The sequence below is a fragment of the Hemiscyllium ocellatum genome, chromosome 13 (genome assembly GCF_020745735.1).
Source record: "Hemiscyllium ocellatum isolate sHemOce1 chromosome 13, sHemOce1.pat.X.cur, whole genome shotgun sequence".
Lineage (NCBI taxonomy): Eukaryota > Metazoa > Chordata > Chondrichthyes > Orectolobiformes > Hemiscylliidae > Hemiscyllium > Hemiscyllium ocellatum.
This window is the reverse complement of record NC_083413.1, coordinates 10,382,394-10,526,572: the sequence shown is the minus strand read 5'-3', so window position 1 is coordinate 10,526,572 and position 144,179 is coordinate 10,382,394. Positions and strand designations below refer to the sequence as shown.

Below are 144,179 nucleotides of genomic sequence, written 5' to 3'. Positions count from 1 at the left end.
GATAACAGTTGGAATGAATTTCTGACCAGAGAATGTGATGATTAGGGAGGAAATGTTAGAAAGATTGGAAACAGTGTCATTCCACTGTCATTTCCCAGGTACGAGAAAGGGAATCCTGAGTTTCTGATCACTGAAAAACACTAATCATCCCATTGCAGTCACATTATCAGGAATACAATTCCCCTTTCATATTTTTGTGAATATAAATTGCTTTGTTTCTATTCTTTTCACTCATTTTGTCTTTCAAAATTTGATTTCAAAATTACAGCAAAAATGATCTAGCATTGAACAATTTATTATTTTTAATGCTTGTTTTGTGACATATAATTTATTAAAAGCATAACTCACATTATTTGCTAGCGTCTATTGTGGTGCATTTCTTTTAAGCAGCCATTTTCTTTGTGTTTCCCTGGGATCATGCCATTTATTCTCTGCGTTCATTATTTGAGACATTTATAAAACAACCCTATCCATATACATAATCCCATGTTTTATTGCTAGTGGCAAGGTGCATTGACCCTCCCTTTTTTTATGAAAAATAAATGTGCACTTTGTGCAGTAACAAGGAACTGTACAGAGGTCCCCCAAATCCATACAGGAAGAGAGTTTTTCTTTTGTCATATTTGCAAATGGGATGCAATATATTTATTAGTTTCATTGGCACATCATTGAATTCATTTTTAAAATGTTCCATTTTCAAACAAAAATAACTTGAATCTATTACTATTGGAAGCAGAAAAGTATGAAAGGGAGCATTAAAAGAAAACCACAACATAAACATATTCAGTTTGCATCTGCATTAATGCTTTGTTAAGGATGTTTTGAACTCCAAGCTATTGTTTTCAACTACAATTAATCTGCATTTTAGCAGATAAGAAAGGAGCACAACCACCAATCAAAAGTTTTTTTTAAAATTAAATGCAATCTTATTAAGGCACAGTATTTTAAAGACGATGAGATGCTTGGCACCAAACCATTTGATCACGAGTCCAGGAATGTCATAAATCACAAGAACCATACGCTGATACATTACAGATTTCAATAGAACACAGCCACTGTGAACCTAATGTGAATTTGAGGTAATTTTAACAAAGATCTTTATATAAGGGCTTTGAGTGAGTTAAAATCTTGACATTAGGTAAACTGCGGAACTGCTGTTACTCCATTGCTGATGACAAAAGCTAGTCTTCAAATCCTTGCTTTTCTTTTCCTTTTTAAAAGATATACAAACTATATCATGTAATCCAATGCGATATATAAAATATTTATCAAATTTAATTATATTTCATATACAATTGAATGCTATCATGTAGTGTGCACTATTGTGATATAACATATAAAAGCTTACATTGTGTATCATGTTATATGCTGCAATGAACCATATAGTTATATATAACCAATATCCACAATATGTACCACATTGTTTGTTTTGAGAAACTGGACAATAAAGAAAAATTAGCATTAGGCTCTATCATAATCTAAATGTAAATATCAATGTAATACAGACAGTAATTATTAATTAATGTAATGGACAAAACATTCTCATAAACTTAGAGAAACTATAATTTGCAGCTGAAGTTTTTAAACCAGTTCCAAGTTATTTGCTGTAAAAATGTAAGCATCACAATAAAGACTCCTTAAATAGTAACGTAATGCTATCAAAGTGTGCTTACCTATTATGAAACTGGAAACGAGAAGAACTATAAAGTTTATTGAGAAATTACTATCCTGCTGTATTGTTCCTGATCCTTAAGTCCATTTTCCTTATCACAAGAAATAAAAGGGGTCTTTGGACATCGAGTAGAAAATTAAAGCAAAATTAGAGAATCTTTCTTTAATAAACAGAATTCTTAAATTCCTACTGCTCTACTAGTTTGGAAAAAAATTAAACACCTTGTTAGTTTGGAAAGAGGAGCTTAATCAAGGGACTAAGAATCGGAGGTTGAGGACCACAGTTTAAAATGGTGATTACAAGGACATAAGTGTGAATGCCGAGGTAACAGTCTATAACCCTGCAGGAAGCCAAGAAACCTTCCAGCCCACATTTGTAAATCAGCCCTGATGATTACAGCAGACACAACCACAGATCACATGAAACAATTATTTGCACCATCCCTTCAGTGCTTCTAATTTGCTTTCAAAAAATGAACATGGTGATTCGATGTATTATTTAAAACAATGGCATCTTCCCATTCTTTGTCTCATTCCTCAAATATACAGCACTGTTCTGCATGCATTGTGACAAGTCAGATCAGGAGACATGGAGGAAAGTACACAGTCAGGACTTAATTTAGCATCATTTTCCATTTGGTTACATGTATGAAAAGAACACCCTCAATGGACTAAGACACTATTTGCATTCCAACTTTCTCTCCTTAAAATGGATTAAATTACTTCATAACTTCAGAATATTGAACAAAGTCTTCTGCATTCATTCACAATAAAGAGTGTGTCCATGTTTCTACTTTAATGAAGCCACATGAATAAAGAGAAAGCTGATTTAATTACAATTCAACTTACCAATTTTTAAAATGTTGATTTTTAAATTCAATGTGAAACACATATTAGATTTTATTTAATGAAGCACAGTTAGATATAAAGGGAAGAAACAAATAGGGACTTCATTTTAATTGCTTCAAATTCATCTTTGAAAAAAGTTGACTTATTAATTTGTCACCAGTTTTTTATGATCTTCGATGCTGATTAAAATTAGTAATTTTGATGGTAGTTTTTCAGATACTTCATTAAGTAAATTAATAAAGATCTTGCACATTATTTACAATTAAATATATTAGCAATTCTCAAAATTTAACTTGGGTTTATATTTTAATTAAGCTCTGACAATCCAAAAATCTTGCAGACATAAATAATTATTTTTCTTTTAAAAGATCTATAAATCATATAACTTGAAATTAGCTTCCTGCATTTTTTAAAAAATGATTCACGATGAGACTTTCAAATGAGGGTTTGACCTATCATCCTTTCTCATACTTGGTCATGGAGGAAGTAAAATCCAAGTATTAATAATAACACATGTTTCGAGATAAGTACTGTATGATTTTTAATGACTTTGTCAAACACTTTTACAAAATCATCCCTTAAGATCAGCAAGACTGCACTGCAGAAAAACAGTTCTTAATGCTGAACACCAAAATCAAAATAGAGTAACAGAACAAAAGCATTTTTTTTCTATGACTGATTCACAGCTAAAAAGCATAAGGAACATGATCCATTTTGCCACAGGAATACGTGCAGATTTACCTGCACTATCTTTCAAAAATATAGAGGGTGCTGTTGCTCTTGCATTAAGCAGTGAGTCTGTTCAGCAGTAGAAGTATTTATCAGCCTTTAGCCTTTCCTGTTAGGCTTGCTTTGTTGCCTTATTTGTGAAAACCCCTTGTTTGTAATGGACAGTCAATCAAAGTGTTTACAAACAAAGGACACCTTGACCTGCCTTGTAATGTAGAAAATTGCAGGTGTCAGAGAGTGTGTCAATAGGTTGATATACCATACAAGTTCAAATGAGGCCATGAACCTTAATGATAATTCTCACAGGATTTATGTAATTATCCAGATCTCAAGGAAGTATTAAACCCTGGAGAAACTTCAATTTTTTTTTAGTTTTATATAATATTTATACACTATTCGTAACATTTCCAAAGTTTCCTTTACAGACTTTTCAGGTGATCATCTGTAATGATTTCATCTTAAGTCCTGACATAGAAAAAAAATCTCCAATGGATGTGGTTTTATTTACAAACTTATGATAATACATCAGGATTCTGAATGGCAATGACAGGGCAAAAGATTTTACTTAAAAATAATTAATTAAGCTTTGCAGAAATAAAAAGGATACATTACACTTCTGAATCACAATTTTATTTTTGAAGGTTAATGTTGCTGGTTAAAATAATTACCAATTACTAGTTAATATTTTCCATTTCTACTTTGCAGAATAATTTAGTGGCCACTTTTAAGACAGGACTATACCATAGTTCCTTCAGTTATCTCTGTACTCATATCATTTATCATTAAAATTGAAGATATATCACTTAGAGAGTATAGTATTGTTACACTTATTATTAAAAAAAACACATGCTCAATCACTTTTTAGATATTCACAGAAGGTGGGTTTTGTTGGCTAGGCCAGCTTTTAATGCCCCTCATTAAATCCTCAAAGAGGGTTAGGAGTCACATGGAGGCCAGATCAGATAAGGATGGTAGATTGCCTTACTAAAGGACATCAGTGAACCAGATGGGTCTTAACTCTTCACCAGTTAACCTTGTTCATCATTGGACTCACCATTCCAAATTTGTTTTGAAATGAATTCGGATTCATACTACCTGTCATAGAAGGATTTGTCATGAACATTTCAACAGAATGGTAGCATACAAATAGCATTAATCCAACACATCCCCACTTCAAACTTGCAGACTTTATCAAAGGTAATAAATACAAAGTTGTTCAAGCTTTTATCTAACAGAATCACCTGCTCCAGCAGATTGAGTTCTCAACCTTGTATTTTAATTTAAGAATACAACTTTGTCTTAAATATTTTTCTGAACACTCAGTATAAATGCTTATTTGTTTTGCATCTATTTACAAGCAATACAAAAATAAACTCCCATGGAAATTTATAGGAAATCATTTGAAAATGCATTGTACACTTTTTGTTTCAATTGCTGTTGAATTGCTACATTTATTCACATATAATGAGATATTTTTAACTGTAAATTTTCAAATTATGAGAGCTTTTCTGGCACACAATTCCCGTAATGTGCAATTCTAACCTTAAATCACTCTCAGGTTTCTGATCATCTGCTGTAATCAAACAACTTCTCTGGCACCAAATTTGTTGTTATTCATGTCAATAAAAATGGCTAGGGAAAAAAATTGATTAGTTATTATCTTTGAATGGAACTAATACCTTACAAATTCCAGAACAATTTGTCATTTTAAAATTGTTTAAAGTTTGTCACCATTATCCGTTCAAATAGCTAAAAGTTGTAACATATTCAATGTTCAAACAATGAAGATTACAATATTAAGATTATCCTTCATTTTTAAAACTAAACAATTAAAAATTAAAATTTATAATCTCTAATAGGGAAAAGACTTCCTGCACATGGTGTTGCACCTTGTATAAAAAATATTTGTACAAATTGAGTATTAAACCAATGTGAGCCAGTTGGAAAGTATGAAGGGAATTTAATTATTTATCTCTGTAAAGATTCAAAATATCCCAGTAGATAAGAACATAGATAAGAACAGAACATAATGTAGCATTTGACTTCTTGTAACAATCCAAGCAGGCAAACAATTATGCATGGCGCAATTATAAAAGGTGAATAGATGGGAAACAGACTTTTTTTTAAAGTAACCATAACATCATCTTTTTTTTTAAATGCCGACATGGAAATATCTGCAGACATGATCCAAAGGGAACAATATTATCTTAGCTGTATCTCTGAGATATTTCTACCGTAGGCCTGATCCGTTGGAATTCAGCTTTAAAAAATTGATAAAGTTTCCTGTGATTACACCAGACTTACATTTGACTTTGGGAATGCACACATTTTTGTAATGTGACCCTTCATTTTGCAGGGGGAAATCAACCACTGTGAATATTGAAAAATGGAATTAGAGTACATTTTAGGTCACAATGGATTATTGTCGGTCCCAAACTATACTGACATCTTTCTAACCTCTTATCATTAGAACTCTCACCATCTTTCATAAAATAAGGGACATATACAGATGCTTAAAAACATGATTTTAGATATATGTAATTTAATTCACATGCTTTTTGCTCAGTTTTAAATGCTATATTCAGGTTTTGTGCTGAATTATCATTTAAAAAACTCCAACAGTAAATATTCAGATAAAAATGGAAATTAATGTAGACATAACAGCAATGTGTTTTCATTCAAAGAAGGCTTTGAAAAACGATGAGAATTTTACTACAGTTAAGATCATATTATGAAACTGGAATACAGCTTAAAAGAAAAGAGAGTGATTAAAATTCTGTTAACCAAAGATTGACAAGTATTTTTGTTGCTCAGCACCTGAAAAAACAGACATAAAAATAACTCTGCAATGCGCACACACAATGATTGGCAACTTCTACCAAGCAAACATACCCCCGGCCTGACTGAAAATAAAAGACGCGGGCACTTTGATGCATTTCTCGGCCCCAACTTTATGTCAAATAACTGCCATTGAAACAATGGTTTATATTACAAGGAAATCTTGTGCAAGCTTCACATAATGGGAGTGAATGACAATCTAGAGAGGGAGTGCAGCAGGATTCCCTTTTGATCTGGAATACTGTTAATCTTTGTCAAGCATGGCCAGAGAATACTTGGAAGAGTATCAAATCCTCGATGAGAAAGCGTTTCTCTCTCTCTTTAGTCCCGATGCTAAAATAAACAATAATTTGAAATGATGTAGGGGATTCTGAATGTATTGAGCATACCTTGGATGAGGCCCCTGTAGAGGACATCTCATTTTATAAGTATGAGAGCATTAGAAAACAAAATGGCCTCATGTGTAATGAAAGTGGGTAGCTTTTCTCTCTTAATAAAACTATAATGCCATTCTTTTCAGCAGTGCCCTCAGCTTCGTTGTAATCTTTTGTTTCTTTTATAAAAGGCTTGCAATGGGTACAGTTTATTTTCAGTGTGTTCTTAGCACGTGCTGGAATGTGGTATGTACCATAATGCTGACAACAGCTGTCATAGTGCACGGTTAGTAATGGGCTGAGCTGCAGATTCTTTTTCTTTCAAATCACGCTGAACAATTCTAACATTATGAAGGCGAGGAGCTGTGAAAGATTCGGGGGAAAATCTGATCTTTTAGGGGCTTTATACTAATGATTTTTAAAGCAAGCAGTCCAGGGTTGTAATCCCTCGCTCGATGAAATCATATATTGGATTCGTCATACCCCTAGCATCTCAGCCAACCGTGGTCCAGCCAGTGGGACTGTGTGAATCCGCCATTTCCACTGCTGAGCCAAATATGCAAGATGAATTCTGTCTAATGCAAACACACTAAATCATGTTGATTTAGTGCTACTAGGAAGTGTGCCTCTGCTGTTGTGTGCTGTGTTTGAAGTGCTGCCTAAAACTCAGTCTTGTGCTTCAAAGGGAGGGGATTACAGACTTTATCCAACAATTAATATGGCTAGAACAGAGAGTGACAGCACCTGAGGACTGAATAAACTGGCCAGCAGCCTGCTGTGGATTGAACTCTTTCCCACAATGCATTTGCTCTGCAACATAACTAAGTAATATTTATTCAAAATGGGATCTTTTAAAAAAATAAAGCTAATTGTTGAGGCGAATTTTGCAATTAACACTTTTTTTAAAAATCTGTGCGCCATTGCCACTCGCACGCGTTCAGAAAGCAAGTTTAGCTATCATCTGACCTTTAACCTATGCATCCACCTAGATCATCCTAAGCTCCCACCAACTGTTAGACAGAGAACTGAGCTGTTAAAGTGCAACAAAGTCTAATGGCCATCTTAGACTGATCAAATGACAACCGCTCCCAGTCGCACCCCTCTGCCAGAGTTCACAGGTTCAAAACTGGCATCTGAGAGCAAAAAAAAATCTACCAATGCCTCGACAGCAGGAATAAGGTTTGATTCACGGGAGTGTTGTGAGGAGGAGACAGTCAATGCCTCCTAGCTAAGGCCAATCGGCACAGCGTATGGCACTGAATTATGGAAAGAAAGGGGGTGGGAAACCAGAACAATAAAACACACCATGTTTTCTCTTCTTGCAATATCAATACTGCCCCTACACTGTTGCAGAACTTAACAGTGTAATAAGCTTTTCCCTCGCTTTGCAATTGGGGGAAAAACATTTTTGAAAATTGTTCCTTTGTAGTGCTTAAGATCCGAACAAAGAAGCAGGAAAAAATACCATACGATATGACTTAATGCAGACAAAATGTAGCAGTTCACCATTAGTGATGTTGTAGTCCTCCGTCATGTCGAGTGTTCACTACCTCATACGTTATTTCGTCCTCTGTCCCACACAAACCCCAAACCCCCCCTAGCAGTTAAACAGAATAAATAGGAATACAGTTTTAATATAGCATATGTGCATTTGGTCACAAAATTATGAAGAAATAGTTTCATTTTTTTTCAATAATGTAAGGCAAATGAGATAAGGTTTACGTTAAGATCTGGTTTTCTTCAGATTCTACTATGGAGAGAAGAAAAAAAAATCAGTAGCAGGCTGGTGTCCTGTAGGCTGGGAAAAAGTGACTGTCAATGAGCCAGCTCCCAGTGCAGTAAAACAGAAGCATAACGTCTCCACAGGGCTCCATGGTTTATCTCCATTTTATTTATCCACAAACTAAAACACATTCCTTCCAGAATGTCGCACTTCCTAGAAACAAACCCTCCATCCCAAAGTGACATGCCTCTTCAGGTAGCAATGTTTCAGGAGATCGGGAAGCAGGAGAATTTTTTTTCATTTAATGGAAGTGAAAAGTGTGATGATTAAGCAAATAGAGAATTTGTTGGAGATTGATCTGATTTATTGCTCTTTCAATGCAAGCTCAAGCCGGATTAAAGTAGTCCACATTGATTTTTGGAATGGATCAAATGTTAAAGTAGTTCAAAAGGGAGTGTAACCAGAAATCTTCCCCCACCCACCCACCACCCCCTGCCCAAAACAACTCAAGCTTCCCCTCCTCCTCTGCCCATGTTCATTGTCAATGGCAAACAAATCCAGCCTCATTTTCACACACTGCAGAGGCTTTGATTTCCACTGGACCTACTTCACGCATTCTTGTCAGCCTTGACTCAGTCTACAACACTCTCGCCTCTGAGCCAAAATGTCATAAGTCCAATTCCCACTCCAAAAGCTGACATGTCAGTGCAGTGTTGAGGCAGAGGTGCTGTCTTTCAGCTGAGAGATTAATAGATTCCCAGAGCACGATCTTGAAGTAAAGTGAACAAATTTACTTTGGTGTCCTGACCAACTGATCATTAAAATGGTTCATCTGGTCATTATGTCACTGCTGTGTGCAGGAATGGGTCATGTGCAAATTTGGCTGCTGTATTTATTATATTACAATCCCTTCAGAAGTTCACAATTATAAATAAATTGCTTCAGAATATTCTGAGATCTTGAAAAACACCATATAACTGCAAGTTATTTTCCTTCTTTCTTTAAACTCATTGTGATCCTCAACCTTCACCCGATTAGATTGGGTAACATCTAGGGTATCATAACCAATTAAAAATCAGTCCATTAGAGATATGGATGACCTCACAATACAAGCAGCGGTTAGTACTCTGTTCATTAAGTGTTAGGATAGGTGATTTCAGGAGCGATTAACTCCCCCCCGCCAACCCCACCAGTGAGGAATCTTGTCAGATCAAGCAGTTAGGTACTTTTTTATTCTCCAGCAAGTTTCTCATTCAATAAGGAGACTAACCACTCAAGTAAAAACAACAAATGCTGGAGATCACTGCAGGTCAGGAAGCATCCATGGAGAGACAGAGCAAGTTAATGTTTTGAATCCAGATAACTCTTCATCCAGAACTGAATGGAGAGTCGTTTGGACATGAAACATTAGCTTGCTGTCTCTCTGTGGATGCTGTCTGACCTGCTGTGATCTCCAGCATTTGTTGTTTTCAGTACAGATTCCAGCATCTGCAGGAGTTCGTTCCTAGCCACTAAAGTGCTACCCCACCTGAGGGTGGGGCTTAATTATACAATGGTGTCAAGAATGTCGGGGGATGGAGAGAAGGGCAGGGACGTGACCTTCAATGGCCACCTTCACCCCCGATAGGAAAAACAGTCACTTCTGTCACATTCCTGGAAGATATTTTTAATCATCCTGTTCAGAAACAACTCTGGAATGGATGGACATTGAACCCGGCTTCAGTGGGAGGGATGCTATCACTCTGCCACTAGAGGCAGCATGCATCCTGGAAGGCAGATTGTTGGGCCAGTAGCAGGTGTGGGTCCTTAAATAACCATTAATTGGCCTTAACTGGTGGTGGGTTGACAATATTACACATTGACCTTTTCACTCAGAACTTCAGGTTATAGGCAAAGTAATGAAAAGTGCAACTAGTATAGATTCAGTATGGTTTTGGTGATGCAGAGTCAGCGGGCTGAAGGGTCTCTTCTGTTCTGTAAGACGCTATGATTCAATTGAGCTAATGGGAAGAGGTGAGTATCTCTCTGAGACCAATCTGCCCTTCGATAACACCTTCCTGACCATTTCCAAAGAGAGAACAATCACACACAATATTTTTTATTCAGGTTTCTCTTAAATCAGATTGTTTTCCTTAATATCAGGAAGCTAATGAAAGCAAGGGTTAATTTTCAGCATTCTAAACTAGGTTAATTTGGAACTGATTCAGAATGTGTAGCTGGAGCTTTCCAGTGGCTTCCTGAATTCATCAGTGTGTAGCTGAGCCACATTGACCAAGCTAGTCTCACATCATCTATGACCATTCAGTCTTAGTCTGTGTTGCATTATCTGATTTCAATGGGCTGCAGGAACAATACCTTCAGCATCCCTGGGATAGGGAATGGAAGGAGTCAGTCTTCCAACTTCCATCATTATTTCAGCCAGAAGTTGCATGGATTGCCATTTGTTAAGGGCAAGCTTGGGTGTTGCTTCCAGTTGAATGTCCTCTGGTGCACATATGTGAGTACTGGTGACTCAGGTAATGTACTGGAAAATACTTTATTGCATTCAAATTACAGTCCATTTGTACCCCAAAGAAGACATGGGCTTTCTTCTGGCTGGGGAATCTTAGACTAGAAGTTATAACCTTCAAATTAGAACGAGAGCTTTCAGCAGTGATGTTAAGAAACATACAAAGTCAGAGAGATGTACAGCACAGAAACAGACCCTTCAGTTCAACATGTCCATGCCGAACAGATATCTTAACCTAATCTAGTCCCATTTGTCAGCACTTGGCTCATATCCCTCTAAACCCTTCTGTTTATATACTGCCTTTTAAATTCTGTAATTGTACCAGCCTCCACCACTTCCTCTGGCAGCTCATTCCAAGAAAGTGAATGCAATGTTGTCATTTATCTCAAGAGGGTTGGAATATAAAAGCACCGTTGTGCTACTGAGACTTTATGAAGCTCTAGTTAGGCCCCATTTGGAGCACTGTGTCCAGTTTTGGTCCCCACACCTCAGGAAGGACATACTGGCACTGGAACGTGCCCAGCTGAGATTCACACGGATGATCCCTGGAATGGTAGGTCTAACATACGAGGAAGGGCTAAGGATCCTGGGATTGTATTCATTGGAGTTTAGAAGATTAAGGGGAGACTTAATAGAAACTTACAAGATAATACATGGCTTGGAAAGGGTGGATGCTAGGAAATTGTTTCCATTAGGCGAGGAGGCTAGGACACGTGGACACAGCCTTGGAATTAGAGGGGGTCAATTCAGAACAGAAATGCGGAGACATTTCTTCAGCCAGAGAGTGGTGGGCCTGTGGAATTCATTGCCGCAGAGTGCGGTGGAGGCCGATATGCTAAATGGAATTAAGGCAGAGATTGATAGATTCTTGATGTCACAAGGAATTAAGGGCTACGGGGAGAATGCGGGTAAGTGGAGTTGAAATGCCCATCAGCCATGATTGAATGGCGGAGTGGACTCGATGGGCCAACTGGCCTTACTTCCACTCCTATGTCTTATGGTCTTATGGTCATACACGTACCACCTTCTGTGTGAAAAAGTTGCCCCTTAGGTCCCTTTTATATCTTTCTCCTCTCACCCTAAACCTATGCCCTCTAGTTCTGCACTGCTCCACTCCAGGGAAAAGACCTTGCCTTTTTATCCTATCCATGCTCGTCATGACTTTATAAATCTCTATAAGGTCACCCCTCAGCCTCTCCCTACAGCTCAAATTCTCCAATCCTGGTAATATCCTGAACGGCATGGTGGCACAGTAGTTAGCTTTGCTGCCTCAGCGCCCGAGACCTGGGTTCAATTCCCGCCTCAGGCGACTGACTGTGTGGAGTTTGCACATTCTCCCTGTAGAGAAAGTGAGGCCTGCAGATGCTCGAGATCAGAGCTGAAAATGTGTTGCTGGAAAAGCGCAGCAGGTCAGGCAGCATCCAAGGAACAGGAAATTCGACGTTTCGGGCATAAGCCCTTCATCAGAACATTCTCCCTGTGTCTGTGTGGGTTTCCTCCAGGTGCTCCAGTTTCCTCCCACAGTCCAAAGATGTGCAGGTCAGGTGAATTGGCCATGCTAAATTGCCTGTAGTGTTAGGTGAAGGGGTAGTGGACCCAGCACTGGTCTTTGTGACACACCACAAGTCACAGGCCTCCAGTCTGAAAAGCAACCCTGCACCACCACCCTCTGTCTTCTGCCAAATCTGCACACAAAATGGCAAAAATTTGAAAATACATACAAACCGAAGCAGGAGTAAGGCATTCAGCCTCTCAGGCTTGCTCTGCCATTTTAGAAGATCATGGTTGATCTGATTTTAATCTCAAATCCACATTCCCACCTGAAATAACTCCACAGAGTCTAGCATCCTGTCATCAAGACATCCTTTATTTACACATGGAGAGTCCTTGACACTGATCCAGCTCTCTGCGAGCCAGCTCTTAACATGAACAGAACCTCTGACACTCCTGTTTATATCTGTCAGCCAGGGCTCCCTGATTGGACCAGATTAACAGACCCAATTAGGGACCTTATATTTTAGGCGGTCCCCTTATTACAATCACTACCCCACCTACCCCTGATAAATTTTCACTGCCTTCAATGTAAAGAATCGATTCACTCCCACTTCTGCCTTTAAAACAATCAAAAACTCTGTTTTCACCGTCTTCTCTGGAACAGAGGTCCAAAGAGACATTACCTTCTGAGATAGAAATACCCAGCTCATCTGTTTTAAGTGAGTCACCCTCCATTTGTGAAAAGTTGCGGCTACTCTTTTTCTCCCATAAAAGTAAACAACCTCTCCACATCCACCATGTTAAAACCCCTCAGAATATAATATGCTTCAATCAAGTTGCCTCTTATTCCTCTGAGCTCAATTTGGTATAAGCATAACTTTTATGATTTTTCTTCATATGGGAATCTACCTCTTCTAGGTATTAGTCCGGTAAACCTTCTCTGAACCAATATATATTACATTTGTAAATCTCCTTTGCTCATGTCAACTGTGGTCAATCAATTTTTAATTCTAAAACTGAGGTTACAAATCATCAAAACTCATAATGAATGGGGAACGCCAGGAAGTAAATAACTTACTCCTGTCCCTATTCTCTCGTGATTACGGATGATAAAAATAACCATAAGTAAATGCTTTTTTCACTTTGCTTTCCAGTTTATGAAGTCAGCATATGAGTAATTGAAGTCCACTCTGCATAGTCTGAAACTGATTAAAAGTTTACTTTAATTTGTCACATATTCTTTATTGGAGGCGAACTATGTGTTGTAGTTGAAGGGTTCCTTTTATTTCTGCTGCCCTATGCACGTTAAGTTTTGTCTGAGATTGGTTTTAACTAATTCGAACACTCCTCCCGCATTTGTAATGTGGAAACAATTGACGTCCCTTTTCAGAAACTGACAAAGCATTTTTTGCAACACACTTCCTGCTGACATCACAATCAGACAGCTGGAAACCAGGAAGGAAAGCACAAGGGCCCAGTGGTGGTTACTGCCAGGTGTAAAGCATTGGACAAGAGAATGTAAGTCCTCATTTCCCCCTTTTACCCATAATTCCATTAAGGCTTGCAAATAGCATCAGATTCAAGCATGATTGGAACACAATATTTGAGTAATAATAACTAATATTGCTCCCATGCATTGTGCACTTACTATAAACACTTCCATTTTGCAATGTTAATGCTGCCTGCCAGTCAGAAATTATTTTATTTCTGGGGTCGTTCATACAGAGGCCATCTGTTCTTTCCCTGATTAGTTGTAAAAAACACCTCCTTTAAAATGAAAATTAATACATCTGACCAAGCCCTAGTTAATGCAAGAACTAAAAATTGTTTTGAGATTCTCTGTAGATCGAGATTACTTCACCAAACAAAATTGGAGAAAATAAAGATCCCTGTTGTGTCAACCAGAAGAACTCAGAAAACCTATTTTCAGGGAAAAACACAAGTTTTGAAGTGGTGTAATCAATAATTTACAGAATTTAAGGTATCAAATATCAAAGGAAAACAAGGAATAAAGGAAATAAAAAAAAGTCAAGGTTACTTTTACTAAAGCACTGTGACTTTTTTGACTCATGATGGTTTCTAGAAAGAAAAAAAGCCTTTAATCTGATAACTCTCTGCTTACCCACCATTACGAGGCCCTTCAGGGCAATGATCTATCAAGTCCTGACTGTTTCAAACTGTTTGTGCTGGATTCAGCATCTATCACCCTCAGTCTTGCTGCACACTTAACAATAGAGTTAAGAAACAATAATTTTCAATTAAGAAACCTGAGGGAGACTTCGGGGCTTGATTTATGGTGCATGGCTAATTAGAAAGTGGCTAGTGCAATGAAAATTAAGCAGCTTGTTACTCAATAGCCTCATGTTCATTCTTTCAGATAATGCTGATAATCATATGATCTTAATTCCTTAAATGTATCATTGTACTGCAGTTTTAAATATGTGTACGCCACTTGGGGAGGAATGAGGAATTTTTTGTGACTTCATATCACAGAAAAATAAACCAGTCTGGGAGGGGCTTTGAATCAGCACTTCCTAAGTCACACATCTTAAGCTCTGTCACAAAGCTAAAACCATGCTGTAAATCGATGGTAGCCCATAGTTAGAAAGTGTATGCCAGCATTTGGGAATTAGTGGGTTAACCTGAAAAGCGGATTTGGTCCAAGAATCTTACCTCAGGGCTACAGCTCTGTAAATGAGCTGGATACAGCTCTCATGTGTAATGAAGTATACAACAATCTGATTAAGCATAAGGCTTAGGTGACTAGCTGAAAGCAAAGGCTACCAGCTAACAGTCCACAGCATTTCATTCCTCAGAAGATACATTTCATTCATTTAAAAGGTAGGAAATGTATAGAAAGAATTATGAGCAAAATTTGGTAACTGGAAGGAGGGTTTTTTTTAGGGAAATGACATTTTAAGTACATTAATGTAACTGCCCTTTGATTTGTTTGTCATCTTTTCCTTTAAAATGGTACAAAATAAATGAGTCATTTATTTAAAAAAAAGACTGGCTCCACATTGAACAAATATTCAGTTTTTGGATTATTTATATTTGTTTCTTGCATTACTTTAAATACAGACAGTTCCATCAAAAACAGTGAAGCGTTATTGTACAATACATCAAATACATTTATAGGGATTATTCAATTCAGTTTGAGATTAGGTTTTATAGCACAATAGTAATAGGCACGACATTTTTGGATCTCTCTCTGTTGTAATAACTACACTCAAAAAAAAAGGGTCTTTGGGAGATAATTTCAGCTCTATTTATGCTGGAATCTGCAGCTGTTCTATTTTAAATTGCTTGAAGTCCCAGAGCCAGATTAACTCTAAACCACCCCACTTACACTGCAACACACAGTGGGGTGGCCGAGACGCTAATCCTAAGCATGGTTCCTTTGTGCAGGTGGAGGAGGGAAAAAACTTTGCCTGTTGATGACTTCCTGTCAGACAGCCTGTTGGCTGGAATTCTATCAAAGGGATGTTTATAAAGACAATATGAGTCCACTTATTGAATTAACCTGCAAAATTAGACTGATTGCTGAATTGGAGACTGGAGTGTTAGGTGCTTTTAATTTGTACAGTTCTTTGCAATCATGTGATATAAAATTTGGCTTGAATTGATATTGCAAACTTAGTTATTGTTCAGTAAAAACGTCACTTGTCAACTGATAAACGTACACTTGTACTGCATTGAAACACTGCCTCTGAGGTCTAACTAAGCCTTACCGTGTAAAGCTTTATGCACTGCTTATTTTAACAGTAACCAGCTGAGCTCTCAAGCTTCTTCTAATCTTGAAAATAATGAAAATATTTTCTGGCGCTTTTGCTAATCAAACCTGACTAAATTAAGTAGATTGGTTCATCAATTATCAACAACCAAAAGTTTTTCCATGAACCTTTTTGTAATTTCATTTATAGGTTGGCATCTTCTTTGCAAAATTTCTCATCAGGTATCTCTTTTAAAACTGGAATATCACCAATGGGAACCATTTCAATGGTCAAAGCTGGTAATTAGGATTTTTGTTTTAATGAAGGAATCACAGTTGATTTTTGTTTTTAAAAAGCTTCAAACTCTGGGCCATCTCACAGAGGTAGCCCAACTGTCAGGGCCCCCTTTAGAAATTGATTTTTTAAAAAATAGAATCCCTGCAGTGTGGAAAGAGGCCCTTCGGCCCAACAAGTCCACACCGACTCTCTGAAGAGTAACCCACCCAGACCCATTCCCCCTACCCTACATTTACCCCTGACTAATGCACTTAACCTACACATCCCTGAACACTTTGGGCAATTTAGCATGGCCAAATCACCTAACCCACACATCTTTGGATTTGGGAGGAAACCGGAGCAAACCCATGCAGACATGGGGAGAACATGCAAACTCCACATTGACAGTCACCTGAGGCTGGAATTGAACCCAGGTCCCGGGCACAGTGAGGCAGCAGTGCTAACCACTCAGACACCGTGTTACCCACACAACATAGTATATTCCTTGTTCTTCTTTAAAATACACATACATCTTTCTTTAATATGTGTATACATCTATTATTACTGTCAAGGAGGGTTTTCCTTGAAGGTATTCCCATATGTCCACCGAAACTTCAATGAAAGAGCCATAGCCAGATAAAGTTTGGAAAATAAAAATGATTGATGACGTTTTCCTGAGATTTGATCACATTTCTGCCAAACCTCTAGTGAATAAGGGACAGAAACTCAGTGAGAAACCCCCTCCAGCATCGCAAATTATTGGAATCTGCACCTTCAAAGAGATAATGCTGGCGGTTTACAAATAGTTAACTTCATTTTCAAATAGGGTTTCTAAAAAGATTGTGGTTCCTTCCTTCCTGAAGCCGGAGACTCACAAGCAGTCAGATTTCTCAGGCAGTAGATTAACTTAGATTTATTTAAAATATTGTCACTTGTACCTAGGTACAATGAAAAGTGGGTAATATCGTCACATTCCGGCGCCATCTTGGATTACAGAATAGATTACTGAAGAGATGGTATAAATGGTAAAATACTGAATAACTTAATATTAAATTGGTATTACTAAAACTGAAACAGCTTCACAGGTTCAATTTTCCATCACCGTAGACCTCACCTTCTCTGACAGTGCAGTACTTATTAGATTCAAGTAACATTTTTGATGGGTTATTTCCTTGGCATTGCTATCTTTATTAAAACAAATATTCCATCAATACATTAGCACAAAATCACGTCTCCATACAGCAATATAATTCCAAAGGTATATGCAGTCCTCTGCTAACTTAATCAAGAACTGATTCTCCATTTGTGTCTTGGTAGTATATTTAACCATGAGAGCCCTGATATGCCACAAGGTTCACATATTAGTTAAACTTACATCAACTATGTAAATCCTGCTTATTTTCCATGGAGATGCTAAAGCCTAATGTGGAGGTCCCGGTGTTGAACTGGGTTGGACAAAATCAGAAGTCACATGGCACCAGGTTAGAGTCAAACAGGTTTATTTGAAATCACAAGTTTTTGAAGCGCTGCTCCTTCGTTGGGTGACGCCAAATGTCGCAACCTATTGTTTCACTATTTGAACTGGTGAACTCAGTAGTTTCTGGGTATGAAATCTGGAGATTTCGCTTTCCACATAACTCTGTATCATTTTCAACATATTTCACCATCATTCCATGTTAAAGGCCTAGATTTTTAAAGTAACTTTTTTAGTGGTACGTGTTATTGCTGATATACGGAATTATTGGATCATTAATCACACTGTTGTTCACTTGGGTTAAAAATTCTGCTAATATTAAACACACAATGCATAATGAGGACACCAAGACCCATTTTAAATTAATTTCTCACGCCATTGTATTCAGCAACCCGTCCCAGTTAATTCCTCTGATAGTACTGTTAGTACTTGCTGCTGAAACAAGAGTAATGAAAAATAAATGCTAACAGAGACATCAACAAATGTTGTCAAAGTGAACTGCAATTCTTGTTCATTGTTTAGCTTTCAAATGGGTTCTGTGGTAAAATTTAGACTTTGAGCCACACTCAACTTTTCAATTGTTTGTTGACATTATTATTTCTGATGTAAAATTGATCAGCAAACCCCAGCAACAAAGTACACAAACTACATAGCCATTTCCATGATCACCAGACATCTTAAGGTATTTAGTTATTAATGAAGCACTGTTTTAAGTGTTGTCAATGATGTAATGTAGGACAGACTGCAGCCAATTTATGTACAATAATCTCCCTCAAGCCCAATGACCAGGTAATCCGATTTTGTGATGTTGACTGAGAGATATTGGGTTGAACCTTACTTTTGTTGACAATTTTGACAAACTGCAAGGCAAGTTTCTGTTTACAAAGCCTAGTGAGATCTCTCATCACATCTTACCAAACTGTCCTCATTGACAATCTACACTGCTTCTAGACTGCCCTTCCTATTTGATTCTATCCCCATTCCACCCAGTTGCTGTTCCTGGAAGAACTCACTGCGTATCTGTAGAAAGATTAGCATCTCTGGCAGGCACAGAAGATTCAGTTAAGTTGTGTCTGGACAGATGTATGAGTAGGTGGGGAGCAGAGGGATATAGATGCCTTGGAATTGGACGACAGGTTTAGACAATAGATTGGGGTTGTCTCAGGCTTGGAGGGCTGAAGGGCCTGTTCCTGGGCTGTAAAGTTTCTTTGTTCTTTGTTCTCTGGTCCATGCACCAGCTTTAAAAGGTCTGCTATGCACCTGTCCAAGCTTTAGCAATATGGTATTGACCGTCACATGAGTTCAGTCTAAATCTGTGGAATTCACTCCCCCAGAATGTGGTTGAAGCCAGGACACCAAATAAATTTAAGGAGGAGATAGACAGATTTTCGATTAGTAAAGGATTGAAGGGTTTTCATAGAATCCTCATGTTGTGGAAACAGGCCATTCAGCACAACAGTTCCATACTGACCCTCCAAAGAGCATTCCACTCGCACCTTTCCCCCTACCCTATCCCTGCACTGCCCATGGCTAACACATCCCTGGACACGAAAACAATGTGGCATGGCCAGTCCACCTAATGTGCATATCTTTGGACTGTGGGAGGAAACCCGTTACGGTGAGTGGGCAAGAAAGTAGGAGTTAAGGCTAAGATGAGATCAGCCATGTTGGTGTTCCATGGCAGCGCAGGCTCAAGGGGCTGAATGGCCTGCTGCTGCTGGCCCTAGTTCTTAGCTTCTTATGTTCTTCACTGGCAGTGTAATGGCCACTCTTTCCCTACTGCTTCAATCCTTTTGGACAATGAGCCCTCACTTTGCCCCATAGAACCCTCCTTGCACCCTCCCTGTCCCTCAACATACAGATCCTTAGGACTGTACAAGTTCCAGACCTCTGACTGACTTCAATGAAAAGCACCTAGGTATGACTGATCAGCTCCTTGACTGACAGTACACACACTCCTCACACTGCTGGCCCCACAGAATAGTCCATTGCTCAGTGCACAGACTGTGATTAGACAGATTCCCTGACTGAGAGCATCCCGAGCGGATGTGACTATGATCAAGCCCCCAGACTGTCTGGGGATTATGCCCATGACTGACGGTGCCAGAAACCTTTACCACAATGTCCATTGGTTGAATGAAATGTAGTGCTGGTAGTTGGGAACATGCTGAACAATGCGTCAGGTATGTTGAACAGCAAGACCCTCCCTCCCACCCCAAGCCAAGTGCTGACATGCAGCCTGTCTGCATATCTGCAAAAAAATAACTTGCCAATTTAGAGGTGGCACGGTGGCTGGTTAGCACTGCTGCTGCCCCACAGCACCAGGGACCCAGGTTCATATCCCACCAGGGGCAACTGTCTGTGTGGAGTTTGCACATTCTCCCCCTGTCTGCATGGATTTCCTCCGGGTGCTCCGGTTTCCTCCCACAGTCCAAAGATGTGCAGGTTAGGTGGATTGGCCATGCTAAATTGCCCGTAGTGAGAGGTGCATTAGTCAGGGGTAAATATAGCATAAGGGAATGGGTCTGGGTGGGTTACTCTTCAGAGAGTTGGTGTGGACTTGTTGGGCTGAATGGCCTGTTTCCTTACAGTAAGGAATCTAATCTAATGTAATACAGCAGTACTGACAGCCTCTAGTCTGCTGAAGGTGTTAATTGGCATGTCATGGAATGGGAAGAAAGTGAGGACTGCAGAAGGCCACAGAAGCCTTTCTTGAAGAAGGGCTTATGCCCGAAATGTCGATTCTCCTGTTCCTTGGATGCTGCCTGACCTGCTGCGCTTTTCCAGCAACTCATTTTCACCATGTCATGGAATGGCACAGATGCTGTGAGTTTGCTGGGTGGAGATAAGTTTGAGAGCACTAAGAGAACTAGCAGGCAACTCTGAGATGTGGCCTGGCCTGCTCTGCGGGTTGGGTTCCTCTCCGTGTACAAAAGGTCTCCTTGTAGAACCTTCCAATGCTAGTTGCCAGTATAGCTTATGATGCACATCTCAACTTTCCAAGTTTCCTGAAAGTGGACCTGAAATGTGACACAGGCATTGGCAATTATCAGACACCAATGCCTGTGGACAAGGGGATGCAGCAGCTGGTACCTATTGATTGTGCCCTAATCCGCTGTTGCTTTGGAAACCAACACTGAGGTCCTCTAAGCTAACCCTAACCCTAATGCAACAAGTTGAAGTCTCCAGGCAACTGCTCCCGAGAGATCTCTGCTCTGCTCACGGTAGGTAGTCAGATTGGAAACTACATAGTAATGAGGTGAGATGTGCAGTTAGTAAGGTCATTAACAAGCAATGATCTTCCTTAATGGGCAAGTCACTTCTTGTCAAAGAGTGTGGCACTGGAAAAAGCACAGCCGGTCAAGCAGCATCCGAGGAGTGGGAGAGTCGATGTTTTGAGCATAAGTCCTTCATCAGGAATGATGAAGAGCTTATGGTCGAAATGTCAACTCTCCTGCTCCTCACCAGCTGTGCTTTTCCAGCGCCACATGTTTTGACTCAGATTTCCAGCAGTCCTCACTTCTTCCCAACTCACTGCTTGTCTCAAAGCTGGGACATGGTGAAAAAATGCAGCGAGTTTTTCCCAATGGCGTGATAAACCTTATACGATCCTGCCACATTCCAAGTCACAGCCCACATGTTCAAGCCCCTGTCGGGTTCTACCCATTTTTTCACATTTATCCAAACTATCTTATTAGAACATCAGGTCTGAAATTCCACACCTCCAACCATTTCCCCTGTACCGTAAAATGGTATCAGCAGAAACATCCATACTCAGGTCCTGGAGTGAGACTTGAACCTAAAAGTTTTAATTCAAGAGGCAACACAACTAACAGCTGAGCTGTAACTGACATTGCTAGGCTTTTGGATTTCAATGTACTAACCAAACCTCTAGATCAGCTACATTTTCTAGAAACAACACAAATTTCATCTCTCATAAAAGCAAAATAACGTGGATGCTGGATATAAGAAGCAAGCATAGAGAATGCTGGAGAAACTCAGCAGGTCTGGCAGCACCTGTACAGAGACCGAAGCAAAGTGAATGCTTCGAGTTTGTATGTCTCTTCACCTTTATTTAGTGAAGTTGTCTTTTATGGGGAGCCATTTTCTTCCCCTCAGCACCATGTTGAAAATGCACCCTTAACACATTCTAAAAGAGGTATTACTTTGTACAATGTATTCACGTTGCACTCTGTGACTTGATTCTGCCATTATTCAGAATCAGAGAATTGTTATGACACAAAAGGATACCATTCAGCCTTCTATGTCCATGCTGGCTCTCTGTAGGAATTTCTTATCTAGGTGCACTCCCCTGCCTTTTCCAGACAGCCTTGTGTTGTATTAGCTCAGAAAGTTGTCCAATCTCTCCTGAAAAGCACAATTGACGTTGTCTGCATTACACTGTCAGGTAATGCCTCTCTGATTCATAGATTCCCTACGGTGTGTAAACAGGCTTCTCGGACCAACGCATCCACACTGACTCTCCAAAGAGCATCCCACGCAGACTCATGCCCCCTTACCCTATAACCCTGCATTTCTCATGGCCAATCCAGCTAACCTGCACATGTTTGAGCACCCAGAGGAAACCAACACAGACACAGGGAAAATGTACAAACTCCACACGGACAGTTGCCTGAGGTTGGAACCAAACCTGGGTCCCTGGCACTGTGGGTGCAGCAGTGCTAACCTCTGAGCCACCCTGCTGCCCTGATTCTAACCACATAAAAATGATTTTATTATCACTTGTATTTTTCAGTGAGAAAAACATTAAAATACAATGAAAAGTTTTACCACTGTTGTCACAATCCGGCACTGTTCAGACTAGTCTTATGAATAAGAGATAAAGAAAGATATAAAATAAAGAGAGCCCAATGGTCCTGAGTCAGCTCACCAGCAATAATGTCTATGCCAGCATCTATCCTTTACTGTGATGCCGTTGCCTACACTGGACCCACCAATGTTGAAGCTGTAGATCCTCAGGTGCCATTTTTACTGCTGACATTACCTCCGCCAATGTAGCAGCCGCCGATTCCAATGCCAGGTCCTGTGCTCACCCTAAAAAGGTAAGTAAGGGCTGACTCACCATAGAGTCATAGAATCAGAGTTTACAGCACGGAAACAGACCCTTCGGTTCAACTCATAGGGATTGTATTATAGACCCCCCTAATAGTCAGAGGGAAATTGAGAGACAAACTTGTAAGGAGATCTCAGCTATCTGTAAGAATAATAGGGTGATTATGGTAGGGGATTTTAACTTTCCAAACACCGACTGGGACCGTCATAGTGTTAAGGGTTTAGATGGAGAGGAATTTGTTAAGTTTATACAAGAAAATTCTTTGATTCAGTATGTGGATGTACCTACTAGAGAAGGTGCAAAACCTGACCTACGCTTGGGAAATAAGGCAGGGCAGGTGACTGAGATGTCAGTGGGGGAGCACTTTGGGGCCAGCAACCATAATTCCATTAGATTTAAAATAGTGATGGAAAAGGATAGACCAGATCTAAAAGTTGAAGTTCTAAATTGGAGAAAGGCTAATTTTGATGGTATGAGGCAAGAACTTTAAAAAGCTGATTGGAGGCAGATGTTCACAGGTAAAGGGACGGCTGGAAAATGGGAAGCCTTCAGGAATGAGATAACGAGAATCTAGAGAAAATATATTCCTATTAGGGTGAAAGGAAAGGCTGATACGTATAGGGAATGCTGGATGACTAAAGAAATTGAGGGTTTGGTTAAGAAAAATAAGGAAGCATATGTAAGGTATAGCCAGGATAGATCGAGTGAATCCTGAGAAGAGTATAAAGGCAGTAGGAGTATATTTATGAGGGAAATCAGAAGGGCAAAAAGGGGACATGGGATAACTTTGGCAAATAGAATTAAGGAGAATCCAAAGGGTTTTTATAAATACATTAAGGACAAAAGGGTAATTTGGGAGAGAATAGGGCCCCTCAAAGATCAGCAAGGTGGCCTTTGTGTGGACCCACAGAAAATGGGGAGATACTAAATGATTATTTTGCATCAGTATTTATTGTGGAAAAGGATATGGAAGATGTAAAAAGTAGGGAAATAGATGGTAACATCTTACAAAATGTCCATATTACAGAGGAGGAAGTGCTGGATGTCTTGAATGTATAAACGTGGATAAATCCCTAGAACCTGATCAGGTGTACCCGAGAACTCTGTGGGAAGCTAGGGAAGTGATTGCTGGGCCTCTTGCTGAGATATTTGTATAATTGATAGTCACAGGTGAGGTGCTGGAAGAATGATGGTTGATTAACGTGGTGCCACTGTTTAAGAAGGGTGGTAAGGACAAGCCAGGGAACTATAGGCCGGTGAGCCTGACCTCGGTGGTGGGCAAGCTGTTGGAGGGAATCCTGAGGGACAGGATGTACATGTATTTGGAAAGGCAAGGACTGATTAGGGATAGTCAACATGGCTTGGAGCATGAGAAAGCGTATCTCACAAACTTGATTGAGCTTTTTGAGGAAGTAACAAAGAGGATTGATGAGGGCAGAGCAGTAGATGTGATCTGTATGGCCTTCAGTAAGGTGTACGACAAGGTTCCCCATGGGAGACTGGTTATCAAGGTTAGATCTCATGCAATACAGGGAAAAGTAGCATTTAGATACAGAACTGACAGAGGGTGGTGATGGAGTGTTGTTTTTCAGATTGGAGGCCTGTGACCAGTGGAGTGCCACAAGGATCGGTGCTGGGTCCAATACTTTTTGTCATTTACATAAATGATTTGGATGAGAGCATAAGTGGTACAGTTAGTAAGTTTGCAGATGACACCAAAATTGGAGGTGTAGTGGACGGCGAAGAAAGTTACCTCAGATTACAACAGGATCTTGACCAGATGGGCCAAAGGGCTGAGAAGTAGCAGATGGAGTTTAATTCAGATAAATGCGAGGTGCTGTGTTTTGGGAAAGCAAATCTTAGAAGGATTTATACACTTAATGGTAAGGTCCTAGGGAATGTTGCTGAACAAAGAAACCTTGGAATGCAGGTTCATAGTTCCTTGAAAGTAGAGTCACAGGTAGATATGATAGTGAAGGAGGCGTTTGGTATGTTTTTTTATTGGTCAGAACATTGAGTACAGGAGCTGGGAGGTCATGTTGCGATGTACAGGACATTGGTTAGGCCATTGTTGGAATATTGGGTGCAATTCTGGTCTCCTTCCTATTGGAAGGATGTTGTGAAACTTGAAATGGTTCCGAAAAGATTTACAAGGATGTTGCCAGGGCTGGAGGATTTGAGCTCCAGGGAGAGGCTGAACAGGCTGGGACTATGTTCCCTGGAGCGTCGGAGGCTGGTGGGTGACCTTATAGAGATTTACAAAATTATGAGGGGCATGGATAGTATAAATAGACAAAGTCTTTTTCCTGGTGTGGGGGAATCCAGAACGAGAGGGCATAAGTTTAGGGTGAGAGAGGAATGATATAAAAGAGACCTAAGGGGCAACTTTTTCACACAGAGGGTGGTACGCATATGGAATGAGCTGCCAGAGAAAGTGGTGGAGGCTGGTATAATTACAATATTTAAAAGATATTTGGATTGGGTATATGAGCAGGAAGGGTTTGGAGGGATATGGGCCGTGTGCTGGCAAGTGGCACTAGATTGGGTTGGGATATCTGTCGGCATGGACAAGTTGGACTGAAGGATCTGTTTTTATGCTGTACGTCTCTATGACTCTATGATTCTTTGACTCATTTCACAATTCTCTACGTAAATTTCACTGACCATTTGCCCACTCATTCTCTCAGTCTTCATCATCCTTCTTGTATTATTATCCATCCAAAGAAATGCAAGTTATGTGGATTGGCCATTGGAAATGCAAGGTTGGAATGGGGGTGGGGCGGAGGCAGGTCTGGGTGGGATGCTGCTCAGAGGTTGGTGTGGACTCGATTGGCTGAATGGCCAGCTTCCACATTGTAGGGATTCTATGGTTCTCACAGTGTTTCCAGGGTTTGTGTCATCTGAACATTTCGAAACTATGCTTCAAATAGTCAAATCTAGGTCTCTGGTAAATACTGGAAAGGCATGGTATCTAAATCCGACACATGGGGAACCCTCATTCTTCTTCCAGACCAAAAAAGAAACATTTACCACATCTCTCTATTTCCTTTCATTTAGTCAATATCATCTCAAACACAGACAGAAAATGTTGGTGGATCTCAGAAGGTCTGACAGCATCTGTGGATTGAAAACATCATCTCAATGTTACTTCTTGCTCCTTTCCTTCATAAAGCAAATACACCAAGTCCGAACTCAGAATAGAACTGCCTGATAGGTTAACATGTGTCAGATAGTCATATTTTTAGTGTACTTGGAGGTCATGCTGGTGTAAGTTCCACACAAACAGTCACCTGAGGCTGGAATTGAACCTAGGTCCCTGGTACTGAGAGGCAGTAGTACTAACCACTGAGCCACCACACCACCCTAGAAGCAGTGGGTGGTGATTTAATATGAGGGTCACCAGACTTCAGGCGAGGGAAGAGGTTGAGAAGGAGAATCCTTCATTGTTATCTCAAACTGGTGATGGAAATTCAACCCATGCTGCTGGCATCACACTGCTGTGCAAACCACCAATCCAGCCAACTGAGCTAACCCAATTACCCGAGAATTCTACATTGCAAAGGACCCGTCAGAATGGAAATACATTCTGCATTTCTATACGAGCCATGAATTGAATCTCCTGTCAGAAACATGGGGCTCTGGAAATCCGCATGAGATTGCTTCTCCTTTCAACATCCATTCCATAGTTTGTGCTTATGTCTGAACTCATAATTACAACTCACTAACTAACACATTGTTCAGACATATAGTTGAAGTCTGATGTGGAGCCACACTACTAAAGGTCAATGTGCAGGGTGTTATGTAAGGTTTTATCTGGTCCCAATGAGCCGCCACTTGGTGTGCATTCTGTTTCATTTTAATGGATGAATGGCAGTTGTGTAAATCTAACAGGTCTGCTGTTGATTTATGGAAATTCAATGCAAGAGCATGTACATGACGAACTGTCCAATAGACACCCAACTACCAGAATTTAAATGAGGTGATCATATCAAAGACATTCTTGCCAGATTGACCATGTTTTCCAGCGCAGGTCTCACTCAGACTGATAGAAAACTGAGAGGAGTTGTTTTGTCTTGACTGCCAGGTAGGGCTCTGTCAGTCATGATTTTCTTTCATTGATTGGTCGTGGCTCCATTTTCCTAATCCTCCATTGACATTACAGTTGCAAAGTCTTTTCAGATTGACAAAGCTAAGTAACAGTGTTAGTAGCACTAGGCATTGTTTGCATGAAGTCAATTTGAATAACTATTGGGTGACTGAGTAGAGTTCTTTCCTTACTATACTGGGACCATGAATGAATCCAGTCCATGCTGATGAGATGAAACTCTCCTCTCCCTGCCAATTGTCAAAGTCCTAGACACACTAAGTTCAGAGCAGCTCCAGTTTAATACTGAGTGAGCTTGCATACAAAGTGCACAACTCTCAGTTATTCAGCCATAATTGTCACTAAACTGGCACGATTATTCAGGAAGCATGCAGGGTTGGTTGCTGTAGGAAATGAAAATGTACAGTGCTTTTCTGCATAAAACATTCTTTAAAAAAAACCTTTTAGGGCATCTGGTCTCCCTGCTATCGGAAAGATGTTGTGAAACCTGAAAGGGTTCAGAAAGGATTTATGAGGATGTTGCAAGTTTGGAGGGTTTGAGCTATAGCGAGAGGCTGAATAGGCTGGGGCTATTTTCTCTGGAGCATCAGAGTGATCTTATAGAGGTTTATAAAATCATGAGGGAAATGGAGAGTGTGAATATTCAAGGTCATTTCACCAGGGTAAGGGAATCCAAAACTAAAGGGCATAGGTTTAAGGTGAGAGGAGAAAGATTTAAAAGGAACCTAAGGGACAAGTTTTTCATGTATGGAATAAGCTGCCAGAGGAGGTGTTGGAGTCTGGTACAATTACAACATTTAAAATGCATCTGGATGGGTATATGTATAGGAAGTGTTCAGGGGAATATGGGCCAAATGCTGGCAAATGGGTAATCTGGTTGACATGGATGAAATGGATCGTGCTGTACACCAAATGACTCTATGACTCTATAGTTGCAGATCCTGGAAATTTGAAACAAAAACAGAAATTGTTGAAAAAACTCAGCAGGTCTGGCAGCATCTCTCAAGAGAAAACGGAATTAATGTTCTGGTCCAGTGATTCTTCTTGAGAGTGAGACTGAAGATGGGTCACTGGACCTGAAACATTCATTCTGCTTTCTCTCTATTAAAATTCCTTAGTTTGATCAGTGCAATAATTCAAATCAAAGCACCTTCTGTGTTTTGCTGTACATATTGCACTCTAAGCTGTACATTAAAGTCAGTGTGGATGAATATTTTGATCTTCCTGTACAGTATACATGTCCTTTGTATGGATTTGAATTATACGGTGTAAAAGTTAATTTGTGCTTATGTACAGAACTAAAATTTACATTGCAATTTATCTATTCTTGGATCTGCCTCTAAAGTGTACCTAATGCTACTAGGTAACCGTATCCGTGTAAAGCTTTACGTCATCAGGGCTCACCCCCCTTTTGTCATATTTCTCTTTTGGAGCTACTTTCAAACTTCACACACCCTCTGGGCAATTTGTGTATCAAAGACATCATCAATAGCTTTCAAACTCAACCTTCCAAAGAAACTCCTTCATTCCTTAACCAAACTAAAATGGGGTAAACAAAAGTAAACAGCATGACAACTAGATGTTATGCACTATTTTCACTATACCCCATCACCATTTGATTTTATGAGAAAATAGTTTTCTATGAATAAATTATTCGATGTATACATAATTCACTTCTTTACATATTACCTCACTAGAGATCAGTTTATTTGTACAAGACAAAACACATAAGCCCCCCCACCCCCACCCTGGAGTGTAAACACCATATCACAAAGTAATGTAAATCATTTTTAACCTTGCTCTGTCTTCTCCAAGTGGTACCGGCGAATGAAGACATGGTCCCATTTGAGCACTGAGGCATACACTTCTGATCCTCCTCCTACCTAAAAATTAAAACTAAATAATTACATTTGTAAAATGCCTTTCTATCTCAGTGTACTTGCCAACTAATGATGCACAGACACTGAAGCCGCAGCTAATAGCGCACAGCAAGTCTCTCAAACAAGCTTAAGATTTAATGACCAGTTATTCTGCTGTTTTAGTGGTTTTGTTTGAGGGTGGAATGCCAGTCAAAACAAGGAAAAACTCACTGCTTTTGTTCAAATCGTTGAGTCATAGAGTCACACAAAACAGAAACAGTCCACTCGGGTCCAACCAGTTTAGGATTTTTAAAAATTCAACTGCAGAATGGATTGACATAGAATAAGAACTTAAAACATGACAACGCAGTAGAGGGCCTTCGGCCCTCGATGTTGCAGCGATCTGTGGAACCAATCTGAAGCCCATCTAACCTACACGATTCCATTTTCATTCATATGTTTATCCAATGACCATTTAAATGTACTTAAAGTTGGCGAGTCTACTACTGTTGCAGGCAGGGCATTCAATGCTCCCACTACTGTCTGAGCAAAGAACCTACCTCTGATATCTGTCCTATATCTATCACTCCACAATTTAAATTCATGTCCCCTCATGCTGGCCATCGCCATCCAAGGAAATTAGGCTCTCACTGTCCACCCTTTCTAACCCTCTGATTATCTTATATGTCTCACTTTAGTCACCTCTAAATCTTAACTCATGTGAAAACAGCCTCAGTTCCCTCAGCCTTTCCTCATAAGACCTTCCTTCCATACCAGGCAACATCCTAGTAAATCTCCTTTGAACCCTTTCCAAAGTTCCCATATCTTTCCTCTAATGCAGTGACCAGAACTATACACAATACAGGAAGTGTGTACATCTGAACAAAGTGTAATAAAATGCAATATGATATGTTTGTCAGCAAAATTTGAAACTTCTGGAACAAAGGAGCCAGTTGCAGAATGAGTATCAAATAAAAACAGAAAATGCTGGACACTCTTTGCAAGTTGGGCAGCCTGTTTGGAGAGAGAAACACAGTGAATATTTCAGGTCGGATTTGAGTCTTCGTCACATTTCTCCACATTCCCAGGGAAGCTGACCGCACTGGGTTATGGCCATGAGATAGTGATGTGTCTGTGAAGAGACAGAAAAACAGCCTGGAGAAGAGACAGATGGACTTGTTCGGTTGTGTAGAATGTGCAGTAGTGCAAATAAAGAAATCTTGAAGAAACATCAGAGTTAGAATTAAGTAACTCATCAATGGAAGGTAACATCCCTAACCCAGAACAGCTCAACAATTACCTGAAAGTAGAGATCAAAATAGGAATCGAATTGAAACCAAACCACACACCATACTGGTGACATCAACCTATTAAATATTTGATGCTACCAACAGAAACCACAGTGAGAAACAGGAAGAAGATTTCTTTAAAGCAAGAACCTGAAGATGGATTCTGTGAGGAACCATTGATAACGGGTAAGGATTATGGAACCTGGTGAAGATTTGGGGCCCCTTTTTCAGCTGTTTGAAAACCCAAAGGTCCATGGTGTCTGGAACACAGGGAGCTGTGGAAAAAACAGTTTCAGAGGAATTTAACAACACCAGTTTTGAATGCCAAAGAGTAAAAACAGCATGATAACATGTTCCTGAATGCACTGGGGTTCATTGATGATGATATGTCTATGCAACAACAGATAGAAGATGCTTCTGCTGGTTCTGAGATGCCTTTTAAAAGCATTCTATGCACATTTCAGACCAAAGCAGAACATTGCAACTGAACAAGTGCAATTCAAAGAGTGATCCAAAGAACCCTGTATAGGTTAGCCAGTTATAGAGTCATAGACCTGTATAGAATGGAAACAGAACCTTTGGCCTGACTCATCCATGCCAACCACATATTCTCAATTAATCTCGTCCCATTTACCAGCATTTGGCCCAAATCCCTGTAAACTATTCCTATTCATGTATTCATCCAGATATATTTTAAATGTAATTGTACCAGCCTGTATGAATTCCTCTGGCAACTCATTCTATACATGCACCACCCTCTGTATGAAAAGGTTGGCCCTTAGGTTCCTTTTACATCTTTCCCCTCTCATCTTAAGCTTATGCCTTCTCGTCTTGGATTCCCCTACCCTGGGAAAAAAGATCTTGGCTATTCACCCTAACCATGCACTTCAACATTTTATAAACCACTGTAAGGTCACCCCTCAGTCTCCGACATTCCAGGGAAAATAGTTCCAGCCTCTTCAGCCTCTTGAGATTTCATGTTGTCCTGCCGTAGTTGTCTAATTAATAGCCAAACATCAACAGAATCTATCACCATCTAATTGTTGAGACAGGCCATGGCAAAGTTCGGGACATGGATCTCTTTGACTTCAGAGGAAACTTGATTGCAGTGGATTCTTATTTAAGATGGGTAGAACCTACCAGACACCACATTACAGCAGCTTCAACAACGATAAGAGTGGTATAGATTAGCTTTTCAGCACATGGTTTTCTAGATGAAATTGTTTCAGATGCTAGTACATAATGCATGAACACATACTTCAAGAAATTAGAAGACCATGGAGTCAATCACATTATGAGTTCTCTTCTTCTCGCACAGTCCGATACACAGTAAATGGCAGAACTTCTAGATGCATTAACACATCAAGGGATCTTGGCATACAGGTCCACAGTTCCCTGAAAGTGGCAACACATGTAGATAAGGTGGTCAAGAAGGTAGATGATATGCTTATCTTCAATGGTCAGAGCATAGAGTATAAAAATTGGCAAGTCATGTTGCAGTTATATAGAACTTTTGTTAGATCACATTTGGAATATGGCCTACACTTCTGGTTGCCGCACTATCAGAAGGATGTGGAGGTTTCAGAGAAGGTACACAATGGTTAACCAGGATGTTGTCCAGTTTGGAGGGAATTAGCTGTGAGGAGAAATTGTGCAAATTTGGTTTGTCTTTATATGAACATCAGAAGATAAAGGGTGACCTGATAGAAGGTTACAAATTTTAAGAGACATAGATAGAATGGATAGTCCGAGTCCTTTTCCCAGGATCGAAATATCAATTACTGGGAACATAGGTTTCAGGTTAAAGAGGATAAGTTTAAAGGAGATGTGAGAGGTAAGTTTTTGAAACACAAAGCAGTAAGTGCCTGGAGTGTGCTGCCAGGTAATAGCAACAGTTAAGAGGCATCTTGACAATAATCAGGGAATAGAGGGATATGAGCTGTACAGAGGCAAAAGTTTTCAGTTTAGGGAGGCTTCATGTGCAGGCCTGGTGGGCCAAAGGACCTGTTTCTGTGTTGTACTGTTCTTTGTTTTATGAGAGGCCAAAATACTAATTACTAAGAATTACAATAGAGATTTAGTCCTGTTGAATTATAGACAGACACCTTGAAGGAATAAGTGTTTGGTGATAGGTTTGCCTGTGGTAAGAAGGCTGAGCTTACAAACTCCATTGTTGAAGTCCATGTTAAAGTCAAAGTTTACATTAGATAACGATGCAAGGGCAAGAACTATGGAGAACAATCAAAAACAGAAGGACATTGAATTTATTCCCAGCATGGGATAAAGGCCAGGTCAAAAGGTATGGATCAGATGTTGAAAATCTGAAGACAACATTTTTAAATAAAGTGAACAACCATATTCCTATTGTGTTCAAACTCTGGAACATTGAGGAAAAACTAAAAAATGTGATTATTGTTATAGGCTGCAAAATAAATAAGATGGAATATCATGAGCTCTGAGATAACAAAAGGAAAACTATATCAATCACCTTATAGAATGGTGACCAAGTCAGCAAACTAACTGAGCATCACCCCTGATTAACAATGACAATAGTAAGATCATGGAGATCAATAAAGGCAGCACATAGAAACAGAGAAAATAGCCGCAGGAGTAGGCCATTCATCCTAAAAAAGGGTTTAACCCAAAATGTTGACTTCTCCACCTCCTGATGCTGCCTGGCTTGCTGTGTTCTTCCAGCCTCCTGTCTGTCTAGTGTGGATTGAAGCGTCTGCAGTTTTTTTGTCTCCGATTTGATCCCTTAAACCTGTTCCATCTTTCAGTATGACCATGGCTGATCATTAAACTCAATAGACTAATTCTGCCTCCCTCCCATATCCCATGATCCTTTTGGCTACAAGAGCTACATCTACTTCTTTCTTGAAAACACAAAATTCTTTGGCCTCAACCACTCTTTGTGGTAATGAATTCAACTACTTCCCCACGTTCTGGGTGAAAAATGCTTTTGTTTTAATCACTCATGGAATGAGGATATCATTGGTGAGACCAGCATTTATTGTCCATCCCTAATTTCCCAGTGGGTAGTTAAGAGTCAACTATGAGTCTGGAGACATATGTAGGCCGGCAGTTTCCTTCCTGAAATGACATTAGTGATCCAGACAAGTTTTTTTCTGACAATCGACAATGGTTTTGTGGTCATAATTAGATTCTTAATTCCAGATTGTTTTTGAATTCAAGTTTCACCATCTAGTATAGCAAGATTCGGACCTTGGTCCCCAGAACATTATGCAGGTTGCTGGATTAATACGCCAGTGATAATACCACAAGGCCATCACCTTACCTCTGTCACCTCAGCTCAATCCTAAAAGGTTTACTGCTTAAATTTAAACTACAATCTCTGGTTCTGGACAAAGGCTTAATCTGTAAAGTTTGGACTTTGAGGGTTGAGTTTGGGAGATAATGAGAATTTGAGTGGTTTTCAGGAAATGGTTTAACAAAATAATCAAATGAGTTCGATTATAGAGAAGGAGTTGTAGAGCGATGACAATAGTAATGAGATAGTGATGTGGATTGTGATGTAAAATGTGTAATGTCAGCTTGTGTAACATTCTGAGAAAGGTAATAGAACTATCAGTATAAAAGATATACATTTACCCAGAAGTGTGGAATATACTTTTTTGAATGTATTTTTTATGAATCAAAAACATAATTAGACCTAACTCATTTGCAGATAAGAGGGAAAATGTCTCAGTCAGAACAGATCAAGTTCCATGAAGAGAAATCTAAATTGTATTCGAAGCAGAAACCAAACCATAATCTAGCAAAGAACAAATGCAGAGCAGAACCTAATCAAGCAAATTTTTGTCTCAAGCAACAATATGATAACTGTCACCACTCAGAAGATTGCAATTGCAATTAATATTGGCTTAATACTAGATAGTTGGCATGAGCTTGCATTTGTATGATGTATCTGATTCTGCAGAAGGATGCCAATTTATTACTACAGTAGTGTAATTATATCACACAATTCATGCAGCAGTACTGTTTGCTACAAGATTTATGTAGCACTTTGTACCATTTGATTTGTGTCACATATGGTTAATACAGCAGCACTATTATGTGACGCATTTCAACTTTACTGTATATGATTCATTCAAGATTAATACTATAGCAGTAACCTGCCATTATGATTCATTCTGCAATGCAATTGTACAGTCTAGCTCACATTGTGATCTTGAGGTACTCGAAGATCCATGCGGTAGGCCTCTTTTATTCCATGATGTGTATTGTATCAAGGGACTTATATTTCAATACCATTAGTGGTTCCTGCAAAAGGTCCACAGTCACTCTGAATCTCTGTGAGCATTTGCTCAGCCACGGGAAGCACTTGATTCAGGAGAATACAGATCAGTATGGACAAGTGGGAAATACCTTAATTGTTTCCACACAATGAATTATCTCCTTTCTTGGAAACAGTTACATAGTTACAAAGGAACATAGAAAGTAGGAGCAGAAGTAGTCCTTTTATTCCTTTGAGCCTGTTCCACCATTCCATCTGACTATGCATCTCAGTACCCAGTGCTCGGTTTCTCCCCACACCCTTTGAGAACTTTAGCCCTAAGAATGGTATCTACTTCCTCAAGAAAACACTCAGTGTATTGGCCTTAATTGTTGTCTGTGGTAATGAATTCCACAGGCTCACTACTTTCTGGGTAAAAACATTTCTCCTCATCCCACTCCCAAATGGCCAACCCAATATCATTCTATTGTGACTCCTGATTCTGAACTCCCTTGTCATCAGGAACATCCTTCCTGCATTTACCCTGACTAATCTTGTTAAAATTTAAAGATTTCTATTAGATCCCTCCCCATTCTTCTAAATTCTGGAGAAGGGAGTCCTAACTGATTCAGTATTTTCTTTTTATTTATTCGAGGGATGAAGGCATCGCTGGCGAAGCAGCTTTTGTTGCCCAGAGGGCAGTTAAGAGCCACCCACATTGCTCTGGATCTGGAGTCACATGTCGGTCAGAACATGTAAGGAAGGCAGTTTTCTTCCCTAAAGGATGTTAGTGAACTAGATGGGTTTTTCCAACAATCGATTCATGGTCATCATTGGATTCTTAATTCAAGATGTTTATTGAATTCAAATTCCATCATCTGCTGTGGTGAGATTCGAACCTGGGTCTCCAAAATTTTATCAGGATCAATAGTCCAGCAATAATAACACTAGGCCATCATCTCCTATCTCTTCAGGCAGCAATACTGCCATCCCAGGAATCAGTCACGTAAACTTTTGCTACATTCCCTCCATAGCCAGAACAACCTTGCTGAGATCAGGAGACCCAAACTGCACACAAATCTCCAGGTGTGGTCTCACCAAGACCTGTACAATTCCAGCAAGACGTCCCTGCTTTTGTGCTCAAATACTCTCACTATGAATGCCAACATATTATTTGCCTTGAACAGAAACAGAAATTGCTTCAGACCATTTATCTTCCTTACTGCCTACTCCAGCTGTGGCTGGTTTACAAGGATACCCAATTGCCACAATTATGACACCTTTGAAGTCAGGTATTAGGGAGATTGGGGTATTGTTTTGTCCTTCAAAAGCATAAGATGAGTGTGTAGGACAGAAGCATGGAAACATAGGAAGAGGAGTAGGCCATCAATCGTGTCGAGCCTGCTCTACCAGTTAATATGATCATCACTGCTCGATTGCTTCAATACCTTTACCCCACACTATTCCTCATATCCTTTAGGTCATTGATAATCAAAATGTTATTTATTGTGAATAAAAGCCAAAGCCTATCAGGTTTGAAGTCCTCAGCTAGAGTACCATCAGGCTGCAGTTTTGTTGTACTTCAAATTGTTTGATTGCTTGTTGTAGTTCTTCTGTCGATGGTCATGGATTATGGACAGTCTGCAGTATGGAAGCTTAACAAACCCATGTTAGTGTCCTTGAAGTCAACTCTACAAACACATCGTCAAAACACCTGCAAAATCATTTCAATGAACAGTAGATTGAAATGGTTGTAAGCTATCAACATATACCCTCATCCCCAACAATCAGGTCCCAGTTTCTCAACTTTCAAATGGGCACATTAGAAGAGAATGACAAAGGAAACACTTCAAAGATACTTTGAGGCTGTCCTTGAAATGCAGAAGCGTTAACGGTACTGAACAAGGAGAAGCTCATGTCACTTGTTCAGAATGCCAATCAGTTCATCAAGCTACACCACACTTTGGGTCATAACATCCTAAGAGTGAGGCAGGACATTGGTTGTGAGAACAAAAAAAAAAGAAAATCCTACATCTTAAATCCTACTCCCTTAGGGAACACCCTGACCCAGTATTCCCAAAGTCCTATGGGTCATTAATTGACCTTTCCATTCATGTGAAGACCAATGCCGAAATTCTCAACACTGAATAGAATTGTCCTCAAATCAATGCATGGCCAAGGATAGAAACTTCAATTTTTTTTCCCCTACTAGATGATTCAAACTGCAAACATATTTTACCAAATGACTAATACCACAGTGCTATTGCACTAACTGATTTGCACTATAATTTTATTGCAACGTATAATTCATACTGCTCTATTAATATATTGCATGACAAATGCTGTAATATTATCGTGTAAGGTCATTAATACACCAGAACAAATTTCCAATGCAATTCTAGATTCAGTGTTTCATTCTTAGTGCGGTTTTACTAAATAAATGTTGTTTATGTTCCCATCAACATTCTATAAATATAGTTTCTCCAGGCCTGACTACTTTAGCATGGATGAGGATAGCTATTTTCTGGTATAACTAGAAGAAACTATTGTGATAAGCAAGCTGCAGTTTATTTATAGTTTACAAGGTATGGAATACACTATATGGACATAGGAATAATTAGCAGGAGTAGGTCATTTGGCCTTCCATTCAATACAATCATGGCTGATCTGACCATGGCCTCCAACAATCAACATTCCTGCCCACCTCGATGATGTCCATTACTATCAGATGAGAGGGGTGTTATAATGGTATGATAGGTAGCTAGAGTCAATAAAGTGTGGTGCTGGATAAAGCAGAGCATGTCAGGCAGCATCTGAGGAGCAAGAGAGTAGATGTTTTGCGCATAACCCTTCAACAAAATTATTGAGGACAAGTATTGGGCCAAAACTGCCGGGGACAGGAAAATTTACTGTGGATTACATGAAAACGGCAAAGAAATTAAACAACTACTTTGCTTTTGTCTTTGCAACAGAATATACAGAAGATCTGGCATGGTGGCACAGTGGTTAGCACTGCTGCCTCACAGCACCAGAGACCCTGGTTCAATTCCTGCCTCAGGCAACTGTCTGTGTGGAGTTTGCACATTCTCCTCATGTCTGCGTGCTCCAGCTTCCTTCCCCAGTCCAGCAGGTTAGGTGAATTGGCCATGCTAAATTGCCCGTAGTGTTAGGTGTAGGGGAGTTGGTCTGGGGTGGGTTGCTCTTCAGAGGGTCGGTGTGGACTTGTTGGGCTGAAGGGCCTGTTTCCACACTGTAAACTAATCTAATGAAAGTATTAAAAAAGATGTGATAACTGAACATTTGGAAAAGAATGGCAAAAATTTGGCAAAATTGACATGAAGTTATAAAATTTGATTAACTTAATGGATATGTTACTCATGGTCAACAAAGTACAACCAGCAGTTGTGGTTTATTTGGATTTTTGTTGAGCTCCCACACAGGCATTAGTAAATAAAATTAGAGTACACAGGGTTTGCAGAATATACCAGTCTGAGTGGAGGGTTGGTTAACAGGCAGAAAGTAAGAACAAATGGATCATTCTCAGGATAGCAGGCTGTTACCAGTGGGATACTGCAAGGGTCAGTGCTGGGTCTGCAACTGTTCACAATCTGTATAAATGATTTGGATGTAGGAACCAACTCTATTGTTGCCAAGTTTGTTGATGACACCAAACTGGGAGAGAGCCTAAGTGAGAAGGATGTAAGAAAGTTTCAAGCAGGCTATAAGGAGAATGGATTAGACCATGCCAGAAGGAAAACAAGTCTGAAGTTATTTGCTTTGTGAGAAAAAAAGGAAAGGTCAAATATTTCTATAATGGAGTGCAATTGGGAAGTACAGTGTCATTAGACCTGGGTGTCCTTGTGCATGAATCACTAAAGCTATCATGTTGGTGGAAGTCAATGAGGGAAGCAAACAGTTTGCTGATTTGAGGGAGCTGGCATTGGACTGAGGTGGACAAAGTTAAAACTCACACAACACCAGGTTATAGTCCAACAGGTTTATTTGGAAACACTAGCTTTCGGAGCGCTGCTCCTTCATCAGGTGGCCATGATTGTTTGCTGACATTCATTTGAGGACAGAAGTAAAGCTATCTTGCTGAAGTTGTTGAGAACTTTGATTAGACGGAACCCGGGCTATTGTCAGAAAAACAAAAGGACTGCAGATACTGTAGATCAAAAACAAAAGCAGAAATTGCGAGAAAAGTTCAGCAGGTCTGGCAGCATCTGTGGAGAGAAATCAGAGTTAATGTTTCAGGTCAAGCGACCTTTTCCCAGAACTGACAGTAGCTAGGAAAATGTCAGTTTACTGTACAGGTATATGCAGAAGATAGGGTGGAGGGAAGGGGTAAGGAGTAAATAACAGGTGGGGATAGAGCCTAAAGAGAGAGAAGAACAGTTGGACAGACAAAGGAGTAGACAACAATCACCCTGGGAGGGTGGATAGCTGCTAATGGGAACTGTTAGTGGTTAACAGTGGGCTGTGTGTAATAGCAGACTATGCCATAAGAAGGCAAAAGTGAGGACTACAGATGCTGGAAATCAAAGTCTAGATTAGAGTGGTGCTGGAAAAGCACAGCCAGTCAGACAGCATCCAAGGAGAAGGAAAATTGACATTTCGGGCAAAAACCCTTAATCAGGACTGATGAAGGGCATTTGCCCGAAATGTCGATTTTCCTGCTCCTCGGATGCTGCCTGACTGGCTGTGCTTTTCCAGCACCACTCTAATCTAGACTATGTAATAAGAAGGCCTGGTGTGTGGAGTTGGAGTAAGGACATGGGAGAACTCAAACCCTCAGGTTGTTGAACGCATTATTGAGTCCAGATGGCTGTAGAGTTTCCAAGGAGAAAATTGGTGCTGTTCTTCCAGCTTGCACTGATCTTCACTGGAGCACTGCAGCAAACCTTAGGTGGGGATGTTGGCCAGGGAACAGGATGGGCCATTGTAGTGGCAGGCAACTGGAAGCTCAGGGTCTTTTCTGCAGACAGAACATATGTATTCTGTGAAGTAGTCACCTAGTCAGCCCTTTCTGTTTTTGTTTCTGGGCCATTGTATTCTGTTTGATCTACTTTTCTAAAAGGGATACTTGCCATAGAGGCAGTTCAACAGAGGTTCACTATATTAATCCTTAGGCTTTTTATATAAGGAGAAACAGTATTCCCTGTAGTTTCTAAGAATGAAAGGTAAAAGAGCTGAATGGCCTATCCCTGTTCTTATGTTCTGAACATTGCTCCTATTTGAATAATATTTCCTCTTGGCAGACGTGGGTACTGCAGATGCTGGAGATTACAGTCAAGATTAGAGTGGTGCTGGAAAAACGCAGCAAGTCAGGCAGCATCCGAGGAGCAGGAAAATCGACGTTTTGGGCAAAATTCACCAATTCCCAATGAAGAGCTTTTGCCCAAAGTGTTGATTTTCCTGCACCTTGAATGCTGCCTTGCCTGTTGTGCTTTTTCAGCACCAATCTAACCTTGAATCTAGTATATCCTCTTGTTCTTTTTGAGATGTGGATATTGCTGGCTTGATATTGCATTTCTTGCCATCCCCAGTTGAGAGTCAACCACATTGTCATGGATATGGAGTCACATGTGGAGACAATATCTTCCTTCGCTGAAGGGGAAATACTTTAGTCCATCACTGAAGGACAATAGTGAACCAGAGGAGTTTTCCCCAATATCTGCAATGGTTTCATGGTCACCATTAGACTTTTTAATTCAAAATTTTTGGTGGATTCAAACCCTGCATTTGGTATAAAAGTAGAGAAGTCTTTTGATAATGCATGAGTGTCACCATACCTAAAGTACAATTTTTGGTCACCTCATTTAAAGAGGAATAACTTGTAAAGGCAGCAGTTGGGTTTAGATTCTAACCTGGATCCCCAGAATATTACCTGGATTAGCAATGATACCACTGGATCATCACCTCCCTCTGGATTATTGAATGTAAACATTTGACATATTTTTCTAGATTACAGGATCAACCATTCCAGAAAGAATTAAGGAAAGCTGTCTTCTCTCAGAGGGTCATGAATTATTGAAATTCTCTCAGAATGTTTATCCATTCCTATCCCTGAGTTCTACCCATAATGCCTTGTTGGATGAGCCCTCCAAAATGCCATCCCTCAGTACAGCTGTGATATTCTTCCTGATCAGTCACACTTTTACGTCTCTCTCTATCTCTATTAATTCAAGCTCTAAATTAATCTGCCTTACCTGACATGCACCTCGTGTTAAAACAAATACACTTCAGACCGCCAGTCTGGTCATGTTCAATAACCTCTCCCTATCCGTTCCTCATCTTAGTCTTCCTGGCCTTCATTTGTAAGCCTTCCTCGGTCATTTCACTTGCTGACCTACTATTCTGGTTAACTTGGACTCAGAACATTATCAGGGTCCCTGGATTAATAATTCACTTTTAATACTACTAGGCCATCAGCTCCCCAAATTTTATGTCAAAGTGCGAGCCTCGTTTTATTGTTGCAATTATCATCTGCTCATGTTTCAGTACATTTCTTATTTCCTGTCATCATCCTGATGCTACACTGTTGTATATGCTCATGCTCTAAATTTAAGGTGGACAAATATCTGTGCTGCCCTGCTGGGGACTTGGTTTCACAACAGCACCAAATATAGAGCAGTTTAATGTGCTCACTGCTCCCTCATATGTAAGCCTTTCTCACTGAGCATGGATGAGCAGCTCTCTGTACTACAGTTAAAATAAAACTGAGAAAGATAAGTAATTTCCAACTCATTTACTTTATCATATCATCTCATTGGTTGGTTTTCATCCTTGATGGTCTGTTGTTCTGCCATGGAGTGAAAATAACATACAAAAAGTCAAATTACAACACTTAAAGCTGCACTGATACCAAGGTTATTCATATGACAAGAACACTTGTCCAATAGTCAACAAAATTATCTTGATCCCCTAGTTTCCCAATCACTTTGAGTGTGAAATTAGTCTATACTATAAGAGTGAAACAGGCTTGTAGCAAACCAGCAGCCTATATTTCACTGCACCAGATTTTTTTTTCATTGACTTGAACATGCTGCCAAGATTTTTAATTACAAGCCAAGTGAAAGCAACAGTAAGACAATGAAGAGTCTCCGAAAAGAGTGTGAATTATCATTCTGTGAACTTTCTGTGGTTAGAAAGTGGGGCATTGTTTAAAATAAACTGACTGCCCATTTGTTATGACCCCTTTTTATGCTGCTGTATGCAAATTAATATCCCCCCGAGAAATTTTACTTTTCATTCAGTTTCATTCCCACCAAGAATGTCGTATCACGGCACTATTCGAGATAATGTACAGTAAAATAAATGCACTGGAGGGAAGGAGGCAGTGCTGACACAGGTTCATACTTGTGTCATCCCACACAATGTGCTCATACTGTGAGCTCAGCTGTCAGGAGGAGGTGCTGATCACTGAAAAGGCACTATCCCAGAAGGAGGGAGGGAAAGCCAAAGGCCAAGTCAACCAGAACCTAGGCATCCCCTACTGGGAATGGTCGAGGCCCAGGGGCAGGTCATCTGCCTACTTTCTTCAAAGGGAATGGCACAGCAATAGAAAGAAAATGCAGAGATAGCAAACCACCTTGAATGGAAATGCAAAACCTTGATGTACCTGTTACCTGTCCAACATATGAAACCGTTTCTCTGTAATCTCACGACAATATCAAAAAGCGAAGTCCTTTTACACATCAGTCGCACACTACACTTTGTAGCTAAAATTTTCTTCTTAAGCGACACTCACACTAAGCAAGCCTTGGTTCAAAGCGCAAAATTCCACTTTACATTTGTGCAATGTAAACAGTGTGGCACAAGTATTAAATTATACTTTGGACATGCATAAATGCAGCACAAAGAATGTATAAGCATGTTAGTACAAACCAAAAATGAAATCTAAATCATTTACAATTGTCATTTGAATTCAAAAGTGGAAACCTTTGCCCAGATTTTCCTGTCAAAGTAATGAAGACACAATTAGCATCTCTGCTCAACTGGGGGGCAGCCTCTTCTGCAGAGGAGAGGGGTTCAGATGGGCAATTAAACTGAAAAACTCTGAAGTTGCTCTTCTTAGGTCTGTGGAAACAGAAGCTCACAGTCTGACTTACCATCGAATGGCATGATGTGGACAGGATTTGGAGATGCCGGTGTTGGGCTGGGGTGTACAAAGTTAAAAATCACACAACACCAGGTTATAGTCCAACGGGTTTAATTGGAAGCACACTAGCTTTCGGAGCGACTCTCCTTCATCCTTCTATCACCTGACGAAGGAGCATCACTCCGAAAGCTAGTGTGCTTCCAATTAAACCTGTTGGACTATAACCTGGTGTTGTGTGATTTTTAATTAGTAATGTGTACACAATTGATGTAATCTAAACCCACCACTGAAAGGTGAGTTTTGCTACTCTTTTAATGATGTGATAACTGTAGTTACTGCCAACCAGCCTCACTGACACTGTAAACTAAATAGTATAAATGTGAATTATTACTGCTAAACCTGAGTATTGCAGGGTGCTCCTGGCTGCTCCTCCGCATTCTGTAAACTTGAGGCCATCTAAAACTCTACTCCTAATGCCGTAGCATACATCAAGTTCCAATCTTCTATCACCTCAGGGCGCATTGATCTAAAATGAGTCCTGGTCAAGAAACATTTTGTTTTTAAAATGTTTATCCTCCTTTCAAATCTCTCCATGGCCTTGCCAGTATCTTACAAATCTCCTCTAGCCTGACAAACCCTCTGAGATACCTGCCCTTCACTAATGCTGGTTACTTATATATTTTCGGGTTTAATTATTAAATGGCCATCCTTTCAGCTGCCTAACGTTCAAACTCTGGAATACCACCCATAACATTTCTGTCTGTCTCCCAGAATTTACTTATTTACTATAGTTCTTAAAACCCACCTCTTTTACGGGTTTTTGTTCATCTCATCTATTATATGCTTACGTGGCTTGGTCACTTATTTTGTTTTATAATGTCCCTCTGAAGAGTTTTAGTCTGAATATTTACTTTTGTCAACAGTACTATATATGTTTATATTATTGTCTTTGTTGTTGGAGACTCATTTCTTCAGGTTTTAATTGTTTTTGCAGATTTCAAAAATTTAAATTTCAAATTAAAATCTTTTAAATTCCTTTTCTTTCTTTTTCTCTCCAACCTCTCTTCCTCTCATTCTATTTCTCTTTTTGCATCTGATTTAGCATTGAATTCATCTCTAATTTATACTTTTTTTTCAGTCCATGTACAGTCATTTTTTAAAATCTTTAAATCTGAATCGCAGAATCCCTACAATGTGGAAGCAGGCCATTCATCCCATTGAGATCACATTGATCCTCCGAACAGCACCCCACCTGTACCCAGTCCCCTATCCTATCCCTGTAACCCTACATTTCCCTCGGCTGATCTACCTAACCTACACATCCCTGGACATTATGGGCAATTTTGCATGGCCAATCCAACTAACCTGCACATCTTTGGACTGTGGGAGGAAAACGCAGCAAGCACCTGAAGGAAACCTGGGGAGAATGTGAAAACTCTGAATCTGATTAAGAGAATACATGGTTCTTTTTTCTGTTCAGTCAGGTTTCAAATGCCCAGTTTCCCTCACACCTCATATTTCAGTAAGTTACCATGCAAACATTTTTGTTAAGATAAATGTGTCAGACAGAGATTGTTAGAGTGCCTGCGATAGCAAACTCTCAGCCAGTGCCTTGAAAACTTTGCTGTATCTCTGACATATTCTGAATTTATGCTGATCAGTTGTTGAAGGAAATTTAACAAACTGATCAGGGATATTGTCACTCCAAACATGTAAACATGTTTGAACTTTAGTCACTTAAACAGTCCATTGTTGTATTATCGCATCAAATGCTGAATAAAACTCCCTCGCCTTGCCCCAGCATAGTTTATTAGTTTCAAAAAGATACTTTATTCTTATAAATACCTTTATGTAAATAGTCACAAAAGTAGTTTGGTTCTACACAGAGGCATAGTCCAAAGATGTGCAGGTTAGGTGAATTGGCCATGCTAAATTGCCCATACTGTTAAGTATAGATTAGATTAGACTTACAGTGTGGAAACAGGCCCTTCGGCCCAACAAGTCCACACCGACCCGCCGAAGCGCAACCCACCCATACCCCTACATTTTACCCCTTACCTAACACTACGGGCAATTTAGCTTGGCCAATTCACCTGACCCACACATCTTTGTGACTGTGGGAGGAAACCGGAGCACCCGGAGGAAACCCACGCAGACACGGGGAGAACGTGCAAACTCCACACAGTCAGTCGCCTGAGTCGGGAATTGAACCCGGGTCTACAGGCGCTGTGAGGCAGCAGTGCTAACGACTGTGCCACCGTGCCGCCCACATATAGGGGAATGGATCTGGGTGGGTTGCTCTTCGGAGGGTCGGTGTGGACTTGTTGGGCCAAAGGGCCTGTTTCCACACTGTAGGTAATCTAATATGAAGAAATAAACATAAAGGCATTGATCCAGCAAACAAATCAAAGGCATTTCTTACTTGTACAAGATTATATTTGCATACATTTGAGGCATGAAGTGGGTCCAATAACTGACCCTCATTCTGATTACACCCAAAACGTCGACTTCTGCACCTCCTGATGCTGCCTGGCTTGCTGTACTCTTCCAGCCTCCAGCCTGTCTACTTTGGATTGCAGCATCTGCAGGTTTTCTTTTGTCTCTGAACTCATTTAACTTTGGCAGAAATATCTTAGCGGTCTTCCCCAACTGCGCCTTCGCGGCAGCCACCCTGAGCTTTAGTGCATCCCACAGCACGTAGTCCTGGACCTTGGAATGTACCAGTCTGCAACACTTCAGCTTAGTCCCAACACAACACTCACTGAACCAATGTGGTTCATTTTTCACAGCAATCAGTTTTTCACCATCTTTCTGAATGAAGAACGCTTCAATAGGAGAGGTAAAAAATGAGGTCTGCAGATGCTGGAGATCACAGCTGAAAATGTGTTGCTGGTTAAAGCACAGCAGGTTAGGCAGCATCCAAGGAACAGGAAATTCGACGTTTCGGGCATAAGCCCTTCATCAGGAATGAGGGAGGAAGAGAGCTTCTTCAAGGAAGGCATCCTTGCAAGAGGATTCGCAGTAGGTTAAAATCTTCGGGTAAAAAATGAGGTCTGCAGATGCTGGAGATCACAGCTGAAAATGTGTTGCTGGTTAAAGCACAGCAGGTTAGGCAGCATCCAAGGAACAGGAAATTCAACGTTTCGGGCATAAGCCCTTCATCAGTCCTTCCGGATGAAGGGCTTATGCCCGAAACGTCGAATTTCCTGTTCCTTGGATGCTGCCTAACCTGCTGTGCTTTAACCAGCAACACATTTTCAGCTTCAATAGGAGAACAAAGGTTGTTAGAAACGTTCAACTGGTCTGTAAAATCTGTGGAGGGAGAAACGGATTTAATATTTCAAGTCAATAAACTTTAATCAAAATTAATTTAATGTCAATTTGTATATTTTTTGCATAGCTGATCCTTTGGATTCATTGACGATTCCATTTGATATTGCTCTTGTAGGTAACACAATATAGAAGGTATTGTTTGTTAGCCTTCTTAAAGGCTTCTCTTTAAGAAATGCAATGCAGGTGTCAATACATTGGACACCCTCATTCAGAAGTAACTGACTTGGAGGAAACTGAAGTGACACAATTCTTTGACAGCTTCTGTCGGTAGGAAGAAGAACCAGAGAAGCCAATGCCAGCGATCTCAATACCAAAGATCATGCCCAACTCCTGGAAATACTTGCCAAATGTGTGGTCGGAGATGCAGTTCTGGGATCAAGCTCATCAGCCACACAAGGACCTTCAGAATCCATTACCAATGACATGGAATTTTCTCAGTAGACAATTATACACATTAATGAGTGATTGCCTATGACAACAAAAATGGCACAAATTATAATTATAAATTATATTCTAATTATAAATTATAATTAGAATGATATCTTACTTCTCCACTTATCAACAACATGCACCAAGACCTAGATAACATTCAGGCTGGAACTGAGAACTAGCAAAGTGGAGTCACAGGTGGAGAGGCTGGTGAAGAAGGTGTTTGGCATGCTTGCCTTCATTAGCCAGAACTTTAAGTATAGCAGTTGGGATGTCATGTTGCAACTGCATAGAATATTGGTGAAGCCACTATTAAATTACTGTGTACAGTTCTGGTTGCTCCTCTATAGGAAGGATATTGTTAAACTTGAGAGAGTGCAGAAAGGATTTACAAGGATTTTGCTGGGATTGGAGGGTTTGAGTTATCAGAAGAGGCTGAACAGGCTGAGACCTTTCTTCCTGAGCATTGGAGACTGTGGAGTGACCATACAGGGGTTTATAAAGTCACAAGTGGCATGGACAGGGTAAATAGCCAAGGTCTTTTTCCTAGGGTAGGGAAGTCCAAAACCAGAGGACATAGGATAAAGGGGAAAGATTTAAAAGGACTTTTCAAACAGAGTGTGGTGTGGGTATGGAGCAAGCTACCAGAGGAAGTGGTGGAGGTGGGTACAATTACAACATTTAAAAGGCATCTGGATGGGTACTTGAATTGGAAGGGTTTGCAGGGAGACAGGCCAAATGCTTGCAAATGGGACTAAATCAGATTGGGATGTCTGGTCCATGTTGGATGAGTTGGAACGAAGCATCTGTTTCCATTCTGTATGACTGTATAAATGTTAAAATAAGTATTTTTTTAAAAAAAATCCATTCAGCAGAAAGCATCTATAATGAAGACACCTTCAATAATTAATATTATGCATTCCTGAAGACTAGTTGATAGCAATGGAAGGTTGCTTATACTTTATTTTTTCCCTGGTTACAGATGTGACAGCAAATATCAAAAGCTAGGTATGCTGGTTCGCACTACAGCCTCATAGCGCTAGGGATCTGGGTTCGATTCCATCCTTGAATGACTTTCAGTGTAAAATTTATACATTTTACATGTGCTTTCATGGGTTTTCTCCCAGAGTCAAAAGATGTGCAGGTTAGATGGATTGGCCATGCTAAATTGCCTTGTAGTGTCCAGGGATGTGCAGACAAAGTGGATTGGCCATAGGAAATGCAGGGTCACACGGACTAGGTAGGGAAGTGAGTCAGGATGGGACACTGTTTGGAAGTATAGTCCACTCTTTAGTGTACACTTGATGACCTGAATGGCCTGCAAAGTAGGGATTTTGTGACTATCTTGATTAATTAATGTGGCAGGCAGAACCTTTGTAATTTCTTAATATTTAGATCTATTCATAGTGGAAGTGTTGGCAATAGGTAGAAAACTCAGATATTCTGGAACACATTTTTCCATAGCTCTTCAATAGAACTTCAGTATTTGTGTAGTCCCAACTAATCAGAGAGTTCAAGCTTGATCAAGACCTGCACCAGATAATGCAGACCTCTGTATGAAAAAGAAGCTAGCGAGGGACACAATAGAAGCATTCCACAACAAGCAACTGAAAGACAATAACTTAAGTGTTGGATTCTGCTCAGAGGGAGGAATTTTATTTTGTAATTCATTCACAGGATGTTAAGCATCAAATATATTGCTGTGCTGCTTGGAGTCATATGAGGACTTGACCAGGTAAATGGCCAATTTCCTTTTCTGAAAGACAATTGTGATCTAGATAGGTTTTTAAGACAAACCATGTGACAGCTGTAAGTCTAGTTCTTAATTCCACATAGTTTTAAATCACGGTGGCACAGTGGTTAGCACTGCTGCCTCACAGCGCCAGAGACCCGGGTTCAATTCCCGCCTCAGGTGACTGACTGTGTGGAGTTTGCACGTTCTCCCCGTGTCTGCGTGGGTTTCCTCCGGGTGCTCCGGTTTCCTCCCACAGTCCAAAGATGTGCGAGTCAGGTGAATTGGCCATGCTAAATTGCCCGTAATGTTAGGTAAGGGGTAAATGTAGGGGTATGGGGTATGGGTGGGTTGCCCTTCGGCGGGTCGGTGTGGACTTGTTGGGCCGAAGGGCCTGTTTCCACACTGTAAGTAATCTAAAAAAAATTAGTTTTCTGAAATGTCCCAGGAGATCATGCTGTGCACTATGAAAGTTAGAGAAACTTTGTTTCCATTTGAGGGGAGGAAGATGCCTGAATCTGAAGCTAGGAAGTTATGGTTGAAAATTGCTAATGAATTAAGCAACGGGAATGCAGCCTCTGGCTCATTAACTCATGACCTCCTCATGGTGGGTAAAGTGAATGGTATGTCACCTACAAGTGTCAACCCTACACTCTGACCTTTATGAATCTTCTCTGGTACAGTACCCCTCAGATCACATCACTTCTAGGCTCACCCAATCCTTTCCCTTTACCTTTTTTCTTGAGGCACCTCCACACAGTGAAGTGGAATTTTGTCTTCATTGGCAGTAGGATGGATTATGAAAGTAGGGAAGTCTTGTTACAATTTATGGGACTTGGTGAGGTTGCAGCTAGAGTACTGTGTACAGTCTCTTTACCCAGGGAAAGCTATAGTTAATTGCATTGGAAGCAGTTTAGGGAAGGTTCACTCAGCTGATTCCTGGGAGTTAAAAAAAAATAGCAAATGCAGGATCTGGCAGTTTTTTAGATTACTTACAGAGTGGAAACAGATCCTTCGGCCCAACAAGTCCACACCAACCCTCCAAACAGCAACCCACCAGACCCATTCCCCTTCACCTAACACTACGGGCAATTTAGCATCACCAATTCACCTAACCTGCACATTTTTGGACTGTGGGAGGAAACTGGAGCACCCGGAGGAAACCCACGCAGACATGGGGAGGATGTGCAAACTCTACACAGACAGTTGCCCGAGGCAGGAATTGAACCCCGGTCTCTGGCGCTGTGAGGCAGCAGTGCAAACCACTGTGCCACCATGTCACCCAGTATTTGGGGAGAAAAATCTGAGTGAGCATTTCGGGTCCAGTGACCCTTCTTCAGATCTGATAGTGATTAGGAAAAAGTTGGCTTTTACGCAGAAGATAGAGTGAGGGGAGGGGGTAACATGTAAACAATAGGGGGGAATAAAGCCCAAAGAGAGAGAAGACCAGTTGGACGAACAAAGGAATGGATAACAATCAGCCTGGGAGAGTGAATAGCTGCTAATGGAGACTATTGGTGGTTAACAATGGATAGTGTGTAATCACAGACCATGTGATAACAAAGCCTGATGTGTGGAGTTGGATTAAGGGCATGGGAGAAGGAGTGTCAAACCCTAAAATTGTTAAAATCAATTCAGAAATGGAGAATGAGATGAAATTCTTTCAGCTTGCACTGATCTTCACTGGAGCATTGCAGCAAGCCTAAGACAGGGATGTTGGACGGGGAACATGGTTGTGTATTGAAGTGGTACTCAGATGAACAGGGCAGAGTTTGAACAAAGTTTGAGCGGTTAGGCCTGTACCAAGCAGAGTTTCAGGCTTATTATTGAAATATATAAGATTCTGAGAGGGCTTTACAGGGTGATAGCTAAGATGATATTTCCCCTCATGGGGAGTCCAGAAGTACGGCATAGTTTGTAAAAAGGATTCCTTCACTTGATAATGGTGATGAGGAAGAACTACTTCTGTTGTTAATCTTTGGAATTCTCTAGCCAAGAGAGCAACAAAGTCTGCATCAGTGAATATGTTCAGGGCTGAGTTAGATAGATTTTTTGATTGACAAGTGATTCAAGGATTATGGGGAATGAGAAAGAACATGCATTTAAGGGCCCAATCAGAACTTATTGGATTACAGAGAAGACTTGAGAGACTGCATGACCCACTGTTGCTCTTATATTTTAACATCTATGGTACTCAACTGCTCAATTACCAATGACACTCATCTTATTTGTTGGCATCTCAAGTAATGCCTGACAGACATCCCCCGCAAATATTATCATGACATAATCTCATCACATGATATTTTGCACACTCATTACTCTTTTCTCCTTTCACTCTTTGCAAAAGAGAGTGAACAGTCAAGAGAAGCAGAGGAGTGAGTCATAGCCCTTTAATTCTTATGGAAGATATGAGATTATGGTTTCTGACAGATCTGATCCAGAATTGAATATTACATGACACACATCACTCCCTCATATTGACTTGATGCCCGCAACCATTGAATAGTGAGGATGTTGACCATTGAACTCTTTCACCTTGTCACTCCTAGTTCAAGTGTCTGACCACTCATAAGTCCTTCATGGGTGATACAGAAACTAGTTGTTTGAAAATGTGGACGATTTCTTACAGGAGATTGTGCACATAGAGAAGAATCACCATCTCCAAAATTATGTCCACACTGCACCAGCTCAGATGCATAACACTTGTTGAGACCTCCAAGATAGTTAGTTGGGTTTTAAAAAGGTGAGGAGAAAGTGAGGACTGCAGATGCTGGAGATCAGAGCTGAAAATGTGTTGCTGGAAAAGCGCAGCAGATCAGGCAGCATCCAACAATGCCTTCCTAAAGAAGGACTCATGCCCGAAAGGTCGATTCTCCTGCTCTTTGGATGCTGCCTGACCTGCAGCGCTTTTCCAGCAACACATTTTCAGCTTTTAAAAAGGTGAGCTAATCATTAGGAGTGAGCTGATGAATGTGAGGAGATTGTGACAACAGTATAGAATTCACATTGGAAGTCATTGGATTCTTCCAAGTTCTGCTCAGCAAGAGACAGATGTTGAACATCAAGGGTAATCAAAAAAAGAGAGCCACAATATAGCAGGATAAGAAAATGTGTGAGACACTGCACAGGACTGGAGAGATATGGTTTCAGGTTCACCATGAATGCCATGGTGTCTCATACCATTTCTCTGAGTTTTACCTTCAGAGTGGTCACTGGTATGGGATACCAAGTGTGGCAGGCAACAGAGAGCATGCTGGTCTTGAGCATTGACTATCGGAAGGCTGTTGTGAAACTTGAAAGGGTTCAGAAAAAATTCACAAGGATGTTGCAAGGGTTGGAGGATTTGAACTATAGGGAGAGGCTGAACAGGCTGGGGCTGTTTTCCCTGGAGTGTCGGAGGCTGAGGGGTGACCTTATAGAGGCTTACAAAATATGAGGGGCATGGATAGGATAAATAGACAAGGTCTTTTCCCTGGGGAGTGAGAATCCAGAAGTAGAGGGCATAGATTTAGGGTGAGAGGGGAAAGATATAAGAAGAACCTAAGGGACAACTTTTCATGCAGAGGGTGGTACATGTATGGAATGAGCTGCCAGAGGAAGTGGTGGTACAATAACAAAATTTAAAAGGCAGCTGGATGGATATATAAATAGAAAGGGTTTATGGGATTATGTGCCAAGTTCTGGCAAAGCGGACTAGATTAGGTCAAGATATCTGGTCAGCATGAACAAGTTGGACTAAAGGGTCTGTTTCCGTGCTTGGCAAGTCAGTGTCTTAACTTGGTGTAACAAAACACTCTCCACCTCTCGAATAGCAAAGGAGTTCAGATGACGTGACTGATGGAGAACAAGAACATGGAAGTGGGGACCTACTTGAGGCACACTAATTTAATCACTTCTGTTCTTATACACCAGTCAAGGCTGATGTCCTGATGGTCTGGTTTGCCTGTGCAGAGATGCAGAAGAGACAATCAGTGATGGGGCCTTCATATGCCCATGGAGGATATCACCCATGGGTACCTGAGTGGGCAGACCAGAGGAACAAGCAACCTGCCTCTTGCTTTACCTTTACATCTCCTCGGAAGTTCACTCATTTCACGATGGTTAACCTCATGAACTATTTTCAGCTTCCATCCAATTCCTACGTGCCTCCCTTCCCCAAATTTCTTTCACTAAAGAGACAACAGTGTTCTTGGCTTTCTTGAAGTACATGTTGGAGATGTGAGCTACCTTGCCAGACAAACACACTGATGGGCAGGGATGGCCAGCTCCTGGGTTGTGACTGGCTACTTACAGTACTTGGCCTCCATATCTCCAAATTCACTGCCAGTGTCAGGATAAGATTCTGTCCATTGAGCCAGTTTTCTGCAAATTCATGACAACTACAAGGAACAATGGAAATAGTGCATGTGATCTGAATCTGTAAGATCAATCCTCAATCCTAATCACTTCCATTTCCAAGACCAGGCAAAAAGGGGAACAGTCACATGTGACAAAAAGCCAAACTCAGCAAGAAAATTTAAATTCAGTGTTGAGTTCAATCAGATCTCACTTCACAGACGCTGCCACACCTGCTGAGTGTTTCCAGCTCATCATGTCACGCTTTCACTATCTGCAAACATTTATTTTAATAAAAGATGTTGTTTATTATATAACCTTTTATTCTTTGACAATCACACTCTACCTGTCTCACAGGGGTTCCCATGTACTGACAAATATGCACAAATTAAATGCAGAATTGTAGCTGCTTTTGAACACATTAATTGTATTTGACTTCTTTAACATCTCAAGTCACATTAATACTCATTCACTTTGGCCAGCTAAACCTCAAACTGTCATAAGCAAGAGGTATTTGCTTTAGCATAAACCACTATAGTCCCAAGAATCCTCAGAGATGAAAAAGACCTTAATTTTTTTTTAAAAAGGCTCACTTAAACAACAGTATTTATCATGATTTGATTGCATTCAAATTATATAACAAAATCTTCAAAGGGCATATCTGCAGTGTGGACAGCTATGGACAATGCTTATAACCACGTTGCTGCAAATCTTCCACACAAATCTTTTCTTCTTGTTTTCTAACATGGTGTTTGAGGGTTTATGTATAACTAAGCCTCATAATTTATTTTTCAAGCCTTTTGAATAGGTTTGAACTTACTGCACCCATTGGTTGACAATATAGTGTGCCATACTTGCCAAGTGTATTCAAAGCATGGTCTAATCAATGACTTACACACCATAAGCAGGTCGTCATCACTCAACTCTTCTCTTTTCAACATTGCTAAATAGTAGAGTCTTTTGTTGCTTTTTTTGTCAATAAAGTCTGCGTCAGCAGCCAACTTTAAATCATCACCTCCACAAATTTTTAGCTTGAGCCAACTATAAATCCATCTTTATGTTTGAAAATACCCACACAGTCTAAATTTACAGCAATAACCAATTATAAAGGAAAGATTGATGAAAGACGAAACAAAACAATGTTTTATTTACGGATTATAATTTATCACAGCTGAGCTAGATGATGATAAACCTCCCCCTTTCCAAAAAAAATCTTTTTTTTCACTACTTCCAATCTTATCACCCATTGCTGTTATTGATTAGAATGACAGTCTCCATCAGTATTCCTTTTGCAATCCTGCACAAATGCCGGAGACCAGAATTCAGAACCAAGCTTTGTTGCTAATAGCTGAACGAACAGATGACACGTTGCTTGACAAGATCTGATTTCATCAGTTCAGGTCTCCGTCACACCATAACCTGCCTAACTTCGGGAAAATTTAATTTGTCTCTCAGTCAAACAATGCAGAGAAAAAATCCCAGTGGCACGGAGTCAATGGCACACTCTTGGTATAAATACCCTTACATTTGCCAACACGGCCTTTAAGATCAGCTCGGAAAATGTCATGCAACTGAACGCTATTGTGGCATAAATGAAGAGCTTTCCTTTGGCCTATTTGGCCAAGCTCTTCAGCGCACTTTGTTTTCCCAAGAGAAGAAAGCAAAGTAGTAAACCATTTTTGCAGAATGTCATTCTCCCACAACAGTTTATGAAAGAAACATCTGTGACAGGAATCTCTAATTCTTCTTTCAAAGCAAACTCTGACAGTAAAAGAGACCGGCTAAAAGCTGCAAATCAATCCCTGAATTCCTCTTGCTGCTTGACATCTAATTTACTATGTATCACATGCTAACTTCTAAGTTTTTTTTCACATACGCTGCGAGGCTGTGTGAGTGATGTGGGGGCTCCCTTCCAAACTTCAGCTGAATAAACATTTGGCCATTTGCTGGGCAGGTTGGCGTGCTAGGGATTTTCTGCCTTCCCTATCTAACCTCACTGAACCTGAGGACAGCGACTCACTTATAAATTCAAATCAAAGATGGCTCGCTCGCGGAGTGGAGGTGGCGTAAATGGGCCAATTGTTTTTGAATTTCAACGAACATCTGAGCAGCATACAGCTTCCCAGCTGAAGTTGAATAGAGCTGGTGTCCGGATTTTTTTACGTGCTGTTTATTATGTTGACTGGAGGAGATGGGAAGCTTCAGATGTTTAAAGGGAGCTAACAGAGGTGAGTGCCACATAACACTTTCATCTTTGTGAGGGCTTTTGAAGAGCAAACAGGATAATTAAAGGCTATCAGCAGTAGTCGAATCCATGTTATTTTTTAATTTTCTCTCCCTCGGTTAGCATTCACAGACAAATAACTTATGATTCAAGGTAACTGTATTTCTCTCACCAGTGGTGAGAAAAAGGATACAGATCCAAGATAATCATCAATGTACATATTGGAAATAACTCACATTATGTTTTGTCACTTCAGTTGATACAGATTAAGGCTGGATCTTTTAAAGATATCAAGGGAGCAGCGTTCTCTCTCCCCACTAGCTCTCTGTCGTTTTCCCTCTACAGTCCATTCAGACTCTTTTGGAGAACGTTGGTCATTTTTAAGGAAAATTTAATTTTGTGTGTCTGAGTTTTTATTTTACATTCTCCTTTCACAGCTACTCTTCCCAAACACCATCCTCCAACAATCTCCACTCTCACAGATTATATGAGCCAATTTTGCTCACATCTTTTGTTAGTATATGCAGTCATGGCAGTGTAAATTCTAAAACTGTTAAAGCAATTCTAAGTTGACTTAGCATTGTAGATAGTGTTTTCTGAATAATTTCTATTGCCACTGCCATAAATTGCATGCCTTTGTCTTTCCAGACAATTGTATTTTGAGCAATCATTCAAATGATTGCCTTGTAATGACAATAACTTAATTTTTAATTTCTGAAATAATATTTCTCCACTTCAAATTCCCTCAGTACTGACATGAAAGACATCCACAGCAATAACTGGAGTTTACATACATTCTTACTATGATTTAGTTGTTTTTGATTACTCAAATAAATTAAGCAGATTTTCAAATTGATATTCCGAAAGAATTCAAGTTTGAAGTATGCATGTGTATGGAATTTGGTTGAAGAGAGTAAAGTGTTAGCTGAGCTGCAAAATGCTATCTTTAAGATGCATATGGTGTTCCGCAATTGTGATTAGCAGAGAGCAAGAACATGCTGATTTCAGATATTTAGTAGGGAATCTTTGATGATACAAAAATATTAGTAAACTTGAAGGAATCGACTAAAGAAAATGGTTAAACTGAAATGCTGAGATTCGAGTCCACTGAGCATCTTCTCTCTTGTAGACACTTTTTGATTTGGGCACTCTTTGATGTCTCAGCCAACTGGCTGTTTTAATGGGGCAAAACAATTATCAGCTAATTGAAACTCCCTGACATGAAATTGCATGGACATTTCACTTCTCTGCGCTGTATGAGCTGCTGCTCATGATGAAAGTTGCTCACACTATCCTCTGCAAGTGTCGGAAACTCTAGGGCCTGTTTGGTCTACTGTGATAGAGGAAAATTGCTTCCTGGTTTAACTAGAAGAGCCACTTGTAACTCACAAGAAATACCTCATTGCACGTTAGAAACTAGTTACAGGTTACATCGATACAGCAGACATCGCTGCAAAATATTTGAGGAGGACTAGATGTTAGGCCTTACTCTGTCAAGATCCTATGCTGTTCTGCTCAAAGGTCAATATGATCAATATAGTGCTACTGTCTTCAATTTCTCCAATTGCACACCACATGGATACCACAATACTGGGTATAGTAAGGGACCAACTAGGAGAAAGTGAGGACTGCAGATGCTGGAGACCAGAGTTGAAAAGCGTGGTGCTGGAAAAGCGCAGCAGGCCAGGCAGCATCCGAGGAGCAGGGGAATTGATGTTTCAGGCATAAGCTCTTCTTCAGGAATGAGGCTGGTGTGCCAAGTGGGCTGAGATAAAAGGTAGGGGGTGGGGGGAATTTGGGGGAGGGGCGCTGGGAATATGATAGGTGGAAAGAGGTGAGGGTGAGGGTGATAGGCCGGAGAGGGGTTGAGGACGGAGAGGTCGGGAAGAAGATTGCAGGTCAAGAGGGCGGTGCTGAATTCGGGGGTTGGGACTGAGATAAGGTGGGAGGAGGGGAAATGAGGAAACTGGAGAAATCTACATTCATCCCGTGTGGTTGGAGGGTTCGTAGGCGGAAGATGAGGTGCTCTTCCTCCAGGCGTCGTGGGGCAGGGTCTGACTAGTCTGTGAGACAGCTCTCCCAAATTTGGCATGAACCCCCAGATGTTAGTAAGAGTCAACAGGACCATTTTCTCCAATGTCTAGGTTGATGCCAGGTCGGTAACCCCACTTCATTTCTTTGTTGAGACTTTGTCACGATTGATACAACTGTGTAGCTTGCTCAGCAAGGTCAGAGGGCAGTTCAGAGTCAACTGCATTGCCATGGAAGTCAGAGTCACATGTACGTCAGACAAAGCAAAGGTGACAGATTTCCTTCCCTGAAGGACATTAGTGAGCCAGATGGATTTTCACAACATTCAACAATGGTATCATTGATTCACAGTGAGCAAATTTATAACCTAAGCTACTAAAGTTCTCCAAAATCGCAAGTAGATTCTTAATTCTGGATATGTTTTATTGAATTCAAATTCCACCACCTGCCGTATGAGGACTCAAACTGGGATTCCCTGAACAGTAGCTGAATGCTGGATGAATAATACAGCAATAATGCCACTAGGCAATCGCTTAACCACCTACCGCATACCGTTGCCCTGATGGTTACAGAACAGCCTCAATTATCTGAACGAGACATTTTTACAGGATCTTGAGATCTTGTTTGGAAATTTGGATAATTGACATTCGGATAACCGAGGTCATTCTTTATATTGCTGTGTATTCGCAGCCTCTGTCCTTGTAGACGGCAGAGGTCATTTTTTTAAAGGTACTATCTGAGGAGCCTTGCTGAATTTCTCTAGAGCATCATGCAGATAGTATCTTGCAGAAAGACCCTGAGCTTCCAACTGCTTGCTAATTTAACACCCCATCCCATTCCCTGACCAACATCTCTGTCTCAGGCTCACTGCGATGCTCCAACAAAGCTGAACACAAGCTGGAAGAACAACATCTCATTTTCCACTTGGAAACTCTATAACCATGTGAACCCAATATCAAGTTCAACAACCTTAGGGCTTCAGCTCTACCATGTCCTTACCCTAAATCCCACACACCATGTCTTGTTATCTCTACAGTCTGCTATTACACATAACCCATTGTTAGCCACTAACAGTCCCCATTAACAGCTATTCACCCTCCTTGCAAGATCATTATTGACTCCTTTGTCTGTCCAACTGTTCTTCTCACTCTTTAGGCTCTATCCCCACCTATCATTTATTTCTTACTCCTTCCCCACACCCTATCTTCTGCATATAAACTGACATGTTTCTTGTTACCATCAGTTCTGAGGAAGGGTCACTTGACCTGAAATGATAACTCTGATTTCTCTCCACAAATGCTGCCAGACTTGCTGAGCTTTTCCCACAATTTCTGTTTCTGATAGTGCACACTGCTGTTAATGAATATTGGTGTTGGAGACAGTGAATATTAGTGAATGTGGTGTCATGCAAGCAGGCTGATTTGTCCTGGATTGTTGAAGCTGTTCTGTTCCAGGCAAGCAGAGAGTATTCCATCACACTCCTGACTTGTGCCTTGGAGATGGTGGGCAGGCTTTGGAGAGTCAGAAGCTGAGTTACTTATTGCAGTGTTTCTCGGCTCTTGTGACCCCTGAATTTTTATGGCTCAACAATTTGAGTTTCTGGTGAATGGTACCTATCAGGATGTTGATAGTGTGGGATTCACTGCTTTGTTAAAGGTTGCTTCCACCAATTATCATAGAACCCCATAGAACAGGCCATTCCACCCTAAAAGGCTGGCTGGGGGATTTGAACTCACAACCTCCTCTCTCCCAAAGCTCCTACTCTCTGAGCCATTCATACTGGCTGTCAAAGCTAAGCATGCTTACTCAAATGAATATAAGTGGTCCCATTTCATTTTTTTTTTAGATTAAACTAAGTTCTCCTTATAAGACCATAAGTCCATAAGACATAGGAGTAGATGTAAGGCCATTCGGCCCATCGAGTCCACTCCGCCATTCAATCATGGCTGATGGGCATTTCAACTCCACTTATCAGCGTTCTCCCCATAGCCCTTAATTCCTGTGACATCAAGAATTTATCAATCTCTGCCCTTGAAGACATTTAGCGTCCCGGCCTCCACTGTATTCTGCAGCAATGAATTCCACAGGCCCACCACTCTCTGGCTGAAGAAATGTCTCCGCATTTCTGTTCTGAATTTACCCCCTCTAATTCTAAGGCTGTGTCCACGGGTCCTAGTCTCCTCGTTTAACGGAAACAGCTTAACAATGAAAATTGTCAATAACAGCGACGAGAGTGGGATTCGAACCCACGCGTGCAGAGCACAATGGATTAGCAGTCCACCGCCTTAACCTCTCGGCCACTTCGTCGTGTATATGGGATCTTGCAATGCACATATTGTGCGTACTAAACAACCACAACAGTACTTCAATAATATTTCTGACAAAAAACTTTTAGTTTTGCACTAGCCAGCTTAACTCAATTTTCATGTAATGAAACAATTACTTTTAAAATAGCTAATTCGCATTTTCTTAAGATAATGAAAGATACTCGATAAGTGCAAGGACCTTGCTTTAGTGAATTTTAAATGTGTGTGGAAAATGTAGTACATTATGCATATGCAAATTAAAGACTTATTGATACAATCCATTAAAATAATTTGAGGAGCAGGTATATGAACCAATCATAAAACTTTTTTTTTCAATGATATACACTTAAATAAAGAAATTTCCTTGTGAATCATTTATGTGTCTTCCACGAAAGCTTTCAGCATCAATGGATAAATTTTGGAACTATGAGACCTTTGAAGTATAAACTGAATATTAATTTTAGCTTTTAATATATGCTCCTGGTATTTGAGTTTTCACAAAACGTTCTCTGATTCACACATAGAGACAGCTTTTGAGTCCAGCAGTGGTAAATTGCTAACCAGAGGATAATTAAAGTGAATCAAATGTTGAAAGTTAACCACATTTCAGTAGAATTTTAGTGACAGTTCTCCAATAGATCAGTGGAATGGCATCAGTGTCTAAAATATTGCCATACATTCCAGCTTTCACAGATTGTGAAAACCTTGAACAAAATTTCCCATTTATATTTGTCGAGGGGATGGGGAATCATTGCAAAGTTTAGTTTATTACCATTCTGTAGCTGCTCTGAGAAGATAATGGTGGAGTCATTTCCTTGAACAGTCACAGTGTCCAATAAAGTTAAGTAGGGAGAAACAGAATACTGACTTAATGATTATGCAAATTGATCAATTGTTGTCCCAGTTAGCTGAATAATTTCAAGGGAAACCTGGAGGTTATGGTGCTCAGTTAACATTGCCTCTGTCATCTTCATTGATTGAGGTTGAGTTGCAAAATCCAGGTGACATTCAAAAGTTCCTGATGTGCATTGTATGTACTGCATATCATATTAACATCAGCTATAGTGTAACCAATGAAGGAGGGAGGGGAAATGTTTTCCATATTAAACAAATTGCATTGTCCAAGTTGGCAATAAGTAGTATTGCAGATATATTCCATCATGCTTGTGGCATGAAACTTGTAGATGAGGAATTGAGGAATTGAATCATGCACCACAGAGTAGCCTGTCTCTGCCCTGCTCTTAGCCGTGTTGTTGGTATTGTTGATCCAGTTCAACTTTTACTTTAATTTTTTTTTAAAAACCTCATCCAGGGCATATGAGATTTGCTGGCTACCTATCTCTAACTACTCTTGAGGAGGAGGTAGTGATTGTCTTCTTCACACTGCAATCCATTCGATGTAGGTATGCCCCTAAATCTGTTGGGAAGGATGTTCCAAGAGTTTGACCCAGCAACAGTGAAGGAATAGTGTTATATTTCCAAATCAGGATGGTAAGTAGCTTGGAGATGATCTTTCAGGTTATGTTTTCACATGGATCTGCTGCCCTTGTCCTTCTGGATGGAAGTAGATGTGGATTTGGAAGGTGCTTTCCAAGGAGCCTTTGTAAATTTCTGTAGTGTATCTTGATAAATATGTAGCATATCTAGATAATAAACACTAGTGATAGACTCAATGGTAATCTACACCAAAATTAATAGACATTTATGGCAGACACTTTGTGATGTCAATTCAGATTATTGTAATGCTGAAATGCCTTGCTCTATTATTGAAGGTGTTGAAAATGGAGTTCAACTCTCAATCCTCAGCAAACAACCCAACCTCTAGAGATAAATTCATCAATGCAACAGTTGAATTTCTTTGAGCCAAGGATACTGTTCTCTGAGACTTTTGCTAAAGTCATAATCATCTTCCATTTTGCTAGGAAGTTTCATTTTGTTTTCAACCTTCATTGGTCTTAGTTTGGCGAGGGCTGTTTGGTGCCATAATCTGTTGAATTCTGCCTTGAGGACAAGGGCTATTACTCTCACTCTTGTGTCCATATTTCCTCATCTCCCTCCCCCAACCTTACTCCAACTTCAACCTTCCAACTTGGCACTGTCCTTTTGACCTGCCCCACCTGTCCATCTTTCTTCTCACCTATACGCTCTGCCCTCCATTCCGACCTATCACCATTACCCCCACCTTCATCTACCTATTGCATTGTCAGCTACCTTCCCCCAGCCCCAATCCTCCTCCCATTTATCTCTCAGCCCCCTTGGGTCCACCTCACTGCCCACATTCCTGATGAAGAGCTTATGCTCAAAACGTCGCCTCTCCTACCCCTCAGGTGCTGCGTGACCAGCTATATTTTTCCAGCACCACATGTTTTGACTCTGATCTCCAGCATCAAAATTCCTCAGTTTCTCTTCTTGTGTCCGTGGTTCAAGGCTAGATTGAAATGCTAACCATGGTTCTGACTGAAATATAGTTAGTGATCTTTTTGAGAATATCTGTTGAGCAATTTGTTGCTTTTATTTTTATAGTTTTGCCTTTTGAGTTCTGATGAGAACTTAGATGTTCAAAGGTGACCGGCACCCACTTACAAAACCGTGCTACTGCTCCTTTATAATGAAAGTGCATTAGTTTAAAGTGGGACAGCTTTGTTCTTTGCTTCTTTGCATTTGATAGCAGTCAGAAAGATCTAGCTTCAGATTGATTCTCCGTCAGGACTTTAAAGTGACATAAAGGAAGAAAAAGATAAGTGAGGATTCTCAACTGGGATAATTTAAGAAATCATTGAAGTAGGGCATGGCAGACAATCACCAAAAAAAGTCCTTTTTTCAATATTGTTTTCTGCAGCACTGCACTAAATATGCAAAATATAACATTTTCTAGATGAATGCACATTTAGATTTCCAATTAATACTTCATAAGGTATTATTAACCTCCTCCTGCAGACCAATGACAGAGATTAAGTCAGAGGCTATGTTTGGGTTTGTAATAGTTCTCTTTTTTGTGCTCATAAATGTTGCAATTATGATATGGTTTTGTGAGACTTTATTATTTTCCTCAAGCATTCATTTCTTAATTGTTTTGTTTAGCATTATTAATTTCCTAGTTCTGGAAATAGGCCTTTGAAAATGTGGTAACAATTGATCTACCCAAGTAATATTCCTTGCAGCAAGTTTATTTTTGTCTTACGCGAAGGATTGTTGGGTTTTACTTGTGATTGAGAACAAGGTGCACAGATGTCTACTCTCCCAAGGGATTACACTGGCCACTCGGCTCATTTTCTCTTGCTATGTAGCCCAGCAACTATTTCCGATTGAGAAAGGTGAAAACCTTTTTCACACAGTTCAGATATTTTGTCTGATTTAAGAGATGTGCGCCACCCGTCACTGTATTAATCAACACTCTCAAGAAGACCAGCTGTTGCATAGGATCTGTGACCTTTCTCCAGTTGATGGTGAAACCCAAACTGTTCGGTAATCCAATTAAACAGTTTCATGCCTGAAGGCACTTTTCAAATCTGACTGTTAATGCATAGAAGTCATCCAGGTAAATCACCACCAGCATATCACTTCTGTATTGTGTCACTGTATCCACTGCTGTGGAAATTTTTGAAAGTGACTGGAATTATTTGAATTCCAAATGGAAGGTTACTGCCCATCCTGATTGCTATTTCCATCTCATTTCTAACCTGACATTTCAGTTTCATTAGCATATTCTTGATTTAATTACTTCCATTGAAATCTGGTAAATTCGTAAAGATTATAGACATTTGCTGAACTATACTGTGTAATGAAATAAGGATGCTGCATTCAGAATTCTATACCTGAGTCAGTTTTGTCTATAATCTTCGGGTAAAAAATGAGGTCTGCAGATGCTGGAGATCACAGTTGAAAATGTGTTGCTGGTTAAAGCACAGCAGGTCAGGCAGCATCCAAGGAATAGGAAATTCGACGTTTCAGGCATAAGCCCTTCATCAGGAATGAGGAGAGTGTGCCAAGCAGGCTAAGATAAAAGGTAGGGAGGAGGGACTTGGGGGAGGGGCGATGGAGATGTGATAGGTGGAAGGAGGTCAAGGTGAGGGTGATAGGCCGGAGTGGGGTGGGGGCGGAGAGGTCAGGAAGAAGATTGCAAGTTAGGAGGGCAGTGCTGAGTTGAGGGAACCAACTGAGACAGGGTGGGGGGAGGGGAAATGAGGAAACTGGAGAAATCTGAGTTCATCCCTTGTGGTTGGAGGGTTCCCAGGCGGAAGATGAGGCGCTCCTCCTCCAGCCGTCGTGTTGTTATGTTCTGCCGGTGGAGGAGTCCAAGGACCTGCATGTCCTCGGTGGAGTGGGAGGGAGAGTTAAAGTGTTGAGCCACGGGGTGGTTAGGTTGGTTGGTCCGGGCGTCCCTGAGGTGTTCTCTGAAATGTTCCGCAAGTAAGCGGCCGTCTCCCCAATATAGAGGAGGCCACATCGGGTGCAGCGGATGCAATAGATGATGTGTGTGGAGGTACAGGTGAACTTGTGGCAGATATGGAAGGATCCCTTGGGGCCTTGGAGGGAAGTGAGGGAGGAGGTGTGGGCGCAAGTTTTACATTTCCTGCAGTTGCAGGGGAAGGTGCCCGGAGTGGAGGTTAGGTTGGTGGGGGGTGTGGACCTGACGAGGAAGTCACGAAGGGAGTGGTCTTTGCGGAACGCTGATAGGGGAGGGGAGGGAAATATATCCCTGGTGGTGGGGTCCGTTTGGAGGTGGCGGCATTTCTGCCGTCATTTCCGCCACCTCCAAACGGACCTGCTTGGCACACTGTCCTCATTCCTGATGAAGGGCTTATGCCCGAAACATTGAATTTCCTATTCCTTGGATGCTGCCTAACCTGCTGTGCTTTAACCAGCAACACATTTTCAACTTTGTCTATAATCTCATGAGTTTTATTTATACTGTTATATTTCTGTATATCCTACTTATTGGCATGTTAGATACAGGATGTATTTGCGATTTTATATTGAACATACAATGGTATAAATTAAATATCCTTACAACAAGAATCAGCTAACATGTGACCAAGTGTTTGCAATGCTCTAAAACCACCAGTATCCAAATGCTCTTCATGAAATGTATAGAAAGCTATGGAAGAAAAAGAACGTTATAGTGGAGTTTCAATCCACTGCAGAGATACATGCAAAAAACAATTGCTGCTGAGAAATTGTTCTGTGATCCCATGTTTCGAGCATTGTGATGCAATTCTACAACTTTGCATTCCTCCACCTGCAGACAGTTGTGCCTTTACCCCAGCAATAAATGCTAGAATTGCAAGTAACATCCACATTCCATTAGATTAAAAAAAGTTGGGTGACCATACCTTCAAGCATCTGAAACTTTTAAATTCCATTCCTCAAAATTAATTCAGTCAGAAGTCATACAACACCAGGTTGCAGTCCAACAGGTTTATTGGAAATCACAAGCTTTTGGAGCACTTTCGGAGTCCTGACTTCACCTGACAAAGGAGCAGCACTCCGAAAGCTTTCTAATAAACCTGTTGGACTATAACTCGGTGTCATGTGACTTCTGACTTTGTCCATCCCAGTCCAACACCGGCACCTCACACTAAGATTCACTGACACCCTACCTCTTTCACCTCTGTACATTTTGCTTACAAGCTGCCTCTGACTAAACAATTAATCACCTGGCCTGATCTCTTCATCTTTGACTGTGTAAGTATTTTACCTGATATAGCTTTGGTGATGCATCTTGTGGGACCTTTACTACTGGAATGACTCATGCAAGTTGTCATTCTAGTCTTGATTCTCTGGCCAGTGTTCCTTTCACAAGTGACACACAAACTGAAGCATGGAATAACTTTTTGTACTTTTATTCGCACAGTTTTATATCTGAGAGAAGCAAAAGGGGTATAAACTGTTTAAATATTCACATAGGATTTGACACCAGGGTCTAGCAACATGATGTATATATGAACTGCAATCATCGCATGGTATAGTGTTATCCTGAGTGATTTGCCAGCACATGTCAGTATTCATACATATTCAGCTCCTCATAATGTGTCATTTCCTCTAATATGCAGTGATTGGACTTTTAAGGAACTTCAAATGCTGTGCAAACTACTCAAAAGTAAAAGTAATGCAAGATTACCTCGCTGATAATTTGCAATACTGCTTGTGCTACACTATATTCTAGGGTAAATTCCTTCAGTCCTCTCACCCTTCTACAGTCAATCAGATACAGTAGCGCCTTGACATACAGATGACCCCATTCACGAACAAATTGGTTTACGAACAGGATTGTATGTAAAATTTTGCTTCAACGTACGTACAAAATTCAAGGTACGAACGAAGCTACGAACGCAAAAAGCCTGTGTGTGACCACGTGGTTTCATTGTTCTGCTTTGCTACGCACTTGTTGAACACAAAAGCTCTCAGGCCCCTTGTGATCTCATTCAGTTCGTCTTTGGCACGTGCGCTGTGAATAGCGTTCGTTGCTACTCCAAGCATTCTTACGCTATCCTAACAATGGGAAAAATTGATTCAGTTCGTGAACTTTTCGATTCGTGAACCGGGTCCCGGAACGGATTAAGTTCGTAAGTCAAGGCGCTACTGTAGCCACTTTCCTTTTCTCCTGATGCTGCCTGGCTTGCTGAGTTCTTCCAATCTCCTGTTTGTCTACTTTGGATTCCAGCATCTGCAGTTTTTTTTTGTCTTCTAAGTTTCTCAAGCCATTTGTGTTTTTGTTTCAGGTTTCCAGTATCCATAGTTCTTTTTGTTCTGTTTTTCAATAATTTATCAGATTGTAGCCTCCCAGAGTGAAGGATTTACATCAGGTGACCTTTTAGCCAATATACTTCAAGTGAAAAGCAAATCCCCAGTGTTTTTAAATATTACCATTTAATGCACATTCACATCTCTAACTCGGACTAACAAAACACATTATTTTACATATTTCTATCTACTGCTTATTTACCTGTCGTGCTTCCACATCTGCGTCAATGTGACCTTGACTTGTAAATTTAAGAGCGAAGCCAGTATAAGAACAGAGATGTCTTAAAAAGTACATTACACCTTGAGAGAAAGACTAACCATCCTCAGAGTAGTGCACATGTAAAAAGCCATGTATTTCATTGGGCAAGTAGCAATACTGACTTAAAGCATTAGCTAAAGCATCATCACCAATGGCTTTGAAGGGTATGGAAGGGCTTGGAAGGGTAATTGCAAGTGGTGGTGTTCCTATGTATCTGTTGCCTCAGAGTTTAATGTTTTGTGTGTGAATGGGACTATAAATTGCCATGCATAGGGTCATAGAGTCATAGAGGTGTACAGCATGGAAACAGACCCTTCAGTCCAACCCGTCCATGCCGACCAGATATCCCAACCCAATCTAGTCCCACCTGCCAACACCCGGCCCATATCCCTCCAAACCTTTCCTATTCATATACCCATCCAAATGCCTCTGAAATGTTGCAATTGTACCAGCCTCCATCACATCCTCTGGCAGCTCATTCCAAACACGTACCACCCTCTGCGTGAAAAAGTTGCCCCTTTGGTCTCTTTTATATCCCTCCCCTCTCACACTAAACCTATGCCCTCTATTTCCGGACTCCCCAACCCCAGGGAGAAGATTTTGCCTATTTATCTTAGCCATGCCCCTCATAATTTTGTAAACCTCTATAAGGTCACCCCTCAGCCTCCGACGCTTCAGGGAAAACAGCCCCAGCCTGTTCAGCCTCTCCCTATAGCTCAGATCCTCCAACCCTGGCAACATCCTTGTAAATCCTTTCTGAACCCTTTCAAGTTTCACAACATCTTTCCGATAGGAAGGAGACCAGAATTGCATGCAATATTCCAACAGTGGCCTAACCAATGTCCTGTGCAGCCACAACATGACCTCCCAACTCCTGTACTCAATACTCTGACCAATAAAGGAAAGCATACCAAACACCTTCTTCACTATCCCATCTACCTGCGACTCCACTTTCAAGGAGCTATGAACCTGCACTCCAAGGTCTCTTTGTTCAGCACCACTCCCTAGGGCCTTACCATTAAGTGTATAAATGATGCTAAGATTTGCTTTCCTAAAATATACTGAAACTTGTGAGATCCTGGTCCATTAATTTATAACTGTTTGAATCTTCATGACCATTGGTGTAAAACAATAACTAAAGCAATTAGAACCTAAGTTTCTATTCATAGGACTGTCCATTTCAAGCTGAAACATATCATTTATCCCTGTACTAGACTGAATTTCTGCCACATTTTGGATACTGCATACATGTTGGTCCCCTTACCTGTTAATTTATTGTGTGATTTTGGAAAAAAGCATTTTAGAAAAACAAACCATTGATATCCAGTTTGAAATGCCTTAGCCACTCAGTTAGAACTATAGAATCATGTAGTACTGAAGAAGTCCTTCATCCCATTAAGTCTGCTTGAACAAAAACTGACCTAAATCTACACTAAGAGTAAAAAATGAGGTCTGCAGATGCTGGAGATCACAGCTGCAAATGTGTTGCTGGTCAAAGCACAGCAGGCCAGGCAGCATCTCAGGAATAGAGAATTCGACGTTTCGAGCATAAGCCCTTCATCAGGAATAAGAGAGAGAGCCAAGCAGGCTGAGATAAAAGGTAGGGAGGAGGGACTAGGGGGAGGGGCGATGGAGGTGGGATAGGTGGAAGGAGGTCAAGGTGAGGGTGATAGGCCGGAGTGGGGTTGTTGAGTCGGTCGCCCGAGATAGAAATGGAAAGGTCTAGGAAGGGGAGGGAGGAGTCTGAGACAGTCCAGGTGAATTTCAGGTCGGGATGGAAGGTGTTAGTAAAGTTGATGAACTGTTCAACCTCCTCGTGGGAGCACGAGGCAGCGCCGATACAGTCATCGATGTAGCGGAGGAAAAGGTGGGGGGTGGCGAAGCGGAGGAAAAGGTGGGGGGTGGCGAAGCGGAGGAAAAGGTGGGGGGTGGCGAGGCGGAGGAAAAGGTGGGGGGTGGCGAAGCCTATCACCCTCACCTTGACCTCCTTCCACCTATCCCACCTCCATTGCCCCTCCCCCTAGTCCCTCCTCCCTACCTTTTATCTCAGCCTGCTTGGCTCTCTCTCTTATTCCTGATGAAGGGCTTATGCTCGAAACGTCGAATTCTCTATTCCTGAGATGCTGCCTGGCCTGCTGTGCTTTGACCAGCAACACATTTGCAGCTAAATCTACACTATTCCCATTTTCCAGCACTTGACCCTGTCAGAACATTTCAAACGCTCATCCAAGTACTTTTTAAAGGTTATGAGATTTCCCGCTTCAAGTACCTGCCCCGGCAATATGTTTCAGATTTCCACCACCCTCTGGGTGAAACAACTTGTCCCCAATTTCCCTCTATAAACTTTCTGTTTTTCATTAAAAAATATACTCCCTCATTTTTGACCTTCAAATAAGAGGGACAGCTGCTTTCTATCCACTCTGTCCATGCCAATCATCAACTGATACACCTCTATCAGATTCCCCTCAGACTGAATCTGTTAGACCACTATTCTTTAGAGAAGCATGGATTTAGGAGGGGTTTCATTCATGTCCATAAAATTACACTTGTCGTACGTCTCACATGAATGCTGATTAATCTTTGGAATTTGGGGAAGACCAAAGTCATGAACATAAATTACAAGAGGGAGAATATTATACATTCCTTCTTTGCCCAGCCATTACTAGATCTATGTAAAGGTTGCAAGCTTTACAGTAATGCTGATTTACTGTAAACCTATAACAGAGATTTTGACCAGTTCTTTGTTTGCTGTCAAAAACACAATGCAAGAGATAGGTAAATAGGATAACTAAAGTTCAGTATGGTCTCCTGGACTACTTTGGATCTCCCAAAGGGATCCATCATTTTCTCTGCATTGTCTTGAATTATTCAACTTTTTTTTTGCCTCTATCTCTGGTGGATTAGGAAGGAACTCTTAACATGATGCATAAAACGTTCCTAACTATGGTACAGGTTAGATGGTGCTGTTGGAATTTTCATGTGCAACACTTATGTATGTTTGCATCTGTGGCTTTTTTCCTCTCTGCACCACAAGTCTATCTCCTTTATGTCTTATTTGTTTATTCTTCTGCTTTTCAGACTAGAGTTTTTATGCACATTAGGCTAAGGGAGAAAATAAAGGAAAACACTTTGAAAAAAAGTACTTAGAATTAATTGTTTAACTGATCGTAGGATCCCTACAGTGTGGAGGTACGTAATTAAGTCCATCAAATCCACAGTGGCCCTCTATAGCTCATCCCACCCAGACCTATGCCGTCCCTGTAACCCTGCATTTCCCATTGTTAATTGACCTCGCCTGTACATCTCTGAACAACTTCCTATGGCCAATCCACCTAAGCTACACATTTTTGGACTATAGGAGGAAACCGGAACAAACCCACACAGACATGGGCAGAGCGTGCAAATTCCATTAAGACAGTTATCTATGGTTGGGATTGAACCTGGGTCGTTGATGCTGCAAACTTAACCACTGAGCTATTGTACTGCCCATCATACAGAGGAATGTTACACTAGTGTAATTTTCAAACAAACATGAAGAGTAACCCTGTGATTGAAGGACAAAATGATGAGGGCATGTGTATTAAGGAGTTGCCCAACAAATGTGGGGCATTGTGTATGGGGAACTGGCTCCCAATAAGTAGAGAACAGTGCCTCAAAGATGCCAATCACGAGAGCCAATCAGCTCTGTGAGCCAATAGGGAAAAGAGCAATGATCTCTGCAGCTTGGATAGCGTTTGCATAGCCTGAAGCCCTGAATGCAGGCTGAAGAAGAGGCAAGGCAAAATGTCACAAGGACATAGACCAGCAGCAAGGAGAAGAAGTTAAAAGGTGGAACTACAGATGGCAGAAATGTAAGAACGGAGGCCATGGATAGGAGCCTTTGATGATATATATGGAGAACAGGGAACAAGAGTTGGAGCAAATATACAGCAGTCAGGAGCCTAGGTACCATGCCAGCAACCCTGCCCTAGGTGGTCAATTAATCAAACTCTCCTACCAGCCTGATTAGAGGCCAGGAGTTAACTGAAGGTGCTCCTGGTGTTACTGAAGTATCAGCCATGGGTTTCTATTATAAATAGTTCATTCCTCTGCTTAGGTATATTTTTTCCATGAATATATATAAAGATTTAATCCTAGTGGAATAAAAGATCCTGTTTATTGTAACTTCTGCGCAGTCTGTGTGCTTGGAGTAGGACCAAGAGCAGGACATCTGCAGCCGAAGTGGACTCTTGGAATGGCAATGGCCTGGTCTGGCAGTGGGACCAGGGACTCTTGGTGGCAGTACACCCTGAGCGGGACTTCTGGTGCTGGCATGGTAGCAGCAGCAGTGCATTACGCCTGGACCGGGGACTTCTTAAAAAATTTAATCATTCACGGGATAAGGGCATCATTGGGTAGGCAGTATTTATTGCCCAGAGAGGCAGATAAGAGTCATCCACATTGCTGTGGATCTGACCAGGTAAGGATAACAGTTTCCTTCCCTAAAGGGCATTAGTGAACCAGATGAGAATCAACAATGGATTCATAGTTAACGTTAGAAATTTCATTCCAGACTCTCTTTTTTTAAATTCAAGTTCCAACATCAGCCATGGTAGGATCCAAACCCAGGTCCCCAGACATTACCTGGGTCTCCGGGTTAACAGTCCAGCAACGATACCACTAGGCCATCAACTCCTGGCATAATTGAGGCAGTAGTGGAGCGTGGGACACTTGGTTGCGTGGCGAGTGTGGGTTCAATTGCATCAGGTGGGAGGGCTCAGTGGCAAAGAGATGGATCTAAAGTGTGCCCTACATTGATGGGTCTGGCACAGGTGGCAGCAAGGTGGTGGAAGTCTCTCTTTCAGTTACATGAGGCTCAGTGCTAGTGTGAACTGGGTTTGAAAGACTGTCATTCTGAACTTTTTAATTTCATTATGTTTGTAACTCATTCCTATGATCTGTAGTGCTGGACTTTTTACTTCTTTACTTTTCTAAGCTTTTCCCGAAGAACTTATTCTTAAGAATCTGCACTTGGGTACCTTTGTGCCTAAGATGGTGCCGTAAGATGGCGACTTGAAAACTTTTCACTGGACTCATTTGAGTACATGTGAAAATAAAGCTAATTCAATTCAATTCAAGGAGATGGCAATTCAGCCCCTCAAGACTGCTTTGCCATTTAATACGACCATGCTCAGCTCCTTCCCACTCCCCATAAACCTTCAAGCCATAGCTAATTCAAAATCTGTCTATCTCCTCCTTAAACTTATTCAGTGCCCTGGTGTCCACCACAATCTAGAGCAGTGAATCGCAGAGATTCACATCCCTTTCAGAAATGTAATTTCTGTTCATCTCTGTTTGAAATCTGCTACCCTTTATCCTAAAACTATAACTTCTCATTACACACGTTACACATAGAGTCATAGAGCTGTACAGCACTGAAACAGACCCTTCGGTTCAACTAGCCCATGCCAACCAGATATCCTAACTTAGTTCCATTTGCTAGCACTTCGCCCATTATCCCTCGAAACGATTCCTATTCATATACCCATCCAGATGGCTTTTAAATGTTGTAATTGTACCAGCCTCCACCACTTCCTCTGGCAGCTCATTCCATACACACACCACTCTCTGCGTGAAAAAGTCACCCCTTAGGTCCCATTTAAATGTTTGCCCTCTGACCCTAAACCTATGCCCTCCAGTACTGGACTCCAGGGAAAATACCATGTCTATTTAACCTATCCATGCCACTCATGATTTTATAAACCTCTGTAAGGTCACCCCTCAGCCTCCAATACTCCATGAAGTAGTCAACGTTTTAATTTTGGAGCAAAGACTTTGCTTCATGTCACTGGTGGTTTGCCTAAATTATGTCATTGTAATAAAACATTTATTTTCCAGTCTCAGTAGCAATCCCACCATTAGACCTGTCTATTACATTCCCTGTTGCCTTTAAATTAAAACTGCCTACCATACGAAAATTATTGAATCCAGCAACAGACCAGTGAGACTGTTAAGTCTGTGTGATGGGCCAGTGAACATGTTTCATAATGAATACAACCGACTGCACTGTATTCAACCGTGAAGGTAAGTGTAGACATTGAGCTATATATAGGAGGTGCACAAGGTAATTAATGCTAATGTGTCTATGACATTGGTGACCAATGTTTCCTTTCTTCTGCAGGCCAGCTATTTATTGTACTGTCTTTAATGGTTGTGTTTATACACAGGTTTATGCCATCAATCACATGAATCTGTGACCCTGAGGTGATGGTTTCCATTAACAATCCTGCCCATTGCCCAGAACTAAATAATGGAAACAAGTTCTGTTCCTAGTTTAATAGATATTTTCAATACAACCTGCTTAGAGATATTATTAGGCACCTTTTGAGCTGGTGGGACTTGTCATTGTCCTCAACAGGTTAATTGATCTTAACACATTTCTGTATTTCTTGGCAAGTCCAGATTAGCGAGTAAAAAGTGAGGTTTGCAGACGCTGGAGATCAGAGCTGAAAATGTGTTGCTGGTTAAAGCGCAGCAGGTTAGGCAGCATCCAAGGAACAGGAAATTCGACGTTTCGGGCCAGAGCCCTTCATCAGGAATGAGGAGAGGGTGCCAGGCAGGCTAATTCTGATGAAGGGCTCTGGCCCGAAACGTCGAATTTCCTGTTCCTTGGATGCTGCCTAACCTGCTGTGCTTTAACCAGCAACACATTTTCAAGTCCAGATTATCCTCAATATTTTTAATTTCATTTGAGTGGAAAATTCAGTACCTTATAAACAAAAACTTTTAGGTAAACTCAGAAACTATTAATTAAGCCTTCACGTGTACGAGTGTAATTTTTCATTTCTCATAAAATAGTGTTCTGTTCGGATTCATCTCTTCAGATTGGACTGAGACCTGATTTTTTTTGGGGGGGGGATGTGGCAGTTATCACATACAGAGAATTGGATTGGCATCTGCAAGGGATGTAGATTTAAACATGAGAAAAAGGGGTAAAAAGACACAAAATCATGCCCTCGAGGCTTTCCTTTCACATAATTCAATTCCACAGAGGCTGAAACCAGTCAAGCCTTCTTTCCACAAGCCACCCACATAACAATTAACCTCACTACAACCTTGAGGTCTCTGATTAGTGATGGCCTATTGTTTAACTCCCATTAGCATAGCCCCTGTGCAGCCATATTCTCACTCAAATGGTCTAATCAAATCAGTCACTCAGGGCCTCAGCTCAGGGACTAAGCTTAACAAGCACTGACTTGTTAGTCGAATGGTAGCTAACAGCAATATTGCTGTCATTTAAAATATAGTTTATTCAGTTATTTACAGTTTTTTAATTTTACATTAAAATCAAAATGATTATATAAAACAGTTCAATGCATTTGACAATGCTAAAAAAATTGAATTTGAATTTCTTTTTCTTCAAGTGTTCTCTCATTTGTATTCAGATCAATTTTGGTAATTTTGGTGACATATTCTGTGCTAAGAGGTTGCTTACAATTATCTCCAGTGCCATTCACAATCAGCTGACAAGAACTTCCCTAAGAAAGCGGTGCAGGCAATGTGAACTTGTCTTTCCTCTCTTAAATTTACAATCAATTATTGACCAAATACTTCAGTTGATCTCTACTTTGCACTCGCAAAACAGAGAGGAATGATCCACATTGGTTCTATTCACTAATGCTGATACACACACAAACACACACATGTGCACACATTCTCTCACAAGCGCATACACACACGCGCACATATTCTCTTACACGCGCATACACACACGCACACCAAACAGATGTAAAAAGCACACCCAGACTCTTATACAACCCAAGACAGTTTTCTCACTATATTGTCTTTCACTCTCTTTACATTCACTCGTGCGATGTGGGCGTCGCTGGCTGGCCATTTACTTCTTTTCTACCGTGTGGACCATCTGTCATCTCTTTCACCTGCTGCTTTGCTTCTGAAAACGATGAAAGTTCCTCCACATCCCATTGCCACAAATCCCTGCCCAGTGAATAGATAGACCAGGAAAGTTGTCAGGTTCAAATTATGGACTATATTGACCCATTTTGTTCTAATCAGTGAGACAGGATTTTGACATCAGCATGGACTGAGAGATAAAAATAAATCGATGAAAAATCACTTGCAGCAAAGTGCCACATGATGAGGAAATTCATGTGAGGTTAGGCCTGAATTCATAGATTGTTGCAACTCAAAAACAGGACTATCAGATAAGTGTTCATGATTTTCTTGACCACATTGTGATTCAACGTGTAACACACACTGGGACTCCAATATCCATTTAAAGATTAAACAGTTTCTTTTTGTTTGCAAGATAGAACTTGGTGTTTATTTACTGACATACAGATCAGGGCTCAGCAACACTATAAGCAACTTTTTGAAGAGCACAAGAAAAACTCAACAAAACTAGACAGGAACTGCATTCGGCATCTGCCAACCAGGAGTGGCCAGGGTGAATGTGAAGATTCAGTAAGCAACCATTGTTTTTCGTGGTATACCCATTAAATAGCAACACTGACCCCTCACCAACTCTCAGCCCAGGTATCAGTTTTTGATGCATGAACAATGCCATATCACTTCCAACTTTGTGAATATTTTTTCAAAAACTGATTGGTTGGGGTCACTTTCTGTCCAATCTTCAGTAATCAAACAGAAATAAATCAAAGGATATAACTAAACCAGGGCAGGTAGAAATAATAATCCTCCCTCTACAAACAAACACATCCAGGGCAGGTACAGTGCAGGATGGATGCAAAATCAACAGAAGTTCACATTTTAGTACTGATGATGGTAAATCTACTCCAGGAGAATGGAAACATCTTGACAGCTAGTAGATCAAAGTTCTGGGTTAAGGCAGTCATCTCTAGCAGTAGTGGAGAAGACGATTTCCCGTGGGAATGATGGATTTGAGAGCAGACTCCATGCTTTGCACAACACATTACAAGACAACACAAGAGTGAGGCAAGACTGGAGCGAGCAGCTCTGAGCCACAGGTCAGCATTGGGCAGGTCTGGCTACCGGAAGTCATCGGTACTGAACATTCCCTTGGTATAGTGTAGGATGGAGTCAAACAGTTTCTATTGCCAACAATTAACATTGTTAACAAGTAATAATGTTAAAAAGGAACTCTTGCGCCACACAAATGCCAAGCAACGAACATCTCCAATAATAAAAAATTTCACCACACTAGCTTTGACGTTCAACGGTGTTACCAGCACTGAATCCCCCACCATCAACATCCTGGGGGTTACCAATACTCCATTAGACTTCCATATAAACACTGGTTACAAAGCAGGTCATGGAATAAGAATACTGCTGTGTAACTCACCTCCTGACTCCCCAAAGCCTGTCCACCATCTACAAGGCACAATTCAGGAGTGTGATAGAATACTCCCCACTTGCCTGGATGGGTGAAACTCCAACAACAGTTAAGAAAGGTGGCACCATCCAGGACAAAGCAGCCTGTTTGACTGGTGCCATACCCACAAGCCTCCATTTCCTCCTCCACAGACACTCAGTAGCCGCAGTGTGCACTACCTACTTTTTTGATTTGATTTGTTATTGACACATGGATCTAAGTAAAGTGAAAAGTTTTGTTTTGCGTACAATACAGACAGATACTAACATACAAGAGTGCAAAGATCATAGGGTGATTGAACAGCGTGAGGAATACAAAGTTACAGCTGAAACGAAGGTGCACAAAAGGCAAGATCAACGTTCGATTTGAAATTTGAGAGGTCCATTCAGAAGTCTGATAACAGCAGGGGAAAAGCTGTTCTTGACTCGGTTGGTACGTTATTTAAACTTTTGTATCTTCTGCCTGATAGAGGAGATTGGAAGAGATTATAACCAGTGTGGGAGGGGTCTTTAATGATGTTGGTTGGCAATGAGAAGTGTGGATGGAGTCAGTAGGTGGAAAATTGGCTTGGATTGGGCTGTGTTCACAACTTTCTGTTGCCTCTTATGGTGCCGGGCAAAGCAGTTGCCATACCAGATAGAATGCTTTCCATGGTGCATCTGTAAATTGGGTGAGGGCCCTTATGGATATGCCAAAGTTCCTTGGCATCCTGAGGAAGAAGAGGTGTTGTTGTGCCTTCTTGAGCATCGTATCAAGATGCACTGCAGAATTTCACCAAGAATCCTGAGATAGTACCCTCCAAACCCACCATCTCTTCTATCTAGATGGACAAGGGCAGCATACACATAGGAACACCACTACCTCCACATTTCCCTGCAAGCCCCTCAATATCCTGACTTGGAAATATATTGTTGTTCCTTTACTATCACTCAGTCAAAATCCTGAAAACTCCCCCAAGGGCATTCTGCGTCTAACCATAGCATGGGCTAGGCTTCTGGACAGCATCACTGCTCAAAATGGGATGCGAGATTTCATAGCCATCCAGTAATCTGTCCTCCAGTAGAAGACCAGACTAGCTGAGGCATGGCCTGGATGAGTGCCATTGATTCTGTGCAACATGAACCTGGTCTCCTTTCACAAAATGAGAACATTCCTGTTCCCACCTCTGTCGCTCTGCAAATGTCATTGGTATTGCCTCTCAACCAGCTACCCCAGACTGCGGCTACCTGTACCGAGATATTACAATCTGAAGCTAGGCTTTCAAGGCATGGAATTACCCAAGGAAATCCTGCAGGGGTAATCTCAGTCTTCCTCATTGAAGGTCAACAGCTGTCCAATGGCCATTCATCAGTTCCCGGAGTATCATTGCTACTCAGGTGAATCCATTGGCAAGAAAAGTAAATACACAATTGTGAAACACTTTGCTGAACAACCTGAGATTAAATGTTACATTTGACCTGAAGTTGAGTTTCTAACCTCATGCTACATCATTTAAAAAAAAACTACCAATGTCCATGCCCAAATCATTGCTCAACTTCCCTATCTGACCGAGCTCATCCGCTGCTGAAATCCACATTCATGCTTTTGTTAACTCTGACTTGGCCATTTTTGGCTGGTCTCCCACGTTCCATTCTCCATGAACACAAGATCGTCCAAAATTCTGCCTTCATCTTCATGTCAACAAAATCCTACTTGGCACAAAAGCAGAAAGAGCTGGAGAAACTCAGCAAGCCTGGCAGCATCTATGGGAAGAAAGCTGAGTTAATGTTTCGAGTGCGGTGACTCTTCATCAAGTTCTGCAGTCACTGGAGTCAGTTTTCAGCCACCAGACTCTCGCTCAGTGTCATAATTTCTTTTTACAATGTTCTCTAAAGTGTATTGGAATTTTGTATTACATGGTTAGAGCTACAAAACCTTAAGTAAGACACACTGTTATACATTATTCTGTGGTTGGTTAGCACATGCTGAACAATTATGAGTGCACTTATAACTACACTAAAAACCAATCTGAATGAAAAGCAGATGTTGGAGTTTTGAAGTAATACTATAATAAAGTGTTGGAGAAATCCAGCAGATCTGTGGAAAATGACTCTGCTCGGAAACTTTTATATCTACTTAAGGTAATTAGTTGTACCCCTCATACACCTGTTATTTGCAAATAAAAGGAGCATGTTCAAGCTTTATGCCTTTTTTGAATTACCTAGAGCTTAAGACGTCTGCAGTTTGTTGTTTTGTGCTTCACAACATTGTGGCCAATCAGGGGTTACTTGCCAACTATTCGGCACGATATTCTGTGTTCAAGACTCCATGAAGAAGGGAGACAGTCAGCATTGAGACAAATGCTTACATTGCGGATAATCAACTGTCCATGGCCCATCTTGGAGGTTAAATGGAAATTAATAAATACTCCTGGATAGATGCAAATTTGTGTCTTATTTTCTTCACTTTAAAACAATCACCTCAGTAGCAGATTATGTCACAACAGTTTGTATACCAGTCACTAATGGAAGAACATGAGGTGTATTTTGGCTGCACTTGACCTCTGAGAAGTTTCTACAAGGCAACCAGTGAATACAGTCACATAGAGTAATAGAGTCATACAGACCTTTTTGTCCAAATAATCCATGCCAACCATAATCCCAGACAAAATTATCCCATCTGCCTGGCGTTGGCCCATATCCCTCCAAACATGTCCTATTCATGTCTTGTAAACATTGTAACTGTGCCCACATCAGCCACTTCATCTGAAAGTTCATTCCACATGCAAATACCCTCTATGTAAAAAGTGTGCCCCTCATGTCTTTTCTAAATCTCTCATTCACCTTAAACATGTGCCCCCTAGTCTTGAAATCCTGCATCCTAGAGAAAAGGCATCTAACGGTGACCCTATCTATACCCCTCATAATTTTATTAACATATATAAGGTCATCTCTCAACCTCCTATGCTCCAGTGAATGAAGTCCCAGCCTATCTGTCTTTCTTTATAATCAAACCTTCCATACCTGGCAACATCCTGGTAAAACTCTTCTTGAACCCTCTCAAGCTGAATAACATCCCTCCTATAACAGCGCAAGCAGAACTGGACACAGTACTCCAGAAGAAACCTCACCAACATCCTTTACAACAGCAACATGACTTTCCAACTCCTATACTCAAAGGACTGAGAAATGAAGGCAATTGATCTCTTTACTGTGCTTTTAAAGCAATTATTATAAATGAATGATCTGGAGGTGCCAGTATTGGACCTGGAACATTCTGATGACGTGGGTGTAAATCCCACTATAGCAGCCATTAATACACACATTGTTAAAAATCACACAACAACAGGTTATAGTCCCACAGGTTCATTTGGAAATACAAGCTTTCAGAGCACTGGTCCCTCATCAGTCACTCTGAAAACTTGTATTTCCAATTGAACCTGTGGGACTATAACCTGTTGTGTGATTTTTAACAATGCTTGTATTAATGGCTGCTTTCGTGGGATTCACACCCACATGATCAGAATGTTCCTGGTCTGGATTGCTCATGCAGTGACATTATCTGAAATCTCTGCAGAAAGGTCAATGGTTTCAAAAGTTTTAACAGAAAAGAGCTTCGATACCTTCCTGTAGCTGAATCCTTGAAGTTGCTTGCACAGATTGACTTAGAAATGAAAGCTGGTTTTGAGAGAAAGAGGTTTTTTGTTTCTCCTTTGTTCTGTGGTTATAGCAGCTGTAAATTGCCTGGATTCCTTCAGCAGAAATCAGTTTGATATTGGAGAAGTCATTCATCTTTTGTGAGAGGAGAATGCTTTCTATGATGTTGCCCAGACACTTTCCTGGGAAGTTCGATTTCAAATTATGTGCCACTATGTTAACAGTTCAGATTAAGATGGCTGACATATTTACTTTTGATGGATTATTGTCCAAAGAGTTAAAAGCAATTATGTTAAAATTCCCTGTAGACATTGTCTTGTCCAAAGATCATCAATTTCAAAGTTTTTGTCTTTACCATTGCTGTTGAAATAACATACCTTTTTTCTGTTTTTTGGCTGGCAATGTCATAACAGGAATCAGGCATGTGACGTCTGGTAGCCCTTTTCTGTGTCCTGTGTCCATTATTTTAAAGGCCAGATATGCCTTCTTTATAAAATAAAGAATAAAATGAAGAAGGCTTCATGCCCGAAACGTCGATTCTCCTGCTCCTTGGATGCTGCCTGACTTGCTGCGCTTTCCCAGCAACACGTTTTCAGCTCTGATCTCCAGCATCTGCAGTCCTCACTTTCTCCTCCTGCTTTATAAAATAAACAAATATGATGAAAGAGTAACAGTACGCACCGCAATCAGTAAAGATAGGCAAAAAAACCTCCTCCACAATAATCCTCAACACTAGTGCCCCGCAAGTCTGGACACTCAGCCCCTTACTATAATTCCTTTTCCTTACGCAACCATGTGGTCAAATTCACTTCTAGCTCCATTTATAGATTTGCTGAAGACAGCACCATAGTGGATCGGATCACAGACAATGACGAGTCAGAATTTAGGGAAGGGATAGACGGCTTAGTCTCCTTCAATATCAGCAAAGCAAAGTCTTTGACTTCAGGAAGTGAAGGACACATCCTTATCTGTATCAGTGGTGCTGAGGTGGAGATGGTCAAGGGCTTCATGTCCTTAGGAGTGAATATCACCAATGATCAATCCTGGTCCATCAATGTCGATGCCACAATCAAGAAAGCACACCAATATCTCTACTAAAGATATTTTGCACATCCACTATGACTCTAACCAATTTTGATAGATGCACCGTAGAAAGAATCCAATCCAGATGCATCACAGTATGGTATGGCAATTGCTCTGCCGAAGACCACGAGAAATTACAAAAAGTTATGAATGCAGCCCAGTCCATCACAAAAACTAGCCTTCCATCCATTAAGTCTGTCTATACTTCCTGTTGCCTTGGTAAGGCAACATAATCAAAGACCCCTCCCACCTGGTTACATTCTCTTACACTCTGCTACATAGATAAAAGAAATCTGAAATCACATATCAACAGATTCAAGAACAGCTTCTTCCCGCTGTTGTCAGACTTATGAACAGACGTCTTATACATTAGAGTTGATCTTCCTCTGCACTCTCTCTGTAGCTGTAACACTATGTCCCCCATTCTGTTCTATTACCCTGATGTACTTATGTAAGGTATGATTTGCCTGGATAACACGCAAAACAATACTTTTCACTGTATCTCGGCACATGTGACAGTATTAATCAAGTCAAATATATTCATTCACAATATCGTCTGAAAATACAAATATTAGAATAAAACATTGATAAGTCATTATTTAGTAATTCATTATTATTTAGCAATGCGTCTCAAAGATAATATTGTGTTTGCGACATGTATGTGCACTTTAATACATCTTTTTTGAAGCTTGAAGTTCACTATCAAACTACTCTTGACTGACAGAACATCATTAAGATCGCACTAGTGATCAATATGATTCTTATCACAGTATCCAAATTAAACTCTGAGTGACTGATTAGTTTTACAATTTAGGCAAGGTATTGATTCAGAAAGGTTTTGTCAAGAAAATTTGTGGGCGATGAAGACTGTTTTGAAGACTTTCTGGACATTTTTAGTGAAGGGCCTCCCATGAGGCAGTGCCAGGCATAGTAAGCTCCAAATGGTGTGTGATTTTGAAGTGATTTTGTGGTTAATGGCATTCCCGAAAGATTGTTGTTCTTTTCCCATTGTTGGTAGAAGTCACAGGGGAGGGAACTGCAGTTAAATCAACTTTGATGGATGCAGTACATATGCAGTTTATTGATGAGAATGCCAATTTGAGGAACTCCTTTAATATACAGTGTGAAGACAACACCCATTCCAGCAAACGATGACTTTTCCATCACATCACTAACTTGAATTTTGTTTACATGAAAGAAGATTTTGGCAGTCAAGAAGTGAGCTACTTAATGGAAAGTTTTTTTTATTGCCAAGCATTGACACACTGGTTTAAGAAAAGATTTGATCTTGGGGTGCTCAGCAATCACAATCTGATTCAAAGTTAAGAGGAGGTGGTGAGTTTTTTGTGCGCAATCTTTTACTGTCCCAACTGAGGAGTGGGCATCTGCCAGAGATCCAACCAGGTCACAGGACAAAAAAGGGGCAGAAAGTGTTGATTGGGCCTGAACAAAAACAGTGCAACTGTTGTCAGTTTTAACCAGGGCTGGGGTGGAGATATGGTAAGAAGCTAATTTGTTCCATTTAAGTTGACCAGTCTTTCTTTAAAAAGCGGAAGAATAACACCAAATAAGAATCAGTGAGATAATATATATTTGTTTTTCAATTATTAATCTATTAAATACTAATAGATACCAGGGAGCAATTTCAATGATGCAATCTACCAAATATTTTGAATATACACTACACTAATGAATATTGCATTCAGAATTTGCAAATTAATAATAATTCTTAGTTATCCATTATTGCCTTTTAAACATTACTTTGTGATTACCTCAAGGATGGATTCCATCAAGGACATTAAGTTTCTTTTAAATCTTTTCCCTCTCAACTTAAACCTATGCCCTGTGATTTTGGACTCCTACACCCCTGAGAAAATACCTTGTCTATTTCCCTATCTATGCCCCTCATGATTTTGTAAACCTCTATAAGGTCACCCCTCAGCCTCAAACACTCCAGGGAAAATAGCCCCAGCCTATTCAGTCTCTCCCGATAGCTCAAACCTTCCAACCCTGGCAACATCCTTGTAAATCTTTTCTGAACTTCAGGTTTAACAACATCTTTCTTGTAACAGGAAAACCAGAGTTGAACACAGTAATCTAAAAGTGACCTCATTAACTTCCTGTACAGCCACAATATGTCATCCCAACTCTGCAACTCAATGCACTGACCAATAAAGGCAAGTGTGCTAAGCGTCTTCTTCACCATCCCATATACTTCCTCATCCACTTTCAAGGATCTAAGCACCTGCGCCCCTAGGCCTCTTTGTTCAGCAACACTCCCCAGCACCGTACCATTAACTGTTTAAGTCCTATCCTGCTTTGCCTTCCCAAAATCCAACATCTCACATTTATCTAAATTAAACTCCATCTACTACGTCTCAGCCCATTGGCCCATCTGATCAAGGTCCCATTGTACTCTGAGATAACTCCTTCACTGTCCACTACACCATCAATTGTGGTGTCATCTGCAAACTTACTAACCATGTTCATGTCTAATAAATGACAAAAAGCAATGGACCTAGCACTGATCTTGCAGTTCTTTGGTATAAATGTTGGTGATGTACGCTGGTGGTGGAGGGAGTGTATGTGTATGGTGGTGAATAGAGTGTTGATGAAGTATGCTTGTCTTAGATGGTGTTGAACTTCTCGAATGGTTTTGGAACTGCACTCATCCAGACAGCTGGAGAGCATTCCATCACACTCCTGATTCGTTCTTGACTTGTAGACAGACTTTTTAGTAGTGGACATAACATTTCCAGCCTCTGTTCTGCTTCTGTAGCTGCAGTAATTGGTATGGCTATCCAGTTAAGTTTCTGGTCAGTGATAGCCACAAGATATTGATGACGACAGGCTCTGTCCTTATTCCATCCACCCCACGATAGTGAAAACATTCATGCTGCAGGATCAAGTATTGAAGGTAGCCGTGCGGTCTTTGGGACAGGAAAAGACAGATTGCAAACGCATATGTATAAGATAAAATTAATGGTTCCTTAGTTAAATAGCATATAGACAAGAATTAATGAATTAATGGCACAAATAGAGGTTAGTGGGTATGATCTTATAGCCATTAAAGATGTTACGACACAGGGTAAACTCTCCTGCTTAACGTAAACTTGCAAAACAGAAAAGATTTATCCCGTGCAGTAATCTGTGAAAGTTCAAGAGGCCAAGGACTATTTAAAGTAAAATTTAACAACTTTATTTCTTAAAGTATACCAGAGAATAATTAACTAACAACTATTTACAGTTCCTTCCTCTAATCTTTTACTTTCTCCTATACAATACTAGTCCAATAAAACCCCCCAATTAAGATTTACAAAAAACAAAACTTCTTATCTCAAAACCAGGCAGCTTTCATTCTTCTCTGCATTTCAGTGTTTGTTTCTTCTCCTTGGAGATACTGCTTCACAAGTTACTGACCAATAAAGGTGCCTTGTAGAGAGCCAATTTTCTGGGCAGTGTACAGATGTCATTGGCTTGGTAATTCTCCTGAAAAATGTGTTGCTGGAAAAGCTCAGCAGGTCAGGCAGCATTCAAGGAGCAGGAGAATCGACGTCGATTCTCCTGGTACTTGGATGCTGCCTGACCTGCTGTGCTTTTCCAGCAACACATTTTTCAGCTCTGATCTCCAGCATCTGCAGTCCCCACTTTCTCCTCCTTGGTAATTCACCTCTCAGCTGTTCAATTTTCCCTGGTCTTATACCCTCAAAGCATCAGATTGTGTCATTGGCGTTTAAGATTGTCAATATACTAACTTCAAACTGGATTGCAGTTTTGGTATTTTTCAGGGTTTAATTTAAACTGATTGGTCTAATTTGAATCTGTTTTGTTGTTTTCAGGCAACCAGCTACCCTAGCACTTGTAACATTGTATCTTTTTTTCAGGCCCTATCAGGCAGATCTGTGCTTTGAACTCTCTTAAAGATACACCCACATCTTCATAACGTGAGAATGGTTAAACGAAGAATACAAACTAAATATCTAGGAGTATACGACTGTTCAAAAGGTCAGGCTGGAATGAAAAGATGATTGCTAATTTAGTTAGGGATGGAATAAGTGTGATAGCAAGAAATGATCTTTCGTTGGAAGAAATATACTTTATATGGGTAGAAGAAAGAAATATCAGAGAGAAGATAATATTGTTGGGGGTAGATTAAAGGCCCCATAACAATAGGTACAGCAGAGAAGAGAGAAAACATCAGGGGATCATGAGACCATACAACACATTAATCCTGGATGACTTCAATTCTGATGTAGATTAGGAAAATCACATTGGTAAAGATGCCCACAAGGATTAATTCAGAATATGTGTTTGGAACAGTTTCCTGTAACAAATATCTGCAAATCCAACCAAGAATCAGGCTTATAATGATCTGATAATGAGTAATAATGCAGGTTTAATGAATGACCTCAGTAAAGGTCTTCTGAGGAACCACTAAATGTAAGATGGTAGAATTTAGCATTCAGTTAAAAATATGAAACTTGTGTCAGAAATAACTGTGCAAAACTTAAATCAAGATAATTACAAAGGATTGAAAGATATATCCTAATGGTGAAGAAGGATTCTCTGAAGTGGATAAGCTAACCACAGTTAACAAAGAAGTTAAAGGATACTATCAATTTGAAAGAAAAAAAATCCAATGTGGTAAAGATGAGTGGTAATTCAGAGAATTGGACATGTTTTAAAAGCCAACAAAAACTAAGCAAACAAAAATAAAAATGGTGAAAGTAAACTTTGAGGGTAACTAAGAGGAAGTGAGGGCTGCAGATGCTGGAGATCAGAGTCGAAGAATGTGGTGCTGGAAAAGCACAGCAGGTCAGGCAGCATCTGAGGAGCAAGAGAATCGATGTTTCAGGCAAGGGCCCTTCATCAGGGTAAACTAGCAAGTAATATAAAAAAGGATATTATGAGCTCCTTTATATATAAAGAAAGGAAGAGAAAGGCCAAACCGAGCATATGCTCCTTAGGGAACAAGGCTGGGGAAAAATATGTGGGAACAGGAAATGGCAGAGCTGTTGATTAAGTAATTTCCATCAGTCTTCTCAGGTAGAAGACATTAACAGCATTCCAGAGATACTAAATAATCAGGGGTGAAAGGGTTTAGGAAATAATAAAAAAAACAGCTATCACTGGGAGAAAGTACTATGGAAACCTTTGGGACAGAAGGCTGATAAGTATCCTGGAACTGATGCACTACACCCTGACATGTTAAAGGTTGTAACTAACAAAGATAATGGAAGCATGACTATTAATCTTCCAACAATCTTTAGGTTCTGGAAAACTTCCAAAGGATTGGAAAACTGATGATGTAATGCCCTTGTTCAAAAAGGGATACAAATAAACAAGCAACTTAACAATTGCAAAAAAATCTAGCATCTAAATTCAACAGGTACCTTCAGTAAATTGAGGCTGACGTGAGATCAGCCATTATCATATCAAATGGTGGAGCAGCTTGAGATGCTGAATGGCCTATTCCTGCTCTTGGTTCTTATCTTATGAACTAGTGAAGACAAATAGAATGATGGCTCTTTATTTCATAGAGAATGGAATATAAAAGAATCTTGGGTAGCTTTACAAGACACTGGTCAAACCACACCTAGAACATTGCAAACTGCTGTAAGGATGTACGGATATTGGAGGTAGTCCTGAGAAGATTCACTCAGATAATCCAGAGCATGGAGGAATCTTCATATGAGGAATGGTTGAGTAGGTTGGGCTTATACTCTGTTTTTTATTCATTCATGGGATGAGGGTGGTGCTGGCCAGGCCAGCATTTATTGCCCATCCTAATTTCCCAGAGGGCAAATAACAGTCAACCACATTGCTCTGGGTCTGGAATCACATGTCCATCAGACCAGAAAAGGATGGCAGTCTCCTTCCCTAAAAGAGATTAATGAAACAGATGTACTTTTCTGCCAATCAGCAATGGATTCATGGCCATTATTAGACTTTTAATTCCAGATATCTATTGAATTCAAATTCCACCATCTGTGGTGGCGGGATTTGAACCCAGGTCCGCAAATCATTTCCTGGGTCTCTGGATCAATAGTCCAGCCATCATGCCATTATGTTAGGCTGATACCCATTAGAGTGTAGAAAAATGAGAGGTGACCTTATTGAAACATAAAAGATTCTTTCAGGGTCTTGACAGGTTGGATGCTGAGAGGTTGTTTCCCCTATGGGAGAGTCTAGGACCAGAGGGCATCATCTCAGATTAAGGTGTCATCTATTTAATACAGAGTTGAGGAAGAAGTTCTTCTCTCACAGACAATAGTGAATCTGTGGATGTATTTATCCCAGAAGGCAGTCAGGACCACTTTGTTCAATTTATTCAAGGCTGAGATGAGCAAATATTTAATCAGCAAAGGAATCAAGGGTTATGGGAAAAATGTGAGGAAAATGGAGTTCAGGTTTATCAGATCAGCAATATCTCATTAAGTAGCAGATCAGACTGAAAGAGCTGACTAGCCAACTTAGAAACATAGAAAATAGGAGCAAGAGTTGGTCATTTGGGCCTACTCCATCATTTAGTATGATCATGATCTTCCAACTCAATAGTCTTTTCATGCTTTTCCCCAGATCCTTTGATCTCTTTAGCCTCAAATGCTACGTCTAACGTCGTTTTGAAATTGTGCAATGTTTTGGCTTTGGCCGCTTTCTGTCATGGAGAATTCTGTAGGTTCCCCTCGGTCTGGATGAAGAAACTTCCCCTCATCTCAATCGTAAATGGTTTACCTTGTATCTTTCAAGTGTGTAATGCCTATGATGGTGGAAATATGTGTCTTAGGACCTTGTATGAATTCAAGGTTATTATCATGCAGAATTTCTCAGGACAGGAAGTCTGAAAATGTGTTATACTTATAAGAGTCTGAACAATACGGGCGATAGAAAGATTTGTGGCAGAATCAGATGAGAACTCCGGTGAGGGCCAGTTGAGAGTCTCTCACTCTACCATTTATGTGCCACAGTTTCTCACAGCAGTGAAATGCAAATTAAAAGGACTATTGCTTGTTAAATCACTTGTAAGGGTTTAATTTGTCTCAATGATGTTAAGCTCCCTCTTTTACCAAGTGTGCAAACAAATAGACATCAAGAAAACTTGACATGGAAATGAGGGCAGGTACCTGGAGAATTCAGCTCGTCACTTACTCCAAAGGGCCTCAATGTTAATCACTGGGTAACAACATCTCAGGGCACTCTCCATGGGCACTGACTACGTAGACCCCACATCAACAGACACAGGCATTTAACAAGTGCCAGCCTTTAAGAAGTCTTATGACACATCTCCAATCCAGCTCCAAGAGCTATATCAAAAGTCTTCTTGAAATCATGAGATGTTTTGTCCTCGACTGCTTTCTGTGGTAGTGAATTCCACAGGAGCACCACTCTCCAAATAAAGAAACCTTTCCCATTTTAGTTGTAAATGGTCTACCTGATATCTTTATACTGTGACCCTGGTTCTGGATTCCCCTACCATCAGGAATATCCTTCCTGCATCTGCACTGAGGGATCTGCTAGAATCTTGTAGGTTTCTGAGATGCAACAATATTTCAGGCATGATCTCACTAAGACCCTACCTAATTATAGTTTGTCAGGCTTGCTCCTGCAATTAAATCCTCTTTATAAAGCCCATATGCCTCCTTTACCCCTGCTGCACCTGTGTGCTTACCTTCAGTGACTGGAGTACAAAGACATCCCAGGTCTTGTTGCACAGTACACTCGCTCAATTTATATCCATTCAGATAATAATTTGCCTTCCTGTTTTTTGCCACCATATAGGGATAACCTTATATTTATCCACATTACACAACATCTGTCATGCATTTGCCCATTCACTCAGCTGATCCAATGCACACTGAAGAAACCCTGCATCCTCCTCACAGTTTCAGTCATCTGCAAATTTGGAGATATTATTTTTCGATTTCTCATCCAAGTTATTATTTTATAACATGAATAACCGGTCCTAGCTGTGATCCCTGTTGTGGCTCACCAATCACTGTCCCCAGTTCATAAAAAGATCTGTTTATTCCTCTTTGTTAGGCATTTGTCAACCAGTTTTCTATCCATCTCAATGTGCACTATCCCCAATCCCATATGCTTTAATTTTACATTCTAATCTCATGTGTGGTACTTTGTTGAAAGTCTTCTGAAAGTCCAAATAAACCACATCTATTGGCACCTCATCATCAACTCTAATGTCACTTTGACAAATTCCAGTACATTTCCCAAGCATATTTTCTTTTTTGGTAAATCCATGCTGTCTTTGTCCAATCCTTTCACTGTTTTCCAAACACTCAGCTATTGATTCTTTTCTAATGCACTCTAGCTTTATCCCCATTATTAATGTCAAGCTGACTGGTTTATGATTCCCGATTTTCTCCCTATTTGATTAGATTACTTACAGTATGGAAACAGGCCCTTCTGCCCAACAAGCCCACACCGACCTGCCAAAGCTCAACCCACCCATACCCCTTCACCTAACACTACGGGCAATTTAGCATGGCCAATTCACCTGATCCGCACATTTTTGGACTGTGGGAGGAAACCAGAGCACCCAGAGGAAACCCACGCAGACACGGGAAGAACGTGCAAACTCCACACAGTCAGTCGCCTGAGGAGGGAATTGAACCCGGGTCTCTGGCGCTGTGAGGCAGCAGTGCTAACTGCTGTGCCATCGTGCCGTCCACTATCTGTCTTCTTAAGTAGTGGAGTTACATTAGCTGCCCTTCAATCTGTAGAAACTGTTCCAAAATCTATAGAGTCTTGAAAGATAATCACCAATGCATTCACTATTTTTGGGATCACTTCTTTTAGGGATTTGTAGATTATCAGGGACTACAGATTTATCAGGGTAGCCCAACGCCATTTTCCTACTAATCCTGTTTTCCTTCAGTTCCACCCAGCTCACTAAATCCTGTGGTCCCCAACATTCAGAGTCTTGGAGTCATACAGCATTCAAAGAGGCCCTTTTGCCCATCATGACTATGCTGACTAACAAACAGCAAATTAATCTCATTTCCCTACACAGATCCATAGCCTACTATGCCCTGCATTTGAAGTGTTCATCCAGATGCCTCTTAAATGTTGAGAGAATATCTGCTTCTATCACCCTCTCAGCCAAAACATTTCATATTTCTACTCTCTGGGTGAAAAAAAATCCCTCAGATCTCCTCTGAACAATTGCTCCTTACCTTAAACGTGTGCCCTCTAGACTTTGACAGTCTGCTATGGGGAAAAGATTCTCATGATCTACCATGCCTATGCCTCTCATAATGTTGTGTACCTCAATAAAATCTCCCCTCAGCCTCCTCCGGGCCAAGGAAACAAGCCCAGCCTATCCAAACTCTCCTCATTACTGAGATCTTTCATCCCACGCAACATCCTGATGAGCGTCCTGACTGGTATTTGTGTCCTCCTTTGCAAAGAGTGTGGTGCTGGAAAAGCACAGACAGTGAGACAGCATCCGAGGAGCAGGAGAGTTGATGTTTCAGGCATAAGCCCTTCATCAGGAAGGGCTTATGCCTGAAATGCCGACTCTCCTGCTCCTCGGATGCTGCCTGACCTGCTGTACTTTTTCAGCACCATATTCTTCGACTCTGATCTCCAGCATCTGCAATCCTCACATTCTCCTCCTTTGCAAACACAGAATCAAAGTATATATTTCGTTGGTTAGCCATTTCTTTGCTCCCCATTATCAATTGTCCTGTTTTTGACTCTAAGGCATCTACCTCTGCTCCTATGTCTTATGGTCTTAATGCTTTGTGGCATCCCACTGTGAACCCAGCTCAATTCAGGTAGACTGTCCCAGTTAGCACATGCAGCCTTTGTGTTCCCTGTGAAACTTCACTGCATCACCAGTTAATAAGCTCTCAAAGCAGGGAAAGTGACATTTCAGGAGAAAGCCCTTCATTCAGGCTTTTGCCCGAAACGTCGATTTTCCTGCTTCACGGATGCTGCCTGACCTACTGTGCTTTTCCAGCACTCCTCTAATCTTGACTCTAATCTCCAGCATCTGCTGTACCCACTTCTGCTAAGCTGTTAATGCAGTTTAGCTACCTGAATTGCTTTTTCATGGATTGGGTAGGATAGCCAAGCTTACCCTTAACCAGTACCACTGACGATGGCAGGTGTGAGGAATAGCCCTGAGAAATCAGCCTGAACACCAATGATATTATTTTTGAATCCCACCTTACCCCTGTTGTACCTGAAAATTCAGCCCTCAAATCCACAAAGGCTCCACAAAGTAGACATCTTTATCTTATATTATCGGAGTGCACAAGTGATTTGGTCTTGGAAACTTAATTCTTCTGGCATCTTTATAAAATATGTTATAAATATTAAACCTGTAATCCATTTAAATGATACAGCAGAGTAAAATCAGAAAATGTAATTATTCTTAAGTAGTTTTCATAGTATCACATTAAGGTACTAATCTCATCTATAGTGTCGACTTCTATAATAATGTTCTTGACAGCATTTAACAAGAATACAATGTTGTATCAGTATGACTGGGCAATGAATCGTTTTCAAGAACCAGTGGTTTATTTTATAATGGAAATTCTCAAATGCCTGGAAGGCTACATATCTAAATATTGAAAATATATTTCAATGTGTTACTGTATTACACCAGTGCTAACAAAACTTGATTAGCCCAATTTCTCTTCGCATTGTAACAATTCCATGACTATTATGTAAATTTCTGCTGAAGGATTGTACAAAGGCTTTTATTAAAAAAAAGGCTAGATTTCATACATTTTTATACAGAAACTTGCAGTGGTTACTATCCAAGAGATGTTGAGCAGAATTACTTGCTCAATAGTTCATATTTCCTTGAAAGTGGAGTCACAGGTAGACAGGATAGTGAAGTAGGTGTTTGGTATGTTTGCCTCTATTGGTCAGTGTATTGAATATAGGATTGGGAGGTCATGCTGTCACTGTACATCACTTTGGTTCAGCCAATTTTGGAATATTGTGTGCAAGACTGGTCTCCCTGCTGTTGGAAGGATGTTGTTAACCTTGAAAGAGTTCAGAAAAGATTTACAAGCATGTTACTAGGGTTGGAAGGTTTAAGCTATAGGGAGATGTTGAATAGGCTTTTTATTTTCCCCTGGAATATCGGAGGCTGAGAGGTTTATAAAATCATGAGGGGCATGGATAGGATAAATAGCTAAAGTCTTTTTTGGGGAGGTGAGGGAGTCCAGAACTAGACGGCATGTGTTTAAGGTGAGAAGGGAGAGATTTAAAAGGTACCTTACGGACAACATTTTCATGCAGAGGGTGGTGCGTGTATGGAATGAGCTGCCAGAGGAAGTGGTACAATTTCAACATTGCTGCTAGTGAGCATCAGTAGTAAAGGAAGTGAATGCTTGTTGATGTCATGCCAATATCATGCTTCTTTGTCCTGGATGGTGTCAAGCTTCGTAAGAGTTGTTGGAGCTGTGCCCATCCTGACAAATGGAGAATATTCCATAACACCCCTGACCTCTGCCTTGTAGGTGACGTCAAAGTCACATGACACTTATGACACCAGGTTATATTCCAACGGGCTTATTTGAAGTCATAGTTTTCAGAGCGCTGCTCCTTCATCTGACGAAGGAGTAGTACTCCGAAAGTTTGTGATTTCAAATAAATCTGTTGGACTATAATTTGATGTCATGTGACTTTTGATCTTGGACACCTCCATATCATTGTAAATGGCTTTGGTGAGTCAGGAGGTGCCTTACTTCCCACAGCATTCCTAGCCTCCGATCTGCTCTTGGAGCCACTGTTCATGTAGAATCCGTACAGTGTGGGAATAGGTCCACACCGAACCTTCAAAGAGTGACCCACCCAGACCCATTCCCTTACCCTATATTTACACCTGACTAATGCACCTAACCTACACAAAACTGAACACTTTGGGCAATTTAACATGGCCAGTTTACCTAACCTGCACACCTTTTGGATTGTGGGAGGAAACTGGAGCACCTGGAGGAAACCCGCACAAACATGGGGAGAATGTGCAAACTCCACACAGACAGTCATCTGAGGCTGGAATTGAACCCTAAGCCATTGTGCCATCCTCGTCCAGCTGAGTTTATGGTCAATGATTCAATATCAATTGCCATTGACCATTTCACAGTAGCAGTGTGAAAAAGCTAGCTTCATTTGTTGCTTGAACCTCTGAACAGTCTGAGATAGATTGGGCAATCTTCAGGACAAAACTGATAGCCTTGTGCTCATTTATGTGTTGCACAATATACAGTGAGAAATAAACATTCTGAGTCCACTTGCTAATCAATCCACACGTCTTTCTTATCTTCTAAACAACTTGTTTTTCCTTTACATTGGTATTAAATTGGTGACTTGTCCTGAGAATTCAAGATGGAAAGCTTCAATGAAATTTGTTTTTGCAATACTCAGTTTCAATATTGTGTTTATGTTCACTGATCATTGAAGGTGACAGGAAAGATAGAGAGCAATGAATACAACATAGATTCCAGATGAAGGGCTTATGCCTGAAAGGACATTTCTCCTTCTCCTTGGATGCTGCCTGATCTTCTGTGCTTTTCCAGCACCATACTTTTCGACTCTGATCTCCAGAAATCTGCAGTTCTGACTTTCTCATTGCGTGTCCTCAGCCTTATTAACAGGGGCATTGCGTTACAAGAACAAGGAGATGATGTTGAACTTGTACAAGACACTTGTTGAACCTGAGCTGGAACATTGTGCAGAGTTGTGGGCATCACCTCTTAGGAAAGATGTGAATGCAATGGAGAGAATGCAGAAAGTACAACGATGGTTCCAGAAATGAAAAACTTCAGTGATATGAACAGTTTAAAGAAGTTGAAACTGTTGTCCTTTCAGGAAAAAAAGGATAGAGGAGATTTGATAGAGGTTTTCTTCAACAGTACTCGACTCGCCAAATTTAAGGGCATCTAAGTGGTCATTGGATAGACATGTGGACGAAAATGGAATAGTGTCGGTTAGATGAGCTTCGTATTTGTTCCACAGGTCGGTGCAATATCAAGGGCTGAAGGTGCCTGTACTGCACTGTAAAGTGCTATGTTCTATGTGTTCATGAGTGAGTTTGATAAAGTTGATAGGGAGAAGATATTCCCACCCATAAAACAAAAAATGAATGAGAGTAAGAAGAATTTGGAGGGATATGAATTGGGTGCTGGCAGGTGGGACGAGATTGGGTTGGGATATCTCGTCAGCATAGACAGCTGGACCGAAGGGTCTGTTTCCGTGTTGTACATCTCTATGACTGTATGAGAGCAAAGATTTAAAGTGATGTGTGAAAGAAGCAAGGGTGATGTGCGAGAAGCCTTTTTCTCTCAGGGAGTAGCTGGGGCACGTGCTGCATTGCCTGGAAAAGTGGTGGAGACATGTTCAACTGAGATATCCGAAAGTATTAGAAGATTATTTGGATAGAAATGGTGTGCAGGGAATATGGAGGCGATGCAGGAGATTGGCATTGGATAATATAATGGTGCAATAATGGACAAGATATATACATGAGGTGAGGGTCATCCTGAATATCTCCAACTATCTTTGTGCTTTTTCATAATCAGATTCTTGTTACACAGTGATGAGAAATCAATGAGCATGGATTCGGTATTGCTAAATATCTTGTTGACATCTTAACTCACCTCATTAATATTCAGCTTTCTATCTTACAAAACTCACCAGACAATCTCAGCATTAGGAAAACTCAATACAGAAATTCAAGCAGATACCTGGTGGATCAGCCTGATCGAAAGCCATTTTGGACACCAAGCACCATCATCTCAGGGTACGTTCCATAGATACCAGTGCATGCACCCAATGTCCACAGAAATGGGCATCTGATGTGTACCAGCTTCTGCAAAGCCTCTTGGCACACCCTCAATGATTGAGTATGAGATCCCTGATTGAGATTGTTAACCTGGGCCAACCAGGGATCTCATATTCACTGAGACCTACCTGGCCCTCATTCCAATCATTACACATATCCAAACTAGTTATATCATGCTTCTACACTTCAATGTTCCACCTCAGGCTGCACCAGCAACTATCATTGTAATGCTACAACAAGGTGATAGTCCACTCATGGACTGAACTGGACTGGACAAGGCAACATTTAGAACATAGAACACAGAACAATACAGCGCAGCACAGGCCCTTCGGCCCTCGATGTTGTGCTGACCTGTGAACTATTCTCAGCTCATCACCCTACACAATCCCATCATCATCCATGTGCTTATCCAAGGATTGTTTAAATCTCCCTATTGTGGCTGAGTTGACTACATTGGCAGGTAGGGCATTCCACACCCTTGCCACTCTCTGAGTAAAGAATCTGCCTCTTACGTCTGTTTAAATCTGTCACCCCTCAATTTGCAGCTATGTCCCCTCATACAAGCTGACATCATCATACTCGGAATAAAGACTTCCACTGTCTACACTATCTAAGTCTCTGATCATCTTGTATGTCTCTATCAAATCCCCTCTTAGCCTTCTTCTTTCCAATGAGAATAGACCCAAATCTCTCAGCCTTTCCTCATAAGACCTTCCCTCCAGACCAAGCAACATCCTGGTAAATCTCCTCTGCACCTTTTCCATTGCTTCAACCTCCTTCCCGAAATATGGGTACCAGAACTGCACACAATATTCCAAGGGTGGCCGCACCAGTGTTTTGTAAAGTTGCAGCATGCTATTGTGGCTCTGGAACTCAATCCCACTACGAATAAAACCTAACACACCGTATGCCTTCTGAACAGTACTATCAACCTGGGTGGCAACGTTCAGGGATCCAAGTACATGGACTCCAATATCCCTGTGCACATCCACACCACCAAGAATCTTTCCATTGACCCAGTATTCTGCCTTCCTGTTATTCTTCCTAAAGTGCATCACCTCACACTTAGCTGCATTGAACTCCATTTGCCACCTCTCAGCCCAATTCTGCAGTTTGTCCAAGTCCCCCTGCAACCTGCAACATTCTTCCAAACTGTCCACTACTCCACTGACTTTAGTGTAATCAGCAAATTTACTAATCCATCCATCTATGCCTGTGTCTAAGTCATTTATAAAAATAACAAACAGCAGTGATCCCAAAACAGATCCTTGTAGCACACCACTAGTAACTGGACTCCAGGTTGAATATTTTCCATCAACCACCACTCACTGCTTTCTTCCAGAAAGCCAGTTTCTACCCAAACTGCTAAATCACCCTCAATCCCATGCCTCTGCATTTTCTCCAACAGCCTACCATGTGAAACCTTATCAAAGGCTTTACTGAAGTCCATGTATATCATGTCAACTGCCCTACCCTCATCTACATGCTTGGTCATCTTCTCAAAAATCTCAAAGAGGTTTGTGAGACACGATCTGCCCTTGATGAAACCAAGTTGACTATCTGAAATCAAATTGTTGCTTGCTAGATGATTATAAATCTTACCTCTTATAATCCTTTCCAAAACCTTTCCTACAACCAGGCTCATTGGTCTATAATTACCTGGGTCATCTCTGCCCTTCTTGAACATGTGCACAACATTTGCAATCTCTGGGATCTTTCCTCACTAACACATCACACACTCACTCTGAGCCTACCTTGATGCTCACATAATGTTGCCTTGCTTTGTGAGTTTTTCAGAAATACCTCTTCTGGGCAGAAGTGAGTATTGTAGATGCTGGAGATCAGAGTCAAGATTAGAGTGGTGCTGGAAAAGCACAGCAGGCCAGGCAGCATCTGAGGAGCAGGAAGATCAATGTTTCGGCTCTTTCCTGATGAAGGGTTTTTGCCTGGAACGTCTATTTTCCTGCTCCTCGGATGCTGACTGGCGTCCTGTGCTTTTCCAGCACCACACTAATCTTGACTGATATCATGCCTGTTTTGCCGTGTCACTTAGTGCAGACATGAAGGGAAGATGGTTATCCTGGTTGGCAGCAGACCTCAGTCAAAACAAGACAGAAACCGTTTGCTCAGGGTTTGAAGGTAAGTCAAGTGCAGCCTCAGATACCAGTCTTGTTGCTTGGTCATCAGCCACTCAGGATGGTCAAAGACAGGAACCTCCCCACACAAGACGTGATAAGCTCAATATTGGGCGGCTGTCTTGATTCTTCCTGCTCGATTGTGGTCTGTTTTCCCCCAGGAATCGCAGAAGCATGGATTAAGGGAGACAAAAGTGGGTGGTACAGTTGTGGGGAAGGGTCCCAAGAAAATGAGTAGGCAGCACGCAGGTCAGGCAGTGTTAGTGGTGTCGAGGGGGTTTTGGGGAGGGTGAGAGCAGGTGAGTGAAGATATTTCAGGCAATAGTGAGGGTGGTAGAGCCTGGACCTTGGTGGGAGATTTGTGCAGTGGCAGAGATGGATGTAATAAGAAATGTTGAAGAGAAGATAGTGGTACTTACCCTGGGAAGTGTAGTGAGCTTCTTCCTACAGTGCTGAGCATTTGTCCAGATGACTGACCTCGATGACAACCATGGATAAAGCTGGCATGGACTGGTGTCAAAATTTCCTAAGTGAGTTGTGGGCAAGAGGAAGTCCCACCTCTGCCCCACCCATCTGGCAAGACTTCCCTGCCCACACAATCAAGGCCTGATATCCCCCAGTCTGACATATCCAGGGCAAATGTCAAAAGGACAGCTCCAAGCCGAGAATGCTTGTCCAATGGCACAAGTGCTAGGGATACTAATGGATTTGAGGATATATGTTGAGTGGCATATTGTTCTGACAACAGTGTGTGAGATGCAGTGAGGCAACCTTAGGAACAGGTAGGTAATTCGTGAGGTGAGTTTAGTAAAATATGAATAGAGGACTCATTAGTCTTCATGGCAAAAATCTTGACACAACCCAGACTTAGTCAAATAAAACATGTAATTCAGCCCACAGGCTCCCAAGGGGTCTTGAGGAAGTAGATTTAGACAGGATGTGTCCTCTTGTGGGAGAAACTATATCTAAGAGTCAGTGTTTGAAAGTCAGGGATCCACCATTTAAAACAGAGGTTAGGTAATTCTTATTCCTCTCACAATGTTTAGAGCTTTCTAATGGCAGAAGTTGAGTCCTTGAATACTTTTGAGGCAGAGGTAGATAGATTCTTCTCAGGCAATGGCAGGCTCTCGAGATGGGCAGGAATGTGGATGTGCGGCTATGATCAGATTAACATTAATCTTATTGATACAGCAGGCTCGAAAGGCTGAATGGCCTCCAGCTGCTACAGTTGTTCATATGCTTATTCTACCTGCCACAGATATTACCAGTCCAATTACGTTCCTGGTTCACCCACTATCATCTTTTTTAAACCCAGGTGAGCGCCTGTTTTTTTATTACCCTGCACTTCTGTATGCAAACTGACAAAATGCTCAAGACCTTTCTTTTCTAATGATATGGACCAATAAGGTTTCAATTTCCTTTGGTGCTGTTCTGCTAAAGAGCTTGCATGAAATTCTTTTGTTGCATTACCTTAACGCAGTTGTTAAGCAATCTATTTGAAATAGATTAATGATTCCTTTACCAAGTAGACCACAAAGGAATTTTTACTCAATAGTTTACACCATTCCATCAAAAGGAAAAAATGAAATTCCCTTCTGGTGAAAGATAGGGCCTTTGTAAACTTTTGGGGTAAAATTGATTTAATTTCGAAGCATAATCCTGCTCCCCCAAAAGTAGTAATATTCCATGAGGCAAACACAGCTGGGGACTTCATACAGTTCACACAAATCAAAAGACATTGCATTCATTGGCATCTTACACTTTTTCCCCTTTCCCACTGCCCATGAAAAATAGCCAGAAGCAAATGAATCAAAGGTTTGCTTTCATAAAAGGCAATTCCCCCACCATACTTCAGTAATGAATAATGTCCCCAAGATCACAATCATAGCATATTAATATTAAATATAAACTGTTTTCTTTTTATTAAATCTGTATTTTCCTGAGGCAGCTTGCATGCTCTTTGTGATACACAAACTGTGCTGTATCCATTAAAATAATGGGAATGAGTTGACCACATCAATGTTCGTAATTCTAAATAACTTCAGTAGCACGAAAACTTGACTCGTATATGGTTCCTGTCAAGACTTTGCTTTCAGCCCACAGAGCTATTCATAACCAAATAGAAAGTCCCTTTCTGATGGTGGTTGTGGTGGTAGGGGTTTAAGATGATGGGGGAGCAATTGTGGGGGCTTCATTAGAGGAAACAAGTTACTTTGTCATCGAAACATTAAGGAACATGTCATCTGATATCAATAATATTAGCAAAAAACAATAGTCATACTTGAAAGAAAGCTATTTCACCCAGCCACTACATGATCATTGAAAATGCTTTTAATTTCCTATTTAATCCATGACATTAACTTCAAGGATATTAAATGGTCACAAAGACTCAACTTTCTGAAGGAACCGGAAATGCTGAGATTGCTCCCCTATCCCTCCCCCAAATCCAAACTGGTTCTTTGATAGTCAAGTGTTATGAATAACTACAGGGTGCCAACTCTACCAGGCATAGTCCTCACACATAAAGAGAGAATTAACTCTTCACAACCTGAAGTATCAGGAAATAAGTATTAATTTCTAAGCGACACATTAAAGATTTTCTACGGAGTTCTGGAATGAGGACATAAAACATATAGATTAAAAATTGAACTAAATAATAGATTAAATATAGATTAAAAATATGTTGTGGCAAAGTGAGGTACATTATCACTTGGAAGATTTCAAAGAAGTGTTTGGCCAATAAAAGTGTAATGATTACATTTCTTTTTATTCGTGGATGTTTAAAAATGTCAGTGTTAATGATGTGAATTCAGAAACATTTGACTGAAAGTTTTTTTTGAGGTAAAATAGTTGAGCGTTAAAAATAGCCAACAGAGTCGAAGAAGTTTGCCTGTTTGGAAAGCAACAGCCAAGAGTAAACCAATAGATACTCCAGCTCCTGTGGAGTGCCTTTCCTGATACTGTGCCAAAGCCTCTTACAAGGTTCTGAATCAAAGCTCATGGCTACTCCTGCCACCTTTCCACTTCCTGTCAACCAGTAATTTTAATGCCTGAGTATTTGTGTTTCCTGCTGTTTAAATTTACTTATTTTGTAAAGCCACAGCAGTTGGAAAAGTAAACGGTATATCATTCCTTCCCTGTGTTTCACATATCTCTCCACACTGTCAAATGCTGCTTTAACTGTTTGAAAATCGTGATGCAATATTGGCCCATTACAAAAGTGAGTGCACATTATGCAAATAGTGCCCTGAATTTTATCAGTTCAGCTAAAAGGTCTACTTTGAACAGTTAGTATGTCGGAAGATAAGGTAAAAAAAAATCTGGAATACTCCAGGGCAATTTTAAAACGTAAAATGTGGAATTAATTCAGAATGATAATCAAATTCGTTCCTCTCAGTCTAATATGTGGTGTTTCAAGTCAAGGTTCAAGGAAAAATAACTTAATTGCTACTGGTCAAACTAATCACCCTGTCTCATTTTAATTTCTTTTCCTTACAATTTAAACTTCCCTAAGTCCTATTCTCTTTTTCAAGCATTAATAATTAACCAGCCACACATAGATATAGTACTTCATTATCAGAACAATTGAAGTCCGGCTTTCCATGGTGACAGAATAAATATTTTCCAATATACTTCCATCCACCCTATAAAGTACATAATATTGAATGCCTGTTTCTCAGTTCCAGACATAGAAAAAAATATCCTGCTGAATAGAACTGTACTTCAAAATTCAGAAGGTAGTTATTAATGCTGCAATTAGACATTTAGAAAAAAAAGTGGATAGATAATTACATTTTGCTTTCAGTGTTCTGCTTCAATTCAAACGGGGGGTCACTTCTTATTGCAATACATAAGGTTGCAAAGCTACATTAATTCCAATCCACCATTGAAATATGAGTTCAGAAATTACACACTACATGCATAATCATAGCTTCCTATCCGAACTGGAATTTTACAAAATAATAATTCAAATATTTCAAATAGTAATAATTTGTGCAAGAGGACACAACAGAAAAGCAAAACATTTGTCAAATAACTTTGGTCCATACCAAGTTCATTTGACAATGTGATTTTTTCTTCAAGAACTGACAGAATCTGAATTAATTATTTGAATTCTAACTAAAATTAGGCTCTGCTTTGTTAGCCTATTTGGTTGTTCCCCATGTTTGCAATGAAGAGATAACGAGTATGAGAATCTTAATTGAATGCAAATATAATTATGCCATTTAATAACCTTAATTAACTGATATGTATTCATTCGCCTCTATCTATTTTTTTAATATTTCCTTTCTTTGCATTCCTTTAGGTCTCCACATGCTACAATCCTCTCAGTGGATTGCCTCTTTAGTGTGGTGGAGAGGTTTGAGTGTTCTTTGATCATGAGATAAATGTCATTAGGAATTCTCAACTGCTGGCGGAGCCACCATGACGATAAGGTCGGAGACAAAGCTCAATCCAAGGAAGGGAAAGTGAGGACTACGGGTGCTGGAGAGTCGAGAGTTTGTTGCTGGAAAAGCACAGCAGGTCAGGCAGCATCTGAGGAGCAGGACAATCAACTTTTTAAGCATAAGCCCTTTTTCAAGAAAAAACAGCACTCAATGGCATTCCAGGCGGAAGATATTCAGCTGATATCAGTGGATGATGGATGAAGGCTGCAGCTGTAGGAAGATCCCTGGCTGTTGAGGGTTTCCTGCCCTGGAACAGGAATCTACCTTTTGTCAAGGACTGTGTGTCTGTTAACGTGCAGCAGTATGAAAAGATGTCCTGACCAAGGAGTCTACCTGGCGGAATTTAACATATTACATACCTTTCCCTGGTCAGGACATCATCTGGAAATGGTTACTCCAAGCCTCCGCTGAAACAGTGGCATTTTATATTTTCCTCTTCCCGTATTCATCAATTTCTGCAGAAACAATTGAGCCAGAAGAGAATAATGTATTTTTCACCACTTGTGGAGTGTTTTCTTTTTCCTATCCATAAATCCTTTGGTGTCGTTCTGTAAGTTTGCAGTTGCATGTACTGTATTTGTGCCATTATTAGGATTATGTTAATTAAAACAGTCAGAAAGAAAGCAAACAACAAATGTTCCGAAAAATATTGTTGATTTATCATCACCCAAGATGGACCAACAATAAGGTTGGATTAGAATAACAATGAATGAATTTATATCATTGAAAAGCATTTCCCAAGATAAACTAGAACAAAACATCTATCTCAATAATAAAATCATAGAGTCGTACAGCACAGACCCGTCATCCGTGCTGACCAGATCTCAATTTGACCTAGTCCCATTTGCCAGCATTTGGCCCATATTCCTCTAAACCCTTCTATTCATAGGCCCATCCAGATGCTTTTTCATTATTGCAATTGTACCAGCCTCTACCACATCCTCTGGCAGCTCATTCCATACAGGCATCACTCTCTGCATGAAAAAAGTTTCCCATTAGGTCCCTTTTAAATTTTTTCCCTCTCACCTTAAACCCACATCCTCTAATTTTGGGAAAAACATCTTGGCTATTCACCATATCCATGCTCCTCATAATTTTATAAACCTCTGTAAGTTCACCCTCAGTTTCCGAAATCCAAAGAATATAGTCCCAACCTATTCAGCCTTTCCCAATAGCTCAAACCTTCTAGTCCCAGCAACGTTCTTGTAAATATTTTTTGCCCCCTCTCAAATTTAACAGCATCCTTCTTATAGAACAGTGACCAGAATTGTATGCAGTATTCCAAAGGTGGCCTCACCAGTGTCCTTTACAACCACAACACTAGCCATTGATAGCCACCACCAGCCTCCATTAACAGTTATTCACTCTCCTAGCCAGACTGTTATCCACTCTTTGGTCTGTCTAACTGCTCTTGTCTCTCTTTGGGCTCTATCCCCACCTATTGTTTGCTCCTCACCCCCTCCTACCACCCAATCTTCTGCATAAAAACTGACGTTTCCCAGCTCCCATCAATACTGAGGAAGAGTTGCTCAACCTGAAATGTTAACTCTGATTGATCACTGCAGATGCTGTCAGACATGCTGAGTTTTTTCAGCAGTTTCTATCTTTGTCTCTTAGTTACAGCATCAAGAGTTCTTTCGATTTTTATGGAGAACCGGGAAATTATGTTGATATTCTAGGCCATTCAATAATAAGAATGAGGGTATCTTGAAAGACATTAAGGTTGTTAAGTCCCCAGGGCTGAATGAAGTCTATTCCAGGGAGGCAAGGAGGAGATGGCTGGGGCCATGACAGAGATTTTTGTATCTCCTTTAGACACAGGCAAGGTCCCAGAAGTATGGAGAATAGCCAATGTTGTTCCTTTGTTTACGAAGGGCAACAGAGGTAATCCAGGAAATTATGGGCCGGTGAGCCTTGCATCAGTCATAGGGAAATTACTGGAGAAAATTCTTAGCGACAAGATTTACTCACATCGCTTGGTGATGGTCAGTATGACTTTGTGTGGGGGAGGTCCTGCCTCTCAAATTTGATTGGGTCTCTTGAAGATGTGACAATGATGATTGAGGATAGGGCAATGGATCTTATCAATGTGAACACTACTAAAACATTTGACAAGTCCCTCATGGCATGCTAGTCCTAACAATTAAATCACATGGGATCCATGGTGAGTTGATAAGTTGAATACAAAATGGGCTTGGCCATAGAAAACAGAAGGTAGTTGTGAATGGATTTTTTTTCTGACTGAAAGTGTCATTAGTGGTGTTCTGCAAATGATTTTAATGTTATAAATATGTACGTGGTCAGGTTAGTAAGTTTGCAGATGATATGAAAATTGTTGAAGTTATGGAATAATGAGGCATGTTGTCAAAGGATATGGCAGAATACAGATCATTGAAAAGTTGGGCAGAAAAAGGGCAGATGGGGTGTAATCTGGAAAAGTGTGAGATGATACATTTTGGGAGGTTCAATGCAAAGGAAAAATGAACAGTAAATAGCAAGAGCATTGGTATACAGAGAGATCTTGGGATACAACTCCATAGCTCTTTGAAAGTGTCAACACAAGTGGATAAGGTGGTAAGGAAGGTGTATGGCATGTTTGAATTCATCAGTCAGAGCTTTGAATATAAAAGTTGGCAAGTCATGTTACAGCATAAGATTTTAGTTAAGCTATATTTGGAATATTGTGTGCAGTTCTGGTTGCCACACGATAGGAATAATAGAATATCCTTTATCCTTTATGGTGACGTGTATTCCAGTTTAGGAGCACAGTGAAAAGTTCTTACAATGGCTGCCTTCTAATGTTGCCATCTTAGGTACAAATGCTGGATACAAAGGAGGAATAAAAGAAAAAGTACTAGCATTACTTAGTGTCTAAAAAATAAATTAGAAATATGATCTTTATAATACAGTTAAAGATTGACATTACAGTTTGGCAAAGAATTTCAAATAGCAGCACAGCATGTGGTCTAACTGGCCATACTAAGTCCCAGTCCAACAAATGCCCCATTCCACCCCAAACCTCCAGTCCACTCTGTACTGGCACTCAGCTGCATCAAGCTAAGTTGCGCTGTTCCAGGACTCATTTCCCTCACGCTGGAGGCTTCAGAGAGAGTGCACAAGCCTTCTACCAGGATCTTTTGACACAGCAAGCAGGCACCACTGAGGTTTGAACCTAGGATCTCTGATTTACTAGAGAGGCACTTTAACCATCTAAGCCACGGCGTCACAGCACTAACCAGGATCTTGCCTGGAGTGGAACATTAACTATAAGGAGAGGTTGGACAGAACTAGGGTGTTTTTTTTTTACACTTCAGAGCATCAGAAGCTGAGGGGTGACCTGAAAGGTCATAACATGATGAGAGACATGTATAAGGTGGATAGTCAGTCTTCTTTTTCCCAGGATTGAAATGTCAAATAGTAGTGGGCATAGTTTTAAAGTGAGAGGGGGAAGTTTTAAAGAGATGTGAAAAGCAAATGTTTTACACAGACGGTGATAGGTGCCTGGGATGTGCTGCATGGAGAAGTGGGAGAAGCAGATAGGATAGCAATGTTGCAGAGGCATTTGACAGATACATGAATAGGCAGAGAATAGAGGGATAGGGAGCATGTGCAGGAAAATGGGATTAGTTTAGAATGGTTGGCACAAATATGGTGGGTTAAAGGGCCTGTTCCCATGCTGTACTGCTTTAGCAGAGATCTGACCAGAGCCTTATACAGCTCAGTAAAACAACCCTGCTCTTGTATTCTATCCCTCTCAAAATCAATTCTAACATTACGTTTGCCTTCCTAACTGCCAACTGAACAAATGTTAACCTTAAAAGAATTCTGAATTTGGACTCCCAAATTCAGATTTCTGAAGCCTTTCCCCATTTACAGCATAGCCTATGCCTCTATTCTTCCTAACAAAGTGCATAACCTCACGTTTTCCTACATTGTACTCCATCTGCCACTTCTTTGCCCACTCTCCTAGCCTGTCCAAGTCCTTCTACAGCCTTCCCGCCTCCTCAACACCATCTCTTCCTCCACCTATCTTTGTGTCATCTGCAAACTTAATAGCAATGTCCTCAGTTCCTTCATTCAGATCATTAATATATAATGTGAACTGTTGTGGTCCCAGCACTGACCCCTGTAGAACTCCACTGCACACTGGCTGGCATCCTGAAAAAGATTTTCTGTCTCCTGGCAGATAGCCAATCCTCTATCTATGTCAGATCATTGCCCCTAATGCCATGTGCTCTTCTCTTATCATTTTCATTTTCTTGCAAATTAAAAAAAAATTGAGAAGTCTCATCTTTTTGCAAGGGTATAAACTCTAACTTTTTCTTGAATATCATTCATGGGATATGTCCATCGCTGGCTAAATAATTATGTTTCTAATATCCTTAATTAAGTAAAGTGTATCAAATTTTTAATATTTCCTCTAATTGCTTCCCTTTAGATATCCGCATGGTTTATTGCCCATCCTTAATTGACAAGAGGGCAGGAATGAGTCAAACATATCTCTGAGTTTGAAGTCACACGTAGACCAGAACAGGCAAGGACAGCAGATTTACCTCCCTGAAGTCATTAGTAAATCAGATGCAATTCCCCTCCAACAATTCACAATGGTTTTATGGTTACCATTCGACTCTTAATTCCAGATTCTTTTGCAATTGATTTCAAATTCCACCATGTTGCTATGACAGGATTTGAACCCCTGACCCAGAACATCATCTGGGTTTGCTGGATTAAGAGTCGAACAAAGATACCATAAGTACATCACCTCCCCTTGCCCACAGCGCACATTTTTCTTTCCCCCTACCTCATAGCTTAAATTGCTTATACTCAGATTCATCATAACCTTTCACTCCGTACCATTTCAAGACCAATGTTACCCTTACGATGAATTATCACAGGTTACCAGAACTGCACTAGTGCTCTGGTTGGAGTTGGGCAAATGCCTTTTGCAATAAAAAGCCTCCCTTTGTTCTTTCTGAATGCAATCCAAGATCTTGTTTTCCTATTGTCTCTGCTAAGCACTGCGCTGACAATTATAGAGACATATTACAAGGGCACAAACATTTTGGGTCACTACACTGCAACATGAATATTGCTGTTTATTGTCAGGAGTGAAGGCTGCTGTGGGACTTGGGTGTGTGAGTATTGTTGAGGATGTGGAAGGGGGCATTCGTTGAGGTGCAGACGGCAAACTGACCACCAAGGTAGGAAATTCACCAAAGATCCTCAGACAGTACCTTCCAAACCCATGGCCATAATTCCATCTCGAAGCGCAAGGGCAGCAGCTACGTGGGAACACCACCAACTTGCCCTCCAAGCCACTTGTCATCCTGACTTGGAAATATATCACCATTTCTTCACTATCACTGGATCAAAATCCTGGAATTCCCTCCCTAAGGGAATGGTGGGTCAACCCAAAGCAGGTGGACTGCAGCAGTTCAAGAAATCAGCTCACCACCATCTTCTCAAGGGAGCAACTAGGGACAGGCAATAAATGCTGGCCCAGACAGCGACGCCCATTTCCCACAAATGAAATTTTACAAAAAGGAGTTGTGGAGGGTGCAAAATGTGAGCATTCTCTAGAGGGACGTTGAGGGGGAGGTTAAGCATTGCTGGTGGTGCAAGGTGGGATGGACATTGCTATGAGGGGTCGAGGAAGCTGATCATTGTCAGGTATGGGGTAGACTGTGCATTGTCAGGAGTGACAATGAGGGGTGGTTAGCATTATCAGGGTGCAAGGTTAGAGGTCAATGTCAAGTGTGGGGCCAGTAACTCCTGTTGGGAAGAGGAGGGATGGTGAGCAAGGTCAGAGTGTGGTGGTGTGTGTACAAGGACAGAGCATTGGTGCCGTGTAGGAATGGGTAACCAGTGTCAGCAATACACAGGGTGATGGGCATTGTCAGGAGGGAGTAATGCAGACCATTGTTAGACCTCAGGGAGTGAGTAAGGAGCTTTAGGGGAGGTGAGGAGGAGAGGGCAAGTATTGTAGTGGAGGACAATGAGGGTTGGGTGTGTTGAAAGGCTGCAGTGGAATTTGTTTTAGGCCTTCTTAATACTGCCAATTATTGTCCTGCATCTGAGTTTAATGTGGGCAGAAAGATGGGGGTTAATTTCTGAATAAGTTTAGAGCATTAAACCTAAGTCTTCCACACTAAGTTGGTGGTGAGAGACATTGTTAGAGGGAATCAGCAGCCTAATTCTGTATAATGGGGGTTTTAAATTCTTGGATTAATATTGTGCATCAGTGTAAAATGGTCCTCCTCATGCCCCATTACACAACATATCAACATTGACCACTGTTAACATTGGAAATTCTAGGTCACCAAATAAATCCAAGCCTTTCCATTCCGTAAAACGTTACCACCACACAAACTTGGTATGAAAGAAAGTATTCGAGGAAAAAGTGAGGTCTGCAGATGCTGGAGATCAGAGCTGAAAATGTGTTGCTGGAAAAGCGCAGCAGGTCAGGCAGCATCCAAGGAACAGGAGATTCGACGTTTCGGGCATAAGCCCTTCCTGATGAAGAGAGGGTTGTAAGCCATTAGTGATTCATAAGATCAGCAAGTTGCATCCAGTCAAACTTTGAACAGGTTAGGCTGAGCGATCTTATGATCTTGTTGCACAGTACATTAGATTACATTATGAAAAGAATGTAAGACGTACTAAAGCAACATGCAAAAATGAAATAAATACAATAAAATAGATGCAGGAAATCATATCTTCAGGTATAGATTTAATAAGACAATATGTGTAAACTTTAGATAGAATCGTAGAATCAAACAGTGAGGGGGAAGACATTTGGCCCATCAAATTAGCTACTGTGGATCTACACTAGCCCCATTTTTCAGCATTTGGCCCATAGCTGTGAATATTAGTAGAATTTAGAATGTATACATCAATAGCAAAATTGTTTACAATTTTATTTCCTTCCATTTGTCAAGGAATGAATATGTTAACATACTTTCTTTCATAGCTGAAAATGTGTTGCTGGAAAAGCGCAGCAGGTCAGGCAGCATCCAAGGAACAGGAAATTCGACGTTTCGGGCATAAGCCCTTCATCAGGAAGGGCTTATGCCCGAAACGTCGAATTTCCTGTTCCTTGGATGCTGCCTGACCTGCTGCGCTTTTCCAGCAACACATTTTCAGCTATGAAAGAAAGTATGTTAACATATTCATTCCTTGACAAATGGAAGGAAATAAAATTGTAAACAATTTTGCTATTGATGTATACATTCTAAATTCTACTAATATTCACAGCTATGGGCCAAATGCTGAAAAATGGGGCTAGTGTAGATCCACAGTAGCTAATTTGATGGGCCAAATGTCTTCCCCCTCACTGTTTGATTCTACGATTCTATCTAAAGTTTACACATATTGTCTTATTAAATCTATACCTGAAGATATGATTTCCTGCATCTATTTTATTGTATTTATTTCATTTTTGCATGTTGCTTTAGTACGTCTTACATTCTTTTCATAATGTAATCTAATGTACTGTGCAACAAGATCATAAGATCGCTCAGCCTAACCTGTTCAAAGTTTGACTGGATGCAACTTGCTGATCTTATGAATCACTAATGGCTTACAACCCTCTCTTTCACATTGATTCAGTGCTTCATAACATTTTTAGTTTTAACTTCAATGATTATAGCAGTTAGTCAACCAAAACATTCTTTGAGATTGAGTTCGATGATACAATTCTGATGACTCTGATCTCAGTTTTTTTCTACTTCTCCAGCTGTAATATAATTCTTTGAGAATTTTCTGAAACTATTGCAGTATCACAGACAGAACAATAGTCTTGGCAAATATTTTGAGGAACATGACAAATAAAGGTTTGGAGAACCTAAACTAACTATTCTGTTACCTTCAGTCCTCCACTAGTCAGAGCTTCTGTAGTAACAGTCACTGCCTTCAGGGAAAGTGAGAGAGGCACAGAACTAAAATAAATAGGGGTGGCACGGTGGCTTAGTGGCTCAGTGGTTAGCACTACTGCCTCACAGCACCTGGGTCCCAGGTTCAATTCCAGCCTTGGGCAACTGTCTATGTGGAGTTTGCACATTCTCCCTGTGTCTGTGTGGGTTTCCTCCAGATGTTCCGGTTTCCTCACACAGTCAACGAGGTATAGTTCGGTGAATTGGCCATGCTAAATTGTGGTAGGTGCATTAGTAAAAGGGAAATGGGTCTGAGTGGGTTACTCTTTGGAGGGTCGGTGTAGACTGGTTGGGCCAAAGGTCCTGTTTCTGCACTGTAGGGAATCTAATCCAAATACACAATTAAATGGCATATTCATAACTCTGCAGAAGATTAACAAAACCTTAGTCGCAATTCTGCAAAGGTTTACCACAATGAAGAAACAGTGCTTTGCCGATGATGAGTACATTGGCAGAATGGCTGAAGCAAACTTGGCACATGCAAAGCACTGTTCATGATACGAATTTGACAATGGGCCTGAAAGAATATGTGGTAAGCCCATCTAAAAGGCTTAAGAGAAGAAAATGCATGAAGAAATTTTTAATAATAAATAATGGATAGTTTTTGTCTGTCCAGATATTTTTTGTTGGCCATTTTAAGACACATGGTCAGAGACAAAATAAAAGCCCACTGCAGATGCTGGAATCCGAGGAAGACAAGCAAAAGGCTGAAAGAACACAACAAGTCAGGCAGCATCAGGAGATGGAGAAGTCAATGTTTCAGGTGTCACCCTTCTTCAGTCATGAAGGAGGGTGACACCTGAAATTTTGATTTCTCACCTCCTGATACTGCCTGACTTGCTGTGTTCTTCCAGTCTCCTGCTTGGCTATTTTAAGACACATAGTTCTTGGTGAATGAATTTGATGAGTGGTGCTTAATGTTATGTGAATGTACATGGGCCAAGTAGAGAACTGGAACTTTTGATGCGGCCTTGGAATGGGAGGGAGAACTGAACCAGCAGAAGGTGAGGAGAGCCCAACAACAGAGTTAACCTGGCTGGAAGATTTGTTTCCATTTGGGATCATTTGGTGGGAGCAAGGGCTTGATAAGAATGGGATGAAAGGAATTGAAAGACAAGATGGCATGAGATTGATGGCAAGGGGAGGTTGGAATAGTTTGAGGTGATGATGATTTGGGATGGGTGGCATGGGAGGGGTTGATGATCTAGTGGAATTGGTTGAGTGCAGCAAAAGGGCAAGAGTATTAACTTGATACAATTTATCGTTCTGAAGACATTCCTTGTACCAAAAAAATGACCATTCACTACATTCGAATAAAACAAATGTTCTGGTCAAATTTAAAAGAATATATCAGTGTTAATTCTATAAACAATCTAGATAATACCAGTCTATTCTCTCTAAAGTTTTGCCCAATAATTTTAATGGGTGTGTCATTACACAAGAACTGTTATGATGTTACTACGAAACAAGGATGTTGCTGTGGATGAAGCTGGGTGGTTAGGAAGCTTCAGTGATGAGTGATGAAATCATAACATCCAGACTTCAAAGAAATAGATTTTAATCCTTGAATAATAGTGACCCATTGGAGGTAAACCTGCTTTACTAACTAAGGGAAGGATAAGGTCCCATTGTACTTACATGTTCTATAACTGCATGCAAGGTAGAAAGAGTTGGCTCATTCAGTTGGCTGGTTTGCAATGCAGATTGATAGTAACAGTTGTAGGTTTAATTCCCACACTAGCTGAGATTACTATGCAGAACCTTGTTCTCAACTGTCCCCCCCACCCCCACATCTTGCCTGTGATAAGGTGATTTTCAGACTAAACCACCACCTGTCGTCTCTCTCAAATGACAGAGCAGCCTATGGTCTTCTTTTCTTTTTACAAGTTTAGATTTTTGATGACATTCGTATTTATACTCCTGGGACAGTTTTTACACATGGATAGCTTTATGTAACTTTCCCCCAGTGTGAGATGCTTTGATTTTGCTAATGTATTTTCTGAAATAAAAACTAGAAACCTTCTAATTAAAGAAATACATTGAAATAGAGATGCTAATTTGATCACGAATGTTTTGCAGGTCTCAGCTTTTAGTACACAATTAATGCTGAAGATCTGTCTGGAAGCTAAGCTGGAGCATGATCTAAGAAAATGTTTTTTTCCTCAGAGACCAATAACTACCTAGAGTTATCTACAAAAAAGGAGACAAAAGCTGGACCTCATTGTATACATTTCTTTGGCAGAAAACATGGAACCAGGACTAATTTCGGGAGACTAAACTCAAATGCATCAGATGCCTTTGGGATCAGGCATCAAACATTTAGACCACATGATTTGATCAAATGAACTTTCTGCCTTTGTATCGAGAGGATATGAGTGTTGCTAGCTGGACCATCATTTATAACCTTCCTTAATTGCCCAGAGGACAGTTAAGAGTCAACAGCGTTGCTGTAGGTCTGGGGTCTAGGTAAAGACAACAATTTCCTTCCCTGAAGGGCATTAATGAACAAACTGTGCCATTCCCGTCAACTGACAACTATTTCATGGTCACTATGAGACTCTTAATTCCAGATTTTATTTTTGTACTGAATTCAAATTCCACCATCTCCCATGGGACGATTCAAACCTGGATCCCGAGAACATTACCCGGGTCTCTGGATTAATAGTCCAGCAGTGATACCCCACACCCCCTGATAATCATGGCTACTAACTGACTAAAACAAGTATTAAACATCAGACATCTTGCATACATTCTGTAGGGCAACCACCTTAATGTGGAATTCCATCAGGGAGAGAAGACAGCCAAGTTTGATGATGACTTCAAACCTTATGCAGCCCTCTGTAAGATGCTGTCAAACTGTGCTTTCACACAGATGATCCCTGGAATGGTTAGTCTAACATACGAGGAACGGCTGAGGATCCTGGGATTGTATTCATTGGAGTTTAGAAGATTAAGGGGAGATTTAATAGAAACGTACAAGATAATACATGGCTTGGAAAAGGTGGACGCTAGGAAATTGTTTCCGTTAGGCGAGGAGACTAGGACCCATGGACACAGTCTTAGAATTAGAGGGAGTCAATTCAGAACAGAAATGCGGAGATATTTCTTCAGCCAGAGAGTGGTGGGCCTGTGGAATTCGTTGCCGCAGAGTGCAGTGGAGGCCGGGACGCTGAATGTCTTCAAGGCAGAGATTGATAGATTCTTGATGTCACAAAGAATTAAGGGCTACAGGGAGAATGCTGGTAAGTGGAGTTGAAATGCCCATCAGCCATGATTGAATGGCAGTGTGGACTCGATGGGTCGAATGGCCTTACTTCCATTCCTATGTCTTATGGTCTTATGGTCTTATGTGCTTGTGGCCTTCCTGTTCTCCAAACCCCAACTCCCATTATCCAACATTTACCAAGATCTGGTGCTAGAAGTGTAGATGTAAGGTATACATTGGATACTTAGACAAAGGGCAGGCAGTCTCCACAGGCACACTAAGTGCTGGCATTTCACCCCAAATGCCCCAATGAAGTCAGAGGCCCATTCCTTGGGACTAACTCGTTCCTGAAGAAGAGCTTATGCCCGAAACATCGATTCTCCTACTCCTCGGATGCTGCCTGGCCTGCTGCACCTTTCCAGCACCACACTTTTCAACTCTGGTCTCCAGCATCTGCAGTCCTCATTTTCTACCAACTCGTTATGTGCAAGAATTATTTAAGCTGGCACGATGGAGCAGATGTTTTTCTGGTGAAAAATGAGGTCTGCAGATGCTGGAGATCACAGTTGAAAATGTGTTGCTGGTTAAAGCACAGCAGGTCAGGCAGCATCCAAGGAATAGGAAATTCGACGTTTCGGGCATAAGCCCTTCATCGAAGGGCTTATGCCCAAAACGTCGAATTTCCTATTCCTTGGATGCTGCCTGACCTGCTGTGCTTTAACCAGCAACACATTTTCAACCCAGATGTTTTTCTGCCCAACAACCAAACCTCTCTTCTTAAGCTATGAGCTGAAACGGACAGTACTGGTCTGAATGAAGAGTGTACATCAAAGATGTAAAGCCAGCATCACACTATATCCAGTCTGGGAGCACAGAGGATTATTTGAAGAAATGCAATTGTACCAGGCCTACTGAGGTTTGGCATAGGTTTCTTTTCTTTTCAGTTTGCAACAGACATTGAACACATAACTTGAAAGTCATTGAAAATCATAGAGTCATACAGGACGGAAACAGACCCTTTGGTCCAACCAATCCATGCCAACCATAATCCCAAACAAACCTAGTTCCACTTGCCTGCGCTTGGTCCACATTCTTTTATTCATGTACGCACCCAACTGTCTTTTAAACATTGTAACTATAAAAGAACTAAAAATGAAGTAGAATAAAAATATATACTACTGAAACGTAATAATTGCAAGAAATCTAGATGTAATTCTAGAAATAATCCTGAATCTCAGGAGCATTTGCAAGTGCTACTCTCAGTCCATTTTACAATCTTTCCCAATTAGGGTTTCATTAACATGCCCTGGATGATTTTGTGGTCAAAATGGTGAGAGGTCAGAGGCCTGTGTTAGCAAATTCTGGCACAGAGTAAATAGTGGGGCATCCAGGTCAGAGGAGAAAAGCAGAAGCCATTGACAGGGAAGGATCAAGATTGAGGCCTAGGTAAATACTCGGGGTATCTGAATCAAATCCCACTAAGTGTAATTTATATTTAATTAATAAAATTTGAAATTGAAAGCTTGTCTCAGCAATGGTAACTCTGAATCCAACATCAACTGCTGCAAATCCTCATCTGGTGATATATCTCTTCCCCCTGACAGAGATTCTAGGACAAAAGAGATAACCTCAGAATAAAATTTGTTAATTCAAAATAAATATGAGGAGGAATTTCTTGTCTGAAAGGGTTGTGAAACTGTGGAATTCCTACTGTAGAGGGCTGTCGAAGATTGGTCATTAAGCATAATTGAGGCTTTAAAAGACAGCTTTTAATTTATAAGAGTAGAAGGGAAAAGGCTAGTAAATACAACTGAGGATTATCGAATGTTGGAACAGACTCGATGGGCTAAATGGCCTACTTCTGATCTTATGGTTTTAAAGTTCTCTAATGTCCTTTAGCACATTACTTGGCCTAGCCTACATGCGACACCAGACCATCAGCAATATGATTGCTCCCTAAAATGGCTGCGTTAGCCGTTGAAGGGGAGCAGTTCAAAGACAGCTCGATATAAGCAACAAACATTGAACTTACCAATGATGGCTGCATCCAATTAAAGACCATTTTTTAAACAAAAAAAATTTTTATGTCTGCTAACGTTCTATTTTGAAGCAATAAATGTCATGTCGGTGAGTTACGTGCACAGTTCGAAAGAAATTTTATAACAGTGATCAGTACTCGAAGAGTTAAAACACTTAATGACTTACAGGTTCAAATGATTGTTCCACTGGGCAAGGATTATCACTGTGAAGCTTTTCTTATTGTCCCTACTTAGTTTAACTCTATTGATTCAATGGCGCAGTGGGTGATTTCCAGCATTTTCATTTGCTTTTTGTTTATTTCTCTGCAGTTTCCAGTTTTTTTTTACATACAAGTTCATCTACTAGCTTTTCACAAGAAAGGCTATTCTTGATCTCTCCCCTCAGTCTATTGACAACACTAAGAATGCATAAGCAAATCTTCATAGTTTACTCAGAATATATAGGTATACTGATGGAACATAAAATATGATATTGCTGGTTCATATGATCTTGTGCCAGGGTAAAAATACTTGAGTGAATCATGTTGCAATGAAATCCTAAGCCTATCTATAAAAAATGGCTTTACACTCCTGTTGTAAATAATACACAATGACAAAGCTACCCAAAAGATAATTGAGTTTATTTTCTTCAAATTCCTCCACAAGGTGTCATTGTCCTCTGGAGTTTTAGCAGACAATTGCAAACAAAAAGTAAATTTTAAGAGGATCTAAATTAGCCAATCATACACAGACACAGAGAAAAGAATGGAATTCTTGGTCAAATTATGCAAATTAAACTGACATTTACATTAATGCATTGTTGTAAAAAGAATCAAAACACAAAAGAAGGCTAACTTAGAAGTGCAGCAAGCTTTTTTTTTCAAAATAAAGTTTCATATATAATTCTTAATGAGTCACCAGCATAAATTTTATGAATGAAAACAAGTGACATTTTCAGGTGAATAATTAACATTGCTAAAATTTATAAAAGAATAATGTGAAATGTTCGAACCATGAAGCAAGAACAGAAAATTGTGAAGATACAAATAGGGTCTGACAGAAACAAAATGAGAAGTTATAAATTACAATATTTCATCTGCAAACCATCCATCATTTCTAATGCACACTTAAAACCCTGTATCAGGTCCTTTGAAAACAAAAAGTGCTGGAGATCACAATGGGTCAGGCAGCATCCATGGAGAGAAAACAAGCTAACATTTCATGTCTAGGTGGCTCTGATGAACAATAATCCAGCATTTTTTGTTTTCAGTATAGATTCCAACATTTTCAGTAAGTTGTTCCCATGTATCACGTCCTTTACTGTCTGCGGATGATGACTGAGCTGCTGGCTATCTCCAATATCTTTTTTTATTATATTTCAATCAAGATTGGGCTTTCTTCTACTTCTTTTAGGTTCTACCACACATTTTTAAATTTAAAATAACACAAATTCATCTTTTTAATGTTAAATTTCAGCTACTCAAAGTTACCTTTGAATTATAATTTTCTGTCATTTTTGTCAACACAATGGCTCTGTTGTTGCCATTTTTAAGTAGCAGTGAAATATAGTTGGCGTCTGGGAAATAATTGCATGAAATATTTTGCACTACCATACGTATGTTAGCAGTATGCCATTATTCAAAAACTTATTAAAGTAAATCTCACAAAGCAAACTTTGCAATGCCAAAAATCTTGTCCTTTGGTTTCTCTTTAAAATGTCTAGGGTCCTGTTAATATCAATCATATCATTTCCTCCAAAATATTTAAGAGACTTAAATATGGTGAATTCAAAACATGACTTAAGATAACTTTCTTAGGACTTGTTTTGTCTTGCTAATTGGAGTATAAAATGCTCTAAATTGCCTGAAGATATTTGCATTTCCAGAGGTGGCTATCTGAAAGCAGATGCTGAAAATAGGAATGAGAAATTGGAAAGTGCTGAAAATAATTAACAGGTCTCACAATATCTCCAAACTAGAAAAACAAAAAAAATTGAACACATCCCAAATTTTGACTGAGTTAATTCTGGGTGTTTCATGGAGAGTTAGTCTCTTTCCGGAGGACTCAGTTAATTCAGTTTGCTGGATGGCTGGTCTACCATACAATAATGTGGGTTCAATTCTTGCACCAACTGAGGTTGCAACCAGGACCTTCTGCTGTTCCTGCTACTGACACCATACTTTGAGCTCAGCTGTGAACCTGTTCAAATGCTCAAGGACAGAGTTATATCCAAGGAGGTGCAAACTTACAGAACACATTAAGAATGCAGATGTGCAGCTTCTCTTTGTATGTTAGAGACTCCCTGTCCCTGGGCACCAAATGCCCTAGCAGCAAAATTGTAATGTAACATGTCAGTGAGCTCCAAAGTACAATATTGAAATTCAATACAATAGAATTCATAGATAGAATCCCTACAGTGTGGAAACAGGCCCTTCGGTCCAACAAGTCCATACCGACCTTCTGAAGAGTATCCCACCAAAATCCATTCCTCTACCTTGTTACTCTACTTTAAACCCTGACTAATGGACCTAGCCTACACACCCCTGAACATCATGGGCAGTTTAGCATGGCCAATTCATCTAAACTGCACATCTTTGGATTGTGGGAGGAAACCCACGCAGACAGGGGGAGAATGTGCAAACTCCACACAGACAATCGCCCGAGGCTGGGGTCAAACCCCGGTCTCTGGCGCTATGAGACAGCAGTGCTAACCACTGAGCCACTGTGCGTCCCTGTGCGACCAAGGTGTGTCCCTGATGATATGGTGAGGCTCTTGCTCGTCTAATGCTGCAAATGTGTTGCTGGTCAAAGCACAGCAGGTTAGGCAGCATCTCAGGAATAGAGAATTCGACGTTTCGAGCATAAGCCCTTCATCAGGAATGCCAACCCACCATGGATAGAGGGTGCAGGTAGTCACTGCCTATAGAGCATGCCCTGCTGGGCAAGACTGGCCAAGTGGGTTTACCAGAGTAGCTGCCACATAACTGATGATTTTCATGCTGGGCTTTAGAGTAACACAATTCCTCTCTGCTTGCTGGGAAAAATAGCAACTGCATATAAAGGAAGCAAGTTTAGACAATAGTGGGGAATCAATGTGTGCAAGTAGGCTGTCACTGATCACAAGTGAGATTTTCATCTAGCCATTATTAGCTTATGCAGAAAATAAGACTTCTTTTTCTTGACATGAGAAATCTCACTCTTCTGTTCTCACTGCATATTCCTAACTGTATGCTCAAGATCTAGCTTTCTGATGAAAAGTCATCAAACTAAAATATAAAGCCAGAGACTTTTAACATGATGGAGAGCTTCTCCACCATAGAAGAAATGGATGAAGTGGTCAAAAACCATAAGTCTCATCATTGTACTCAGGAACTTCCGCTAATGTACAGGTGGGAAAGGGGATGTGGAGAGGTTGAGGAGGGACTTGCATATGTGAATTTCTCCTCTAGCCATTTTATTCATCAGCTGCCTTCACCGAAGTGGGGCTTTGGTACCTCTCAGTGGTTAGCACGGCTGCCTCACAGTGCCAGGGACCCGGGTTTGATTTCACCCTTGTGTGACTGTGTGGAGTTTGCACATTCTCTCCATGTCTGCGTGAGTTTTCTCCGTGTGTTCCAGTTTCCTCCCCAAGTCCAAAGATGTGCAATTTAGATGATTGTCCATGCTAAATTGTCCAGAGTGTCCAGGGATATGCAGACTAGGTGGGTTAGCCATGGAAAATGAATGGTTAGAGGGATAAGTAGGAGGTGGATCTGGATGGCATGATCTTCGGAAGGTCACTCTGGACTAAGCTGCCAAATGGCTTGCTTCCATACTATAGGAATTCTATGATTCAATGCACACATTAGATCTGAATTTTGTGGGTTAATTTAGAAAGCCAATATACCTCAGCTTGGAGAAATAAAGTTTTCCTTTGAATTTTTTATCAGTACACCTTTGATAAATGCCATCTGTGATTTTGAGTTGACCAGTCACCCACTGGAAGAGGGAAGATCCCTATTAGAATTGCTAAAACTAGGCATAAATGTTCTTTAAAAGTGCATAAATCCATTACTGTTGATCTCATTGTCACTGTCAACAAACTTGTCAAATCAACTGTGAAAACTCTCAGAAACACCTGTCAAGGTGTCTTGCCAAAAGTGTCAAAAGAATGTCTGATAGGGACATTTAGGAGAACCTGTCAAAAGCACCTGTCAAAGGAAAATGTCAAGGCACTTGAAATTACTTCCCATTAAATCTTTGAAATATATGTCTGGAGCGTAAAGAAAATATTTCTTTCCTATTTCACTCTGTTGACATAAGCCTGAGGAAACCCATGACTGAATTACAGCAGAGTGAATGAACTCACATTCAAAAATCATTCTGTAAGTTTGAACAACAGCTACGAGTGGTTATAGATTCTTTGATGCGGGACTGGATTCCAATGCTTGTTAGTTTTATAGATTGTGCACTCTGATAAAACATTTGTTGTTATAGGCTTCATGTAGGGTAAGGAAGATAGCTGTGACAAATGGCTTTCATAAAATGAAAACATTCTTTCCAATATGATAAAATCTTTATCTCAGAGAACTTTTTCTCATCTTTATGAGTTTTGAGGTCTGGCTATGATGAATTGGTGAAGAAATGAATTTGGATAGCAGGTATAAGGGCAAAAGGTGGCGGGGAGTATGGGTTGGTCGGTATTGATACCATCTTGGTGAATGTGAGGACTGCAGATGCTGGAGATAAGATTAGAGTGGTGCTGGAAAAGCGCAGCAGGTCAGGCAGCACAAATGACCAGAAAAATTAACGTTTCAGGCAGGAGCCCTTGATATCATCTCAGCATTTAAGATATAGAGACCTATGAGACCCGTGGCCAGACAGCAGAGTTTGGCACAGGTGTATGAGGGACTATGGTGGTGGGCAAAGGGTCACATGGTGTCATGGCAGTTTTCAGAGGGAACAGAAAGTGAGTGAAGTTACATGTCATGGCATGGAGAGCATTAGAGGCCAAAGGGGTTGGATGGAGGACATTCTTGGCATGGAGTGATTGAGGGACTGAGGGGTGGTGGAGGTGGTCATACAGTGCCTCGGGTTGGATTGGATGGTACATAGGGATTGCATGGAGGGTGTGGGTAAGGGGTGAGAGTATAGGGCCGGAGAGAGGACTCATGTTCAACTCCTCACACTTAAACCTTAGACACAGTGCTCGGTCCCTGAGGCCGGTGTTCGACTTGACTCACCAAGATGCTGGCAGCCTCCTCAGTTCTGGGAGGGTCTGCCTTCCCTGACTGTTAATACAGCTGGCAGTACAGACCAAAACTCTGATATATGGAAGCCAGTTTTAAAGGTCGGGTTTGAAATAACTCGACAGAGACCTGCATCCCGTCACCATGTCACCCTTCATTTACAATGTGGGAAGTCCTTCACTCTGGCACAGTCTTGTTCCAGTATGTCAGAACTTCTGCTGCTCCTGTTTATATCTGATTGGACCAGATTAATAACCCCGATCAAGGAACAGATATTCTATAATGTCTACCTGGCTGACCTCGTTACAATCATTACAGGGTTTGAACGTCAGGAGGAGGCAGTGACCGAGTGGTCTAACCACTGGACTGTTAATCCAGAGGCCTAGGTAGTATTCTTGGAAGCTGGGTTTGAATCCTGCCATAGCAGATGGTGCAATTTGAATACAATAAAAGTCTGGAATCAAGAGTCTAATGATGACCATGAATCAATTGTCAGGAAAAACCTATCTGGTTCCCTTTAGGGAAGGAAATTGCTGTCTTTACTTGGTCTGGCTTATATGTAAATCCAGACCACAACAATGTGGCTGATTCTTCACAATTAGGAATAGGTAATAAATGCTGGCAGAGCCAGCTATGCTCTTATCCCATGAATGAATAAAAAAAATTCAAAGAATCATACAACAATGCAGTACAGAAATTAGCTTATTGAGGCTGCATTGTCGAAAACTACTCTCGGCTCAACATCCCTCATCCAAGAGTGAAAGTTTCGGGCTGAACTCAATTTCATATATGCTGACTGCCCTGCTGAGTATTTGCTTTTTGTTTTGAGTCTACTTCAAATTACTTATCAAAGTGGAGGGGGTTGGTTGAAAGCAAATGAACCAAGCAAGTGATCACAATCAGTCTGTTTGAATGGTGTTGATTAATAATGTGATTGGCTACTGAGGAGGAAAAAAACTACCTTGAAGTGATTGGTAAATCAAGCTTTGGATGAGCGTAGGTGCTGATAGCTTTCTCCTTTTCCAGTTTTCAATATCCCTGCCTCTTCTTACGTTATAAATTCGAAATGGACTTCTTGAAAGCACATAATTACTTCCCTTTCGTTTAGAATGCAATATTTTAAAAAATGGTTTGGACTATGTAGATGTCATTAATTATTTTAGGAGTAGTTTAATTAACGTTTAATGCACAGTATAACTCTAATGGGCATTGAAACATAGGAATTAAGAGTGGGAATAGGCAATTCAGCGCTTTGAGTCAGCTCCAGCATATCACTACATCGACGTACCCTTCACAAAGGAACACCTACAAGGTTTTTTTTTATTTCTTTTGCTTTATTTCTTCATTTTTTGCTTTTATATTCATTTTGTTTTCCTTTTTGTGCTCTAAAATGGCACCGGAGACACTACACAACACTTATCACCGTGGCAATAAACAAATCAAACCAAATCAAATCAAATCAAATCCTTTCAGAACTCTGCCCAAAATTGGGTGCCAATCTCACTTCTGGCCCAGTTCAGGCATCTGCCTTTTAAAATAATTTTGTCAGCAACGAACACCTGACAGAGGGCAAGGAACTGGAAATAATTCAGGAATTAGATTGATGCATCCACACTGAAAATCAAACTTGTAAAGTTTGCCTTAAATGTAGAGGACACAAAATACCTGCCTGCAAGAGGATAACCAATAGGCTAACAAGCATGAGGAATTTAAAATAATTAATAAAAGCAGAGAGAAAAAAAATTAAGGGACTAAATTTATGGTAATTTCAGTTCTAATGGACTAATATCAATCAGCAGGAAATGCATTTAACTCTGTTATTAAAGAAGTCTTAACAATATACTTAGAACATTATGGAAATATCAAACAAAGATACCATGGTTTTATTGGAAGGATATCTTTGTTGAGAAATTCATCACAGATTCTTGAGGATGCAATTTGTAAGGCTAAGTCAGCAGACATTGTCTACTTAGATGTCCAAAGGCATTCAACGAGGTACCACATAATCTGTTGACGTAGAGGATGAATTTGAGGTGATACGATAATACGGATGAAAGATTGGTTAAGACAGGAAACAAAGCATGTCAAACCAAAATATTTTCATATTGACTGGCTGTAACGAATGGAGTGTTGTGAAGTTCAGAGCCAGGGTCTTAATGATTTACATTCTTTACTCATGACTCAGGTAGACAGAGTAATGTATCTAAGACTGATAATGATACAAAGCTAGGAGGTAATTTATGTTGTGAAGAGGGCACAAAGAGGCGGCAAAGAAACAAGACAGCCAAAGTAAACGTGAACAACAAGTATGAAGTATGTAGGAGTGAGTAGGTGTTTCCCTGTAGGAATAGAAAAATATATTTTAGAATTGTGGGACTTATAAATGCTGTTGCTTGGAGAGACATGGACTTACTCATAGCCAGAAAATTATCATACATTCTTCCCCATTGGGAGAACCTAGAGCTAGGGGTCAAAAGGGTGCCCAGTTAAGACAGAGATGAGGATAACCTGTTTTTCTCTCAGAGGTTTGTGAGTCTTTGGAATTCCCTTCCTCAAAAGACAGTGGGTTCAGAGTCTTTAAATCTTTCGATAGGCAGACTTTGATACGTTCTTGATTACCAAGGGGATGAAAGGATCAGGGCTGGGCAACATAATTGAGTTGAGATTAAAAGGGCCAACTTTTGTTCCTTGTTGAACCTTGTTGCAAAGAAAGTGAAACACAAGATTAAAAAATTCTTGTTATAATTTTACAGCGTTTTGATGTGCCCTCATGTGAGGAGGTGCAGGATATAGCAAACAAGAACAGAAATTTAAGGTTACCCCAAGGGTCCTCCAGAGGGATCCAATCAATAGAAGCATTGTCATTGAGTCATACATGATGGAAACAGACCTTGAGGTCCAATCAGTCTATGCCAACCAGAATCCCAAACAAAACTAGTCCCACCAACCTGTGCTTTGCCCATATCCCTCCAAATATTTCTTTTTCATGTACTTATCAAAATGTCTTTAAATGTTGTAACTGTCCCTGCAGGCACCACTTCCTCTGAAAGTTAATTCCACACATGAGCCACCTTCTGTATAAAATTTTCCTCTCATGTCTTTTTTAAATTGTTCTCCCCTCATTTTAAATCTATGCCCATCTGTCTTGAAAATCCCCAAGGGTAAAGACACCCTTGTCTATACCCCTTATTACTTTATAAACTTCTATAAGGTCACCTCTCAACCTCCTACACTCCAGTGAAAAAGTTCCAGCCTATTCAGCCTCTCTTTATAACTGAAAGCATCCATATCTGACAACATCCTGGCAAATCTGTTCTGAAACATCTCCAGCTTAATAATATCTTTCCTGTAAAAGGGAGACCAGAACTGGACACAGCTCCGGAAGAGGCCTCAGCAACATCCTGTAAAACCTCAACATGACATACATTGTGTAAGCTGAAAATGTGTTGCTGGAGAAGCGCAGCAGGTCAGGCAGCATCCAAGGAACAGGAGATTCAACGTTTCGGGCATAAGCCCTTCGTCAGGAATGGCTTATGCCCGAAACATCGAATCTCCTGTTCCTTGGATGCTGCCTGACCTGCTGCGCTTTTCCAGCAACACATTTTCAGCTCTGATCTCCAGCATCTGCAGACCTCACTTTCTCCTCAATACATTGTGTAAGCATCCATATTCCTTGCTTAGTGACATTTGTGGCAATGCGGTTTATGTCGAATGCTTGCTGCCAACATGTGCATGGATTGCATACCTGACCCTTCAGCAAGATGGAAAGCTTGATAGCCTCTAACTCCTCATGATTATTCAAATGCTGAAGGCACAGTGCACTGACACAGAAAGAAGCATCTTGAGAGTGGCCAAGATGGATGGCATTGATCTGCATGATGCACTGAGAATGGTCACTCAGCAACTAGACATTGAGGGGTGGAACTCTTTGTTGGTACAATCTGTTTCAATATTTAAATGCAATACTCAAAAATGAGAACATATCCTTCCATTGGTACTTTTTCTGGCAAGAGAGAATGGACCTGATTCTCTTCTGAATACAGAGCCTTATGAACCGCTCCTCTAAGAACAGTGGATATTGCAGCTGTCCCCTGCTTCAGCCTGGAAGAAGCCCAGGACAATCATTGGCGACACTATCTCCCCTCCATTATGTGGTTACTGATCTGCCTGCAACCATTATCAGACTTTTGTGAGCATCTTCTTGCATTAAGTCATATAGCATGGAAACAGACCCTTAGGTCCAACCAGTCTATGCCAACCAGAATCCCAAATGAAACTAGTCTCACCTGCCTGAATTTGGCCCATATCCCTCCAAACATTTCTTTTTCATGTACTTATCTGTCCATGCCCCATTGAAGTCTACACTCCCTCAATTGATTATTCCTACTCTGGATTGCCCTTTGTCTTTTGTCCACTGTCATCCTAAATCTTACTGATCATTGTCCTCTAACCAATCTCTTACAGAAGACTTGCTATACCTGTCCCAAACTCCTTGTTGGTTAGCTTAATTGGCTGGACAACTGGTTTGTGATTCTGACAGCTCAGGTTCAATATCTGTACCAGCTGAGGTCACCACTGTTTCTTGCTGTAGGTGGAGGGTGAACAGTCAAAAGTTATGGTCCACGTTGACAGCAACGACTTCTGTAGGGAGGCAGATGTGGTCCTGCAGTTAGAGTTAAGGTAGAAAATTAGCAAGCAGAACCTCAGAAACAGTAATTTCCAGATCACTAACACTGGCATGTGCAGGCCAACATAAGAAGAGAATGATACGATTGAAAAATGTACAGCTGGAAAGGTGATTCAAGATAGAGGGCATTTGATTCCTAGGACAGTGGCTCTGGCTCTTGGCGATGTGGAAAAAATTCAGGCCAGCCAAGTTGCATCTGAATGGAGCTGGGATTGAGTTCCACATCTGTCTCCTTCTATCAAGAGACTTTAATGTAACTCAGCAGGGGTTTGGGAACCAGAACAGTATATTCGAGAGTAATACCATAGTTTACAGAAGACACAGACAGAGAGTAAAGAATGGTAAGTTAACAGGCGGAGTTACAGAATCAAGTTATTAAATCAGAGCTACACTGTATGTATGTAGATGCATGGAGTATAGTCAGTAATGGTGGTGAGTGCAGATTGCAATGTGCAAACATAATATTGAGGCTATTTCAGAGACATGGCTCCAGGAAGAGCAGGGATGAGGAATAAAATTCCTGGTTGCAAGATGTTCAGGAAACAAAGGGGCACAAAACAATGTGGCAGTTTTGGTCCAGACAGGATTGTAGTATTGAAAAAGGAGCTGTAGGAAGGTACAAGGACATAATTGATTTGGTTAGAACTAAGGAAAAATGAGGCTGCAATTAGTTTTCACAGTGTGGTCTACAGACAAGCTACTTGGAAGGATGTTGTGCAATAAATCTGTAAGGAACAAGTTCAGACATCAGAGAGTAGTTATAACAGAGGATTTCAATTACCCCAATGCAGACTTGGATAATGATAGTGTGAAGACCAGTGAGGAACAAGCATTCCTGTGTTGAGTTCAGCAGGGTGATTTTAAGAAAGGTGTGTGTGTCCAGTCCAATAAGAAAGGAAGTGCAGATAGACCTAGTTCTTGCGAAACATGTGGATCAAGTGAAAAGGTAAAGTTGCCACTACCCCAAGTTCTCACCAGAGAGAGAGAGAGACAGAGAGACAGCTTAATCTGAGAGTCACTATGTCTGAGGCAAGGGGCAAGGTTGAGAAGGCAGGACCTCCATGGTGACCTCAGCTGGTACAGATATTGAACCTGAACTGTCAGAATCACAAACCAGTTGTCCAGCCAATTAGGCTAACCAACAAGGAGTTTGGGACAGGTATAGCAAGTCTTCTGTAAGAGGCTGTTTAGAGAACAATGATCAGTAAAATTTAGGATGACAGTGGACAAAAGACAAAGGGCAATCCAGAGTAGGAATAATCAATTGAGGGAGTGCAGACTTCAATGGGGCATGGACAGAGTTGGGCCACATAGGCTGGAACAAAAGGTTGGAAGGCGAGGTAGCTGAAGAATGAACTCCCTTCAAAGAAGAGATGGTTCAAGCACAGTTGTAGTTGGGGAGGCAATCGCCTAGTAGTATTATCGCTGGACTATTAATCCAGAGACTCAGGTAATGTTGTGGAGACTTCAAGTTCAACTCCCGCAACAGCAATGGTGGAATTTGGATTCAATAAAAGTCTGGAATTAGAAGTGAAATGATGACCTTGAATCTCTTGTTGATTGTTCAAAAACCCGATTGGGTTCACTAATGTCATTTAGGAAATTACCATTCTTACCTGGTCTGGCCAACATGTGACTCCAGACCCACAACAATCTGGTTGACTTTTAACTACTCTCTGGGCAATTGGGGATTGGCAATGATTATTGGACTTACCAGTGATGCTCTCATCCCATGAATAAAAAAAAACTCTCTGAAAAGGGAAAGCAGATCAAACAATGCCAGATTCTGAGTTTAGATTAGATTCCCTACAGTATTAAAATGGGCCCCTCAGCCCAACCAATCCACACCAACCCTCGAAAGAGTAATCCACCCAGGCCCATTTCCCTCTGACTAATGCACCTAACACTATGGGCAATTCAGCATGGCCAATTCACCTGACCTGCACACCTTTGGACCATGGGAGGAAACACACTTAGATACGGGAGAACATGCAAACTTCACACAGACAGTCACTCGAGGCTGGAATCAAACATGGGACACTGGTGCTGTGAGGTTGCAGTGCTAACCACTGAGGCACCATGCCACCCTGGATGAAAGGGAGATAGAGCTTAATCTAAGGAAGAAAAATTGTGCTTATGTCATGGATCACATTGAACATACAATTGAGAATGAAGGTGAGCTCCGAAAGTTCAGAATGGAGGTGAAAAGTCAATAAAAGAAGCAAAACAAATTAGGAAAAAAAGAGTAGCTGCTCATATGAAGTGGATCCTAAAGTTTTCTATAGGCACAAAAACAGTAGAAAGGTGCTAAAAGAAGGTGAAGAGATAGTGACCAATAGTGGATTTATCTTTTGAAGTAAAAGGCATGACTGAGGTCTTAAATGACTGTTTTTCATCATCTGGCTTTAATAAGAAGGAGGTATTAGACCAGGCCATGGTGACAAGGGAACCTCGGTCACTAGTAAGGTTGATAAAATTGATCAGGATGAGGTATTGGTAGGATAATGGTACTTATAGTTGATTAGGTATCAGGACCAAATGAGTCCATCCAAGTATATTGAAGGGGTTGAGAGTGGAAACTGTTGATGCACTCGCAATATTCTTCCATTCTTCATGGCTCAGAAATGGACTGGGAAATTGCAAATGCGACACTCATGTTCAAAAACGTTGTTAGGGTAAGGCCAGCAATTGCAGACTAGTCAGTTTAACATCAGAAGTGGAGATTGTCTTGAAACAATTATTCAGGATGGAATTAACAAGCATGAGGAAAAGCATGAATTATTCAGGAAGAGCCGGTATGGATTGTTTTTAAGGGAAAATTATGTTTAACAAACATGCTGAGGTTTTATGTAGAAGTCACAGAGAAAGTTGATGAATGTAAGGCTGATGCGGTGTACATGAACTTCCGACAGTGTTTGACAATGAAGAAAGATTCGTTGTGAAATTCACCAAGGGTCAGTTCAGAGACCTTTCTTTTTCTAGATATATATGCTGAAAATGTGTTGCTGGAAAAGCGCAGCAGGTCAGGCAGCATCCAAGGAGCAGGAGAGTCGACATTTCAGGCCTGAGCCTTTCTTCAGGAATGGCTAGATAAATGTTAATAATTTAGATCTTAGTTTGTGGGAGACAATTTCCAAATTTGAAGATGATACAAATCTTTGAAGCATTGCAAACCTGTGAGAAAGACAATGTAAAACTACAAAGGACATTGACAAGTTGCAGAAAAATGTGAGGTAATATAATGTGATACAAAGAATGTGGAGATGGAGTACAATGTAAACAGTACTTCCTTAAAGAACAGTGGGAGCAGAGAGACTTCAGTGTAACTGTGTTTAGGTCATTCATGGAGGCAGGATAAGTAGGGAGAGCAGCTCATAAAGCATACATAATCCTAAGGGTTTATCAATAGTGACATAAAATACATGAGCAGGGAGATTATGCTGAAATAAGATACCAGTTAGGGCTGAGCTGAGATATTGCGTACAATTCTGGGTGCCACATGTTAGAAAATATGTTAATGCATTGAAAAGCCTACAATAGAAGTTTATAAAAATGTTCAAAGAATGAGAAACTTCAGTTATGAAGATACATTGCACAAGTTAGCCTTGTTTCCTAAGAGGAGGATTAAAAGGTCTTTTCAAAATCTAGATGGGGTTAGGGAGAGTAGATAGAGAGAAACAATTCCCTCTCATAGAAGGATTAGGAACAGACATAAGGGGGTGAAAAAATAAGGTAATTTTCAAAAGCAGCAAACGTGATTTGACAAAATGTTTTTCACACTGCAAGTAGTCAGGATCTGAAATGTGCTGCCTTGGAGTGTAGTGGATGGTTTCAATTGAGGCATTCAAAAGGGTATTAGATAGTTATTGATTTGAAACAATATTCGGAGTTGTGGGGAAAAAGCAGGAGAATGCCATTTAGTTATAATGCTGATTCAGAGAGCCAGTACAAGCATTATAGAACGAATGGGCCCCTTCTGGACTATAACGATTCTGCGATTCAATGATTGTGTGTTCAAGTTAAGACATGAGGATTCCTCACTGAAGCCCTGAAGGGTAGAGCTACTTGGCAAGAGCTCTTCTCCTGCTCCTCCCACTTTGAACATCTTGTCTCTGTTCATCCTCCCTGTCAAACTGCAAATCAAGGAAGACAGAAACCAATGCGCTGAGACTGAGTGGAACACATATTTCACCTCCTCGAAAAATCCCCTGCCAGTGTGATAAAAAAAATGACAGCACCAACTGGGAAATAAAAGGAGGATCCAATCAACAAAGCTTTGGGAAAGGATATTTCAGGAGACGCCTTTTGAGTAGGGCATTGGTCTGTAGATAAAGAGTATACAATGGAGAAAGTCCAGTGCTGGAGACTTACTGTCCATTGTTCCACATGGGACTATAGGAACATTGTGTAAGTGAGTAAATAGGTTAGCTGTAGTCATTGGCTCATAGAGACAATGTAACCCTGTAAATGATTCAAATCAATATTTGATGATTTAATCAGCTTCCAGTGTAGGCTGTGCCAGAAACTACAGTATGGATACTGAGACTGTGGTCCAGAAGTAAACTGAGTAAACATAAAAAAAATGTCTGCGCTGGTCAAAAACATCCACTTAACTATTCTAGTCTCCATTTTCTAAACGTTCCCCGCAGTCTTGTACATCTTGGTACCCCAAATGAACATCTAAAAAGCTTCTCAAATGTGATGAGGGTTTCTGCTTATGCTTACTGGCAGTGAGTTCAAGATTCCCATCACCCCTTGGGTATAAAAGTTTGTTCCTCATACCTCCTCTAAACCTTCTGCCCCTTCTCTTAAATCTGTGTCCTCTGGTCATTGATTTTTCCATCAAGGGGAAAAGTTTCTTCCTGTCTATTCTATTGATGCCCTCGTCATTTTATACATCTCAATCATACCCCCAGTCAATCTCTCTTCATAACTGAAGCTCTCCAGCCAAGGCAACATTCTGGGAAATCTCTTTTTTTAGTTTCTCCAGTGTTATCACATCCCTTCTACAACATGGATTCCACATGTCGCATGTTGAGGTTGGAAATGACACTACTAAAGTCCAATCAGCGTTGCACACCAATGTCATGATCTGTTTGCTCAATTTACTTCTAGGCCACAGTTTCAGTTGTCTGGACTATCGCTTCTGGCACAGCCCACCCTGGACGTTGTTTGTGCCTGAAATGGTATCTATGGCATAATGCAGCTGAATTTTGCAATGTATGTGTGAAAATGTCAAGGAAAGCACTTAAAGCTGACTAAATCATCAAATATTGATCTGAATCATTTACCGGGTTGCATTGTCCATGTTGAAGCCATCTCTTCTGCTAAGCATTCATTATAATTTATGCATCCATGTCCTTTAGTACAATCGCAGTTCATTGCCTCTGTGAAAAATGAAAAGCTTAGATATTGGTTTGGCTCATTTTTTTCTGCTCTGCGGATCAGAGTTTCTTTTAAAATTTGTTTCTGGGATGTAAGTGTCACTGGCTGGCCCAGCATTTACTCTCTGTCCTTAGCTGTGCTTTGATCTGAATGGCTTTCTAGGGCTATTTCAAGTTTAGAGTCAACCACATTGCTGTGGATCTGGACTCACATGTAGGCCAGACCAGGGAAGATTCCCTTCCTTAACAGTCAGCCAGATGGGTTTTTACAACAACTGGCAGTAACCATTTGGCCAGCTCAATTCAAGATCTTTATTGAATTCAAATTTCGCCATCTGCCATGCAGGAATTCACCCATGTTCCAAAAGCCTTGGGTTCTGGATTGCAAGTCCAATAGCATTATCATTACGCCACTGCCTGCTTTGTTTCCAAAACAAATAGCACTCATCTGGTGATACAACCTCACCTGCTCAATTGAAACTTGTGGCTGAATGGGTCTACACTGTTTTTAGTTCTTCTTCCTGCTGTTGACTGTTTCTGCATTAGGCAGAAGATCAAACAGCCTTGAATCTTCAGGAAAATGGTGCAATGGACAATGTAGCGGGCTCCAAGATTCAGTAATACTTCGTCAGATGGAATTGTCACACAGGGGGGAGTCCAGGAGAAAACGTTTGCACTCATTGCTCAGACCTTTGTGTATAGGAGTTGGAACATCTCCTGTACACAAAGGTCTGTTGAGGTTGTACAGGACATTGATGATACTTCTTCTGCAGTAAAGTGTCCAGTTCTGGGCACCCTATTAGATGGAAGATATTATTAAGCTAGAGAGGGTTCAGAAGAGATTTACTAGGATTTTGCTGGGTGTGGAAGGCTTGAGTTATAAAGAAAAGCTGGATAAGTTGGGACTATTTTCACTGGAGCATAGGAAATTGAGAGGTGACTTTATAGAGGTTATTAAAATCATGAGGGGTATAAATAGGGTGGGGGATTTCAGGACTTGGGACATATTTTTATGGTGAGGGGAGAAAGATTTAAAGAAGACATGAGGGCTTTTTTTTACACAGAGGGTGGTTCACGTGTGGAATGAACTTCCAGAGGAAGCGCTGATGCGGGTACAGTTACGTTTAAAATACACTTAGATTAGAAAGAAATATTTGGGGGGATATGGGTCAAGCGGAGGTAAGTGGGAATGGCTTAGTTTGGCAAAATAGTCAGCATGGACTAGTTGGACCAAAGAATCTGTTTCCATGTGGTATGACTCTATGATTATGAGTCTAAGACCAAATGTGAGGGTTAGGGAGGCAAATGGCAGAATGAACAGCATGAAGGGCTGAGTGGCCTCTTCTTATTCCTTGTTCATATGTTTGTATTGTGCTTTCATGGAAGCAGGCTGCAGGGGAGAGGTAAATCCATTGAATTGTGTCCGAAAGACATGACAGTTGTGTCAAAAAAGGAGGAAGAGAAACCAAATGGGTGGCCAAGGTGAGTAAATGCATCTTTACATCTTCTCTCAGACCCACCTCATCACTAAATGTGCAGGTTGCTCAATGCAGAACCCACAGTTACTCATCCAGCAGCTCTTACTTGCACTCAATGCTCACTGCTACCTCACCCACACACACCTACCCACGCTGCCAACTTCACATCCACCTCTCACTGCCTGTACATCCGCCAGCTACTCAGTTTTGGCAGGAGTATCACCCAAACACAGTGCCAGGCAATCAGTTACATTCATTTGCAAGAGATGCCCCATAACATCAAGGAGACCCAGAGAACAGTTGAGTTACTGATGCAAGCCCCATTCTCATTGGTACCCTCCTGGTGATAGTGTCCTGCATCATCTGGTCGTTATCACATGTGGAACCTTACATATGGGACGTATCAGGATGACTACTTTATGCCTCTTCCCAATGATCTCCTCACCCTCATTTTGAGATATGGCATAAGTTGGAAGCTGCAGATGATGTAGCTCTTTACCTCCTGCTATTTTCCCCACCCTCCTCTCTGCTTTTATATTTTCAAATGTCCAAGAACTAGTTCCTAGATATCCTCAATGGAACGAAGAGGGATAGTAAAAGCAACTGTGAAGAGGAGGTGTCTGACATTGCCAGAGAGCAGCTCCAAACAGGCTAAATGTGAGAGGATAGTTTGGAGTTGGAGTCAGCACATAGTAAGTCACTAAGCAGGAGTTGGCTGCTGCCAGACCAGGAAAAAGGATGGCTTATGTCCCAGCTCCCCAGAGGATGAGGCCATGGAAGCGTTCTGTCAGAGGACACTCTGATGAAGTCTACAATGGGATGTTGTGCAGTAGGAGGCTGATGATAATGCACATTGAGTGCCATGCGCATTGGAAGAATTGCCAGAGAGTGTCCAGTCTCTGTCAAGAGTACAGAATATTCTAACTCCAACATGGCACAAGGCATTGTGCAAAGTTTGGATCCCAAATCCATGAAGGGTCTGGTGGCCAATGTCACATCTTCCAGCATAGTCAAGAACATAGTTCCTGCATTTACCCTGTGTAGTCCTGTTGGAATTTTATAGGTTCCTATGAGATTTGTCCCTCATTTCTCTAATTCCAGTGAATATAGTTCCAACACATGCAGTGTCCTTTGTAGACCTGATGGTTCAGACTGCTACCACCATGCTGAGGATCTCAGTTTTCAAAAGTGATTTTCATTCTTTCAGGTGTTCAACAATATGTCCTCCAACAGATTACTGAGATAATGAGGGTAGTGACTATGGTATCAGGGAGAATGAACCCATTGTCCTCTCTCGGTATGGTAGTGTTTGCTTTCTCATGATTGTGTCTCAGCCAGACCTCTTGCTGTTTTCTCTCAGCCAGCCAACTCAGCCTGTTTTCTGTTTTTGATACTCAATCATGGGCACCACTGACTGGACCAATACTTATTGCCTGTCCCTAGATGCCCTTGAGAAGTTGGTGGTCAGCTACCTTCTTAAACTACTGCATCTCGTGTGCTGTAGATAGACCCACAAGGTGTTGGTGGGGTGGGGAGTGGGGTGGGTGGGGAGTGCTAGGATTTTGACCCAGTGACTTTGAAGGAATGCCAATATTTTTCCAAATCAGGATGGTCAGTGGTTTGGAGAGGAACTTGTATATGAATGTGTTCCCATGTATCTGCTGTCCTTGTCTGATGGCAGCAGGCAGGGGTTTGGAAAGTGCTGTTTATGAAGCCTTGGTGAATTTCTGCAGTGCATCTTGTAGATGGTACATACTGCTGCTGCTGCTGCTGCTGTCAGTGGCGGACTTAGTGGATGTTTGTGGTTGAGGTGCCAATCAATTGGACTGCTTTGACCAGCCCTGTTGCTGCCCAAGCTGAAGAGACATTAGCTGAAGTAAGGCATCAGGGGGCCAGATGGCTTCCTTTAAGGCGCACTACATATCCCTGACAAATAGTCATCAGCCTTTCAGAAGTTGGCAGGTCATGTTGCAGCTGTAGAGGACATTGCTTCTGTCACTTTTGCAGTACTGTGTCCAATTCTGGTCTCCCTGTTATTGGAAAGATGTTGTGAAACTTGAAAGAGTTCAAAAAGTATTCAAACGGATGTGGCCAGGTTTGGAGGGTTTGAGCTATAGGGAGAGGCTGAATAGGCTGGGGCTGTTTTCCCTGGAGCATCAGAGGCTGAGGTGTCACTTTATAGAGGTTTATAAAATTATGAGAGGCATGGATATAGTAAATAGACAAGGTCTTTTCCCCAGAGTGGGGAAATCCAAAACTAGAGGGCACAATTTTAAGGTGAGAGGGAAAAGATTTAAAAAGAACCTAAGGGGCAATGTTTTCATGTAGAGAGTGGTGCATGTATGGAATGAGCTGCTGAAGGAAGTGGTGGCGGTACAATCACAACATTTAAGAGACATCTAGATGGGTATGTGAACAGGAAGAGTTGAGAGGGTTATGGGTCAAGTGCTGGAAAATGGGACTAGATTTATCTAGGATATCTGGAATAGTTGGATCAAAGGGTCTGTTTCCATGCAGTATATCTCTATTACTTGAACCCTCCCTGACATATATCACAATGACATATTAGAAGCATAAGTAGGTCCTTCAGCCTATCGAATTTCCTCTGCCATCAAATGAGATCATGACCGATCTGACAATCCTCAATACCACTTTGCTGGCTTTACCCTTAGTTCCTAATTCCAGTACTGATTAAAATCTGTCTGTCACAGTCTTGAAATGCTAATGTAACCTGGTGTTGTTCAGGCAGCTGAAGCGCTGCTTATAAAACTGATTGTCTCCTTTGTGATGTTATGAGCAGTTCCATGGCTTTCACTATAACCTGCCTTTCTTACTTGGTGAGGCAGTAGAAAGGGGTTAGAAGCCAACTGTAGAACAGCCTCTGTTTCTTCTGGGAAAATTGCAATGGCATTTAAAGCATTTTGGCGAAGGATGAAGACTTCATGGCTGTTACCAAGATGGTGGGCATTCACTGAGGTGAACATCCTGATATCGTCATGCCTTAACTGCATGATTTACTGAGTGGAAACCTTGTAGTTCCTGCACCTGTCCCCCTGAAATGAATGCAAGGGACACATGGATGCAGTTGAGGACTGCTGGAAACAATCTTGGTTCATTCTTTGCCTTCAACGAACCTCATTGGAAAAAAGTCTGGTTGTGATCACATCGCTGTTTGTGGGGTCTTGTTATTTACAAATTGACTGCTGTTTCATACAGGATTGCAAGGACCAGTTTTCAGGAGTATTTATTTGGTTACACAGCTTTTTGGGCTATCAGTCATCAAAGGTACGCACAAACCGAAGTCTCTCTTTAGTTTCTAGCCCAGTCTCCTCATGATGACCTGTTATTGAGTGAACAAAGATTTACTTCAAAAGGTTCTTAGGATTTCAAGCTCTCCTTTAAGGGATACATGTCATTTCATGTTCACTTGTTGTTGGAGCTCTGAGAAAACTTTCAGGATACTTTGTTTTGACTCCATCAGCATTCTAGCAACATCTATTCTGGAAATCCTCTGATGTCTTCATCTAAAAAGCATGAATGCCATGCAACTTGACTCGATTACATGGCTTGAAATAGAATAGCCTTTATTGTCACATGCATTTGAATGCATGTAGTTTGTAATGTCACCTCTCAGAACCATCTTAGAGTTTATGCCTTACAGGAATTACCAAGGAAAGGGAATAGAATTAGAATTAAAATTAGAATTAGAATTAAATTTTATTGTCATGTGTACTCAAGAACAGAAGTATAGGAGGACAGTGAAAAATATAAAATGCCTCCAAGAAACAAAAGTCAAAACAACAGCAGTTTTAAAAGGGAGAAGAACAGACAAAGGAAGCACGTGGTGAGGTCAGTGTAGGAGAGAGAGAGAAAGAAACTGACACTGCCTTTGCTGTTTGAATTTATGTATTGCTGGACATCAGAGTGTGTCTGGGAAAATTAACAACTGATCTTGGAGGAACTGTTGGGCAAAGTTCACAGCACAGAATCAGAAAAGTGAATTGTTGTTTCAAGTGTGGCCTACAGAAAGTCTGCAGTAGTGAGTAGAGTGGGTTCTATTTTTGGAGATATGTCTCTTGATTAAACTTAAAATATAAGCCATAACTATTAATTTAACCTGGGGCAGTGTTTGTCGAGGAATAAGATGGTGTTAGTTTCCGAGTTTTTAGATTGTGAAGGAGCAAAAATGGCCTTTGCAGTGATATGTGTTTCTTGTCAGATGTGGGAGTTTAAACAGAGTTCAAGGGTTACTGCGGATTATATCTGCCATAAATGTTGTTGGTTGCAAATCTTATCAGATTGAATAGACCAGTTGGAGAGACAGTTAGAAGTGATGCAGAATTTGCAACAGCAACAGTATGTGATGGATGGCAGTTACAGGAAGGGGGGACGTCTTAAATACAGTCACATAGATGGGTTAACTCCAGGAAAGGTAAGAGAAGTAGGCATCTAGTGCAGGAGCCTTTTATGGCTATATCCATTTCAAAGAGGTATGCTGTTTTGGAAAATGTAGGGGGTGATGGATTCTCAGGGGAACGTAGCATGAACAGCGAAGTTTCTGGTATTGAGACTGGCTGTAATGCAATGAGGGATACATCGGGTTCCAAGAGATCAATTGTGTTGGGGATTCTCTAGTCTGAGGTACAGACAGACGTTTCTGTGGCCAGCAGCGAAAAAGCAGAATGGTGTATTGCTTCCCTGGTGCCAGGATCAAGGATGTCTCAGAGAGGGTGCGGAATGTTCTCACGGGGGAGAGGGGCCAGCAAGAGGTCATTGCCCACATTGGAACCAATGACATAGGAAGAGAAAAGGTTGAGATTCTGAAAGATTACAAACAGTTTGGCAGGAATTTAAAAAGGAGGTCCTCAAGAATATCTGGATTACTCCCAGTGCTACGAGCTAGTGAGGGCAGGAATAGGAGGATAGAGCAGATGAATGCATGGCTGAGGAGCTGGTGTATGGGAGAAGGATTCACATTTTTGGATCATTGGAATCTCTTTTAGGGGAGAAGTGACTTGCACAAGAAGGACGGATTGCACCTAAATTGGAAGGGGATTAATATACTGGCAGGGAAACTTGCTAGAGCTGCTCGGGAGGATTTAAACTTGTAATGTGGGGGATGCGACCCAGGGAGATAGTGAGGAAAGAGGTCAATCTGAGACTGGTGCAGTTGAGAACAGAAGCAAGTCAAACAGACAGGGCAGGAAAGGACAAGGTTGGACTAACAAACTGCATTTATTTCAATGCAAGGGGCCAAACAGGGAAGGCAGATGATCTCAGGGTATGGTTAGGAACATGGGACTGGGATATCATAGCAATTACAGAAACATGGCTCAGGGATGGGCAGGACTGGCAGCTTAATGTTCCAGGATACAAATGCGACAGAAAGGGTAGAAAGGGAGGCCAAAGAGATGGGGGAGTGGAATTTTTGATAAGGGATAGCATTACACCTGTGCTGAGGGAGGATATTCCCGGAAATACAGCCAGGGAAGTTATTTGGGTGGAACTGAGAAATAAGAAAGGGATGATCACCTTATTGGGATTGTATTATAGACCTCTGAATAGTCAGAGGGAAATTGATAAACAAACTTGTAAGGAGATTTCAGCTATCTGTAAGAATAATAGGGTTATTATGGTAGGAGATTTTAATTTTCCAAACATAGACTGGGACTGCCATAGTGTTAAGGGTTTAGATGGAGAGGAATTTGTTAAGGGTGTACAAGAAAATTTACTGATTCAATGTGATGTACCTACTAGAGAAGGTGCAAAACTTGACCTACTCATGGGAAATAAGGCAAGGCAGGTGACCGAGGTGTCAGTGGGACTTTGGGGCCAGCAACCATAGTTCTACTGGATTTAAAATAATGATGGAAAAGGATAGATCAGATCTAAAATTTGAAGTTCTAAATTGGAGAAAGGCCAATTTTGACGGCATTAGGCAAGAACTTTCAAAAGCTGATTGAGGGAAGATGTTCGCAGGTAAAAGGACAGCTGGAAAATGGGAAGCCTTCAGAAATGAGACAACGAGAATCCAGAGAAAGTATATTCTTGTTAGGGTGAAAGGAAAGGCTGTTAGGTACAGGGAATGCTGGATGACAAAAGGAATTGAGGGGTTGGTTAAGAAAAAGAAGGAAGCATATGTAAGGTACAGACAGGATAGATTGAGTGAATCCTTAGAAGAGTATAAAGGCAGTAGGAGTATACTTAAGAGGGAAATCAGGAGGGCAAAAAGGGGACATGAGATGGCTTTGGCAAATAGAATTAAGGAGAATCCAAAGGGTGTTTACAAATACATTAAGGAAAAATGGATAACGAGGGAGAAAATAGGGCCCCTCAAGGATCAGCAAGGCGGCCTTTGTGTGGAGCTGCAGAAAACAGGGAAGATACTAAATATATAGTTTACATCGGTATTTACTGTGGAAAAGGATATGGAAGGTATAGACTGTAGGGAATCGATAGTGACACCTTGCAAAATGTCCAGATTACAGAGGAGGAAGTGCTGGATGTCTTGAAATGCATAACGATGGATAAATTCTAGGAACTGATCAGGTGTACATTAGAACTCTGTGGGAAGCTGGAGAAGTGATTGCTGGGCCTCTTGCTGAGATATTGGTATCATCGATAGTCACAGGTGAGGTGCCGGAAGACTGGAGGTTGGCAAACGTGGTGCCACTGTTTAAGAAGGGTGGTAAGGAGAAGCCAGGGAACTATAGACCAGTGAGCCTGACCTTGGTGGTGGGCAAGTTGTTGGAGGGAATCCTGAGAGACTGGATGTATATGTATTTGGAAAGGCAAGGACTGATTAGGGATAGTCAACATGGCTTGGTGCATAGGGAAGTCATGTCTCATAAACTTGATTGAGTTTTTTGAAGAAGTAACAAAGTGGATTGATGAGTGGGGGATGTGATCTACATGGACTTCATCAAAGTGTTCGACAAGGTTCCTCGTGGAAGAATGATGAGCAAGGTTAGATCTCACAGAATACAGGGAGAACTAACCATTTGGATACAGAACTAGCTCAAAGGTAGAAGACAGAGGGTGGTGGTGGAAGGTTGTTTTTCAGACTAGAGGCCTGTGACCAGTGGAGTGCCACAAGGGTCGGGGCTGGGTCCTCTATTTTTTGTTATTTACATAAATGATTTGGATGCGAGCATAAGAGGTACAGTTAGTAAGTTTGCAGATTACACCAAAATTGGAGGTGTAGTGGTTAGTGAAGAGGGTTACCTCAGATTAAAACAGGACCTTGACCAGATGGACCAATGGGCAGATGAAGTTTAATTCAGATAAATGCGAGGTGCTGCATTTTGGGAAAGTAAATCTTAGCAAGACTTATACATTTAATGGCAAGGTCCTCGGGAGTGTTGCTGAACAACGAGACCTTGGAGTGCAAGTTCATAGCTCCTTGAAAGTGGAGTCGCAGGTAGATAGGATAGTGAAGAAGGCATTTGATATGCTTTCTTTTATTGGTTAGAGTATTGAGTACAGGAGTTGGGAGGTCAGGTTGTGGCTGTACAGGACATTGGTTAGGCCACTGTTGGAATATTGCATGCAATTCTGGTCTTCTTCCTATCGAAAAGATGTTGTGAAACTCGAAAGGGTTCAGAAAAGATTTACAAGGATGTTGCCAGAGTTGGAGGATTTGAGCTATAGGGAGAGGCTGAACAGGCTCGGGCTGTTTTTCCTGGAGTGTCGGAGGCTGAGGGGTGACCTTATAGAGGTTTACAAAATTATGAGGGGCATGGATAAGTTAAATAGACAAAGTCTTTTCCGTGGGGTCAGGAAGTCCAGAACTAGAGGGCATAGTTTTAGGGTGAGGGGGAAAGGTATAAAAGAGACCTAAGGGGCAACTTTTTCACACAAAGGGCGGTACATATATGGAATGAACTGTCAGAGGAAATGATGGAGGCTGGTACAATTGCAACATTTCAGAGGCATTTGGATGGGTATATGAATAGGAAGGGTTTGGAGGGATATGGGCCAGGTGTTGGCAGGTGGGACTAGGTTGGGTAAGGATATCTGGTTGGCATGGATGGGTTGGACCGAAGGGTCTGTTTCCATGCTGTACATCTCTATGGCTCTATGACTTTATTCCTGACACCATCTTAGGTACAAAGGTACCTCGGTACAAAGTCTTAGGTGTAAAATCAAAAAAAGTAAAGAAATAAAGTTACAAGTTAAACATCACAGTCCTTCTTAGCTTTGGATGAAAAGTTAAAAGTCCGACAGTCTGTTTTAAGTGCTTGCCCATGCTGAGTTCACTCTCCCTAAAAATACTCAATCTCCACCACCTTGGCTGCTCTTCTGGAGATCTCAAGCTGCCTGCTCTTGATGTTGTCATGGATAGTGATGGCTTGCTGTCCTTTATGCTGCACACACACAGTCTCTCAGCAATCTCTCTTGGTCCAGATGAGAACTGGACAGACAGAATAGTACCATCTGCAGAAGGAAATGTCAAGAACATCATTTTTTTCCTCAGAAAGTCTTAGAATCATGTAATGCAATCACAGAATCCCTACAATGCAGAAAGAGACAACTCAGCCTACCGAGACTGTGTCAACCTTCCGAAGAGCATCTTACCCAGACCAAAACACTCACCCTATTCCCGTATTTCCGACTTTACCAGAGCTACTCCATCTGGCCGACACATCCCTGGACACTACAGGCAATTTAGGACTCTTCAATCAAGACTTCAATTAACACATCAGAGAACTTGTGATTCCCTATCCCATGGTTCCTGGGCTGTCTTCCCACATATTACTGTGTCCCAGACTGAGCCTATCCTGGAATGTGGATGCAATTCCTCCTGGGACTGTTTTGTTTGAACAACATTTGAGTGCACTCAAGATGTCTCATTCAGCACCTCTTTGTAAGTTGGCACTGTGGCTCACAGCACCAGGGACCTGGGTTCAATTCCAGCCTCAGTTACTGTCTGTGTGCAGTTTGCACATTCTCCCCGTATCTGCGTGGGTTTCCTTTGGATGTTCCGGTTTCCTCCCACAGTCCAAAGATGTGCAGGTTCGGTGGATTGGCCATGCTAAATTGCACAAGGTGTTTAGGGATGCGTAGATTCGGTGGATTAGCCATGGGAAATGCAAGGTTATAGGCTCAGGGGTTGGGGGGAGGTGAGTCTGGGCAGGATGTTCTTCAGATAGTCCGTGTGGACTTGGGCTGAATGGCCTGTTTCCACACTGTATGGATGGAAGTTCAAATTATGGTGATCAACAATTTGGAACAAAATTGTGTGCTAAGTCCATTTCTTTAAACAGGTAAGTCTGAAAGAGCTGTACTCATTCAGCGCCTGTTTTTCCCTTTGGCCAAAACAACCCTTGCTTTTTGAATCGGTCCTGGGCAGCACAAGGATCCTGGATACATTTTCCTTCTCATTTCAAACAAACAAAATATCAAATTCAAATGAAGGGCAGTGAAATTATAACCCATTGCGAGTCATTTGAAACAAATGGATATAGGAAGCATGGAAAGATAAATGACACTAATTCAGCAGTTTGTTAAAAAAATAATTTTTACCACAAACCAAGCCCAAAATATTTTTAAGGTAGTGTATGTATACTTTTGAAGCCTACATTTTAGCTGTGTTTATCTTCAGGTAATAATTGTGTCATGTTCTGTGTCCAAATATCAAGGATGAAATGTATCATTTGTTGGTCTTTCTCATATTTTCCCTCAGTAAATCCCTTTCCACTAAGCTATGATGTCAGCTACATCCTAAACCAAGAATAGATTAACAACTTCCCTGAGACTGCAGACCATTTTTACACTTGTCCTGGATATGAATACCAAAATGTTTGTGCTTTGCACAGGAGAATAGTTGGGAGGTGGGAGGGTGATATGGGGTGAGGGGCGGATGATGATGGGAGGGGAGAAAATTCAAACCTAGGGTGTTTATTCCTGTGTTTAGCCGAGTGGAGATAGCACAAGAACTGGTGACATTTTTTGCAGCCTAGACACCCCTGCATTTTAAAATGTAAACATTTGGTCAAATACACTGTAGATTGGCAGCAAACTGAAGCACACAATATGTTGTGTACTACTATTGACGATTTTGCCAACTTGGAACCTGAGCTACAGGATGACATCTTTAGCAGCAGAATTGTCAGTTAAGGGGCACGAGATTCCTAATTAGATAAAATGCATATGAAATGGAGTGGAGAAAAATATATACAGGTTGAAGAAACAGAGAACTATTTGGAACTTAAAACAGGCATATGTAAAAGTCCTGAATATGTGACTTGTCTTTGATACAAAAATGTAAAGAAAAGAATAAAAGAGAACAAATAAGTAGCTTTAATGATAATAGTAATAAGTATATTTCCATAAATCAGACAAATTTATGAATTGTATGTTTTTATTACATTTTCAACAGTTGTGTATAACACACTGAACAATTGCTCAGGCATATGGCTATTTGAACAGCAAGTAGTTGCACGATTGTTCCATTTTGCAATGAATTATGTGTTTCTCTGAATCTTGCCAATACTAAACACACACAGACACACACAGACAGACAGACACACACACACACACACACACATGCACACAAACACACACACATATAAACACACACACGGGCGCACACACACACACAAACACACAAACACGCACACACACACACACATGCACACAAACACACACACACGGGCGCACATACACACATGCACACAAACACACACACACATACACACACACACGGGCGCACGCACACACAAACACACACGCATGCACACAAACACACACGCACACAAACACGCACACAAAAACACACACACAAAAACACACACATGCACACGCACACATACAAACACACACACGCAAAACGGCAGAGGTAAAGATTATTTGAAAAACCACATTGTGAAATGACTTGCTGCTGCTCGTCTGGAAGCAATGGAAACATGAGTGAATTGACAGACCAGTAGCTTGAGTATATCCCAATGGAGAAGCAAGACTAAATGCAAGAATTTCATTCAACGAATTCTAGGTGGATCCTAACTGTGGAATCCATCAACTGCAATGTGACTAAATATGTATATCCTTGGAATAAAAAGACTCTGCTGCAGTCAGCCTTGCCAGTAGTTTCACTGGTAACATTGGTCAGTGGCTTTCAAACCAGAAATCAGATTTTCCCAAATAAATAGCACGTTCAATATTGCAACAACGGTAGCATTTGCTGTATTAGTGGAAAGTGAAGACTGCAGATGCTGGAGATCAGAGTTGAGGCTGTGGTGCTGGAAAAACACAGTAGGTCAGGCAGCATCTGAGGAGCAGGAGAATCGACGTTTTGGGCATAAGCCCTTCATCAGGAAGGGCTTCATCCTGATGAAGGGCTTTTGTCCAAAACATCGATTCTCCTGCTTTTCGGATGCTGTCTGACTTGCATCTGCTACATTGCACTTTAATTCTTGCAAGTGTTTGTTGCTTTGGAGCAGCTATATAAATGTACCTTGCATTTTTTTTTGTCACCATGTTCCCACCCTCTCATTAGAGAGAAGCAACTGGTGCCAACTTAACCTGAGGGTCACCACACAGCAGGCAAAGGGAGAGGTTGAGAAGGGGAGTCCTGCATGGTAACCTCAGCCAGTGCAGGAATTGAATCAAAGTTGCTATCACCACCCTGCATTGCAACCAACCATCTGAGCTAATCAACTACTTGTTATAAATATAAGTGCCAAAAATGCATAGATTGCATATCAGCAAATTTCTGGAGGTATTTTGTTGATAGAGTCCCATCAAGTCTTCAGGTTAATTTAAAGAAAATTGGACAATCGTTCAGAAAATTGATAGGATCAGATTAGTTGGATCATACAGCTCAACGAATATAATTTGCAATTGCATAATATTTCTGACATAGATATACATCCCAAAGCACTTCACAAGAGCAATATCAAAAAAAAATTAACAGCAGGCCACATTAGACAAATGATTAAAGGCTGGTGAATGAGAACAAAAAAATGTTGGAAATCACAGCAGGTCAGGCAGCATCCATGGAGAGAGAGCAAACTAACATTTCAAGCCTAGATGACTCCATCAAAATTGATGTGAAGTGTGGAGGGGGCAGCATTAAGACAATTGATTGGAGGATGGCAGAGTGGTGTGGTAGTGGTGGAGAGCTGGAGGGAAGAGGCTACTGACAATGCAGATTAAGTGATCAGAATGTGAGAACTACAGAACAATGATGTGTCTAAGTGCCAAACAGGAAAGAACAGATAGTCCCATTGGAGTGGAGGGAGGGGAGCGAGGACACTGTGACAGAGAATGCCACAAGTAAATTTAAAAGAACAGGAAGGAATGGGAGTGGGTTCTCAATCTGAAGGTGCTGAACTCAATATTAAGTCAATGAGATAGCATTTGAGAAGGAGGAGTCACAATCCAAAGAAGTTGAAGGAGCAACTTTCAGAACCACAGTTCTCAGCCACTGAAGACATGGTCACCAAAGGAAAATGGTGATTCACAAGAGGCCAGAAAGGGAGGAGAGAAGGTATTTTGGAGAGTTGCAGAAAATTCATAGATAGGGATCAGCGACATCTTGGAAAGAATTGGAAACATGGATGAGAACTTAAAAATCAAAGCTTTGCAAAATTATGTCAGCAAACCCAGGAATCATTGGTCAATGGAATTTGGCATGAGTTAGAATGTGGATCATTATGAATTAGTTCAAAATTCTGCAGTGCACAAGATGGGAGGTGAGCGAGGAACATATTGGAATAGTCAATTTTAGAAATTGCAAAGAAATGGTTGTAGATTTCAGCAGCCAAAATACTAAGTGGAAACAAGGCATTTCATGTATGCCAAGAAAACAAGAATTGGCAATGAGAGTGGTTCTGCGGTCAGAAGATTGATGGAAAGTAAGATTCAGTGAATGGTGAAACCAGTGGCCAATCTGATCACATTAAGTAAGTGAAGGTGAAATTACCTTCTCTCTTTGAGCGACTCCTTCAATTTGGTTTTAACATGACACCTAGTTTAACATATCTAAGTCTTAAAAATACAGCCTAATCCATTCCGTGTGTCTTACAAATTCATGCTGCTGGCATGGAAATTTTCACAGCTGAAACATTTGCCAGGGATTCAATCTGGTTGACCAGCAGGCCGTGCAGGATTGAGGATGAATTTTAATGTGCAGTTTTGCTCAGAAGAGCGGGTGGGGCCCATAGCTGGGAGAAGGGAATCTTGCAATGGAAGATTAGCAGTCAAAGATTGCAGGCGGCTACATGGACACCTCCCGTAATGTGCTACTATGAGGACCCGGAGGTAGGTATCGTTCCCTAGCAACAGAAGGAAGAAACTGGTAGAGAAAACCAAGAAGTCATGGTTAGTGTTGGCATAAGCGACTGGCAGTATCCAAGGCAGGAAGCAGTTTAATGATGCAAAGCAATGAAGAAGACAAATGGTATTTTGGTGTTCATAGCGAGAGGATTTGAGTATAGGAGCAGGGATGTCTTGCTGCAAATGCACATAGCATTGGAAGGACTACACCTGGAATACTGCATGCAGTTTTGCTCTCCTTGGTGAGGAAGAATGTCCTGACTATAGAGACGGTGTAATGAATGTTTACCTGACTGATTCCTGGGAGGGCAGGACTAATGTGTAAGGAAATACTTGATCGTTTAGAACTAAATTCACTGAAGTTTAGAAGAACGAAGGGCGATCTCATAGAAATCTATCAAATGCTAACAGGATTGGTCAGGGTAAATGCAGGATGACCAGAGAGTCCAGAACCAAGAGTCATTGTTTCAAAATAAGAAGTAGGCCTTTTAGGTTAAAGATGAGGAAACTTCTCTCCACCCACAGAATGGTGAGCCTGTGGAATTCCCTAGCACAGGGAACTGTTGAGGCAAAAATATTGAAGCCTTCCAAGAAAGATGGAGATACAGTTCTTAGATCTAAAGGTATCAAATGATATGGGGAGAAAGCAGAAGTAAGGTACTTGTTTGGATGAATGGCCATGATCATATTGAATGCTTGAGCAGGCTTGAAAGGCCAAATGGTCTTTTCCTGATCCTATGCCTCTCAGCCTTTATGAAAGCAAGGCAGGAAAGGTGAAACCAATGATGCA

General features: G+C 40.9%; 1 non-coding gene across 1 annotated transcript; it reads right to left on the bottom strand.

Annotated features, from left to right (window-relative positions):
* Positions 1-58,624: 58,624 nt before the first annotated feature.
* On the bottom strand, positions 58,625-58,706 carry trnas-gcu (transfer RNA serine (anticodon GCU)). Its single transcript has one exon. It is a non-coding gene; the product is annotated as a tRNA-Ser (tRNA).
* Positions 58,707-144,179: the final 85,473 nt, after the last annotated feature.